This window comes from Patiria miniata, unplaced genomic scaffold (genome assembly GCF_015706575.1).
Source record: "Patiria miniata isolate m_02_andy unplaced genomic scaffold, ASM1570657v1 HiC_scaffold_20, whole genome shotgun sequence".
Classification (NCBI taxonomy): domain Eukaryota; kingdom Metazoa; phylum Echinodermata; class Asteroidea; order Valvatida; family Asterinidae; genus Patiria; species Patiria miniata.
This window is the reverse complement of record NW_024037059.1, coordinates 42,058,322-42,202,500: the sequence shown is the minus strand read 5'-3', so window position 1 is coordinate 42,202,500 and position 144,179 is coordinate 42,058,322. Positions and strand designations below refer to the sequence as shown.

General features: G+C 40.0%; 5 protein-coding genes across 12 annotated transcripts; 1 reads left to right on the top strand and 4 right to left on the bottom strand.

Annotated features, from left to right (window-relative positions):
• Positions 1–6,074: 6,074 nt before the first annotated feature.
• On the top strand, positions 6,075–37,017 carry LOC119729305. Of its 2 annotated transcripts, XM_038201925.1 has the most exons (17): positions 6,075–6,514; positions 11,335–11,463; positions 13,421–13,587; positions 28,100–28,158; positions 28,271–28,400; positions 28,776–28,918; positions 29,414–29,568; positions 29,920–30,163; positions 30,432–30,501; positions 31,352–31,417; positions 31,892–31,931; positions 32,140–33,356; positions 33,940–34,109; positions 34,587–34,723; positions 35,081–35,273; positions 35,423–35,586; positions 36,049–37,017. In XM_038201925.1, exons 1-17 carry the CDS (start codon positions 6,404–6,406, stop codon positions 36,151–36,153), a joined length of 3,300 nt encoding a protein of 1,099 aa, XP_038057853.1. In that variant the 5' UTR covers positions 6,075–6,403; the 3' UTR covers positions 36,154–37,017. The 2 variants fall into 2 exon arrangements, with proteins under 2 accessions (XP_038057853.1, XP_038057854.1); XM_038201926.1 differs by lacking the exon at positions 35,423–35,586.
• Positions 37,018–42,169: 5,152 nt separating this feature from the next.
• Positions 42,170–62,279, bottom strand: LOC119729302 (transmembrane protein 65-like). The gene is made up of 7 exons (XM_038201924.1): positions 61,941–62,279; positions 61,618–61,662; positions 61,059–61,126; positions 60,672–60,726; positions 60,303–60,345; positions 44,260–44,365; positions 42,170–43,641 (listed from the first exon to the last, which is right to left on the bottom strand). The coding sequence occupies exons 1-7, from the start codon at positions 62,260–62,262 to the stop codon at positions 43,501–43,503; spliced, it is 780 nt and encodes a 259-aa protein (XP_038057852.1). The 5' UTR covers positions 62,263–62,279; the 3' UTR covers positions 42,170–43,500.
• A 1,703-nt stretch (positions 62,280–63,982) lies between these two features.
• On the bottom strand, positions 63,983–87,587 carry LOC119729301 (transient receptor potential cation channel subfamily A member 1-like). Of its 2 annotated transcripts, XM_038201922.1 has the most exons (27): positions 86,744–87,587; positions 80,248–80,598; positions 76,035–76,191; positions 74,442–74,617; positions 73,943–74,050; positions 73,196–73,307; positions 72,618–72,775; positions 72,125–72,264; positions 71,722–71,770; positions 71,330–71,530; positions 70,947–71,116; positions 70,542–70,706; positions 70,040–70,154; positions 69,539–69,705; positions 69,132–69,213; positions 68,838–68,894; positions 68,652–68,747; positions 68,401–68,471; positions 68,057–68,222; positions 67,761–67,853; positions 67,290–67,468; positions 66,921–67,050; positions 66,228–66,428; positions 65,527–65,706; positions 65,145–65,266; positions 64,516–64,638; positions 64,014–64,158 (listed from the first exon to the last, which is right to left on the bottom strand). In XM_038201922.1, the coding sequence occupies exons 2-27, from the start codon at positions 80,485–80,487 to the stop codon at positions 64,014–64,016; spliced, it is 3,603 nt and encodes a 1,200-aa protein (XP_038057850.1). In that variant the 5' UTR covers positions 80,488–80,598; positions 86,744–87,587. The 2 variants fall into 2 exon arrangements, with proteins under 2 accessions (XP_038057851.1, XP_038057850.1); XM_038201923.1 differs by lacking the exon at positions 86,744–87,587 and having other exon boundaries at positions 63,983–64,158; positions 80,248–80,487.
• A 2,100-nt stretch (positions 87,588–89,687) lies between these two features.
• On the bottom strand, positions 89,688–105,544 carry LOC119729300 (tyrosine-protein kinase SRK3-like). Of its 4 annotated transcripts, none has more exons than XM_038201918.1 (12): positions 104,665–105,544; positions 101,373–101,824; positions 97,023–97,119; positions 96,836–96,934; positions 95,863–95,969; positions 95,361–95,510; positions 94,621–94,809; positions 93,285–93,430; positions 92,380–92,493; positions 91,911–92,061; positions 91,643–91,774; positions 89,688–91,234 (listed from the first exon to the last, which is right to left on the bottom strand). In XM_038201918.1, exons 2-12 carry the CDS (start codon positions 101,719–101,721, stop codon positions 91,041–91,043), a joined length of 1,728 nt encoding a protein of 575 aa, XP_038057846.1. In that variant the 5' UTR covers positions 101,722–101,824; positions 104,665–105,544; the 3' UTR covers positions 89,688–91,040. The 4 variants fall into 4 exon arrangements, with proteins under 4 accessions (XP_038057846.1, XP_038057848.1, XP_038057849.1 ...); XM_038201920.1 differs by having other exon boundaries at positions 94,654–94,809; positions 104,665–105,540; XM_038201921.1 differs by having other exon boundaries at positions 90,779–91,234; positions 94,654–94,809; positions 95,866–95,969; positions 104,665–104,811.
• A 196-nt stretch (positions 105,545–105,740) lies between these two features.
• Positions 105,741–136,853, bottom strand: LOC119729296 (scavenger receptor cysteine-rich domain superfamily protein). Of its 3 annotated transcripts, none has more exons than XM_038201910.1 (19): positions 136,784–136,853; positions 123,197–123,546; positions 117,591–117,802; positions 117,192–117,321; positions 116,383–116,697; positions 115,737–116,048; positions 115,231–115,536; positions 114,119–114,427; positions 113,160–113,462; positions 112,795–112,937; positions 112,128–112,293; positions 111,707–111,825; positions 111,313–111,520; positions 110,881–111,027; positions 110,431–110,589; positions 109,993–110,169; positions 109,427–109,480; positions 109,002–109,107; positions 105,741–108,696 (listed from the first exon to the last, which is right to left on the bottom strand). In XM_038201910.1, exons 2-19 carry the CDS (start codon positions 123,273–123,275, stop codon positions 108,552–108,554), a joined length of 3,390 nt encoding a protein of 1,129 aa, XP_038057838.1. In that variant the 5' UTR covers positions 123,276–123,546; positions 136,784–136,853; the 3' UTR covers positions 105,741–108,551. The 3 variants fall into 3 exon arrangements, with proteins under 3 accessions (XP_038057838.1, XP_038057837.1, XP_038057839.1); XM_038201909.1 differs by lacking the exon at positions 136,784–136,853 and adding an exon at positions 130,114–130,463; XM_038201911.1 differs by lacking the exon at positions 136,784–136,853 and adding an exon at positions 123,762–123,867.
• Positions 136,854–144,179: the final 7,326 nt, after the last annotated feature.

Sequence of the window (144,179 nt, the reverse complement as noted above, 5' to 3'; positions counted from 1 at the left end):
CTGGCCTGGTACGGATTCGAACTCGGGTCGAACAGATAGAGAGAAAAGTTTCTTCCACCTTGAGTCTCCCAATACTGCACATGGTTTGTCTGGCATGAATTGCGAAAAAAATGGTAAATGAATACCGTTTGTTTGTAATTGATTATACCCCTTCATCGGAGGTGCCAGTTGCGATAAAAAGTGTGTTATCGACCAGACGTGACAGACGACACACATTTCTGGTTCAACTGTAATTTGTCACAAGATTTGTCAAATTTGTTTGGGCTGGTGTTTGACCCACTCAGAATCCAGCTATTTTTGGTGTGCACCTTTGCTATTTTCGTGTCGACAAGTTTGACAGCGAGTTTCGATCAGGTCTTCCGTGAACTTTATAAATGTTAAAATTAGGACTCTGCAGTTACCGTTTCAGCTGTATATGGACGTTTACCACATGTCCCCTGTTGGTTTATAGTGTATATCAAGGCGTGAAATATATTGTTGCCTTAATTTAGGTCATAATTAGCCTTCTTTTGACATTGAGTGTTTTAGTAGCTGCACCAAACACGCTGTTCTAATTTCCATTAAAATAACCTACAGTCTTTGACAAATTAAATATGGCCCATATTTATTTAGCCTATCACATAAAGTGCAAACGTGATGATAAAGTTTATAAATTATGCAGTTGCGATTTGCCGTGACGTTGCTGTTAAGTCCATTCTTTGTCAGTATAGTAAACCGTTGAACTTTGTTATAGCATCAATCGACCTCAATAACCAAAGGCCTTCGCCATTGTTGAGAAGTAAGGCTGATGCTTGTGATACCTGACTTTCTTGATACCAAAGTGTGCTCAGTGAAGTCAGGGAACTTGACAGACTGGTCAAATATTGAACACGACGTGATGCGATTGGGGTGGCCATTTTTGTCACTAGTCAGGTTTTTCTGCTGTTCAAGTGGTCTTCTGGCAAATGGATAGTGGAATGAATTCTCGCGAGATCTCATGGCAATTTCAGTCGTCCAGGATGTAGATGTAAAACACGTGACGTCATTTTGGCGGTAAACTCTTGATTTGATTGACGGTGTAGATGACAGCATCTCGTCTGCTCCGTGACGGCGACGCTTCCACTGACACGATCCACACGCTGACCCAAGGTCACTGCGCACTGAAAGTTGTCATTTATCGCGTAATGACTTATGGCAGACATGTCTACACATTCATCATTGTTAGGCCTGACTAGTGCAATATGACATTCGTCAAAAATATCGGAATGTGTTCAAGCTGACTTTCTTGTTCGGGATATTTATGACTGGTATCATACAGCCATGTTTAACTATGTTAGGTTTTATGGGAGATAAATCGTCTTCGAGGCGCCATCTTGCAATGTGTGCAATTAATCCAATCTTATGCAACGTGGGTGGACGCCATCTTGAAGTGACGAATTCCCTGAACTTCCCCATCGTAAAGGGCAGCCCCGCCCATAGCAAGTCGATTTCCTACCTCCAACCAACATCATACAACAAGCTGACGTGTCAATACATAATCGTTTAGTGGGGAGGTGTCTGTGTCGTGTTTCCAGACACTTGCATGGGTGTAACCTGGGTTTGCAGCACTACCTAAATTCTCAGTTAAGGTAGCAGTTCGTCTGCACGCTAACACATTTCCGCAAGAGGGCTCCATGGGGGGTTTGTGGTCACTTCATTTTAAAACTATATTTCCTCTTCAGAAACAACAAGTTGTTTGAAGTTCTTAAATACAATCGCAGAATGTTCCATGTTATGTTGATGGCATGTTGAAGGCATGTTGGGTAACGTCAGCGTTTTTGGCACGTGGCAGGCTTGCGCCTAGCAAGCTACACGGCATCATTTTCCCGACGGCTGTTTGACGTCAGCTCAATTCGTGCCGTAGTCGAGTCTTACACTGGTGACGCTACGAATTACTTATAATTGAATAACGACTTTTCCGCGCCAGACTGCGGTTTACCCATCAGAGTGAAGCAATTAAGTCAATCGAACAACCGCTGAGAAAACAAACATCCATTAAAAGGGTGTTTAAGGGCCGATCAATTAGCTTTCTTGGCATTCACTCAAGACCAGAATCGATCGTCTACAAGCTGATGTCATGCAAGGATACATGACAAGTGATTAGATGTTTCTACTGTCTCAGCCACCTACGTCTTAAGGCGCCTGGAAATAGTCATCGATTAACTTCAAGTACGACCTCGTGGGATTGTCAGCCCGTTAGACGTGAGAAGGATGTCTAACTGTCATCCACATCCATTACTACGACTTTATAGAAGCCTGAAATGTACTGTTAGAAGAAGTACCGACAAGAAATACGACACGATAACTGCAGGAGTTGGTATGTGAAGCCTCAAAACTATAACTGAATACCAAACACTGGAATTCATGACTTCACGAGTTTTCATTTTTTTGAAAAGTTTCGCTGAATTATTCGTCGGGTTTTATTTTCCTCTTTAATACTTGACATGTTTTGACAGTGACGATTATCTGCCAGTATTTGGTTAACCTTTTTTTTCCCCAGTTGAAAAGTTTGTCTTCTGATAGGTCACAAGATTCTTGCGTCTGAGTTTGATCGATTGGTTTAGATTGACGTTGATGTAGGGAATTAACAACCGTCCTTTTCTTCTCTATATGGACAGAATGGGGCACATGTTTTGAAGTAAGAAGATAAGCATGCAATTTGGGATTGTGTTTAAAAGATTTCGATAATTTTAAAGAAGGTAGAAGAATCCGACTAACCAAACCCAGAGTCCATACATCTGGGATTGTGATTGCGAAAGCTCATCGACCGTGTTATGACAGCAAGAATGAATGACGGGCAGATGTAAAAGCATTTCCCCGGTCCCGGAAGTTAAAGCTTCTCCGTTGGTGAACAGTCGCGCCACAATCAGCTGATTTATCGCACTTCCAGCTGAGAAGAAGAGGGGTACAGCGCCGATTGAAATCAGTGTGTAGATTATCTACCCAAGTGTAAATTTGTAGGTATGGATTGTATTGCCATTACCATTGCTGAGCAGTTACTAACTACTGTGCTGCGTGGTTCGTCTGAGCATGGACCTATACCTCCATGAAGGGAGACAGAGTTAAGACTCCCTACTCTGCCAATAATTAGTAAAGTGCAAGATGTGTCAGTGCTGCATGCCATCGCCAGGTCTGGTAACACTTCCACAAAAGCTTCCTAGGGCGATCTCTTCGCATGTAGACTGGCCTCCTGTCAATTTGGTCACTGACCTTGCACTCAGCTCATATGCGGCGTAGGAACAATTTGTGGTTGTACATGAATGTAACTTGTAGTCTTAAATGACTGAATGGAATTAATGAATAGTCTTGGTCCTACTTCGAATTGTTTCTCAAGTGTCAACCACTTTCACTTTCATGTGTTTCTTTTAATATGCATTCATAAATACCTAAGACAGTTTAGCCATTCCTATTGGTCGAGAGCCCGTCACGTGGCCGGTATTAAACGGATGATAAAGACATGGCTAGCTGGTCTTAAACACTTTTCCAGTGTCACAATAAAATGTGGACTCCTAAAAATCCAGTGCCTCTTATCGTTTAATTGGTTGAACGTTCACAATCCTCACGTAGGCATGCGCAACACTACCAGGGAGTTAGAATTTTATAGTTCTAAATTCAAAACGCAACGCGCCAGGTGCGTTCTGCGCGACATCGCATAGAACATGATACGCGCGCGTCAATCTCCATAAAAGGGTTGTTTTCATCTTACTCGCCAGCTGAACACTCCATTATTTTGCAGGAGGGATGATTCAAAAAGCATAAAGTGAATTTGTTGAACAAAATCGGGATGTTTTGAACGAATTATACGATTTTTTTTTACCGAAAAGGTATTTATGAATGGGAATAAATATGTACTCCGTCGGTATTTATCACTCTGTTTAATACCACTTAGAGTCTGGGTGCTGATAATTACCCTCGCCTCCGGCTCGGGTAATTATCAGCACCCAGACTCTAAGTGGTATTAAACAGAGTGATAAAAACCTCTGGAGCACACATTTATTCCCTTAGTATTAGTTTGGTTGCATAATATAAATTTCTTTCAATAGTGATCCTCATGCAAGATGAAATGCAAACAAGCGACGTTATACCTCCCTCCCTGGCTGGTGATTGAGTAAGAGCTGTTCAATCAAGTGCACAAACGCTGCCGTGCCGGCACAAATTGCTTGATCAGGATTGTATTTATTTATTTATTTATTTATACACAGGCAGATAATTTTGGAATGTTTGGCCCACGCATCAAAGTTTCCCTTTATTTCCCTTTCACCTGGTGCCCGGCTTCCTGACACCAGCGGACTTGTCACTCTTGGATATTACTCGGCGAATGGACTGTGTACTCTAACAGTTTATGACAACTCAACGATGTGATTACATGCATACACAGGGGTCTTTAATTACTTGTACAAGATCAACATGGCCTGTCCTTAATCAAGAGTGGCAGTTTCGATCTTGCCCTTGTCAAACACGTCAAGACTTTGATTGGTCCATGTCGTCCCTGACACTGATTTGATTGGTTGGGACTGTCACAGTCGGTCGGACGTGACCAGTTTAGAATAGTTGATCATGTCTCTTGATTATGAACTGTCGATAGATGGCGCGCATATCAGAATGGTAAATAAACACAAACGATGTTGCATTGATTGGTAAAAACAAACTGCACAATGGTATTTATTTCATACTTGGTAAAACATTCGGTGTGATCCGTGCACCTGTTTTCTGTATGATGACGAGGGCATCAGAGAACATTTTGCCTTCGGATAAACAAGCCACAGTGATTGGTACTATAGGGATGCTTTCGCCCAAACTGCCTTTTTATGTTTCGTTTCGTTTAGTCTTTGCTATTACGCGAGTTATTTTAATTTCTGCCGCAGTTAAAACTTTAAAGGTACAAGGCAGTGGTGGCCATTACACTGCGTCTGTCGGACGTTGTGACGTCAGGGACAATGGACAGAGGCCAGCATCAAAACATAAAGTGACTGATTGTTTTTAGTACTTTTGATATGCAGTGTGATCTGTAGGCAGATCATCGCAATTTATCAATCACCCTTTCTCGCTCTGACAATTATTGCGTCTGCCTTGCAGATTCCAGTCCAAACCCCCTTGTCTAAAACAATAAACACTGTCTCGTGCCACCACTAGGCCCCACGGGGCACCCACGACGGGGCGCGACACCGGCACGAGGCGGTTTCATCATCACCGGTCCAGTCCCCCTGAAATCGAAAGTACGAATTATCCCAAGTTCTGTGCCGATTACAAGAGAGCGTAGACCCTTCGAATGTCGTCACGTGCGTTTAGAGGAAGACTTCTACATGTTGTGTACTTTTGCGCGCGATTTGTTTGTCCCCTTGAGCTGTATATCACTCACAGTGCGCTCTTTACTAGATTGGCGGATTGCCAATATTGAGAGGAAATCTTGTCGAGGAGATACGGTGTCCTGTCGGCACCATTGTTTCCTTTTTAGGAGGGCATTCGTCAACCGCTAGGGTGATAGATTGATCTTCGTGTTCCCTGGAGTTGACGCGTGATGTCAGTCACTTTTATTTATTGCCTCCACACCTTAATTCATCACAGAAATAAAGAGCTAGACGTATGGCCGTACTGCACGTTTGTCTGAAGGGATCGCTGCTTGACTTGGACCTCAGGAAAACCCCATGAGGCCTAAAGTCCGTCCTAACGAGATCTTTTTCGTTTGATGTCCATTTGGGCGTATTTATTAATTCATGAGGTGTTCGCACTTTTCACATATCATAATGACGTAATATGAATTCAGAGAAGGGGGTGTCGCTAATAATACCAGATACTTTGCATTCGCCACATGAGGGCCACGGTGGTTTGAAGAATTATATCCAATCATTCATTCAACAGTTTCGTTGGTTTGCAACTCGGATCGGATCACGTACAAAAACAAATGAGTCGACTTTTAAGTAGTGTATCGCGCATATATACGCAAACGCGTATCCCTCCTGTGCGTCGCAACATTGTTCCATGTGGTTCTAATCCAATACGATCGCGCGCTGCATGCATACGCGTTCCGCGTTGTTGTATGTATATGTATGTATCCATTCTCCGTGAAAAAATCCCCTTGATAAAAGTTTCCTAAATCCTTCTTGTCAATTTGATTGTGTCGATGTAATCTTCTTTAAAGCCGATACAAAGGCTACCCTACCATCCGATAATGTGTACAATTATGCACACTCGCCTAAGCAGTATTTTAACACCGGCTTAGGCGCGAATGACTGAAGTAGGTGACGTCGTTTGGTAACGGAGGAAAAACAACCAGGTAGCGGGGATATTTTGACCGGTGAACGCACGGTGGTATCTTTTTCGAAGCATCTAACGCGAGTAGGCCTACGTCCGGAAAGTGATTTTCGACCGACGGTTAGGGACCAACATGCCCGGGAGGCTCCGCTACGTTGGACGGTACATCATCAACGACAGGACCCTGGGAAAAGGCAACTTTGCCGTGGTGGAGCTCGCCACTCACAGTATCACAAAAACGAAGGTCGGTATACCAAGCCACGGGTGTTGGAAGTAGCCGCTTCGGTTCAGCACTTTTGCATCACAACACGAGGCCTAAGCTCTAATCTCATACCACGAGGATTTAGACACAATGTTATATGTTTGTTTACCCCCAAGTGGCCTCGTACTGCTGAAAAAGTGTTTGTGTCAATTCAAATCAATTTATTTTACCTCAACCAAGATGGCGCCTACCGGTAGAGAATCGTGCCTCTTAGTTTTTGTATAATATTTCGAACAATTGCAGTACCTTTTGAAAAAAAAATAACCTCTTCGGTATAACAAATGCATGCAAATTGCCGTGAATTATCAAACCCAAAGTTTGCCTCATATAGATTACCAATATGCTGCTGTACGATAAAGTACATCTTTTGTACAATCTCAAGAACATTCAAGCAAAAAAAAAAGTTCCCCATCAGTGATCCTTCAAATCGTACCTCACGGGACAATTTATGTCGAGTTAGATGACGCTCACAAAAACAAACAGGAGCAACAAAAACACATTAACAAGACGCTATCGACAGTGACTTTCTATGGACCACCCAGGGTATTTGACATCATACTTTTTACTTTTTAGCCTGGACCATGCCAACTATAAATATTTTCGAAATCTGTCTCCGCAGCAAATGATACAGGCGTTTACAACATTTCTGGTAATTAACCAAAAAACCCTCTTAGGCTTCATTGTCACTGTAGTCTGCAGAAACCTCTCAAGAGAAGACTGTCAAGAAACTATTTAAGGTTTTGAGAATGAGGGGGAAACTAAACTAAAGCTTCAGAATGTGTGTCAGTTTTCTCTAGAATATTTAATGATTGAACTGAAACGTATAAACTGCCCTTACATATCAAGACAATCTTTCCTTAACTGTAAGGATACAAAAACTCATTAATCTAAGATGAGAAAGAAAGAAGAAAACTTAAGGGCAACTTCGAGATGTCTTGCACTCTAAAGTAAACATGAAACAGCAGCGTAGTCCAAATGTCTGGTCGCGTGTTGGGGAAACACTGAACAGAGGGTGCGTGACCCCGGGGTTAAAACCTTAATTTTTCTCCCACGTGGCAAGATTATAAACTTTCTCGAATACCTTCACTCGGATGTCCCTGAACTACTTATTTCGTGACCATTTAAGGAAATATGGAACACCACTTGAACAATCTGGCAGAAGACAGTTGTACCATTTTCAAACTCGGGTTTGGGGAAAAGGAAAGTGTTATCAGGCCGGACTGGAATTGCAAGATTTGTTGCAAGGCTTTTGAAAATTTAAGCAATTGAAGAGATTTATCGTGTCTGTCCCGGAAGAGTCATTATGTGGTACATGAATGGGGTACTTGGTTATGTTGGACCAAGTCGTGAGTCATCCAAAAGATTTTTTACGCATATTAAAAATTCTGATTGATTTAATAATTGGCTAGTTTGAAATTGGGGCATTCAAATACCTTGGGACTGCATCGCTACTGTTCCACTTCAGTGGGCACCAAGCTTGCTCTAGAATCCCAGCTACTTGGCATCCACATAGGATGCAACTTCACACTTCATCGATTTCGATTTTTTTAGGCACTCTCCTGAAGACGGTCAGAGCATTCTGACCGAAACGTCGAGTTTATACATCTGGTTCTTTTCAGAACCATTCTCTTAGTTGAGAAATTATTCGTACAGGGTTTTTTTCCGCAAACCTTGCATTATTTAGCATCTTCACCATGCAAAGCCTCAAATCTTACTCATTCAAATACCATTAAGATTTGGTCTGTTCATGTAATGAAGATCAACTGGAGGTATATTTATCAAAGACGAAATGGTACACGAAACGTAAAAGGTCTCTCTCAAAAACCCATGTACAAGTAAAAAAAAAGAGATGCACGAACTTGATGCTACTGCAAAACCATACCACGGACAAAATTGCAATCCAACTTCTTAATTTAAGACAGACAATTGAGCTATGGACAGGCAGACAGCAATAAATTGAGGTAACTCAGGTTTTGATATACAGGTACATCTACATATTTGCACTGTAAAGTTTCTTGAGATATGAAAATTGCTATTTTTATGTCCTTGATTGAGAAGTTCGCTGCACTTCCTTTGCTACTCGCTTCAGTGCGATGATCATGCAGGAACCAACCTCAAACTGTTTGCATGTGAGAATTTGGGTTTGAGGAAACGAGGGGCGGGCCACCGCAGAAATGTCTGAGATATAAAAATCCGTGCCACTGTTTCCATGGATATTACACTTCATGGTTTCTCAATTATGTGCCGAGTTGTTCACAACAAGAAAATGGCTTTCGTTGCAGATGTTAAAATACAACGTGGCGTCATTCGATGGTCTCATCCTCTACTCCTCGCAATCAAGAAAACAATTCATTGCACTTTCGTAGGTAGTGCAAAACGCAGATATGATTACAGTCTTGATAACAATTTGGTAGACTCGGTAAACACATTGAAAAGGAATCAGACGCAGTTAGGCTGCACACTTAGGTAGTTTATAAGTGACATTCTATTAAGTAATTTTGCGACACACATGCATTTGATTTCCAGCAGAAAGTAGGCCTACATAGACAATGCGCCGAAAATGTTTTTTGAATGTCATAGTTTTACAGCGGGCCTGTGTCCTAATTTTGACGATAATAAATCGACGGTGGTGGAACCAGACTCCAAAAGGCAGTTTTCCAGCCCTGGATCTAGGGACCGGAGCCCTGTCAGTCCGCTAGTCGGTGCCTTATAAGTAGACATTTTTTTCCGGAGTATTTAATATCCCATCTTTTTTGGTAGCTTGATGATTTCACAATCGAAAGTGAATCGTTCTAACGGGGCCTTGGGTTTTGAAAACGGGTGCTCGGTACATATGGTCGACTCTAAACATCGCAGCTGATTTTACCATGTATGGAGTTGTGGGGACTTTTGTTTATAATCGGAAGTCGACAAGGACAAGGGAGCTTCGGAATTTGTGTAAGAAGGTGTACCGTCTTGACCTCGCGGTCGACCCCGGAGCTATGCGCGGGGGAGGGACACAGGGCAACGGATGGCTCGCTAGATAAGATGTTTTGCACAGACTTTTTTGGGGAAAGCGATTCTTATCTCCAGACACATCCAAGTAAGGAGATTTTAGATTGATTGCCGAGAATCGAGATGATACTTGCATTGGGTGGCATTTTCAATACATGTGTGCAGAATCATATCAAAGCTTTATCGTGGATAGAAATCAGCAAAGGACACAAAACGGAGGCGTGAATTCAAATAGAAAATCAAAAGGAATATGCATCAGGCAAAATTACTTCATTGATTGGATATTGGTCCCGAATAAACTTACACAACATAACATGAACGTCTCGTCCTGCTTTACTTTATTGTCCAAGGTCTGTGGTTTTGACTCTTCAGAAACTATGAGAGAAATACCGATGCATTTTGCAGATTGTTTCCCTGCAGCAAAGCGTCTCTCAGGTTGATTTACATGTCTTATCACACGGGGTGAGAGAGTAACTTATTTAAGATACAAAATAGACGAAAGAACACCAACATGGGCCCGACTTAGGAAAACAAAAACAACCCCATTAAAATGTGGAAACCATCCCTTGAATAGGAGGGGTTGGCGCTTGGCACGTTCAGTATTTTAGAATTAGGTCGTACTTTGATTTTCGCGAAAGTCGTATTTCCTTTCCCATACCCGATCGTGTATAACTAAACTGAAAAGTAAATAAGATATTTAATGATCGAGATGCGATGATACCATGTAGTGATTGACAGGCACGGGGCGTGTCCCCCTTCTCCCGCGTGACCTATGACCTCCGCGCGCATCCATCATCCCTCCTCGGTGTAAACAGTTATTCTTTACGAGGCACGCGAGTACGGGGTGACGTCTTTTTTATTGCACGGGCTTTGACTGTCGGTATGTGAGTGGCACGTGCCATTTGCGCTCTCTGAGGCACGTCGCTCTCACGAACAAAACGGCTGTGCTTCTGCCATAAAGTCAGGCTTTAAAAACGGCAACAAAATGATGTAAAAACCTGCATTTCTCTCAAAAATTCCTGGTCGAAATTTGGATAGAAAGGTTCACGAGGAAGCGGGCATGTAATAACTGAACTTGGTACGTGTTACCAGCTTTCATTTACGTCATCTCTGCCATATACCGTTTATGTAATCATAATGTTTATAAACGTTCCTTTGATCATGCGTCCTGTGTTAGGATCATGTGCGTGTGCATAGACGATAGTCTTGCATTTGGTGTATCGAAAGCTGAGGCTTATGTTTGGTCACCAGGGTGTTTTTGAGATTATGGTTTTGTTTTTAGATCAATGCTACATTGCCTCTGTGTTTATAATCACTCACGCTCGACAAACACGAGCATCCGCTATTAATCGTTCATATTGCCATCAATCTCTGTGTCGTAAACGAAGATTTCAGCTCGTTGGTAACGAGTGACCATACATCAGTGTTAGATTTATGTCGAGAGACAACATCTAAGAAAGAGGAGGCTACCCTAGCCATCCCGTCCACTAATAACAAAATGCATCATAGACGCAGTCTTGTCCGAGTATGATAGTTTTTGTCCGAGTATATAATTGTTCGTGACATGTCATGGAGCGCACACATTATTCATCATTATTGAAGAAGTTTAGACACCTTTTGACAGATTTTTGGGGTGTCGTCATTTTTAATATATACCGCCACCCGTCGATTGGAATGTGGACCCGGTTGGCCCACATTATTACCCACACGTGACTCCCTAACCCTCAATTGCATGCTAATAAAGTAACTTTCTGTTTCGTTTCCCTCCAATCATCCTATCTGTCTCTGTCCTCCCCTCCCTGCCTCAGGTAGCAATCAAAGTGATTGACAGGAGCAAGATCCGTGAGGACTACGTACGGGACAATCTGTACCGCGAGGCCCGTATCTTGGCCCAGCTAAGACACCCTAATGTGGTTCGGCTCTACGAGACTATATCGGTAAGAATATATCATCCCTGATGAACATTCATGACCCGAAAGCCAATTGAAATCCGTTTCTTACAAATTACAATTATTGTTACACTGAGATCATCCTCTCTCTATGCTGAGATGCATTCCTATGTTATCACAATGGTACAGTGAAAAGCAAGATACTCTTCTCTGATTGGACAGGCTGAATTCGCTGACAATACCAAGTAAGCTAGAATTTGAAAACAAAAATCAAGCACGTTTAGGAATTGTGTGTTTGACATGCTGCATAAGTTTATTTAGGAGGTTCGATGTGTCCTGCGATGTATGGGGTTAGGAGAATCTTCGAAAGTTGTCGTAGTGCTGGTTCTTGCTGATCCATACATGTACCATGTTGAGGACAGTTGCTCTCTATATTGGAATATAATGCTTGTATCCCTCATTATACCACACCACCGGGCCTCAATCAGTGCCATTCCTATAATGTCATCCCAATCATTCCTCATCTGGTGCACGTATGCATTGCATCAGATTGTCAATAGCTCCTGGTGTGACAGGTATGTTACCAACCCAACCACCTCCCGGCCCCTCGACTGTCATCCCGTTTTCAACAGCAATGCCTGTCACTTTCTGTTTTGATACATATGCTTACCAGCCATGTCCATAAGCCAACATTTGATTGCATTCTGGTAGCTACGGGTCGCCAAGGGTCACTAGCAACTTGGACGGATCATGCCGCTAGATGGCGTTTCGGCTGTTAAGTTTTATTGTGACCCCAGTGACACGTTTAATAGCAACGAGGATAAAGTTTTAGTAGTAAACGTTGGTAGAACTTGACCCGTGGCAAACTGTCAATTTTGAGGGGACAAGGAAGAGCTCCTTTGGGATGGATATGTGTATATCAACCATCTTTACAATTATTGGTTGGCATACGAGTCATTGTCGTCCATAAACTGGGAACTTCGATGCGCATCGGAAAAGAGTGGGATTTTTTCAACCTTCTTTTTTGGAAATCGGTCAAAAGTGACAATGGTGGAAAAAACAACCTTCGCAGGAAATGTGCTGCCCAGAGATTTGCGTTGCGTCCTCGCCTGTATTTATATGTCTATTACTTCCTCAATTGTCAATTGTCACTCTGCGGATTTCCTTATTCTGTTCATTACACTTTCGTTTCCTCTCAGGTTCCAGAAAGAAACCTTTTTATTCAAGAAGTGTAAACAAGGTATCACGGGAGATAAAATTATACCGGAACTGGTCCTTAGTGTACGCGGACGATAAGTACAAAGCCGTGGCCTCTGACCTTTATGGCGTGACCTTTTGACATTCCCTTGATACCACTTCACAGAAAGCTGCCAATACAGTTAGTTGCGGGCCTCCGCCCTTGAATAACACTTGGAGGATTTATGTTGGATTTTTAGACATCTTTAATATATGTTCACGTAACACAATACAATTGGATTGTTAAACAAAGATCGTCATTCATGTCAACGTAATCCTTGCACAATATGTCGATCAGCCGACGACTTGGGTTGGTTTCAGTGGGATGCTTTAAACACGGGTCATTGCCGCTGAGAAGTGATGTAGTTTTTTAAAAGTTGCACCAAAACAAAGTACCCAAAAAGCTATGGTTAACCAGTATTATGTATTTGGAGTCAACGTTTATCAATAAATCCCGCATTAGTATTTACAACCCCAAGTATACGTCCTGAACATAATTAGGTATCAGCCTATTTGCACCGTGTGTGACCTGTTGGGGCGCTCTACAGTTTTTGGTTACGCAACAGGTCTTGTATCATTTCGCTGGTATTCGTGTCAGCTGCCCAGTCACGGGCATGGTAACATATAGAGCCTTGATGTCTACTGAGTACGTACATGCCATCTCTGACGGGAGTTGTACTAAACTCATCGCAAGGGGGCGCATTGTACATTGTTTATGAAGACGTTAAAACATTAATGTTGGTGCACTTTTTTTTCATATTTTTTAAAGTCTAGTTCCCTGTACTGCCTCGTGACAGAGTATGCTGGCGGAGGAGATCTTCTGTCCTTGGTGCGAGGGCAGCGGGAGGGCCGACTCACCGAAGCCGTGGCTCGTCCGTTCGTCCGTCAACTCGTCTCGGCTTTGCATCATCTACACGAGCGGGGAGTGGTTCATAGGTACGTCATTCTAATTGTTTTATTTGTGATTGTAGACGGGTTAAAACTGTCATCGCCACCCATCACACGAGAGTCATGGAAATTGCTTAATTTTCAGCAAGTACTGTCCAGTTTTCATAGTAAGTTATTTTGAGGTATCTGACGCCGTCATCTTACAAAAATGTCGAACCAAACGCAAAGTATTTCCCACGCGTTTCAATTTTTGTAATCCCTAGGGGAAAGTTTCGATGTTTCGCCCACACGAGCGAACGATCTCTTCTTAAAGACAACAGGTTGTCACGATGCTGGCACTTACGAAAACGCCCCAAGACATATCCAAGTGTTATTTTCAGGGTCCAACAAAAAATAAAACGTCGTGGAATTTTGACCTTTGGTTTAGTGTTACGTCAGGAAATGATATACTGCCAACCACTGAGAACGGTAGAAGATCATTTCCCTGAGAGTGATGTTAAAAAATGTATGTTCACAATAATTTCTAAAACAACAAAAGATGATTTCTTTATGGAAATATGGTTTTGGTGGCAATTTCTCTGCACAGTCATGATACGATTAAGCCAGGGTCTATACAGTCATATTGCAGGCAGGTACCATTTCCACTCCTAGGCCAGTGCACGCGGGCGTGGTATAATAGTCGGTTTCCTGACATGACAACCAAAGGAACCTCAATTTTTGTTTGAAATATAAAAAACCCTGACTCTTTGATTGGACAGGCGACTGCCAAAGCAATTATGTGCCAAGCTGCTGTCGAGTAGAGGCCCGTCACGTCTGATCATATCACTCAACCTGTTCCGCTTGCCTGACTTACCCGTCTGCATGCTAGCCGCTAGGTCGTTTACCTTTCATATTATTGTACACGAGGGAGAGAGGAAAATAATGGAAACGGAATGGCCGTCAGGAAATTGGAAGTATGGAATATTGAATAAGCTTACAAAGCATTCAAAATTAATCTACAATAGGTACCACCACCAGAATGCGTAGGCGAAATGTAATAATCGTTTTCAATATCTGAAAATTCGAAGAGGATGATATTATTATTAAGATAATGTTTTGAAGTCTCGCATGTGCTTGACAACAGCGAGAGTCATGTTGGCTAGATTGAGAGCTGTTAATCAATAAATCAGTGGATAAATTAAGCCTGAATGGATATTTTACGATGCCTCTAAATCATCTGCATCATTCATTCGTTTGCCCATGTGATCGCATTCAGGGCGTCAGACCTCGACCCCCTGCAGTAATAATGTTTTACAAGCCAGTTATGACATCATGGTCTTGTATGTACAGCAGTCCGCATCATAACTGACCGATGATTCACCGGTTGAAGTTCCCTTTTAACGCCCCAAGGGATTTCAGCGTATACCGGTGCGAGAACCCCCAGCAGCCTGAGCAGTCAAGCCGGGTAGAGTTCAGCTCGAGACTCGCTCTCTTCTTTCTTCTTTCCCCGGAGACGTAATTAGTACTGGATTCTCCACACACACATCGAGCCCTTTAGGCGGGTTGTTGGTTTCTAGTCGTCTCGGGCTCCCCGGCGGTGTGGCTCGTTTATTTTCCCGGCGGTGTGTCGGTCTGTCAGCGCGGGGATACCGCTCTGATGACTCATCCGTCGAGATGAAAGTGTTTCCCCACATTTTGAGAGCTAGACTTGTTTCCCAGTCTGTTCAAAAGAAACTGTAGTCAACTCGATAGTCACACAGATTTTACAGAAATCTTGGACCCGTGGACCTTCGTTTGTTGATGAAGTGAGAGTGTAGAAACGGTTGTCACACTTTAAGAACATCAAAACAAAAGGGTAGTTTTTTTAAGGCGATGTGGCTTTACGCTGACTTTTGAAGTTATTGGTATATAGGCCTGTTTATGACTGTTGTATACACCATTGTTGCCAATAATCTATGGATTTGCTTTACCATAGTGCTGCAAGAGTCTTACTGTGCCAAGCCTCGAGAAAAGCTAGGCAAATTGTATTTGACGAAGATACATCATGTGGATGAGCGAGCTTGTTAAGGCGCAACCTTTGTTAAATCTGTCTGCATTAAAGCCTTGACAGGTGTATACAGAGTACATTTATCACAATCTCTGAGTATCCTGCTCACTACTTCATTTAGTGTAATTCAATCAGTCAACATTATCAATATTGTATCTATCAGTTATCGGTACTGTGATACCTCAGAGGAATCAATAACAGGGGTGCGAGTTGACCTCATGACCCTAACGCTGTCCAATGACCGGTCATCACCCTCGTCCACCAACTACTATTATTTATTATACTAAATAATGACCTCCAATTACTTCTTATTTATTGTGTTCTATACCACATACAGTCAGGGGTCAGATCTTACGCCTCACCGATAAAACGAAACCAGTGCACTTCTTGCGCCTCCTTGTACTCCATGTCATTTACCTTTAATTACTGGGTCAAACAAAAAAACGTTGTGGTTTTTTTTTATCGGTCAACAAGTATTTTTCTGTTTTCAAAGTTTGCTCTTTTGAGGTGACCGGATTACTCATAAAGGTATGCCAGGTGGAACCGTAGTGTCGATTGTTGGGACGATTACCCCTCTGTTCACCCCCTTGTGATGGAGAACACCCGAGTGAAAACCCGGGGCAATAGAAGTGCCAGCTTTGGTTACAATTAATCATCGTCATGCTCAGCCCCCGTAAATCAGTCGTTAAGCCGCAGCCCCAAATAATGTCAGGTGTGCTAGTTTTGGAAGAGGGGGGGGGTGTAAGTCGATCAAATATTGGCGTTATCAGGAAGGCGTCGTTGCCCTGTCGTAAAATGATTAGCAAATTGAGTTTGTTGAATTTGTGTTTGAGCAAACTCAATTAAGAAATAAGATAATGTTCGGTTTGTTTGCTCGTGGTTTGATTAGACGTTAGTCTTCAGGTTAAACACTGTTTGTCCACATTTGAGGGAATTTACACCGGTAACAAGTTTACCTGTAGGTCATGTTTGTCCTATCCACACTTGACATTCATGTTGTGGTGTATGTAGTCCCAGTGTCGTGACTTGGAAACTCCTTATAGAAATCGTGCCAGGTTTGATGAGTTGGAACTATTAAAACGTTTCCCACAGTTAAAGAGTTTTTCTTTTCGCACCATTGGGTTTTATTGATGTAATTCGGAGACGAGTTATTCGTATATACGTTGGTGCTGTCTGACTTTGAAAACCTTGGTCTGCAGCTGTGGATTTCAAGTTGTAAGTCTTCTATTTGTCATGATTGTATTCATCCTTAAGTTACTTTTTTTGTATGTGAGTTTTGACAGATTCCATGTAACACCATTAACAACAATATATCAATCACTGTAATGATAACAACCGGTAGTACGTTTGAGTCCCATTCCGTTGATTTATGCAGCTGCTCTTTTCAACGGACTAGTTTTTCATGTTTCTTTTTTCCTGCTAAGGTGGATTCGTCTGTCATGATGGATATTTGTAATCCGGTGCACTCAGTAGCCGATGGCGATAGCCGCTTCACCTGAACATGCACTTTTCGCAGAACAATTCTACCATTCCACTGTGTAGGCCTAGTACTGTTTACTGTGCAAGTTATACAATAAACCAAGTTTAATTTTATCAAGGCTTGTAATCTCGTTACATTGGCAAATACGCTATAAAGGTCCCTTAACTTTGAGTTGTATTTTGAAGCATTTTCTAAGTAAATTTATCTAGCGCATTTTCAGCACGGCCCACTAGTTGGATTCATGCTTCCACTATATAGTTGGTTCATGCCCGCCTTGCTAGACTCTCAGCATCCCAACGTTGGACCATGGAACTAGAGATGTACGACTGTCCTGGGATGACGAACCATTGTGAAATTAAAAGAAACTACCGAGGATTTGGTCCGTACCGTAACCCAGCCTCGGATGTTCAGCTTTGCAGGTGTTACTTTTCCAACTTCGCCCCTAGACTCTAGGGTAAACACAGCCTAGCCCAATATACATAAATGGGCCAATAATCCACCAATGAATCTTTCTGCAGATAAAAGCAAAAAGTTCACCCCACCTTGCTGGCGGGTTCCACAAACATTGGAATTCCTGACCTCTCCCTCGGCCAAGACAGGCTTGTCAGCACCCTGTCTCCACCTCCGAGATATTTTGTCAGGCGTCATGTAATACGGGCCGTCGTCATGGCGACCGAATCCAAGATGGCGGCCGCCGTTGAGGCTGATACACGCAATTATCGAATAGGACAGACCTCATTCACCAAAATTTATACCCGCAACCAGTGGAAGCCTCTGATTTATGCGTGTAACATGCAACGTGTTTTTGACTTGAGACCTGATGTTATCAAACATCTATCAGAGTGACTGTTAAAACTTCTTGTTTAAGTGATCCTGTTGATTTATTTTTTAAGAAGGTCAAGGGAATGCCTGAGAGAAGTATGCAGCTTGCATTGAGTTTGACGAAACTTTTCATGAAGATGAGGCTCTGAAAAAAGTGGCCTCATTTTGAGGTGGCTTTAAATTAAATGACTTATGAATGCGTGTGGAACCAGCTGTAATTTGTCATAGCTAGTTTGAACACCTAACTTCAGCTTTGGCAGTTTATTTAGTCGGGTCAAATGGAAAGGAGTGGGCCAACTTTCCTCCTTTTTCAGTTTTGGTAACTTGGCCATGATGATGCTCGGGTGAAACTGATCCTGTGAAAGTACACGCGGGGCCCGTTAGCTCCTTGCGGGGCGTCACATCATTAATACGCCGTCTTGAGGGCGACACGTCCCGTCCACTTACCCTGAGCCCCCGCCGCTTTGAAACGTAACAGGCGAGGTATAATGTTTGCTGCATTTTCTCAAAAAGGTGTTTCTTAATTTTCTATTTCTCCTTGAAGTTCAGTTCGCGATCTCTCACATTTACATTAGTTGTGTTGTTATTTAATCAGTTAGATTACACTGCCACTTACGACAAACCTGTGACGTTTGTTTTGTGACTTAGGCCTATTAAAAAAGATGAATTTTAGCATTAATAATGTTTGCGAAATATTATTGGTCCGCTATATACTCACTCACGTAATATATTTAGCATAAACACCGTATACTGGGTACTAGCGCTATCCGAGAACTTTAAAAACCACCGGCTGACCAAGATGAGTTCGATCTTGATGTAAAACTATAAACACTCCACTGAATGTTATGTGCTTCATCTTTCGATATAGTGTCAGCATCCCTGGGTTGACATTTAGCGGCCTCTAGTGTTGGAATGTGCATCAAATCGGTGTTTCAGAAGTGTAATATTTGAAAGTTGGCATAGTTTTGCCAAATCGTTATTTCGCTGCCTTTCGTTCCCGCAGAACACAATACTCGGGTTGACCGTGTCGTGACGGTGTCATCACTACAAGTACATGTTGTAGAAAAGTATAATAGAGACTTGCAGAGTATGTGTGGTCCCCAATATTTCTTCCAAAAGAATGAATTACGATTGTTAATCAACCTTAGTCTTGACAGGGGTTGCATTTTGGTCAAGGGTCGACAAGCAAAATGATTCTGACTGACACTTTGATTGACGTGTGGTATTTTGCGCAGTGGGTAATTTATTACACGGTGTCCCCAAGCTATACGATACATTCACGGAATACTACTTTTAGTTTAGGGAGGTCGATATTTTAACAAGAGGTTGTTGTATAAGCTTGCAAAACCACAACCAACTCGTTAATTTAAAGACTCTGTACCTGCTTAGCATCACGGTCCTAGACCGCAGAAAAGATGAATCACCCTACATATGTCTGTCATTCTGGTCCGATCTTGGTTCCGTGCATTATCACCCCCTCAACGGTGGAATAAGAAGAGATGTAGAAGGACCTCTCCTCATTTTATAGATACGTAGATTCTATTAACGAAAAAAAGCAAGCATGAACTAGGGAAGTGCAAATGAGATGTCGTTGCGAGAAGATAAGGCGCCCTCTCTCGCGGTTTACGCCTCTCCAGTGTAGCGTTTGCTTTCATCACTTTCAGATGGTTTTATCCCTTCCACCCCCCCCCCCCCAAAGCTAAACTAATGCTTTCAATGAAGATCCATCATTTATTGGTTTATTTTCCTGAACCTTAATCAAAGTGAGATTCGAACAAGAGTTGCCAAATGGTGGATCGAACTTTGTTTGATCTTTGATTTCAGAGAAACATCGGGTGCACTTTGGTGCATTGGCCTATTAAGACAAAGTATCCCGCACACCTTTGTCACAACTGAAGTTAACTCCACCGGGGCCATGAGACCCTTGCGAGGTATCGGCCCACATGAGCAGGTATCATTGAATCACCAATCTTGGCGTGGATGACTGACGAGACAGGAAAGCAATCCTGGCAGGGGCGGGGCAAGTTTCACGTTGAATTTCCTTCTCTTGGAGTACGGCGATTCAAACAATAATCGATCAATGACATCAAACATCAGCGTATATGCGGATGTGGCGTTTGCCATAGTTTGCTCAACAATCATTCCACGGTGCACGACGCATTGGAGAGATTTATATCAATTTCAAGGGCAAGGCTGCTTTCGACTGACAATCACATCATCAAGAAGTCACCACCTCATTTCCAATTGTCGTCGCCTCAACTTCACCGCGTGAACTCTAGGCGTTCGATTGCGAACTCAATGCACCAGACTTTGGGTTCGGTCGCGCATGCGTGTCAAGGTACAACAAATTCATGACCACTACGACTAAGTTGTATCTCCGAATGAAATCATGTCTAGTTTGAGTAAGTTTGCGAAATGTACCTACCATTTTCTAACAAAAAAAAATCTAACAGTTCTTTGAGATGTTAATTATGCCACCACCTTTGTCTGCAGGTCTGCTAATGTGTATAACAAATTGACATATGCACAATTGAAAAATGCACGCATACCTTTTTATCGGATCCGATTTCATTTGGGGATTTATGGCCGTGAGGGGGACATGTGTTTATTAATAAAGAAATCTTGTCAACTGAGAACTCGATAAGATCCCCGTGCCGATAAGACGCGACTGGCACATGCTCTGGCAAAACAAAAACAAAAAAAAACAACTGATGGAAAAATAAACTTTTTGTTGGAACATTATCAATGCAAACAAACACAGCAACACGAGGATCTTGATTCACAAACCGCATGTGCTGGTAAAACTAAAGACTAGCTGGAATTTTGATATACCAACGGAAAATAAACGTAGCATTTCCACGGGGAATTCGTGCTTTGGGAGGTCAAGTTTAAGACATGTGTCCATATAGTAATAGTGGCATTTCTTGACTTGGGTACATATTTGTGCTCCGAAGAGAACAGGGTTAAACATTTATTTTGAATCCGAAATGTAGCCTTCTATACAACTAGAATGGCAAAGTGTCACCATCTACTCATTGCTGGGCATTTTGCATCACTAGATCTGGGCAGAACAGCGTGGAAAATGATCGCACTTGGATTTTGTTTTTCTCTCTTGAGGTCCTTGTAACCACAAAGTAAAGCAGAAACACTCAGTCTGGTGCTGATAAAGGTCCCAAAAGGCGCCAACGGATACCACCATAATCCTCGCTGAATGACGAGACACCAAAAACCTGTCTTGACTGTTCCAGGGGTGTCATCTGTTACTGAGAAGTGAGTTAGTGTGCGCGTACTGCACGAAGCGTGTGGATTCGGACCAGGTGTGCTTGACGTCAACAGTCTGGGGACCGGGTTTGGCGAGGGTATAAGCCATTGGTATTTGGATTTCCCTTGTTACATTATTCTTTGTACATACATGTACATGCAGCACCGTTTGTCAGCATCAATGACGAGGGAATTAACTTTGCACATCATGGTTCTTGTTGCTGTCAATAGATAGCAAGAGAACTCGTTAAATAACCGTCTGAAATATGATGGTTGTGAAATTGGATGCAGTCATTTTGGCTGCATTTGACCAATGGAGCCGTCCAGCTGATGACAGTTGGACATCGTACACTCACGTCAATATAATTTTTAAACGGAACAAGGAAGAGGATACACGGAAAAGTTCTGCATTGAAAGAACTTTTCCTAGGTCACTGCCGTGACCTCACAATACCACCCCACCCAACGAAATAAGAGGAAAAAAAGGGTCATTTACTGTGCCATTTCCGTCTTTTCGAAGTTTCAGGACTCAGCGAGTGGCAATTAATTTTGCCATATCACCTTGTGTGCCTAATTTCTAGCAGGATGGGGCTAAATTTGGTAAATTTTCCGAACAAGTGGGCATCACTGATCGAGTTTAGATTGTAAGTTGTTGACTACCAAGGGTGACTTGCGCAATTGGTTCAGTAAAATGATGTTGTGATTGCATCTGTTAAACATTAGTTTATGCCTAGGTCTGTTACTTGTTTGTGGTCGGTATTGTCAGGACATGGAGCTGTGTGGAGGTATAGGGCTAGGGATGGGATTTGTGTGGTGTAGGTAGGGATCAAGATTTGTCTTCGTGCAAGGTTGAGAAGAAGAAAAAGGTTTTCATTTGTCGCTGTACATTTAGGAGTAATTCTGTTGTTTTACGAAATCGAAACTAATAATGGTTATCTGTACATAACAATATCCAACAAAAGTACATTATTGTTTCCATTTCACTTTCTGATATCGGCCAATAGAGGGGGCTTTCCCTGATCGTTTTGAACATTTTTTAACTCTATAACTTGTGTTTAGCGCTGGGTTTGTCAACGCGAACGATTTCAGTTTCTGCCAGCCGTCGTAAACAGGAAGCTAGGGGTGATCAGACACTACGCGGGGGTCGCTATGGTGTACTCAATTTGGCACAATCCAGCCACCAAACAGGTGCGATTTCCAGATTAAGTCCCAACCTGTGGTGGGAGTGACGTGTGTCGCGTGCTGTGGGGTCGCCATGTCAACTGCTATTTTGGGGTGCCGATCTTCACGGCTGTTTTGTGAACTTTCTATCAAAAAATGTTGACAGTTGTACAATATTCTTTGTTTTGTGTGGTCTGTTGACCTGCCTCCCAAACTTTGAACATGCAGTGGGCATGTGACTGATTGATGAATTTAGGAAACAGAAATAATACCATGTAAAAGTGCCAAATTTTTAAATACGTGTCACCAATGATGTGCCCCCGCATGCATGACATTACCCCCTCTAGTGTAACGATGACACGTTAAACGGTCGTCCATAAATTTACCCTTCCCCCGACACACCTTTCAAAAAAGTTTAGTTACACGACCAGAAAGTTCAAACAAAAGATGGAGCAAGAAGAAATATCGTAAAAAGAGACGCTTTTGACCGAGCACTTGTCGATGAGATCCGCCTCCCAGAAGTGACTGAATGCGTGTCAAACTCAAAGATGATAGCAGCAGGAAGTGGCCACGACAACAACCATGGCTTAAAGTGATCAGTCTAGGCTTTAGACTGTCTCTTTAAGAGGGTGTGTGAGAGTAATGAGAATCATGAGCAAATAGAGGAAAGGGAGGAGGGGGGTCAAATCGGAGAATTGATTGTCATCGCCACCTCCAATGTGGTCTGGGAAGTGTCATAACATTACTGCCTCATGAAGGATTATAGCACTTGGTTTAATCCTGAAGATTATCTAGCAAATTGTGGGTAGACATTTTCGACGTAGGGAAGCCAAAAAAACGTTTCCACCAATATCTGTTCAAATTTTTACCCGGACCGTACAATTTGGTTACTTTTGAATTGTGCATTCTGTTGAGTATTGCCTTTTGAAGTGTGTTTCACCCGAGAATGTTTTTCTTCTTCTGAGAACAACATAGTTTGAGGTATTTGGAGATCTGTTTGGTGGAAATTGAAAATGCCTGGGCTCGGTAAGATGTGTACAGCATCAATGACGACCGAGTTGATTGATTGAAGATGCCACATTCAACAGTGCAACACTATTTGGCAGCACTGCTTCTTTCGTTTGAGGTGTTAACTATCTTAAAGTAGCTCTCTGTCACCCCGTTGCATCATGATGACATGAATAGACTTCACCTTTTTAGACACACAAGCGGACAATGAGATGTCTACCTGGAACCCTGTTTGTTTGTCCGTGTTCAGGCGTTATTGGTTTATTGAGGTGGTAGCTCTGTAAGCTTGGTGGCCACTTATCTGCTGAATGTTGGGATGCTCGTGTGTGGCCGTGTTTTTCTTTATGGATAGAGGGCAGTCGGTCATGCGGTATTCCGCTGCTCTTGCGTTGTCCGTTGTTTGACCACTGCTCGCTGTTGACTTCTTGGAATCGTGGTGGACTTTCGGATTATGGCTAGCCCGTGGGCCTCATCCAGTCAGTGAATGTTAAATCATGGAGGTAGAATTCCATGGTTATTTGGAGACGTGACTGCCAGCCAAACTAACACTTTTTTTCCTGTTGGTGGAATGGCCTTGTAGAAGTAAAAAATGCGACAGAGGGCGCTAGCCATCACAAATGTGCAAATGTCTTATGTGAGAGGCCACGTCTTGGTGTTTATGTAGCACCCCAGTTATTGCAAATTATTATCAAGAATGACTTATTTAAAGCCAAATCTGTTGAAATAGAGCTACCTGTTGAGGAAAGGGACATCCTTGAGGAAATTCTTTAAATCATGGAGCTATAAACAGCGGGAGAGGTGCTTACGGAGCGGGACGAAAACTTCCGCCTGCGTCCCTGGGCATCCCCTGGCCGATGACAGCCTGACCGTCCGGCGATGATGGTTTGACGAGCTGACGGTTGAAATGAAAAGCTCTCGAAATGAATCGAACGGGATGGAGAAAAAAGGTTGTCGACGAAAAGTAATTCCGTCTGGTCGACGACACGTTCATTGCCAAGCCTGAAGGTGTTCGCTGAGTGAACTTAATGCATACATATTTGGTTTTTAGGATGGTTGGGGAGGGGGGGGGGGTAAAAAGGCGAGGCACTCGTAAGATAGGGGTGATGGTCAGTGACTAAATTAGGGTTAAACTTCGATGAGGCACCTGGGGTGCGTATATTTTTCAGGTGGGGGGTGCAATTCAGAATTTTAAACGGGGAGGGAGAGGAAAACGGGGGGGGGGGGGCACGGACATCCGCTTGGGGGCACCCCCGCATAGTTAGGCCACAGGAGACGGTGCACATGATACGCTCTGTTGATGATAGGGATGATATAACAAAGAAAAGAAAGCGCTAACCAGCCTAGAATGACACCTGATGTGTATCGACTAAACATTACTTTTCCGCTCAGCAGTTTATTTCAGTGAAATTTGGCCCGAGATCGCTGACGGGTGATGGCATTTCATTGCCCTGGTTTCCCCCAGGCCGACGATTGCTATAATAACATGTTGCAGTTGACAGTGACTTGTAACACCGGTGGCCCGTAATATTTGAACTGGTCATCGGAGACCAGTTGGATCGTTTGTCCTCCTCATAACAAGTCGCTAGGGATCTCAGGGAGGTGTTTGCCCCACGTTCCCTCGCTCCGTTGTGTCGCTGACCGTGCATAGCCGGCCACTTCTAGCCCGCATAAATCCAGGCCTGCGCACCCAGAGTGTTTCCAACACTCTTTGTTTTTATTGGCGTGACCTGGTCGTTACATGTCAAATTTTGACAGCATTGGAAGGGTTGTTTTGTATCCTTTTGGCGTTACGGGAAGGTCGGTCGGAAATTCTGAAATAATAGCCTCGTAAAAATTCAAGTCGTGAGGAAAGAGAAAGACAAGTATGTCGAATCTCCTCAGGAAATTATTTTTGACCTGGAAGAAGAATTAACCTCGCCATGCATAATCATGGTATGGCCACCGTTTCAACACCTTGCTACAATTAGCATAATGTTGCACTGTACGCGGTTTTAAATCTACACCATTGTTTTGGTATCTACAACAGTATGCAATACGTAGAAAGTTGCACCGCAGTTACATTGTTTACCTGGTCATTATTGAAATTTATCCTTGAAGTCTTCCCCAAGATGCTGAAATTACTGTCTCCTTAGGGTGCATTTGGTCAAACTCACTTGGGCCAGACGAAGATACACATGCCATTGAAACTTCATAGGACTCTCATCCTAAAAATCCTTCCCTTTTTGTTTTTTAATGCAAAGAAAACTGATTTACACCATTCGTTTCCCGTCATTTTAAATAATCTTCCACCTCATCACAACGGTCTTGATGCAATCTAAAACTAATGGTGTGATGATTAAATACATTGTAAGCCTAAGCATTTTATTTTTCCCACCAGGCCTTTCTATCAGAATGCAATGAAATTCTCTCACAATTCCCGAACAGTTAAGACATTTATTTGACAACAATATAAAACTTGTTTTGTCAATTCCTCCGACCGGGCCTCTTGCGAACACCAAGTACCCTAAAGTGTAAAATTTTAAACACACTCTCAATAAAAGTTTATGGGACTTTATAATGTTATCGCGGCGGACATGTCAGATTGCAAGCGACCTCGTCAAAATACCGATGCTGCGCGGAGAGTTAACAACCAGGTCATTACCAGTGTGCCGCGCGTCAGGTCACTCTCTGCCCCAACGATACTGTGAACTGTATATGTTTTTTTCAGGTCATCGATAAATAAGCTATATATGTCAAACCTTGTTGTGAAGCCCCAGTACCTTAATCCAGAAGACTTACAAATTCAAGGTTTTTTCTTTCGCTGGAAAGCAACACTGTTTTCAGGGGCCGACTTCAATGAAACCCTTTGACTAAACGGCCTTGTTAAGTAAGAGTTGTGTGGCAGTGTCTGGAATTTAGAGGGAAATGTGAAAAAAATCGGCTTCTTGTCTTGATAAACAGGCATTCCTCAGAAAGTTTAGTACTGTAACTTACAGGTCTGTAGAAGCGTGTGGTTTAGGGAAATGTCAAACTCCAGCACTCTTACCGCCTTTAGTTACCTCCAAATCAAGCGCTGATACTTGCGAATAGTTCATTATCTGTTTGTCCTTTTCAAAAGCACCGAGTACAAGTTGGCTGCTTGCCAGCACTCTTCAAACTTTTGCGAGCTATTGTGAGGCTCCAAAGGTGAGTTAAGCACCTACACGCGCGCAGACACCTTGGCCGAAACGAGGCGGGGTCAAGGCCCAGCAAGCCGAAAATAATCCTTGGTTTTACCATGGTTTTATAAGCTTTAGCTTTTTCGCCATTAGCGATGTGATTTGAATGTAAACGAATTGAATTGAATGTGACCTGAAATTGATAGTGACGTTATTTTAAGAGCTCTGGGTGTTACCGGTGTCATGTTTTGATAGTTTTAGTAAACGTAAATCACCTTGGCCCTAATTTTGAAATCTCGCGGTATTATCTGCAAATCCCACACATCATTATCTGCAATAACTAAAAAAAAAAATCGCTAAGGGCCGATCATGGAAAACAAATAGCTTAGATCAAAAAAGATTAACTGGACATCATCCAATTTGACAGTGCAGCGGCAGACCCAACACCAGATGAAGCTCAAATTCCAGTTTGTAATAGACCAGCGCGAATGTGAAGATACTTTGAGGCGGAGTTTCTTTCAAACCCAGTGCCACGCCCCAAGGAGTTGTTGACTACATCCCAACCTCCATAATTTGCTTCTTTGCAAAGACCAGACGGTTGTGGTTGACCCTGTGGGATGCATTACAAAACTTTCCTGCGTCGCATAGAGGGCGGCCGGGGGTCATGCTGCAGGTGCGACAGACATGAACGGGGTCCTTTGAGTCATAGTCGGGGTTACAGGTACAACTTTGATGTTGATTTGTCTCAGCATCTCAAGGTCCCTTTTCAGCACTTATTTTATGAGGTTCTAGGGGGAGATTGCCTTTCTAGTTCACCGCGAAATGTGTCACAAGATGTATTGCAGACGTGTTGCACTTTGTTTTATTGCTTTAGGAAACGTTTCGTTCTTCTCACAGTTTCTTTAAATCGATCAGGAAACCTGACAGCAAATCATTTGTACATTCTCCTGAGTATAATTACATGCAATAAAGTGCCTATGGGTCTACTCACATTTTCTGAACACAAGTTTTTTTTTTATAGGGAAGTTATCCCAGGCCTACCTTGAATCAAATGCACCCGGTAGTTTATAAACATTACAAAGATGTGGATATTCTTAGTGGCCTACTCATAAATTAAGGCCTTATCGTGGTGCAAAATGAAATTACTCAGAATGCTGTCTTCTGTCATAATCAGGGGCGTAAATCGGGGGGGGGGGAGGGGGGAAGGAGGACATATCCCTCCTCTTTGGGGATTCGTTCTGTCAGTACATGGCTGAGGAAGCCAATGAGTAAACTTCTCCCACCAATGTTTTCAATGAGCAGATTTGTTGGTTCACATTTTTAACAGAAACCTCTCAAACTGAGCAGTGTCTTCCTGAAATGATTTAACAGCATCAGCGCCCTCAGTTGTCCGGAAAAGCATGGACATTTTTCACTGTTGAAAGAAGTGCACTTTTGAATAAAATATAACCAAAATGAATGTCAAATAGTTGTCATACATGTAAAGGAAGTATAAAGTTGAACAAAATATGTTCCTAAAAAAGTTCATTTCATGGACACTTTAATGCTGACGTGTTTGCTAGCAGGGTTGCGTAAACAAAACTTCTTTTTTTTTTTTATTTGAACACTCTTTTTTTCCAAATCTTTAACATGGAATCTGCTTTGTATTTTTGTTATTTATTCACAGGGACCTCAAGATGGAGAACATTATGCTGGATGAGAAGAGGAAAAACTTGAAGATTGTTGGTGTGTAAAATGTGGAAGAAACCTTTGCCTTTTTATTTTCTTATCAAAATCATGGGTTGTTAAAATTCATGGTCAAAGAATTAACCCAACCTGAACTTCTTTTTGCTTCTAGATTTTGGCTTGAGCAATATATTTTCTCCTGACTGTTTACTGAAGACCCACTGTGGATCACCGGAGTATGCCGCTCCAGAGCTTTTCATCACTGACCAGGAGTACGGTCCAGAGGTGGACATATGGAGTCTGTAAGTGTCGTTTGCTGTTATCTTATTCCAACTTTGGAGCTTCATTTGTGTGGTAGTTTTTTTCTGCTTTTTGACAATACTGGGATGTATAATATGTTCGTTATAAGGCACCATGAAATAAATTAATTCATTGTTTGTCCAAGACTTCATTATTTTCTAACTTATCTCAGACATCAGAAAAAGTCACATTGCACAATCCTTGACCATGAAACAATTCAAGTTGTTGAAATAATAAGTTTGAAGTTGTAAAGGGATTTTCCTTGCAATGGTTTGAAAAAAAAGTGACAACATTTGTTTAAAAGAAAAGCACAAATGTAACGTCCTGCAAGGGCCACCATAACAGTTGCTTTGTTTTTTTTGTATCTATCTTTGCAGAGGCATCAATATGTTTGCCATGGTAACAGGGAGGCTGCCTTTCTCCACACCTTACTCAGAGAACAGGCGACAGCGACTGATGCAGCAAATCCAGAACGGACTGGGTGTCATCCATGGCAGGGAGATGGCTCATCTATCTGACGGTACATTTCTATTTGAAATCAAATCATAGAATTGTTGCATCTCATTGTCAAGACACGGTTTTGGTGTGAAGGGAAGGGCAACAACTGGAAAACTTCTTGTGACGGATCTTCGGGGTGGGGGGGGGGGTAGGTGGGGGATGGGGGAAAGGAGGGGGGGGGGGGTTTAAACCCCTTCTTGGGCCGCAAAAAATGGGAAAATTGTACAGAAATACACATCAAATGCTGGCTAAACCCTCTCTTGGCAGCCTCACCCGGCTCTTGATGTAAACTTAGATCCGTCCGTGGCTCTGTTCAATGAAAATCTGTGGTCCCAAAAGGTTAACGATTGATTTTATGAAGGGTAAACCTTCTAAATTCACAAGAAGGTGGAGGAATTGGAAGGAAATCTGCTCATCAGACACTATAACCTTACATAAAACGCTTGATCCTCCTTAAAATGTCAACCTTAAGGAAAGGATTTACTGTGGTCAGAACGTCGTCGTTTTTGGATTTCAGAATGCCAGGAGTTGTTGAGTCAGCTGATTGAGCCGAGTCCAGAGCTACGGCTTCCCTTATTGGACATTGAGGTTCATCCATGGATAACCAGTCTGGGAGAGACACCCTTCTGCCCCTACCAGCAACCACCAAAAGATGCTGATGTCAAAAGATTGGTATGACAAGAAACAGTTGTGATTTGGCATCTTGCTTTTCTTTTCCTTTGAAAGAAGAAAGGTTTTGTTTTGTAAAATTGTTTGGATGTAATGCTTTAGACTTTCATCCATTTTTACAAGGGGAAACTGATGGGGCTGATGTCCTAATTTTGTAAGTCACCAGCAAAATGCACACTGAGTGATAAGCACCAATGTAAACAATTTTGTTTTGCAAATATGAATCAAAGCATCAAGACGTTTGCATTTTAGACACCAAGTCTTTCCATTCTACCTTACTTCAACTGACATTTTCAGTTAGTGCATGACTAATGTTCTAAATGCAACAATTGGTGACTTTTTACCCTGCCAAAGATCATCGACAAGATGGCGTACCTGCTGAATGTCAGCGCAGCCAAGATAGAGACCAACGTGCACGAGTACCGGCTAGATGAAGTCAGTGCCATCTATAACCTCATGATGGACCAGTATCGACTGAGCAAAGGATTCTGGGATGTGGACCACACACTCAAGAGGGAGGTGAAACGCCCCAAGCCTGTCGAAGTGGTGGTGAGACCTAAGACACCACCTCAAGAAATGCCAGAACCGGAGGAACAAGGTAAAATGTAAAGCCGATCTAATCTTTATTAAATTGTTTCATATTTGAGTGCTGTGACTTGCATATTATACAGAATCCAGCATTGGATGTTTTCATTACTCAGGTATTGATCATATAGAAAATCTGCGAATTCCGTGAAACACATCAAAACAAACATTTGATATAAATTTAATCAAATTACCAACTCGCAATTAGTTGGACATAAAAACGTATTCTGTCTTGTTCTGCAATAGAATGCTCATGAAGATTTCTTCCTCTTTCTTTTCAGAGGAGCGTATGGAATTGAGAACTCCCACTGTCATCGGAATGGTTCAGCCGAGTAAACGAAACCAAGACAGGTAATTGTATGAAGATGTGAAGATATTTTGTAATAATGGTTGGGAGGGAGGGATACACAAATGGGTTATCATAATTCTTATTCATAAAGACAATTAATGTACCCGAGACTGTTTACCGATTGGTCGAGAGCCCATCGCGTGGGTGGTTTTAAACGGTTGATAAAAACACCGGCTGGCTTGTTTAAAGCGCTTTTCCAGTGTCACATGAATTTGGGACTGCTATGAAATCTGGTCCTTTTTACCCCTTTATTGGTTGAACATCCACAATCTTCACTTAGGCATGTGCAATACTACCAATGACTCCGTATTTCATAGAGTCCTAAATTCACACTACACCGGTACCGCTGCGTTCTGCGCCACATCGTGCACTAAAATGTCCATATAAGGAGATTTTTAGTACTACTCGCGAGAGGCACATACCATAAACATAACTAGAGGGGTGTTTCACAAAACATGAAGTAAAACTGTTGAACAAAATCTTTGGAAATTGACTTGTTTAGACTTTTAGTGGAAGGTATTTATGAATGGGAATAAATACGTGCTTGACCTGTATTAAACAAGTACGTTTAAAACCGTATGTTAAAAATCGCTGATAATTATTTGCCTCACCTTCGGCTCGGGCCATTATCAGTGTCCAGGCCCCTGGCCAGTTTTAAACATAATTGTTAAAAACCGGGGAAACACATATTTATTCACTTAATAAAAATACATTGGTGTAAGGTACAATCACTTTAGGATGGGACTCAGAGAACAAACATTCATCCCTAGAGGAGTGGGAATAACAAGTAACAGGTGAGAATAACCAGTATTAAAATCTTAAAGAAACTTGAATGTTTTTTTTTCTTCACAGGAGGACGTGTCTGTCGGCAGATTTTGAGCTGTCTGCAGTTTCATGTGAGGGGCGACCAAGACGGAAGTATGTTTAGTCTGATAGGCGTAAATTCCTCATTGAATTGACAAAAACTAGATTAGGAGACAGTTTACAGATTTGAATTTTGTTTAAAAACCGAATTGAATAAAGCTGGATTGGAACTTTGGACCTTCTGAACAGCGGCATAGCCAGCATTCTCACCAAAGTGAGGGGGGGGGGGGTTGATGGAAGCCATCTTTCTACATGGCACCCGCAAAGTGGACACTATTGGACAATAGGTGGTGCTACGGTGGCACAATTACAGACGTTTGCGCGACGTAAAAAAGTCACTTGTAAAGAAAAGGCATTTTGTGAAAAAGGACTATCACATTTCCAGTGGGGGGGGGGGGGGGGGTTTGTATGGGGGGCATGCCCCCACCCCACTCTCTTAAATGTAACATAAAATATTGAGGCATTGTCTATTCCTTCACCTTTTCTGTCTGTCGTCATTTAACACCTTTTTTTAATTCTGTTTTACAGCCGAGCAAAGACGGCAACCTTTCCCCAAACTGGGACCAAGGTAGGAAATATATTGGGCAAATGTTTTCTAGCTTCCTGTCCATCTTCCTGACATTCAGATTTACTCATGGAAATGCTACACAAAGTCAAGGATACAGGGAAAAAAGAAATCATCGTGGAATTTGCCAATAATGAAATAATATTACCCACATCACAAGCCTTTGAAAGCTGGTAACATTTGCTCCATAAAATGTATTAAATTTTTGTAGACACGTCCTATTGGAAATGCTACAACAGCAAACAGCGTGTTGGCCAGGTACAACAACTTTGGACCACCGTCCTCAGCCCAGCAACCAAAAGTCTGCACCTGCCCATCTGCATCACCTGCAAACAATACAAATCATCATAATCAGCCAAAGAAATCAGAGAACGGGCAATACGATGGCCTCCATCAGCCAATAGGAGGGTCTGTTTCAAATGATAAAGATAATCAATCCGACATAGCCAATGAGCACCAAGCACACTCAGGAGATGGACCAATCGGAGAGAGTGTTACATCAAGGGAATGCACCAAACCCCCTATCAGAAAGAGAGAAGCTGGAGAAATTGATGATCAAATCTCTCAAATCAAAACCAATGCAGAGACTGCTCATGACATGAAGGTCATTGACATGGTGAAATGTTTCAACTTCAAACACGGCTACATTATAAAGGAGACGGCGCTATCAAATAGCAACTCGAGGAATGATCAATACACCCCACAGAATGACTCAGAAGGCAACAAACCGTCAGTGAAGCTGTGTAGTGCGCATAGAGAGCAAATGCTTTCTGGAACCTTGCCCAAACAAGATGTTCACTCCTGTCAGAGCAGTCGGGCCAACAGCCCTGCTAAGACTGCTGCTCAGAGGAATGAGTTACTAAGGCAACAGATGCAGCTGCCTACTCGGCCAGTGAATGCCCACTTTCGCCCCCACCAGGCAAACCCAAGCCTACAGGAGACTCTGTTGTTAACCAAGAGAGCGTGGCACTCCCGTAACCCACAACAGATTGTCAGATCTGGACGAAGAACGACAGACAACTCTGGGCAGGGACTTGTCACTCGTTCGAGTCCTGCAACAAACGGACATCAGTGCATCTACTCTGCATCCAGATCAGGGAGTGAATCTCCTAGAGCGAGGCTGCGTACCCCTATTGCCACTCTCCATTCGATGGAGAAAGGCACTCAATTCTCCACCACTGCCCAGGAATGGCAGGGAGATAACATTAAGTCAGGAAAAACAAAGGAAGGTGCCAGGAGGAATGCCATGCCGCAACGACTGGATTGGAAACGATCCAGTGCAGGGAAGCCCAGAGGGTGGACTGAGGATGGAGAAGCAATGATAAGGGAAGGTGCTGAGCATGGTGGAGGTATCAACACTATGAAGAAGTTACAGGAGATGATGAGCAGGGATAGCGTCCATCAGACTGTCCCAAGTGGAAATATCAGGTATGAACAGACAATAATCTTTATCTTGTACAGCTAAGCGTTTTGTGAATTACCATTTTTTTGGCCATCACATGTTGTTGAGTAGATGACCAATCTGGCCACTGTATCGCCAGTAGCAGATTTGGTGGGGGGGGGGGGGGTGGGGTTGCCCCTTCCCCCTCCCTGTTCAGCCGCTAACTAATGTTATGATACTAGTAGAATGGGGCAAAAAAAAATAATGGAATGCTAAAGTTCCTACATTTTCGAATTGCCATAGAAGGCAGGAGAAAGCATTTTGGTTTCCAAAATTTTTCTGGGAGGGGCATGCTACCAGACCTTAGACATGCCTTAGACTCGGGGCCTTTGACTAGCAGGGCATGCCTTAAACTCAACAACCCCCTTTATATCAAACACCCCCCCCCCCCATTTCTTAAAAGCTTCACATTTGCCTCTGATTACTGTACACTCAAGATGGTTAGTTTGCTGAACAGCTGACACATTGCTTCAACGATTACTGGGGGCCACTGTGTAAGTACAGTTATGTCTCTAGAAATAATAAGTGGGACTGGTCGAAAAAAACTTGCTGTCTTGTTTTCTCTCTCAGAGTGAAGTCGGCTAAGATTGGGACGCCGAGATCCATTGAGAGGTGCCAGAGTCCGCAGAGAAAAAGCACCAGATCAGGAGCCGGTAGCAGGAGGGTGCCGTCATCAGACAAACATAAATCCTGTACTCCGCAAGCATACAAAGGCCCCTACATTATGGACAGACACAAAGGTAGGTCTTTTAGGTTTTGGAATCTTAGTAGCTCATCTGGCTTTGTGATCACACCCTCCATCTTAGGCTTGTCTGGATCCTTCCTTCCCACGTACTACAGAGTGTTTGGCCAAATTTTACAGAGAGTATATTTTGAGAGGATGTACATACCATGTAGAAATACTCAGTAAACCCTGTTACAGGCAGTAAACGTTAAATGACATTTTTGACAAACTGTGCGTTTAATCATCAGCTCCTTGATGTTGGCAGCTAGTCTCTTTGCTTTCACTATAGCATTACCATGCCTGCAGTAAAGTAGAAGGTAATGAGTTTGAGTCCAACAAACTGGTATTTAACAGGTACGTTTAAAAACAGCTAGAGGCGTGGTCAAGGGCCATCTGTGTCCAGGCTCCTAGCCAGTTTAAACGTACTTGTTTAAAACCAGCCAAGCACATATTTATTCCCTTGCTATTACTCCGTTCTCCTTTTACATAACAGGACAACACCAGAGAAGCCACACACATCCTACCAGCAAGCATGACGGAGTGATTGACTTGAATCAGCAACATATGGTCAGCCTGCTGCAAGAGGCCTCCGTCAAGTTTGAGGATTCACTCAAGGCAGAGAGCAGGAAGGTAACAATGGTAGAGCATGGAGGTACAGAGTGTTTGCAGGGGGCTTGGACTCACGATTGTAACATGGTTTTTCACCGCAATGTTAGCTACATTGAAAAGCAAGCCTGGATCTGCATGGGGTTTTATTTAACAAACTATAGGAAGGGTGTGTTAGCAATAGAGTTGGGTCTTTCTTGTTGTCATGCATTCAATTGAACAGTGTCGGAAGAATTCAAAATATAGTGAATCCGTTCAGCCTGATAAACCCAACTGCATGTACACGCAGTATAATTTGCTAAGAATGGACCTACAGACTTTGCCCACCTATACCCTTACATTGTCTTACATGGCTTTTAATCACTTGTTTCTCGGCATCAGAGCCAAGCTGTCAGATCAGGGGATCAGAGCAACTGGCGCAGGGGTAACAAACCAAACCAGACTCCAAGGCAAACCCAGAAGCAGCAGCAACAGCAGCAGCAGCAGCAGCAGCAGCAGCAGTATGTTGACGAAGGTGACCTGGATGAAGGCACAGTGGCTCTGCAACTTGGACAGAGAGTGCAGTTAGTGAGGGGTGAGGAACAAAAGTCATTTTTGATCATTTGGCTGTATTAAGCACACTTGTGAGAAAGTCGCTGTTGTAAAAATAACTTGACAGCGGTACACAGTGTTTAAGTGATTATCGTACATGTAATTTGTTGACTATTCATCTTCACAATCCAGGTTCCCTGGCCATCAACTCCAAGCCACCTCCAATCCTGTCCAACAACATGGCCCCGGAACATGTATTCAATGTGCAGGCCAGTAGGGATGTGCAAGTTGTCCAGAAGAGGTCAACCAAAAATAAGCGGCATCCATCTAGGATTGTTGATAAAAAGATCAACAAGGTTTGTGAATTCTGTGCAAAATGAAACAACTGCTTGCTTTTTACTGCACATTATGAGGAGCTAAACCCTCCAAACATTTCAACCACGCTTTTGCCAGTAGCGTAACCAAGGTTTGTTTTGCCCTTTCTAAATAGAATTTTGTCTTGCTTATAAACTCACACACCATCCGTTAAAGCACCATCTTCTAGGGGGCAAACTTAAAAGCGGACAATCATGTAAATTATCGGGCAATAGTTCATCATCCCTGCAAATTATAGCCAACCATTTTTCGACAGGCCAATTTTGATTCTATCAGCGTCTCGATTGCGCTTGAAAAATCTTTAACCCTTTGCAATTTGCCACTGTGCTCCCCCCCCCCAATTACACGACTGACTTGTGCACATATGTGAACTCGAAGGTCACAGCCTTTTACTTCAACTGTTAACCGTACTTAATGTTTTGCTATTTTTTTTTTTTTTTCAGGAGTGGGATGCAGGTTACCGACTTGAGCGTAAAGTCAGCGATACTATCAAGCGAGTTGGATCAGCTGTTGGCAAGACCCCAGATCTGTTGCTGAATTGTACCTAGGACTGAGGCTCATACCATCAACCTATTGGTTTCCAAGCTTGCTTTATTCTGTATTCCAAAGCTACAAACTCCAAAACTTTCTGTATTAGGTTGAAGGAAGAAAAAGTGTAGCTGGACCTCAACCCCCATATTGCTTCAGACATGTTATACCAGCCTTGTTGATTTGTTTTCAAACTTTTGATAAAAGGAAGAACTGAAGCTGGATTCTGACCTGCAACATCTGGAATGCTGTAATGTTGCTCTACCAACTGAGCGTTCATCCAGCTTGCTAACATTGCAAGCATTATGACCTTATGACCTTGGGCGAGTGTTGTAGTCAAGTCCAGCACAAGTCTCTACAAGTCCATCACAAGTCCTTCTGTCTCGAGTCAAGTCACTAGCTATTCAAATGAACTGTTACAAAAGTATTCTTTTGTCATTGTTCATCCCATAATTTGTCACGGTACTTATGAAAGGACTCTACTACTGCCTTGGACATGATCCCAGTGCACATGACATGTAGTCGTTTCATGGCATCAAAGTGAAGACATTGAAATATTGTGGGATTGGCAATATTTGAGTGATAGAGTACTGAAGTCTGAGTCAGCCGTCATTGTTCTGGTTCACTCGCTGGTTCATTCACACACTTCAGCTATGCGGGTGAACCAGAATACATGGCACACTCTATTCGGACTTCTGAGTATCACACAAAGATTAAATAAAGTAAAAGAGCTTTAACGTAAAAAAATGACAATTAAGGTGAATTATACAGACAGTAGTTAGCGAGTGCAGCCAAATGTATGGACAATTATGTCATTGTATTTAATTTATCATGAGGAATGGAAAGAGCAAAATAAAAAACACTAGTAACAGAATTTAAAAGCATCTGTTCTTTTTCAGACATTTGTGTTGGAACTTTAATAGTGTAAATGTTAAATGTTTATTAACACTATGCAAAATTGAAAATATCACAATAGTAAGGGGTTAACCTTGCATTTTTATTCAATTCTGCAAGGCTAACCCCTTACTAATCTGAATTTTGAGAAAAGATCAAATTTTGCAGAATTTCGAAAAAAAAGCAAGGCTAACCCCTTACTAATCTGAATTTTTGAGAAAAATCCATTTTTGCATGATTTCAATGAAAATGCAAGGTTAACCCCTTGTTTATCTGAATTTTGAGAAAAGATCAAATTTTGCAGAATTTCAATAAAAATGCAAGGCTAACCTCTTACTTATCTGAATTTTGAGAAAAGATCAAATTTTGCAGAATTTCAATCAAATTGCAAGGCTAACCCCTTGTTTATCTGATTTTTGAGAAAAATCCAATTTTTGCAGAATTTCAATGAAAATGCAAGTCTAACCCCTTGTTTATCTGAATTTTGTGAAAAGATCAAATTTTGCAGAATTTCGGTAAAATGCAAGGCTAACCCCTTACTAATCTGAATTTTTGAGAAAAATCAAATTTTTGCATGATTTCAATAAAAATGCAAGGCTAACCCCTTACTAATCTGAATTTTTGAGAAAAATCAAATTTTTGCATGATTTCAATGAAAATGCAAGGCTAACCCCTTGTTTATCTGAATTTTGAGAAAAGATTAAATTTTTGCAGAATTTCAACCAAATTGCAAGGCTAACCCCTTGTTTGTCAGATTTTTGAGGAATATCCAATTTTTGCAGAATTTCAATAAAAATGCAAGGCTAACCCCTTGTTTATCTGTATTTTTGTGAAAGATCCAATTTTTGCAGAATTTCAATGAAAATGCAAGGCTAACCCCTTACTAATCTGAATTTAAAGAAACGATCAAATTTTGCAGAATTTCAATAAAAATGCAAGGTTAACCCCTTGTTTATCTGAATTTTGAGAAAGATTAAATTTTGCAGAATTTCAATAAAAATGCAAGGCTAACCTCTTATCTGAATTTTGAGAAAAGATCAAATTTTGCAGAATTTCAATCTAATTGCAAGGCTAACCCCTTGTTTTTCTGAATTTGGAGAAAAATACAATTTTTGCATTATTTCAATAAAAATGCAAGGCTAACCCCTTACTAATCTGAATTATGAGAAAAGATTAAATTTTGCAGAATTTTAATAAAATTGCAAGGCTAACCCCTTACTAATCTGAATTTTTATAAAAAAGATCAAATTTTGCAGAATTTCAATAAAAATGCAAGGCTAACCCCTTACTAATCTGAATTTTGAGAAAAGATCAAATTTTTGCAGAATTTCAATCAAATTGCAAGGCTAACCCCTTGTTTGTCAGATTTTTGAGGAATATCCAATTTTTGCAGAATTTCAATAAAAATGCAAGGCTAACCCCTTACTAATCTGAATTTTGAGAAAAGATCAAATTTTTGCAGAATTTCAATCAAATTGCAAGGCTAACCCCTTGGTTGTCAGATTTTTGAGGACTATCCAATTTTTGCAGAATTTCAATAAAAATGCAAGGCTAACCCCTTGTTTATCTGTATTTTTGTGAAAGATCCAATTTTTGCATAATTTCAATGAAAATGCAAGGCTAACCCCTTACTAATCTGAATTTAAAGAAAAGATCAAATTTTTGCAGAATTTCAATAAAAATGCAAGGCTAACCCCTTACTAATCTGAATTTTGATAAAAAAGATCAAATTTTGCAGAATTTCAATAAAAATGCAAGGCTAACCCCTTACTAATCTGAATTTTGAGAAAAGATCAAATTTTGCAGAATTTCAATCAAATTGCAAGGCTAACCCCTTCTTTATCTGATTTTTGAGAAAAATCAAATTTTTGCATAATTTCAAAAAAAATGCAAGGCTAACCCCTTACTAATCTGAATTTTTGAGAAAAATCAAATTTTTGCATGATTTCAATGAAAATGCAAGGCTAACCCCTTACTAATCTGAATTTTGAGAAAAGATTAAATTTTTGCAGAATTTCAACCAAATTGCAAGGCTAACCCCTTGTTTGTCAGATTTTTGAGGAATATCCAATTTTTGCAGAATTTCAATAAAAATGCAAGGCTAACCCCTTGTTTATCTGTATTTTTGTGAAAGATCCAATTTTTTGCAGAATTTCAATGAAAATGCAAGGCTAACCCCTTACTAATCTGAATTTAAAGAAACGATCAAATTTTGCAGAATTTCAATAAAAATGCAAGGTTAACCCCTTGTTTATCTGAATTTTGAGAAAGATTAAATTTTGCAGAATTTCAATAAAAATGCAAGGCTAACCTCTTATCTGAATTTTGAGAAAAGATCAAATTTTGCAGAATTTCAATCTAATTGCAAGGCTAACCCCTTGTTTTTCTGTATTTGGAGAAAAATACAATTTTTGCATTATTTCAATAAAAATGCAAGGCTAACCCCTTACTAATCTGAATTATGAGAAAAGATTAAATTTTGCAGAATTTTAATAAAATTGCAAGGCTAACCCCTTACTAATCTGAATTTTGAGAAAAAAGATCAAATTTTGCAGAATTTCAATAAAAATGCAAGGCTAACCCCTTACTAATCTGAATTTTGAGAAAAGATCAAATTTTTGCAGAATTTCAATCAAATTGCAAGGCTAACCCCTTGTTTGTCAGATTTTTGAGGAATATCCAATTTTTGCAGAATTTCAATAAAAATGCAAGGCTAACCCCTTACTAATCTGAATTTTGAGAAAAGATCAAATTTTTGCAGAATTTCAATCAAATTGCAAGGCTAACCCCTTGTTTGTCAGATTTTTGAGGAATATCCAATTTTTGCAGAATTTCAATAAATATGCAAGGCTAACCCCTTGTTTATCTGTATTTTTGTGAAAGATCCAATTTTTGCATAATTTCAATGAAAATGCAAGGCTAACCCCTTACTAATCTGAATTTAAAGAAAAGATCAAATTTTTGCAGAATTTCAATAAAAATGCAAGGCTAACCCCTTACTAATATGAATTTTGATAAAAAAGATCAAATTTTTCAGAATTTCAATAAAAATGCAAGGCTAACCCCTTACTAATCTGAATTTTGAGAAAAGATCAAATTTTGCAGAATTTCAATCAAATTGCAAGGCTAACCCCTTCTTTATCTGATTTTTGAGAAAAATCCAATTTTTGCATAATTTCAATAAAAATGCAAGGCTAACCCCTTGTTTATCTGTATTTTTGTGAAAGATCCAATTTTTGCATAATTTCAATGAAAATGCAAGGCTAACCCCTTACTTATCTGAATTTTGTGAAAAGATCAAATTTTGCAGAATTTCAATAAAAGTGCAAGGCTAACCCCTTACTAATCTGAATTTTTGAGAAAAATCAAATTTTGCATGATTTCAATAAAAATGCAAGGCTAACCCCTTACTAATCTTAATTTTTGAGAAAAATCAAATTTTTGCGTGATTTCAATGAAAATGCAAGGCTAACCCCTTACTAATCTGAAATTTGAGAAAAGATTAAATTTTTGCAGAATTTCAATCAAATTGCAAGGCTAACCCCTTGTTTGTCAGATTTTTGAGGAATATCCAATTTTTGCAGAATTTCAATTAAAATGCAAGGCTAACCCCTTGTTTATCTGTATTTTTGTGAAAGATCCAATTTTTGCATAATTTCAATGAAAATGAAAGGCTAACCCCTTACTAACCTGAATAAAAAAAAAAAGATCAAATTTTGCAGAATTTCAATAAAAATGCAAGGCTAACCCCTTACTAATCTGAATTTTTGTGAAAAATCTAATTTTGCAGAATTTCAATGAAAATGCAAGGCTAACCCCTTATAAATCTGAATTTTGAAAAAAGATCAAATTTTGCAGAATTTCAATGAAAATGCAAGGCTAACCCCTTACTAATCTGAATTTTGAGAAAAGATTACATTTTGCAGAATTTCAATAAAAATGCAAGGCTAACCCCTTGTTTATCTCAATTTTTGTGAAAGATCCAATTTTTGCATAATTTCAATGAAAATGCAAGGCTAACCCCTTACTAGTTTGAATTTTGAGAAAAGATCAAATTTTGCAGAATTTCATAAAAATGCAAGGCTTACCCCTTACAATTCTGAATTTTTGAGAAAAATCAATTTTTTGCATAATTTCAATAAAAATGCAAGGCTAACCCCTTACTAATCTGAATTTTTGGAAAAAATCAAATGTTTGCATCATTTCAATAAAATGGCAAGGCTAACCCCTAACAAATCTGAATTTTGAGTAAAGATCAATTTTTTGCAGAATTTCAATAAAAATGCAAGGCTAACCCCTTGTTTATCTGAACTTTGAGAAAAGATCAAATTTTGCAGAATTTCATAAAAATGCAAGGCTTACCCCTTACGAATCTGAATTTTTGAGAAAAATCAAATTTTTGCATAATTTCAATAAAAATGCAAGGCTAACCCCTTACTAATCTGAATTTTTGGAAAAAATCCAATGTTTGCATCATTTCAATAAAATGGCAAGGCTAACCCCTAACAAATCTGAATTTTGAGTAAAGATCAATTTTTTGCAGAATTTCAATAAAAATGCAAGGCTAACCCCTTGTTTATCTGAACTTTGAGAAAAGATCAAATTTTGCAGAATTTGAATAAAAATACAAGGCTAACCCCTTACTAATCTGAATTTTGGGAAAAATATCAAATTTTCCAGAATTTCAATAAAAATGCAAGGCTAACCCCTTACTAATATGAATTTTTCAGAAAGATAACATTTTGCAGAATTTCAATAAAAATGCAAGGTTAACACCTCGCTAATCTGAATTTTTGGGAAAAGTTTACAATTTGATCTTTCTCAAAAATTCATATTAGCAAGGGGTTAACCTGGCATTTTTATTGAAATTCTGCAAAATTTATCTTTCCTCAAAATTCAGATTAGTAAGGAGTTAGCCTTGCATTTGTATTGAAATTCTGCAAAAATTTGATCTTTCTCAACAATTCAAAATTGTTAAGGGATTAACCTTGCATTTTTATTGAAATTCTGCATTTGTTGTATACTTTCCTCAAATGTCTTTTTATTATTGCTTTCAAAGGCTAGGTTTGCAGATTGATATGGAAATCAATCCACAAAATAAACCCCTTAAGGGCAAAACAAGAAAAGTGCGAAGACAATGGCTCTCTTCAGTGTACCTTGGTCTTAATGCCGCTCTGCTATAGTTAAACAAACGAAAAAGAGCAAAACTATTACAGGAATGTTAACATCTGATAGATCATTTTTTCAAGTAGATTACCTAAAAACAATCACTCGACATGGCATGGTTGGGACACATTTTCAAATATGTCGATTTGTAATAGACATTGTTTGAAATTATACAATTCTCATGGAGAATATACTACACAGTTTATCTAACAGATACAGAATTGATTGCTACATAATCAATGTCAATATACTACAGTGAAAGAAAAACATCATTTTAAAACATAATTGAGTTGTTCAACAGGTAAAGAAGATAGGTCTGTAAACTTGCAAAAAAAAATTCCTAGTTAAAATCAACAGGTTCAATTTCCTAGAAACCATTGCAGATGAGTCGATGTATAAATAACATAATCATTTCAGCATTTCAGTTCTAAAGGTCCTTTTTGGACAATTTGGTTAAAAGGTTCCTGTTTTTAAAAAAAATGCTTTAAATAACAAACCAAGAGAAAAGAATTGAAAGATCTAATCATGGAAGTTGTTTTAATCTGAAATAATTGACATTTTCAAGCCCAAAATCTGCCCTTAGAGTCTGTCTGCCAGAATTTATAGGACTGCTGTAAGGACCATTTAGAACTGAACCGAAGATTTGTACAAATTCATTAGGAATTTCATAGTAATACAAAAGGAATTATAACTCGGCAAAACCAAAAAGGTTAAAAGTCCAATAAACTTCAATATTTTTATATAATATACTGCACTTCATATGATGGATCGTAATATTGCACAGTTTTACAGCTAAGACGAACATTTCTTTAACAGTTGCTTCTTTACACAAGGGCATATTAAAGAGACGGACACTACTTAAAAAATAACAAAAAGATGTGCAAGCAAAATGAGATCAACAAATCTCAGATAAAATTCACTTAGTTCGTGACTAGACAAGTAAAAAACAACAGCTTCTACCCAATGAAAATCGACACACAAAAACAACCCTGTCACGTAAAGCTTTAGTTGTCAATTAAAAGGTTAAACCGGATTTGTTGGCATTGCAGTACATAGAACAAAGTGAATGGAGCTGATTTGCCATCACAATTCAAATACTTCTTGTTTGAGAGGAGCACACCAACAATTTGTCCAGTTTTCAATAGCCAATAATATTCAGTACTTTGAAATTCACATACAACCAGCAATTGTGATTGTATTGAAAATGCCCTGAGGATCAAATGATGTATCAAATGGCCAACAAAATATTTTGGCATACTGGCACCAAGTGAAATAAAAATTGTGCATACCATTATATTGCTTGCTACCTACACTTGAATCTTCGACTGGTCACCTGTTACTGCTGCAGCGCCCTCTGTTGGTGACTCCTCAACTTCCTCCCTGGTTCCCAAGAAAAGCAGTGGGAACATTCCTAAAAGGCATCCAATCGTAAGACCTAGAGCCCGACCCTACACAGAAACACAAAAAAATAAAAACAAGTGTAACCTCCATATACAGTCGGTTCCTATCACAAGTCAATCACAAGTCCAGTCACTAGTCCAGTCACAAGTAACAGTGGATGAACAATAACAAAGGAATGCCTTTGTCAAAGCTCATTTGAATAGCTTGTGAGTTGAATTGGGACTGGAGGACTCGTGATGGACTTGCAGGGAGTCTAAAGAGAACTAGCAAATATCAGCTCAGGAGTAACATTAGACCTCGATCATTGATTTGTGATCTTCATCTAGGATCGGCTACATCCCTGATAGCTTTTATGTACATTACAGAGATGTGGAAGAACTAAGAGCATTTTTTTCTATCTGCATTAATGATGCTGTTTCAGAAGCCTCCCTTCTCATATTCAGTTTAGGATACATTTGGGTAAAAAAACTCTGCAGATAAATTTCGAGGTGACTGTCTCTCAAAAAAGAAATGGCTAGAATACCTTTAATACAGGCAGCCACTTTACATGTAATTTTTTGCAGGCGTATCTGCAAAAAATTAAAATTGTCTTGTCCTTCCACCTTGCATGCCTCATTGACACTGTGTGTGAAGGGGTCGGGTAGGAGGGGGTTATTTCAACTTACAATGCCAGCAATCCACCGTGTTTTCCTCATATCCGCCTGCTCTGGAGTCAATTCCTTGGGATGGACTCCCACTCTGGATGCCAGAGACTCTACGTAGCCAGCTAACCTGCAGGAGACAGAATGAACGGCGGGGCATCAATAAAGAGTCTATTTCCAAAACGCGATATACGCCATTAGTAGTAGGGGAGGTGGGGGAACCGGAGCAAAATGGAAAAAATCTGCGGCGAGCCTGGACACGCCGCTCTCGGTTTTGGAAAAATAGGGGAATCCCCCTCAAAAAAAAAAAAAAAATCCTGACGCCGGGAGAGAGAAAAAAAAAAAAAAAAAAAAAAATCCTGACGCCGAGAGAGAGAGAGAAAAAAAAAATATCTCTGACGCCGGGAGAAAAAAAAAAAAAAAATCTGACGCCCGGAGAGAGAAAAAAAAAGAATACAAAATATCTGACGCCGGGAGAGAAAAAAAAAAAAAAAAAAAAAAAAAATCTGACGCCGGGAGAGAGAGAGAAAAAAAAAATCGGACGTCGGGTTTGGGAGAAAAAAAAAAAAAAAAAAAAAAAAAAAAACTGACGCCCGGAGAGAGAGAAAAAACAAAAACAAAAAAAAAATCTGACGCCGGGAGAGAAAAAAAAAAAAAAAAAGACGCCGGGTTTGGGAGAGAGAGAAAAAAAAAAAAAAAAATCTGACTCCGGGAGAGAGAAAAAAAAATAAATAAATAAAAAAAATCTGACGTCGCTAAAATGAGATGATGTCACCACCACGTGACTTTGAAAAATGTGTGAGTCACCACCACGTGACCTTGAAACGTGTTGAGGCACGATAAAAATTTGGCGTAAACAACGCGACCTTGAAAAATGTGTGAGCCATCACCACGTGACCTTGGGAATTTTTACTACAGTCAAGCTCTCATGGTTTATGAAATAATTGATCACCCTCCAAAAAAAATGAGAAAAAAAATATTATATTTCTTATAATAAAATGGAGAGTAATATGTTCAGACCGACCGTCAAAGGATATTCTAAATGGAACAAAGCCACGCTGCGTGATTACGTGCAGCGGTATAATATACCGCACAATGAAAATGTTTCTCTTACTCGTAAAGTCTACATCGAGGGGATAAAAAATTATGAAAGTCAATTTAAAAACTTGAGGAAAAAGAAACTTTATGAGCTCAAACAGATTGTAGACGAACAAAATCTAGAATACGTACCGACGGGTTATAAAGGACGAGTTTTGAAAAAAGATTTACTCTCGGCGATTAAAACATACAGACAACCCGAATACTTTACAGAGTCAGCTTTTAGAGAAACGAGAAGGTTTAGAAATTACTACAGAAACTGGGAATTAAATCCCAGACTTTATAACCACGATTTAATCAAGTTTTTTGATTCGCACAAGGAACAAATAGTCAATAAAATCAAGTCTGAATTGAGAGAGCTCAGAGGTTTAAAAGTAGAGCTTGTATTAAAAATAAGGTATCGAAAAATCAAACCGGATGGTACAATCGAAACGATCGAAGCTATTCATTATAGCAAACCGAAAGCCGTTTTAAATCAAAGTCAAATAAAACAGGTTTTAAAAGAGGAGATCGAAGAGCTATTCAAAAAGGATGAAAGGTATACGAATCAAGGATCGGGTTGGGCAGTCGATACAATACTCGCGTTATACATCAACATCAACAGATATAATCCAGCGAGAGGTAGTTCTTACATAAACCTACCCGAACATCTTAAAATTAAACAGGCGATGATCAACGTACAAAACAAAGACGACGAGTGTTTGAGATGGTGTTTGAGAGCTGCTCTTGGGTTGTACACGGATAAAGTAAAAAATCAAATAAGAAATAATCCTAAATATAAAATCAACGAAAGCAGACCGTCGATTTACACCAAAGACGACGGACTCAGTTTTAAAGGCGTTGACTTTCCGACACCGGTCGATCAGATACCCAAGATAGAAAGACAAAATAATTTATCGATAAACGTATACGGTTATGAGGGTGAGATATATCCATTATACGTGTCTAAAAACTACGGGGCAAAAGAGATCGATCTGCTTTTGATTTCTAAAGGTGACAAGCATCACTATTGTTGGATAAAATATTTTACGAGGTTGATGTACGACGTTACAAAACATAAATGTAAGAAATATTTTTGTAGAAGATGTCTATGCCATTTTACCAATCAAAACAAATTGGACAGACATATCGCCGATTGTAAGGGTATAGATGCGCATCCATCAAAGATTGTATTTCCGACAGGTAAACCAATCTTTGACGGACAACCGGGCGAAAGAGACGTACCGATATTAGAATTTAAAAACTATAGACACAAACAAAAAGCACCATTTGTCATTTATGCTGACTTTGAATCCATATTACAAACAACAACAACACCCACACAGACACTAACATCTAAACCTACTCACTCAGACAAAGAGACAAACACAAAAAAGATTAACGTTCACAAAGCTAGCGGTTATTCGCTAGTTGTCGTCCGATGCGACGGTAAAAATGTGTATCAAGAGACTTATAGAGGCAAAGACGCTTCAACTAGATTTATAACGACGTTGTTACAATTACAAAGCGATATTAATTGCATATTTGAAAAACCCCAAACCATGAAATATAACGAGCGAGCTAAAGACCATCATGATAAAACAAACGCGTGTTGGATTTGTGAAAAACCAATTTATCCCAATTACTCGAGCAACTGTCAGTGCCAGAAACCCAGAGAACCCAAGACGATAAAACAAAAGAAAGAATATCAGTACAAAAATAGTAAGGGATTTATCGAGTCTAAATGTCTCGACTGCCAAAAGAGCATTAATAAATTTAGAAAGGTGAGAGATCACTGCCACGTCACTGGTAAATATAGAGGTGCCGCACACGCCTATTGTAACCTCAAACTACAAATTAAACCCGGTTGTACACCGATACCAGTCTTTTTTCACAATTTACAAAATTACGACGCGCATTTAATCATGCAGGGAATGACAGAATACGATAGTCAAACAGAAATACAAGTGATCGCTAAAAATTCAGAAAAGTATATTTCGTTCTCGATAGGAAATCTACGATTTTTAGACTCGTTTAGTTTTATGGCATCGTCGTTGGATAAATTAGTGAAAGCTTGCCCAAAAGAGTCGTTTCAGCTACTCAAAAAGCATTTTAAACATCCTGACTTGCTATTACAAAAAGGAATTTATCCCTACGAATATATGAACTCGTTTGATAAGTTTCAAGAGACCAGCCTACCACCCATCGGCAAGTTTTACAGCAGACTAAAAGACGAACATATATCGCAACAAGACTACGACAGAGCTCAACGCGTGTGGAACGAGTTTAATATACAAAATCTAGGAGAATATCACGACTTGTACGTGACGACCGATACGTTATTACTTGCAGGCGTATTTGAAAACTTTAGAAGAACGTGCATTACAAACTACGGGTTAGATCCAGCCAATTATTTTACCGCACCCGGATTGTCGTGGGATGCTCTATTAAAACACTCGGAAGTTAAACTCGAACTATTGCAAGACGTAGACAAACATTTATTTTTTGAAAAAGCAAAACGAGGAGGCATATCGAGCGTGGGTGGAATGAGACATCACAAAGCCAATAATCAATATCTCGATGACTACGATTCAAACAAACCCTCGAGTTATATCGCTTATCTGGATGCCAACAATCTGTACGGTTGGGCTATGAGTCAATATCTACCGTACAGCGATTTTAAATGGACACCCTCGAAACCGTTTACCGAAGAAAGAATATTAACGCTTAAGAAAACGTCCAACACCGGTTATTTTTTCGAAGTAGACCTCGATTACCCGCACGATCTACACGCAAAGCACAACGATTATCCCCTAGCGCCAGAAAACATCGTCATACCCCAAGCTTGGATGTCTGATTATCAAAATGACTTATTGGATACCGAACCTAGTAGCGACGTACAAAAATTAACGTGTACGCTTAATCCAAAACAAAAATACGTGTTGCACTACGTTACGTTGCAGTCATACCTCAATCTAGGTTTGAAATTAAAAAAGGTGCATCGCGTGTTAAAATTTAAACAAGCGCCTTGGATGAAATCTTACATCGATAAAAACACGCAACTCCGAACCAAAGCAACCTCTGATTTTGAGAAAGACTTTTTTAAACTGATGAATAACAGCGTGTTTGGTAAGACGATGGAAAACGTCAGAAACAGGATTGACGGTTACCTACTGAGAGACAATAACGAGAGCGATCAAGAAAAATACAAAAAAATAATTCAAAGACCGAGCTATAAAACAACAACGCCGTTTTCAGAATGTAACCTGTCGTTTGTCGAAACGTACAAGACTAAAACCTTGTTAAACAAACCCATTTACTGCGGAGTGAGCATCTTAGATCTCTCTAAGACGCTGATGTACGATTTTTATTACAACCGATTGAAAGACAAGTACGGAGATCAAATCAGGTTGATGTATACGGATACGGACAGTCTGTTGATTGTCGTTTACACGGATGACATATACAAAGACATGCAATCTCACGGGCGACACTACGACTTTTCGAATTACAATCTGGATCACGAGTTGTACGATCCAACCAATAAGAAAGTGATCGGTAAATTTAAAGACGAGTTTGGAGGTAAGGTCATTCAAGAAGCCGTTTGCGTAAGACCTAAGATGTACTCGATTTTAGCGGATGACAACAACATCACTCTTAAAAAAGCCAAGGGGGTCACAAAATCGGTCACTGACAAAAAATTAAAACACCGGCACTACTACGACTGCATCTTTAAAAATAAATCTAAAACAGAAACGATGACTCACATTCGATCGGAAAATCACATCCTTTACACAATATCTCAAAATAAACTATCGTTGAGTCCGTTGGATACCAAGAGGTACATTTTACCGGACGGTATAAACACGCTCGCTTATGGTCACCGCAATCTAGATATTAATTAGGCGGTAATTGCGTGTCCTCGGGTACGACTTGAAGCTCTTGTCTCACAAAACTCCTTTTTGGGCCGTTTTGAAGGTAATAAAGAGTAGGACCCGTCGTGACTTTTTTACCGTTAATCATTTTAAATTGACTCGTTCGTTTTTCCACGTTATAAATGTCTACGCTCCAAATGGGATCTGTGGCTCTTCTCGAGGTTCCACCCTCTTGCTCGCCCGGGTAATATAAATATCTAACCATGGCATTTTGCGGTAATTGTTGCTCTTTTGTTTTAACGGGGTTAGCCGGCGATTGCCGGACCTGTTCTAGTTTAACCGCCTCTGACGGTGCTTTAGCTATTAATCTCGTCGTTTCGTCGTTTATAGCTTTGATCACGCTGGGTAATCGCTCGACCCATTGCGTGTTTCTACTCTCGGGATTTAACATTTCTTGAGCGTACTGATGACCAAACAGTCTCTCGGCTAGCGTTCGGTTAAATCTTTCTACGATACCCTGCGATCGGTGGTTTCCTGGTTCACCTACGATAATCTCGACGTTTTTTGAGGTCATCCATTTTTTAAATGCACCTTTAAATTCGGTACCGGCATCTACTCTCAACGTTTTAGGGTAACTCAAAGGCGATCTCGCGTAAATCTTGACGATAGCATCCTGGGTAGAATCCGCCGTTTTAGAAACCAAAGGTTCTGCTTCGTGTTATCGACTCGCAACGTCGACAACCGTCAAAGCGTATTTATAAGTCTTGCGTTTTACTTTATCCCAGGGTAGGTATAGCACATCCATTTGGTGAAAATCGTTTGGTGTTTCAAATTCTTGCGATGTACTCGTAGGTCTGGGTACATACGCGGGACCCGGTAGATAAATTTGCCAGATCGCTTGTTTTTTAAGCCAATCTCTGATTACTTTTTTATCGATTTTTGTTTTATCGTGTAAATGGTCGACGGCGCTTTCACCTCTCCAATAACCGCTCGGGCTATAATACAGTTTTTGAAGTTTATCCATCATTTACTATAATAATAATTTTAAAAGGCTTTATACATTAAATAGATGGCGTCAGCTGTTGCTATGATGATAGGAGGTGCGATCGTAAACGCCTTAGCTTTTTCGGGTTCAAACTTTTTATTTTCAAGTCTAAGGGATGATGGCAGCGAAGAGCGTAAGAGACACGATTTAGCGACAGAACAACTCTCGGCCGCCAAATATCAGTGGCAACGAGAACGAACAAAACGACTCGATTTTCTCAACGAACGTATCAGAAAACAAAATGCCTCTAAAGAAACATTTTCCAACGTAGACCAAGCGTTGCGTTACTACAACGAAATGACCGGAGAAAACGTCGAGTTACCCCGCGAACCCAAACTCGAAGATTTTTACGAGCCTAGCGACCAACAAATAGAAAAAGAACTGGCGTTTATCGCGGGAGGAACGCTATTGGTGGGCTTCTTGGCTTACAGATATCTTTACATTTAAAACTCGTATAAATAAAATGAATGTGTATGGAAAAAAGCTCAATCCCAGCAGGCTATTAAAAATACCCAGATCTATCAAGGGTGAGAGAAAAGAGGTGGTCATTACCCACAATCCTAGTAGTATATCGGCGGGGCAAACGCTGAGAGTTAAGTTTCCTCAATTGGGCGTAGACGACGTGATCGTACCCGGCACTTGTAAATTAGCTTTTAGTTTAGAACTCGACGGTGGAAGCGACGACAATAGAACCATTTTTGGTAATTTGGCCAGAAATTTAGTCAGCGAAATCAGCGTCAGGCTTCAAGGTCACGAAATTATAAGTTATCGTCACGCCGACGTGTATCACAACTTTAAAGACAATTGGATCAACAGCTCGACAACTCGAAACATGGCGTACTCGGGCATAGAAAAAGAAAACGTGTCTAAACTAAGAATTGGGGCTGGAGATGCTAACGCGGGTGCCAACAGCGGTAAAGATCAAGCTATCGCGGATGCCTATGGTAACAGATATTGTATTCCCCTAGACATTGACATACTGACTTCGCATCACCCTTTTTACCCCAGTGGTTTAAACCAACCTCTGACGTACGAGATAAAGTTTAACGATCACGAAAAAGTAGTCAACAGTTCAGATACGGCGGCGATGTATTCTATCTCAGACTTGTCTCTCGAATACGAAGTGGTGACCAACAGAGACCTAGCTATCACCATCAGGAATAAACACAAGGGGTTAATGCAATATCTGTTTGATAAAATCCACTCGCTAGAAGTTAGATCCGTCAACAAATCGGACACGCTTTGGAACGTCAGCGTCAATCAACCCATCAGGAGTCTCAAGGGTATTTTGTTTTTGTTTAAAGATCCCGCGGTCAAAAATCCGCAGCGATTTTACAATCCAAAAATAACCAAAACATCAGTGACCGTAGAAGGTAAACCCAATCAACTCTAAAGTCAAGGCATGTTTCAGTATCAACACTGGAATGAAATCAACAAGTTCTTTGGAGACAGCGATACCGAAAGCGGGCGCGGAGTAGCCAAAGACTTGAATTTGACGGGTTTTGACCTCGGAGACTACCTAAAAGACAAGTACGGTCTGTGGCTCGATTTTAGAAGTAACGACGACAACTCCGCTCACGGATCCGGTAGGAAACTCGGAGACGGAGGAGGCATCAACATTCAATTTAACAGAGAAGCCGAAAGTCAAGGTGACCTCACGATGTACGTATTTTTGGTCATGGATGCTCAATTGAACTTGGAAGACGGGAATTTTAAATCTCTGTTAAGTTCAAATGACACAACCGCATTGCGCTTTAATCGTCGGCAAAACAAATTCGGGTAAAACCAAATGGATTTTGGATCTGTTAGAGTCAGACTATAAAAATACATTTGAAGCGATAGTCATCATTTGCCCTACCATATTTAAAAACAAAACGTACATCGAAAGAAAGTGGATTCAAGCAGATCCCGAGGTATACCTCTGCGATCCGGATTTGTACAAGATGACGCTCAACGAAGCGATCGATTTTTACAGTAAAATATTTGAAGGTGTTGCCACGCTGTTTATCGTGGACGATTGCTCTTCGGATCAAGAGATTAAATATCGTAAAAAGACGTGCGCTTTAAGCAAGATGGCGTTTAGCGGAAGACACGTAAATCACAGCTGTTGGTTACTGACCCAAAAGTACAACAGCGTTTTAAAAGATTATAGAGAAAACACGGCCTGGTTGGCTTTATTTTACTGCAAAGATAAAACATCGTTTGATCAAGCGTTAGACGAAAATGACGTCGTACCCATTGAAGAACGAGATTATATAAAACGACGTTTGAGAGATGTGAAATATAGTAAATTGGTCGTATACACCGAACCTCCAGTTAGTTACGAGCTACTTGAGTAGCTAGGTGAGTAACAATTAATAACTAGGTGAGTAACAATTAATAACTAGGTGAGTAACAATTAATAACTAGGTGAGTAACAATTAATAACTAGGTGAGTAACAACCTACTCAACAAGCTACACAAGCATTACAATTTGCTGATCAACAAACATCAACAAAATACATTTTGCTGTTAATAAATGATAGCAATATTCGAGTATTTGCAGTTTTTGGCTATTATCGTCATATCGATTAATTTATCGTTTTACACCTACGAGTACCTTTGCCTTTGTAACAAAGTTGCAAAAGCTACAACAAAATTAAACTCCTTTCTAATTAAATGGAGGACCTAAAACTTACTTTAACGAACGAACAAGATCACAACGCAGAACATAAAGATCGTTTGTGCGGTGTCATAGCAGCCGGAAACTCTAGAAAGTACTTGGGAAAGGAATACACCGTTAAACATATCGAAGCTCTTGACAGTAAAGAACTCGAAAAGCTGTATCATCTGTACGAAACTAAATTTGGAAATGAAATTGTTAAAACCGTTGGTAAATACACTTTAAGTCTATTTTCGAGAGTGTTAGCTGTGGTTACACCCGTACAAGTTTTAGGATATAACGTCACTATAGATTCTGAAGAAGAACTCACCAACGACTTGAGTTCCGATCCTATTATAAGCGCGAGTATGGCTGGTATGTTGAGCGACGTTTGTTACAAGTACGGAACTTTTATATCACCCCTAGTTGCTACGATAATCACAACAAAACATTTAAAATTTAATAAACCTAATATAATAAATGGAAGATCAGAAAGCAGCGACAGCAACGCCTGCAGCTCAACCAGCAGAGACAGAGACGCCCCAACCGATAAAAACAACGTCGTCACCGACGGTAACGAGAGTGACCAAGACTAAAAATCCTAAACGAATTCAGCAGGGTAAAGCTTTAGCCGAGCACAATAGACAGATGAAATTAAAATTAGCAAAAATGAACGTAACATCGGACGAAGCTACGAGCTCACCAGACTACAACTCTTGGGCGATGTGGGGAGCTATAGCGTCTATAATAGGAGTGGGGCTGCTGGTACTAAAAAGTAAGGTGACTGCGCCGGTAGTACAGCCAGTGCCGGTAGTCACGCAACCCACTACACCCATCGCCCCCAAAACGCTAGACATGGAATAAACAGCAATTTAAAAATTGTTATATTAAAAACGATGAGTAACTTTGACACAAACGGAATAGCTAATACGATTTATCACGGAGCCGTCATATCGGGTCTGGTGATGGGATACGCCATGGTAGGAGCTAAACTACTCAAAATAAAAGCGCCGGATTTAAGCAAACTAAGCGTAGAAGATGCGGCTAAATTGACGGGCATTATAAGTGGAGCTCTGGCCACGCAAAATTGGTTGGTGACCCAGGGTATACTACCGGGCAGTATAATGAAAACGGCATAATTTAAATAGGTTTATTAAATAAATGGATGGAGGATTTGAGATAGATCCAGACTACGAAAGAACAGATGATTACGACGATGATGATGATGAAGCAGAGACCAATCTGGATTGGGACGATTTTGATACTCCTGATACACCGGTAGACACAGAAAGCGTCCTCGGCACGGGAACAATAAGCAGATTATCTATAGAACTAATAAAAGAAGATGTTGATTCATTTTACAAACAAAATAATATAGACCCCGCGTTTATCGACCCCAACGATTTTGAAATTGGTAAAGACAGAAATCTATACGTTAAAACATATAAAGGTCGAGAACCATTATCTTATAGACGAGGTGGTCAAAGAATATATTACAAATTAAGTACCTTACAAAATAAATATGGTACCGCATTTATTCGCGACACCCTCAAAATCGCTGACTATAAACCAACACTACTTGCCAAACTAAAAGATAAACTCGAAAAAGTACAACCCGAGAGTATCCCCTTGACAGAACTACCCAGAGCCACCGATGAGGTAACCGAGATTATAGACGATTTACAACGCGACACCAGCGCTCAAACGGAAGGATTAAATTACAGGGAACTCCAGGGTTTAGACAAAAGTCTTCAGACGTTGAGAGGTAACCTAGAACTTAATTTAGCGCGTCTCACAGAACTAGACCAAGAGATATTTGATGCCGAACATGAATTAGGTGATCATAGGATCAGCGAAGAAGAACGACGAGAGTTAAACGATAAATTGAGCGACTTAGACGCTGAAAGATCCGCCAGATTAGAAGCCGCAAAAGCCAACGAACGAGGACTCAAAAGTCAGATCGCTAGAATCAAAGAAACGATTAATAAAATATTAGGCGACGACACGACTCTGGCGGAAAAGATTAGAACTCTGTTTAGAGAACAAGGTGTGACCGTAGTGAGTATTTTAGCCGCTTTGAGTTTAGCCATCAGCACGATAGTGAGTAGCATCGTCGCTAGCGTGAGAGGTGTGGGTGCCCCAACCGCGCCATCGCCAACACCTGCACCAACACCAAAAGGCGGTATCAAAGAGTGGATTTCAAAACAACTCGCTAATTTTGCATCTGCTCTTCAAAAACTCGGAGTGAGCGCGTTGGGTGCTCTGCCGGGTATCATAGGCAGCGTACTAAGTTGGATATTTAACGCGCTGAGTAAGTCCGTATCGTGGTTGGCCGAACACGTGTGGGCTTTGTTTTTGGGTGTGGGAGCCTTGGTGTTTGCGTACCTGCAAAAACGACGGTAGTAATAGTTGTAATCAAGTTTAAACAAAAAAAATAAGCCTTACCAGCACAAAGTTGGTAAGGCTTATTTTTTTTGGTGAGATTAGAGTGTGACTTATCGCGTTGCCTCGTAAGCTAAAATACCCATGCCAACGATAGCCAATATTCCTACCGTCAACGATAATTTTTCGTCTTGGTGAGTTTGTAGTTTCGTGGGCTCCTGGGTTAAAACTGTAGGTGTTGGTGTTGGTGCTGGTGTTAGTGTTGGTGATACAACATCGGTCATAGGCTCTAGGGGTGTTGGTGGCGCGACGTCATCGGTGTCATCAAAAGAGTCGTCCGGTTGAGGTTGTGAGTTTAAATCTGGTACCAAACCAGTGTTCATACTCTGGGTAGCGATTTGAAGATTGTTGTTATAGCCGTCGTGCGTTCCAACCCTCAAGTTCATATCCGATGGAATTAAATATAACCCCGGTTTCACGACAAAATTTAAAGGCGTTCTGGCATACTGCAAAGAGTCTTGAAATTGATCGATACTCGTTTCCATGTCGTCTACTGCATTGATGATATCTTCAACGATGACGTTAAATTGTCTCTGAGCGTCTAATCCGGTGCCCGGTGATAATACGCTCGTTTTTGTTTGAGCCTGCGCACCGAGTAAAGCGTACACGTAAGATCTGATCGATTCGTTGATCTTTATGATTCCCGCGGAGGTAAACGAACTCTTGGCGGGTATAAAATCTAACCAAGCCATTTTGACGATGTCGTCTTGTTCGAGATAACCCTTCCAATGCTTAAAAAAAGCATCGTGTTTTTTTGGATCGTCTAAACCCCAATTTTTATCACCCGTGGGGTTGATAAAATCGTCGAGTGTGGTCGTGTTTTTATCATAGTCTAACGGCAAGAGTAAAAATGATTTTGTTTTTTCGTTCCAAAGAAAAAGCCGACCTAAGCCATAAGTCTTTTGATCTCTCGTCTGTTTAAAAGACTTATTTTGATCGATGGCAAACGTCCGACAGATGTTGGTAAATGCTCCACGATCATAGGTGTTGCTGAGAGCGTCAAACGAGTCTTCTCCCGGTATTGCTACGGCCATGTCGTTTAATATCCTTCTCACCGTAAAGTATAGATGAAAATTAAATAAGGCTTCAACGTAACGGTTGTTCGAGTTTAAAATATCGATTCCAACACCACAGCCCGTTGTAGCGCAATAGATCGCAAAGTTTAACTGATTTTGATAAAAAGACATGGGGTCTATTTTCCAACGAAGTACAGCATCGTTGGTATTGAGGCGAGATATTTTATAGTCCGAGATTAAGTCGGGAAACGGGGTTAAAAACGTGTTAGACGCGTTGACCGTAATCTCGAGTTCGCCAGTGAGATACGGACTGTCTAGTACATGCGCTGGGGTGGTAGCTTGTCGTTTAGCTACATTTTGATTTACTTGTCTCGTTACCTGATCGGCTATCGATTGTATCTGCTTTTTTAACGACTTAAAATCACTCATTATTTTAGTTTCAGTTTTAATATAAAAAGACTTTAAAATAAATGCATTCGTTTCACTTGTTTCAAAATGAGCAGACGTTTAAATTAGAAGACGTCGTAGATAATTTAAACGGTCAAAAATCTATACGCGTAAAAAGGGTGTTGTTTAACGCCGGATATTTTAATATTTCCAGCGCCACGGAGATTGATTGGTTTACGCAAATAGATGGGAGACCCGCATTTACCACAGATAAACCTCCCCCCATACCCGCGGAGTTTCTTTCAGATGTACACATAAGAACGCCGGATAGAGATTTTATAGAGCGATTGTTACCCGATATACCATACCACTTTTTAATTAACGATGAAAATGTTTTACAAAAAACTATAAACGATCTTATAAAAGCGTACGAAGACGATAGACTAGAATCCGTTTTAGAATCAAACAAAAGAAAAAGAGCTATTATAGCTGAACGGCGAGGGTTGATTTTAGCCGCCATGTCTTCAGAAATACCAAAAACTGAATTAGAACTTAATACGCTTCAATCTTTAGTAAGATTATTATATGTTAGAGAAAGAAAAATCTTTGAAGGTGAGGAATTGGCTTCAAAGTTTATTGAAGGAGAAATGGGTGCGAGCGAATTGAGCGAGTTGAGAGATAGTAGGGAAGCAGGGGTAATTATAAGGGGAAGTCTTATCGTGACGGGTGAGGATTTAGATTTTATTCCTCCGAGTCATTTAGAGCCGTTGCCACTCGGAGTCACCGGTTCGGTCATCATAGCACCGGGGTGGTACGACGTCGATTGGTTCGATTTCATTTTAAATTCTATACCCGGGGTAAGTTTTCGAATATTTAGAGAATCTAAAAAGGTGACGTTGGTGATAACCGACGTCAATCTCAAATTGCGCTTGAACAGAGAAGTATCTCGATTACTCAATTTACCCAAAGGAAGACTGGTACCCAAAGTGGTGTATACGGGGTCTTACGACGTTAATCCGTTTAAATTTTTGTTTATTCACTGCCCGCAATTAAGTACGAGTGAAAACTTTTTTAATGGTCGTCCTTCTGACATCTTAAAAATCGTACCCGTGGCTACGCGCAAACCCGATATTGATAGAGCCGAGGGATTCAAAAATCTTAAAAACGGTATAATCGACAAACTGACATTTTCTATCAGCGGTGAAAAAGGACAGGTATTCAACAATAAGGGTGAGGGTATCATTATCGAGTTGGAGATCTTTTAATTTTAAAATCTTTTTATATTAAAAACATGAGTGTAGATGGTAAGGCGTTATACCCCGATATTTCTGGAGATGTACTCCGATTAAATAGTAACGAAGAAACAAAAGTGTACAGACTTAAAAAGATTGAAGAGATTCGATCTTTAATCTTGAAAGAGAGAGACCACCGAGAGCGCACTTATAAAAAAATAAAGAGAGTGATCGACACTATTAATTACGTAGAGATAGGATTAGAAGGATTGGGGGTTGTAGCGGGGGCTGTCAGTATTCCCGCTCTCTTGGGTGTTATATCAGCCCCCGTTGGATTGGTGCTAGAAGGAACGTTTATAGGCGCTTTTGGTGTAGATATTCTGCTTAGAATCGCGTCTAGGCGATTATCCGCCAAGCTAAAAAAGCACGACCAGATTAAGATATTAGCAGACTCCAAACTTAACACGATTGAAGAATACGTGTCTCAAGCCATCAACGACGGAGATATATCGCACGAAGAGTTCTTATTGATTACGAGAGAGCTCGCCAAATTTAACGAGCTTAAGCAGAAAATTAGAACAAAGACCAGCACAAAGCTTCAAAAGATTAAAAACGATACAGACTTTGAAAAAGAAGTTAAAAAACGGGTAGACGAACGGCTGGCAAAAGAAAAAAAATTTCTTATCGAAAAACTTACAAGTTCAAATTCTCGGTAAATAAACATTATGAAAGCGAACCACCGAGTTATACCTCTATTTCACCTCTTAGGACTACGCCCTCGGCCCCGCCTTTATTGTAGTGGTCATCGTATATTTTTAGTGCTTTATTAAATTGATTTTGAGTCACTTTAAATAAATCTCTAACTCGTTCTTTGTCTAATCCAACGACGTGATGATAACACGCCGCTATTAATGACCGTTTGACGCAACCATTCCCCCTCAATGTTTTGTAATTAACGAGCTCGTTATATTTATTGATTGTTTCTTGGACATCTTCTGAGTCTTGCTCTGGACAAACAGACAAAATAAGTTTCTCCACAGTTTTTCTTTTGTTTCTCTTTAAAGTTGACCAATTGATACGATCTTCTTGCACATTTTCTGCCGAAAAATCAAAATAACGTGAAACTATTTCACCGCACGTTTCACAAATTAAAAAACCATTCTCGATGATTATATGATGATCGCACTTATCCCCAAGTTGTGACGTCCCAAAGTATTCCATCTATTTAATAAAAACCGATATTATTTTTTATTCATTTTTCAAATACTCGTCGGTCTAAACATATTACTCTCCATTTTTATATTAAAAAACAGCTCCTCACCTTTTACAGGGTAAGGAGCTAATTTTTTTTGTCTCGAGTTTCAAGGTCACGTTGTGGTGACTCACACACGTTTCAAGGTCACGTTGTGGTGACTCACATATTTTTCAAGGTCGCGTTGTTTACGCCAAATTTCTATCGTGCCTCAACACGTTTCAAGGTCACGTGGTGGTGACTCACATATTTTTCAAGGTCACGTGGTGGTGACATCACCTCATTTTAGCGATGACAGATTTTTTTTTTTTTTCTCTCTCTCTCTCGGCGTCAGATTTTTTTTTTTTTTTTTTTTTTTTTTTTTTTTTCTCCCAGCGTCAGATATTTTTTTTTTTTTCTCTCTCTCTCTCTCTCTCTCCGACGTCAGATTTTTTTTTTTTTTTTTTTTTTTTTTTTTTTGCTCTCTCTCTCTCTCTCCCGGCGTCAGATTTTTTTTTTTTTTTTTTTTTCTCTCACACCCGGCGTCAGTTTTTTTTTTTTTTTTTTTTTTTTTTTTCTCCCCCACACCCGGCGTCAGATTATTTTTTTATTTTTTTTTTGAGATCGGGGGATTCCCCTATATTTTTCCCCAACTATTTTTAGAATCGAGAGCGGCGTGCTCAGGCTTGCCGCAGATTTTTTCCATTTTGCTCCGGTTCCCCCACCTCCCCTACTACTCCATTTTGTTCCCTTTTAGAATCCTGCTCTCTCCTGGCTGCCAAAAAGCAATTTCAACAGCTGGTAAAAACACAACCTAAGAATGCAATCAAGTGAAAAATGAAGTACAGAAACAGCTGTTATACTGTTTTCATTCTTTACAGTTTCACAGCCGTGCAAGTTTTCACTTTTTTGGAACTTAACTTTTCAAATACACCATGTGATGTGACTATCTCTAGAAATGGTTCTCAGAAGGACCACAAGTGTAATGTGGAAGTCCTGATCTTTTGATGATGGTTTGGGCATACTGATCAGAAACGTCACATTGAACATCTCTAATTCTTTCAAAAAGGAGGACTGTGCAGCTGTTTGTTGAGCAAACACAGAGTGGACCTTGTACTCACCCAACACCCGCCAGATCTGAGACAAGGTTGCCAAGGGCAGCAGCTGTAAACAAAAGAAAGCACGTAAATAATGCAAACATTTTCAATCATATAAAAATTAACACCATATTATTTACAGCCAATGAACTTGGTTGTTTTGTATTCAGTTCTCCGCTAAACACAGACACTGAAATGAAAATAGCCAGGTTTCCTATGAGAGAGTACACCATAGTGGGTTATCAAGGTATTGTCGTTGTGTCATATCATTCACCCATAATCCTTTGCATTTTGGTACAGAATTCTGTGAAAGGCTGATCAGTCTGTACCAGGTGCCTCGGTTAAAACGGTTTGGAAAGAGTAAGGAACGAGTACAAAGGATCTCATACCCACCTGCCATTGTGGAAATGCCCAGTGTGACACCTATTGTCAGGTCGATGTAATCACCCTTTGAAAAAGAAAAACAAAAAAGAAAACTAAAGTTTTCAATCAATAACAATTGGATATCAACAAATTGAAATACGTGTCAATCATTAGCAATATCTGGGAACTGGGACGTCTCTCTGTATTGCCATTTGCTTGTTTTGGGGTTTTAAAAAAATATTTCAGAGTGCAACTAAAGCAAAAAAAATAAAAGGCTCCAAAGCATACACCCCCAAGACAAATATCTCTTTTGAAAGAACACATGCAGTTTTTGAGGCATTAATACATGTACTGAGGAAATGAAGCAATACTTGAAAGTCTTCATTTGCTAATGGATTTAATTTATCTTTTACTCACTGCAACGATCATGATGGCGTTGTCCAGGAATCCAAAGCCAATGAATGGAATGCCATTACTAAGCAGCACTGCAAACAAACCAGAGCTTTAATAATGGCTATGGAAATCAATTGCTGTCTAATTACATTGTAGTTCCCAAGCATAATGCAAGTCTTTGAATGCTCAATGTACATCTATACGAATCTTCCAAAAATGCTCAAACAACATGGATTTGTGCATCCATACAAGAGCATGAAGCAATGAGGATATCAACACTTTATTATTTGTTTTTAACTTTTTAATAACTTTTACTTCTCTGTTCAAATTCACTGGATTTTACATATCGCAATTATTTTACAGATATTATTAAAGATACCAACAGAACAACAGAGGAAAACAACAACTAAACAACAACCCAAAAATAAACAGTTACTGAGCTTTTCTAAACTTACTATTAGGCCTACTATTCTTGTTCACAGCTGAGTTTTCTGTTATTTAAATAGTGAAATATCAAATTACATGCAGTCTCTGAAATGCATGATTTGCATAGCATGATGTTCGTTAATATTCATCTACTCACCCAATCTCAACTGTGCTTTGGATGGTGGCTCAGTTGCACATTTATCTAGAAAAATGTATTGGTACAAGCATAGAGGAATAAGAAAATGGTAATGACTGAGGAAATAAAGAGTTCAATGTTTACATCAAGTCAAGAAAAAGAGACTGCGTTTGATGCTACATTTTGTAGTTCATAATTTATTTCTCCTAAAAAGAAGAAATTTTATTTATAAAAAGGTGATGTATGTTTTAACGAAGAAGAACATCTTTTCAACATGTTGTTCAGTATTTTCTCATGAGGTGATACACATTAGCAGGAAGCCTAGTGAATGAATAATGTCTAACCTGTTCTATGAATATGATCCTGCAGTCCCTGTAGCTCGGCAAGAACGAGGGCCCGCTCATTTGGAAACAAAGACGCAGCAAAATGCTTGCACTTGGACTCCGTGTCCAACTTTCCCCGGAAAAGGCGTCCCCGATACGTATATTGATGCCTCGTCTGGATATTCCAACAGCCAAACACTCCTAAAATTGGCACATCACGTGAGTAATCACAGTTCTTGCGTGGGGCCACCCACGTGGTTGAATTTTTGACCGAAAACCTGAGATCTTTGTCCAAAATTTGCAGGAATCGCCGAAAACCGATCTTCCGCATGGACGCTGCCATCTTGGATAGTATCGATAGGGCGCCCTCTTTTCCTTGGTCAGTATCGATAGGGCGCCCTCTTTTGAGATGATTAATTGAGCACAGACATGACCCTGTTGTATTTATAAAATATATAAAGTATTTATTGCAAACGTTTAATATATCGCTGTAAATTGATTACACACCACTTCAGGCTGTCTATTTATCAACGTATCCCGAACTTCTCATTGGGGGGGGGGGGGGGGGGGGGGTTAAATTCAATTTAATATTTTTTTTAATTTAATATATTCTTTTAGGCTGGAAATAACATATTAAAACAGTTTTAATAGCAATTAAAACAGCTAAAACTGACGTAATCTTGTGTCTCTTTTTCTTTATTTGTTTCTTTATTGTTCTTCAATAATTTTGACATCCTATTTTTATAATTTAATAAGGCAAACATTGATATTACTGGAAAGTGTGATTATTACTCTTGGCATATATCCCCTACTCCTAACAACTGCCATAGAAAATAACTTCACACAAGTGAAAAGTAATGTATTGATTGAAAGTCGTTTGGTTTGATCTGTAAAAAGAGTAGATCAAATGTATTTGTTATTTACTTGTTTGTTTGTTTGTTGGGGTGTTTGTTTGTTTGTTTCTTATTGTTATTTACTGCCCCAGAGTAGTTCATCCTTATGTACAAGTGTTATCACTAAGAAAACGCGGTTAATTTTACCAAGATAATAACGAATAAAATATCAAAATGCACTGATTCCACGTCATCAATTCTCTTTCTTAATGACCTTTAAATTTGTACAGAGTATTAATTTAAAAAAAGGAATGGTATGTTTTCTTAAATGAAGCTATTACATATTAATGATCTGTAAGACAAGACGAAAGTTTCAAAGTAACAAATGATAAAATAAGTTTGGAAAAAAGTCTGTGCTTATGTAGTTCGTCACTTGTCTCCCTACTGCTTTATCAAACAATTACATACATAGGTTTGTACAAGTATCATAAATAATTGATAGATATTTACACACACTGAAGGGAGCACAGAAAAGTCTCTTTTTAAATTCCTGATTGACATTTATCTTACAAAGCAAAACTCTCAAACGCAATATCCTAACAAAAGACAATATTAATATTGGGAGGTTTGTTGTTAGAGTTCAAAGATTGTATTGATGAATAAAACTCTGTTCACTATAAAATGAAAACTCATAAAGTGAAAACAAAAATTTCTTTTATTTTAAATAAATTTTGACATAACCACCTCTCTTCACAAACATCGTGATTCTGGCTGGGTTCGAACCAAGTACCATCCTACCTGAGTCAAACACCGTAACCACTGAACCATGGCATTCAACTAAACAGAACAGTCTTTAAAATAATATGACTGGCCAGGCCACCGAATACCAGATTTGGCAAGCTTCGCCCAATAGCTACAACCGTCTACTAGACACATCAGACGGAATAAACGAACGGAAGTATGGGTCCAATTTCGCTGGGTTGTGAAACACTAACAAATTATAGAATTTCATTGCTGAGGCCATGCCCCCCCCCCCGAACAATTTTTTTTTAAGTGACGTCGCAATAAAGGCAGGCACTGCGTACACCACCATCTTTTCCTTTAAAAAAATGGTTAGTTAAAGAAATTGCCTCAGATCGCACCCGGAGCATCTCGAATCCAAATAATTTTGGGGCCCTTCAGCGGGCTCCATAATTTTATGGACACACTTTTTGGGGATCAATTCCCCCCCCCCCATATCGTGTTCTGGATCCGCCCTTGTTCAGGCTGTGTTGGAGCCATCGTGTTCGCCTGTGCCTTCCCCGTCGTCTTCACGTCTCGACGACAGTTTGCGACGGAATGTCCGACTGGAATACCTACTACGATACATGGTTTGCCGGACAATCTGAGCCATCGTGCTGCTGCCCCTGTTAAAACAAATAAAAGAACACAGGCTTGAATTTACATCTTAAAAATGTCTTAATTTGACTGTCGTGTGTCACAACTTCTTCACAATCTTATAAAAGTTAAAAAAGTCAATCACAAGTCTTCACGATCTAAAGTCAATCACAAGTACAAGTCTTCACCAATCATAAGTTAATCAAAAGTGATACAGTCTCAAGTCACAAAATATTCAAATGAAAAGTGACAGAATAATTCCTTTGCCAATGTTCACTGCCTTTTATTGGTAACGGGACTTGTCAATAGACTCGTGATGAAATAGTAAAGGAGTCGACTATTTCACTGTTTGATTCACTCGGAATGACCGACCTATTTGAACCCACCTGCGTCCGGATGGGTGTTCTCCTTCATCCATATCATCTGCCTCTGAGCGAATCTCCATCTTCTGAACGATGAGGCGAAGCAGGTTATACTGCTTATCGAGCTGACTTGTGATCTCCTTCATCCTATAAAAAAAAAATTAAAACATTTTATCAATTGAAGTGCGCGCTCGAAATGGTTTCAAAACGCCTGCGGAGTCGCCGCGAGTTTTGGGAATGTTAAACGGCTCTTTCGGGGTTAAAGGCAGGTGTTTCTGAGCGTCAGGGGGGAGGGGCATAGTACCAACTAGGGAGCCCACTACCATACAAATACAAAAATACACATGTATGGCTTTTGCCGTGGGGGGGGGGGGGGTGTCAATTGCTCGCCAAGGGAGGTCCGGCCCCACCAGCCCCCCCCCCCCCCTTTGGCGACGGGCCTGTATAGGCCTACCAGTGGGGGATCCAGGATTTTTTTATGAGGGAGGATGAGCTGTCAGTCTGAGATTTATGAAGAGAGGTTGAAGTCAACGCATTGAGCAATGTTACTTCACATGTTTTGTCTGTAAGATAATGTAAATAATTAAGACTTACCGGACGGAAAGGGGTGGTTACAGTTAATCCACGCCCTGAATCTAAGCTTGTTGACGTACCTTCGTTTCTGCTTCATGATTTCCCCATGGACCACGTTGATGTGCACGTCGGCAGCCGTCCTGAGTCGCTCTTTTGGCATGCCCTCCTCCATGCCAGCCGACTCCATGATCTTCAACCAAATCTGAGCCGGGAACAACAGAGATACATTTAAGCAATAAATGCATACACAAATTTAGAAAACCGGTAACCTACCCGTTAGAAATACTACAAAATAGTCTAGTTCACCACATGCTTATCAAGTGAAACTTGGATGTTATAGGATTCTATAGCTTGCATGATGACGTATGCCTACGTCAAAAATTAATTTCGTTTATTCCTCTCCATTTTCTACTTTTGTTTGAGGGTGAGTGGTTGCACCCCAAACCTCCTTATCTCTCTTACCCTTGTCAGAAATCTCTTCCTGCAGTGAGGTTTGACTATCAGATGATCCTTCTCTCCGTACTCCAAGATTCGCTTGGGTAGCTTGTGCTCGAGGTCCGTGTGTAACTCCACCTGCATGGCTAGGCGCTTCATGCGCGCATTGTACTGAACCTCGGCGATGTCACCTACGGCCAAACCGATCTGAAAAGGGATAAATGTGGAAAATAACCACACATTTGCAGAGTTTTCACCAAGTCATTCTCAAGACAATCACAAGGCAAGTCAAAGGGGAAGTGTAAGATTATTATAATTGCTCATGGATTAACAGTGACAACGGAAGGACTTTTCTAACAGTTCATCTGAACAGTTTGACTTGCGACTAAACTTGCGATTTGATTTGTGTCAACTTGTGATGCCTATCAGATTAAAACTATGAATAGTAAATTAATTTGATTACCTTCTGAATTGACCAGTGTATTATAACTCACTCGCAAAATGTACAGATTGCATGAAAGGCTGCAAGCATAATTTGCAAAGTATACCTCGCTACGTCAGATGCAACCCAAAAGCCTAAGAGTTCAAATCACAGCGTCTAATTTTGTCATGCTCCGTACTTTATCATCTCATTTTCCAGTTCACTCGTCGGACCCTGAACACAACCCGTCTACAAGACAGCTTTCTTGTCGATCAGTATTTCTTCAAATATATATTTTTTTACTCACCAACAAGTTCATCAGCAGAACAGGGAGCAGCAAGACGCATGTGAAGAGGAAGATGAAGGTAATTTCTGGATGAGGCATGGTGTTGGAATCACAGTCCGAGGCAGGCTCCACGAAGGAGTTGATGTAGTCTAACTCTCCCAGCATCAGAGCTGTGCATACACGGAACAATGACATAATGGGCGTGGCGTGGGCTTTGTTTGCCTGAAGAAGGAACATCAGAAAAAAATCTCATCACTCATGGAGGTATTGCTGCTACACAATTCAGAGGATCAATGATATTTGCTTAGGTCTTGTAAGTAGTGAGTTTTACAACCAACCGTTTCTTTTCAGAACCACACACCTCCCCAAAAGAGATCAAGTTCGACATGGTGTTACCGTAATCATAATTTCATACTCATGACAGAACATATCCCAGTCTAAGTGCAGAACCGTATCTCATAACCTAATTTCTCTTCTTTGAGAAAACTAAACATCCTGCAGAAACCATTTTTTAAACACAGGTATCTTCATTTCGTCTGAAATGGCGACTTTCAAAGAGGCAACCATGACTGGAACACAAAGTCACCGTATTGAACGAATTTTACAAACGCCGCCTACTTGCCACAACGCCCTAAATGAACTATTAAAGTTTCCTTAACAACACTGTGAGCACTAATGGATGCAAGAATCGATAAATTACGAATCGATTCTTACCTCTTGCGAAAGTAGCATGAAGAAGGTGAGGCCAAAGGCGATGAATAGGATGGAGAAGACGAAGAGAACCTGGACAAGGGTCCGTAGAATCTCCAGGAACATGACCACGTAAATACCGAATATGTCGAATCTGTAGAAGAAGTGATTATAGACGATAGAATCGATTCTTTTTTTTTTACGTTTTGCACTTCGGCTTGATCCTAATGTGCCAATCTGACATTCGAGTGATGTTTAGAGTATTGACATTGTTCACGTTTTTTTTGTAAAATGACATCAGATTAACGATGCAGGTATTCGTTTCTTCTGCATCCGATCTCTCCGACCCAGGTTGGAATCCCTCTGGGGTGAAAATGAAAATGGTGTTCGTACCTCTGCAAGTACAGCAGAAAGTTGAACCAGGCCAGAAAGGCAGCAACTGCACCGAAAGGCGTCTGCCAGGACAATTCGTACAAGTAGATGTCCACAAAGAACGGGCAGACATAGAGCAATGTGGAGACGTACAACACCCATTCGATGACATTGTTGGCCTCCTTGAAATATTTTTGCCTCTGTGGAATAAAGAAAGAAAGAAAAAAAGATAATGGTATACCTACATTTGTTATTTTCTTTAAAACAAAGCGATCATCAATGCTTCTTTTAAAAACACGATAACAAAACTATTGCTTGTATCATCAGTTTCGTCAAAAGAGCCAAAGAGATAGAGTTGTCGGTTCGAGATAAGTTCCTTGTTATGACTCCTAGAATGCAAAAGAGTAATAAATGTGGCTTCTCAAGTAGTCTGAATAAAAATATTGAGCTGAGTCGGCCAAAGCCGTTTTATCCTCATACAAAATATCTCACCTGATGAATCATCTGTGCTACTTCTTTTAGGATGCAGAGCCCTGCGTACCAAGCCAGGATCCACTTGCTTACTTCGTGTATCAGTGCAGGCGTCTGTTTAATGAATTACCACAAAGTAATAAGGCTCCTTACAAGACGACGAGTGAAAAAATATTTCCTATTTCAGGCCACACAGCTAGGGCAAAGGTTTAATCAAGACATCACAAGTTAATTCGCAAGTTAAGAAAGTTTGAACTCATAATCATCTATACCGTTCATCACAAATCAGATGAGGGAATAACAAGCTAAACCTATACCTCTTGAGGTTCAGCTGAATGTTCCTGGACCGCACACGAGTCGTTGGCGTGGCTGGATTTAAGGTGTTGTAGGGGAACGGTGTGCCATATGAACATAGTTAGGAACGCCAGGAAAAACAGGTAGAGAAAGATGTTTAATACGTGGTAGGTTCGCCCGTAAGCATTCCTGTTTAAAAAGAAACACGCAATAAGTGTTACGACTTAAGGGAATGCGTTATATAGGTCAGTTCAAGCAGACATTTCATTGAAGGTGTTTTTTTTTAAAGATATGACAAGTAAAAACATGAAAACATTGGGCGCCATTAAGAAAGAACAATTAAACAAATAACAAGAATCATGCTTACCATTTTAACGACAAGTAGTTAACGCACACGGGGTGTGACAGTAGTTTTATGCGGTTGAATTTTACCATTGTCTGTGGGGCGGAAATTCAGAAACCAAACAAAATTTAATGAAGGCTACGTCATGCCATTTACCTACTGACGATCCTTAAAACACTGTGTTGGTTACACATTTAAAAAAAAAAAAAAAGGGAGAGAAAAGACAACTAAACTTGGAAGTATTTATAACTGGTGATTAAAAACAATGAGTTTACGTTTAGGACCAGCAGAGGCACATACGCCGTCTTGTCATCGGTAAAATTCTGCTGCAACTGCGAACTGCATTGAAGGTACCGGAAGTCGTACGAATACTGAAAAAAAGAAAGGTAGATCAGTTGATAAATTGACTAATTGATGACTTCAAGTTACATATGTACAGAGTCATTTTAGATTCATCTTACCCCTCTGCATTGAAGTCTACCGTGATCAACTGCATTCTCGCTTCGATCAAGCACTGTCTGAAGATTAAACAAAACAAATTTAATAATTACTTAATTTTTTTGTGTGGAACAACGTTCGGCCTGTGACAAGTTTAATCTTTAAGGAAACAGAACAACTTATTAGGAAAATACTGAGTGAATGAATAGCAAAAACATCCTTATGAATATAATATTCTGATATTCAACAATAATGTCATGAAACATACAGACTCAAAACCAAAGTGGTCCGTAAAATGTACACGTAGGCCTACTCACCAGCGCCACTTCAGGCATGTGTTCCACGAGACCTAACATGTGTGGCCTCGTGTTCGAGTCAGGCATCATCACCTCATGCCACCTAGAAATAAACTCAAATTCGATACCTAAATTAAAATCATCATCAAAACGCCCCAAGCCTCGCTTTTTCACACAAAATAAACCCCTGCTATCATGTTTGCTTATTAAATACTTGTGGTAATTTGCGTGAAACTTTGGGTTCTTCTTTCACGAGATCCGTCAAACTTTGCAAGGTTCACAAGGAAAGAAACAAACTGAAATGTTTTCTGAAGCGGATCAGACTTGAAAAACACTTACATGTTAGTCAACAAACACTTCAACTTCTACTCCACATGAGCATTAGCAAAACTCTGAAGGTTTCCTGCACTTATTCTGAAAACCCTCACCTTTCATGGGCAATGATGGCCAAAGCTACGTCTTTATTATGTGCCTCTATGGTGACGTCCATGACCGTCTGATTGTTCTTGTTCCTCTTGACTTCAGCGCCGTGGTCGAGCAAGAACACGACGGCGTTGGCTTTGCCTTCTACCGCTGCTAGATGAAAAGCCGTGTTCTACATAAATCAATAATGAAAACAAATCAGCATACCAAAGTAAAACGTACACCACAGCGAAATTGTTCAGTCACTCCTCCAATATCGCTTCACAATAATTCTATTTTTATATTGGGGACACTAACTTATACGGATATAGCAGTGACGTAACTATAGCGTTCATTTTGCAGGGAATAGGGCACTAGGGACAGCCTCAATGCAGAGTGGGTTGAAGGGGAAACAACTGGGGACAGGCCTCGATAGGGGCCTCTGCCTTCCCCCATGGCCCATATGACGCCCCTCCATCAGTTACGTCACTGATGTGACGCATAGAGAAACAGTTTAAGTCTAGTACCTCGTCGTCGTCTTTCCAGTTAATCAAGTGACTGTGAACAGCGTGCAACACGTCCATCGTGTTTGTGTAGTCTTCCATCGCTGCCAGGTGCATTGGTGAGCGTCCGTTATGGTCCCTTATAATAAAAAGCGATGACAGTGATAACAAGGCATTTTAGCACCGAGAAAAGGAATTCACTTCGAAATAAACTAAGTCTGTGGCAGAAAAAAAAAGAAACGGCACTGAGCCATAATTGGAAAACAGAACTGCTTGAGGGTCAAAATCAAGAAATCACAAATATCAAATCACAAGTGAAGTCACAGGTCCATAAAAAGTATGAACAATTACAAATGAGTGTATTTTCTACAGTTTCAAACGGTGACATATGAATTGAAATGCGATTGACATCTGGACAAGCCGCGAAGACTTGATTGTACCACACACTTCAAACGAGGAGCATTGCGATGGTGACTCCCATTGACTTTGAAAGACAGACATACAAAAGGATGTTGAGAGGTCTCACTTGTGAAGCAGAGCTCCCTTGAACATGAGCAGCTTGACCACTCTATAATGACCGAACCAGGAGGCGATATGTAAGGCCGTCATCCCTTCACTATCTGTCTCATTAATGATGTTCGGCCCGATGTTGCTATCCAGAAGCTGCTTGCAGGTGTTGAACCTTCCGTACCTTAAAAAAAGGAATGGAGAGTGAGTTTAACCTCAAGGACAGAGAAAAAACAAGATCTTACAAGAAAAGCCACAAGCATTCTCTAAAGGATGTAGCAGTCTGTCCGGAGAAGGTAGAAAGGCTAGAAGATGCCTCCTTAAGTTTTCCATAAGACATCAAGTGAGTATCTCATAATAGTTCTAAACAAATGTGCAACAAAGAAGGCAGCCTTTCAACTGCAAGATTCACCAACAAACTGACCTTGCCGCAAAGTGTAGTGGTGATTGCTTGTCTTTGTTCTTGAGGTTGACCGTGGCTCCTAGCTCCATCAGACCCTGGACAGCTTTAATGCAGCCCTCTCTGGTAGCGTAGTGCATTGGGGTGCAACCAGAGCTGTCCGCATGGTTCAGGAGTATTGCTGCTTCGGGCCTCTGTGGATAACAATCGTGACTAAAATGAGGAAATAGCCCATCCTCCTCGTACTTAAATGGAACTGGAATTGCCTGTGGAGGCAAAGAGGTATACAATTTATTGAAGTTGTCCGTATTGTCTTGATTCTAATGAATAAATAGAAACCTATGAGCATTTTTTGCACTTCTCGATGGTATATGATATACAGCTAACGTAACTCTCAGTATAAAAACCTTAAAGAATTCTCTGCCCAGCATCTCCAAGGATCCCCCGTACAACACAATCAGGTGCAAGACGTTCCTGCCTTCGCAGTCGGTCACCGTGACGTCGGCTCCTCTCTCAAGGAGTAGTAGGACGGACCGCCAGCTGCTTCGCTGAGTGGCCAAGAGTAGCGGCGTCCGCTGGTTCTTGTCCTGGGCATCGATGTAACTGCCCTGAAAACCGGGTAGAAGAAGACGTCAAGAGTGGCGGATAAAAAGACATGCAGACAACATAGGCTGCAGTCCGCAGTTCTACTGTCTGCCTGCATATTTTGTTACCGATGATTCGTCTCCGATCATGATGTACCACGGTAAATTGCCACATTAAGACAGTCATTTGATTATATTTGTTCGAAATTTATTACCTGTTGCAGGAGATACTCGACGATTTCGGAATGGTCAAACATGGCAGCTCTGTGTGTACAAGATAATAAATAATAAAACAGAAAGTAACATTAATACACCTCAAAATTAGAAAATGAAAATTTAATTTTAAATCACTGATTAGTTCGACTTCCGATGACAACTAGGGCACACATTTGCCTTCCTGTCAAGTCAATCCATTCGTTTGCAGCATGCGCGAATCGAGGCTTCTGACAACAAGCTCTTGACTTGATATTTATTTTTTAAAGTCAAAGTTGGCCACATATTTCAACGCAAAGTATGCACATTAATGGTATAAACAAGAGACGCTTAGATCGAATCAAGAGGCAACCGAAGAGGATATGAGGGGAAGCCGAGAACTATACTATCACAAGGTGCTCATACCTGTGGAGAGGCAACTGTTGTTGGCAGTCTGGAACGTTGAGGGCTGTGTCCTTGTCCTTCTGCCGCGTGGACAGCATGAGTTTGACGATATCGAGGGAGCCCTGTGTGCAGGCAAGGTGGAGTGGGGTGGCCTGTTCACCCTAAAGACAAGAGAGAGATGAAAGGAATTACAACTGATTCCCTGTTCCAATCGTTCCATAGATCGATCATGCGCCTTATGCAGAACCAAATACAGCATCGTGTCTTTACTTGCACATTCAGTAAAGGGGTCATAAGCTTTAAGCCTGATAAAGGAATGCAGATGTCAAACACCAGTTTACATCACGCATTGGTCAAAATTGGTTTTCCCTGATTAAACTGTTTTAGGAACAGACGAGTAATGGTTTAGCACCAAATAGCGTAATCAAACGCTGTATGTGGAAAAGTGCGCAGAAATTGTGATACTCAATTTTAAACCGAATTATGACAATTAATTGAGTCCTTTCGATCTCACCTTGCATTTGATAACCTGTCGCACATCGATGCGAGCCCCGTACTTAAGGCACAATTTGACGGCCGCAAAGTCACCGCTATTGACGGCGCTATGAAGAGCTGTGTTCCCTTCTCTGTCGATGAACGCTAAGGCCTTATCACTGATGCTACCTTCACTATCTGTAAAAGGGGCAAAATAAGAACCATGAAGTCAAACGTTAACCAAAATTAATTGTACTCCTGCTAGGACTCTCTTCACTCCCCCCCCCAAAAAAAACAAAATTAATCCCCAAACCAAGGCTAACCCAACGCAACCCAACCCAAAGTCGACCCAACCCGACCCAAACCAACCCACACAAGTGTGTATTTGCCTAAAATCGGGGGCCCCCTATTGTCCCTCTTTCGTTTGTACTTGAACTTTTTAGGAAGACATCCCATATGTTTTGTACACGAATCCAAGTTGGGGACCTCTCGGGAATTGGGGACCCTATTGTCATCTATCTTTTGTTCAACGTCGCCTATTAAATGCAAAAACAGACCCCCCCCCCAGCACAACCCAACCCAACTCCACCCATTCCAACGTATCCCACCTGCACTCACAGAATGAAATCAGAAGATCGAGGACTCCAGCCGAACCGTGCGTAGCTGCAGCATGCATGGCGTGTACGTCGTTGTTATCTCTAACACACGGATTCATGTTTGGCGTACCGAGCTGCATAATGAAATAACATTCAGAAGTTTAACTCTCGAAATGTAACTATTCGGAGGTCAATATGGGTAATTCTGCAGGTTGTGGGTTCAAGTCCAGCCTGGGTAAGGCACTTTGTCACTCATTGCTTTTCCCCACTCAAAAGAGAGTGGGTATACCTGTGAGGGTAGAGATGGTCATGTGTTTGATTTAGCTGATTGCACTGATATGGTAGCATTGAGCTGTATACTTAAGTAGGTAACTGAGATGATCTTGAAATGTTTTTATTGGCCCGGTAATATTGTCCCACGCCACGATGACCTGGTTGGTTGATGTGCGCGGAGCAACATGGAGCCTTTTCTATCAATCTGTTTTCTCCTCAGTCGCACATATTTATCTCTTATTGATACTAAAATGACTTCATAGAAACATAGAACAACAGCTTGTCACCATGGAAACATGTAGAAATTAATACCTTTGAAAAGATACGGGAAAGACATGCAAACTAAGATGTTAAGACAGCTAAATCTTCATGAATCTCTGATCTGTCTATTTCATTAAGAAGAAAACAAGTCCTTAAAAATTATGCGTTCTTAAAACTTGCAAAGGTCATGAAGACAGAAGACGAAGCTATATAAGAATGCACGTTTACAACTTACAAGTATCTTCGCGACCTCGGTGTTGTCTTTAATGGCGCCAAAATGAAGAGCAGTTTGACCAAGATCCCCCTGGTAATTCACATCTATGTCTGGCCGCTTTACCAAAGCCTGAAATATAGCCATTGAATCATTACACGGTCAATGTGACGTACTGCTTATTGCGGAAAAGTACTGAGCCCAATGCAAAACATTTTCTTAATGAGGAAAATCTTTCGTGTGGTGTTATCTTTCGTGTGGCAATCTAAGGTCAAATGCATTGATTCTAAGCCTCGGTTTTGCTCTAACATGACACTTCACGCGAAGAACTGACGGATCAAAACGTATCATTAATGCCCCCCCCCCCCCAACGTCACAACGCCCTGTACACGTTTTGCATATACACCAAATTTCGTGACGTCATTCCCAATGAAAACATGTTTTTTTGCTCTCTGCGCTGCCACTCAATTTTGACGGACAAATTAAGATCATGACGTCAAACAAAATTAAACTTATTCCTCACCTCGAGAGCCTTTGTTTTATTGCGGTCTGCAGCTAGGTGGATAGGCGCCATGTTGTTATTGTTGAATCGTGTGCTGCAGGCGCCATGGTCTAGGAGAAAGTTGATGGCCTCTGGGTGTTCGTGCTCAACGGCCAGATGGAGCGGCGTGTTGCCTGTAGCATCGGTCATGTTGATATCTGCAGAGAAACACACAGAAAATAGTCACCAGTCAAACGAAAATGAGTGGAAATATCGAATTGTCATCTAATCGGCCTAGTCTTATGAATGATAGATTTGGATGAGAAATTCGTGGGCATGCCGTAAAATGCCAGGGCCAGAATCATTCTTTTTTTCTTACAAATTTCAGGCAAAACAAAAACGTGAAAAAAATAATTAAATATTAATATTATGGAATTTTCAGCTTGGGAACTCATTTATTTATCAACATGGTTTTTCTGATTGCATGCCGGAAAAGACTACAGCAATGCAATTAATACTTCAATTTTCTAAAACTGAATGCTATCCTTCAGCTTAAACTCCAATCATACATGAAAACATTAAAAATGATAGGCCCCTAACCCACAGCTAGTAAACGTTAATCAAACGACTTCATATCAATCATCCTAACGTTACAATATATTTGCTAGGCAAATTTAACTTGGAACGAGGCGGTTTTTTTTTCAATCTAGTTTCATCAGTATTCAGTCCAAGTATTAAATCTATCCCTGTATGGCAGCAGATGCAAAGACTTGGCAGACGCGGGGTTTTGAATGAATAAACAATATGGCGTCATGCAATCGATTTCGATATTAAGATAAATGAAGGTCAATCCATTTGAATTCATGTTGCTATGGGGTACAGAGCCAAACTTGAAGCTCACTAAACAAGACGTGAGGTAAACAGCTGCCTTCTAATCTGCTTTCCCGCGCAGGAAATGATCCAAACTTCGTCTGATTTGTTGGAAATCAATGCAAAGAAAAGACACGCGATGGCCTAACAATAACGAGTGAGCAGTAACCTTGGCTTGTGAACTTGAACGTGTAGTGACTTCATACAAGCCATGTCGATGATTGATCAAAGCAGATGAAGAACCCGCGCTTTTCAGAGTTCTTAGAATAGTTAGCCTTAGCAGGGACAATTGTCGGAACTCAACAAATTAAACTACATGTCTGTAAGTATCATTTGCAAGTACACTGAAAGGCATCTATTGACATTCAAAAGACGTCTTACCTGGAGTAAAATTTAATATATGATGTGCTTCCAGAATTTAGAATAAGCCTAAATTGGCAACGTGAAAAATAGCCGGAGTACAGTATCTAAAAGCTCAATATTATAGCAGGTGACAGAGCAATATTTATCGTGAGACCAACTTTGGTGGTTTTTAGGAAAATAAATAGACGACGAAGTCGTTCAACGTTTGTCCAGTCTCGATCCTGACTCGTCAAGTTCACAGTTTGTTATTGATACCGGTTGTAGCTACTTTATGCAATGTCTGTGGACACCTTTGAAATTATAGGTCTAATTCTGTGTCATGTAAAACCTTGTTGATTTTCATCACTTGTTTTGTCCAAAACAAATTACAGTATGAATTCGAAGACTGATACCTAAACCTACCCTCGTCTAGCTGCAGGATAAACTCCATGATATTGATTCTGTTACGGGTGGCGGCGTGATGCAACGCCCCGGCCCCTTGCTTGTCTCGAAACGCCAGCCTCTTAGGGTCGGCGTTGTAGACCCGCACAAACTCATCGTACTTGCCAAGAGCTGCCATCTTTGAATCAAACACAATGCAATCAAAAGAAGGCAAAATCATCGATTGCAACAAGTGATTATTGCTCAATCTGACGATCGATCATAACAAAGTACAATAATTCCCGATAATGCAGTGATTGATACATAGATTATTGATTATTTGTTATTCTTATTACTGATAAGCAGCCCAATTAGATGTCCAGCATTTGAGACAAAAAACAAGGGGGACAGTCAATGATATGCAATGCTATCAGTGAGATAACAACCAAATGAACCAATGATGACCGATAAATGGATAGATTATTGATTATTGTTCAATCCTTTCATTGATCAACGATTGCTCGCACTCCTCCTTAGGTAACCCACCTGGCACTCATATTCCTCGTCGTCAGATTCACCGACATGTAAGTCATAGGTATCCCATTTGTCTTTGCTCAGATTACGTCTTGGTAGCGGTCTGAGCATGAGTTGCACTTCTTCATGTGTGGCCAGCTTTTTCGAGCGACCAAAGCTGCTTTTGCTCGATAGTCTTCGGAGCGAGTTCATGTTGTTTCTACATGTATCTCCTGAATCGGAATACTCGACTTATGCCTTCAACCGATTCCCTATAGGCGTATCTATAGGCCCAATCTGTTACGGTGCGGTGTACCGATTATTGATGGTAAGCTTCAGGTCATCCATTACAGAAATTGTTCTCTGATTAATTCACAAGCTAAAGTCGGCAACATCAGGCTGTTTATAACCGATGTCAGAACATCGAGAGATCGCTGTTCAGGGTAACTATCAATCTCTCTAAACACTCGAGTATTCCCGTCACTACGGTGACCGTGCACGATGACACGGCTCGTTTTCTCGTGATAAGATAAGTCGAACTGGGGAGAATGTTTGCATTATCCATCAACTCTAAAATGTACAAGAAGATACAGGTATACCTTAATGTTGTTTGCTCTTACTTAGTGCAGTGCATCGTTCTAGTTCGTTTTGAAGCGTAAAATAAAGATAAAACGATGACTCGTCAGGCCAGAGTGGCGTCTAAGTTGCATTTTGATGCGGGTATATAATGATAACGTCCGATGAAAATGATGATAGTAATAATAAATTGCAGAAAGATTAGGCCTTTTATGATCTATTTAAGGCCCAATGATATCATTTAAATTACGCACTTGTTTATTTAAAGAACAACTAAACTCGACCGGAAATGATGATGAAAATTCAGCCCTTCCGATATCATACTGTACTGTATCTACTGTACTAATGTTGAAATTAATTATTTCGTTCATTTATAGCAAAAGTACTTCAAGTAAAAGCATATTTTTATTACTTCATTAAAGACAGTACTTCTTTGTTATAACACTGCCGAGTCATGATCTAAGCGTATTTCGTTCTCAATTCTGAGTATGTGTATTGCGAACAAAATACAAACATAACTAATTAACAGCACTTTGCTCAACGTCACGCTCAATAACGGTATACATGCAGGCATAAGGTGGAATTCTGAGCACTAATCGACCAAGACAGAATTATAATGAGCATAAAATGATGCACATTTCCAGCATCGCTCAACAGGTTGATCCCCACTGATTAACCTTCCGATTCTAGAAAACAATCATTTAAAACAAGCGAAGCTCATTGCCGTCTTTTTCTTGTTCCACTTGCACTCGATTTCGTTATCAGAGAACGCCTACCAAAGAGACCATGACAACTAACCACTGCGGGATGCCATTACATTAGGGCCTTAAGGGGTGGATTATAATAATGCTACCCTGGCAACATGCATGCAATGGCTGCTTATCGATCCATCTGGTTGGAAGCTTTTAAGGTATCAGGGAATTTAATCAACATTTTTCTATGGATGGGTAATAACAGGCTTATTTAGGAAATGCACCCAGGTACAAAGATGTGCTTAGTTACGGTAATTGTCCATTTACACCAAACTGAGCCCATTTTACAAATGAAATGTTCCCCATATCGCGTTTTGGACATAAACTCTTGAAATTCAAACAGGTTCATTTGTGTGTGTGTATAAAGACCTTTAAAATTGTCGAAATATGTTTGATATCGGCAAAGGGTCAAACCCAACGCCTAAATTACCAAGGCTACATTTGACTCCTGACTGGACATGACTGGACAAAATGAGCTTTTCTAATACATTGTACTGAATAATGTGGAACAATGGTAAGAGAACAATTTCAGAATAAATATTGGATCGCTATATGGCCTCTGGCATGACGCAGTAGAAAAAGGCGAGAGAGAAAAAGGTCAGCGATAACACAATTTTTCTTCGCCAGAAGAAGAATGACTTTGCACTATCTAATATATATTTTGATGGTATACAAGTTGATTAGTGTCTTTGATTTGACATGTTTGGTATACCCTGCAATAAATGCGGGTCAATTAAACACTCCAGCAATCGCATATCTCCTCGCAACCTCTCGCTGGAATGGTTCCAACCGCTAAGCAAAGTGGCCATAATTGATGGGACCGGAAGTGGTGTTTTCACAGCGGAAGCTTCACTGCCCTCCCGGTGAATTAACGACAGTGACAACGCAATACCGAGTTTCACGGCATCAATAGTCACAGAGCACAGTTATTATACCTTTTTAACCAAGTTGGACTTGATTCAGCACATGCATGATGGTGAATCTGTAGGGTGAATCCACTTGATAACTCACGAAAAGCAATTATAAGCATGATCATGTCGTGCACATACTGCCCTCCATTACTTCTCATTTAGCGGCAAGGATTGTGGCAGCAATGATTTAGCACGGAAAACTCGTTTTGATTTAATTTTAAACTCGGACAGCACATGGCAAAATTTGCCGTATCAATTCAAGCTCTTACAAAAGAGCTGTATAATAGCGCGGTCTAAAACCACGTAGGGCCTACTTGAAGTTTTATCCGGATCGGGTATATTAAAAGTCCATTAGACCACGTCAATACAGACGTCAATACACAATGTGCATCTTTATTTTGACCTAAAAGCTTTTCTCTTACGGTAGCAATCCCAAGTGTGCCGTACGATAGTCGGTGATGGAATTATTGCACAGGCTGGAAAGTCAGGGGGGGGGTTGGGAGGGAGGAGCATTATAATTTTGCGAATAGAAAGACGCCTTTGGTAACTTCCTCCCTTTCTTCAAAAAGATCATATATCATCATTTTTGTAAAAATCTAAACAAATTAGAAAAGTTAATGTATTTTTTAAAGTGTATATTCACCATTATTCAAAAGATCTGGCAGGTTAATTGAAGAAGGCAGTGCGATTTCGTTAGGCGTCATCTGGAATAGATGCGTTTGGTGATATGATGTGGCCCACAACGGAATACTTGATGACAACAATATATCAAATTGAACACCAATTAATAGGGTTGAAACATAACAATCTGGAAAATCTACAACTAATTTAGGGCATGCACAGAACGTCTTTAAACGAAATCGTTGGTTAACATGCTGTGCTTGTAATTAGCTACAGTTTGTTGTTTTACCTGCAGTTCTATAGGTGTGCTTGGTGTATTTACATGATGGAATCACTATTTTGTATTTGATATAACTAACTTACTTGGTGTATTTACATGATGAAATCACTATTTGTGTTTGATATAACTTACTTACTTGGTGTATTTACATGATGGAATCACTATTTGTGTTTGGTATAACTTACTTCTTGCTGTATTTACATGATGGAATCACTATTTGTGTTTGGTATAACTTACTTCTTGGTGTATTTACATGATGGAATCACTATTTGTGTTTGGTATAATTTACTACTTGGTGTATTTTAATGGAGTCATTATTTGTGTTTGGTATAACTTACTTACTTGGTGTATTTACATGATGGAATCACTATCTGTGTTTGGTATAACTTAGGCCTACTTCTTGGTGTATTTATAAGTGATGGAATCACTATTTGTGTTTGGTATAATTTACTACTTAGTGTATTTTAATGGAGTCATTATTTGTGTTTGGTATAACCTACTTACTTGGTGTATTTATTTGATGGAATCACTATTTGTGTTTGGTAAACTTACTTACTTGGAGTATTTATATTATTGAATCATTTGTGTTTGGTATAACTTACCCTTAAAATGCGATAGGGGCTATCGGCGATGGAACACACCCCAATCGTCTCTTCCTCCGTGACCGGTGTGCGGTCCCCTTTGTCCTTTCCCTGGCCCCTCCCAAGATGGTTCATCTTGGTCCCTTCTCCGGCACTGCCGTTACTGGTCGGTATGTACGTCAGTCCCATGTTACGGCCGAAACGTAGCAGGGCTGAGATGGTGCGAACCCGCGGCACCGGCGTACGCTCGTCGCCCTCCATTACAGTGTTATCGACTTCAACCGTCAAAAAAGTATCAGCGCGTATAATGATCCTTTTAATCAGTTGTTCGTATCAGTCACTGTATACTTTCCAATCAGTCAACGGCTGCATCTGATGAAATAAGGAAACAAGACTGCATTATTTCGATTGCAATATCAGTCCATTTTCCGTATACAAGGCGAACGTGCAGTGAATGCAAACTGAGTAATTTTGGTAACCACTTCATTCTGATGACAAGATTCAAATGAGCGTTCTGCATCGTGCACGCAGAATTGTGCCACTGCGATTCTGCTCCGTGGAGCATATTGTGCGGGGTTAATTCAATCCACAGTAAGGCCGATAGCAACAGCTGAACAGCTGACGTTTTCACATTTGCACTTTACATGTTTTTCTAAACTTCATACACGCGTTGCGCAATATTTTGTTTGGAGTACAAGAAATGTTTCCACAGTAAACGTCAGAGAAGCCCTTAAAACTGGTGCGCAAACAAACTCCAGCCATAATGCTCAGTTCAAAAGACGTCATGATGACGTCACCAAAGGCCACATTTTTGGACAGTTCTTTGTACCAGGTTTCGTCTTTATGCCTTGAACTGTTTAGAAGAATTCCATCTGTGTAAATACTGAGGTCACCTTTGTTCGTTTGCTCTTGCCATTGACTACAACTACATACAATATTTGTGTTCTAGTTAAGTTCTGCGAGTTCTGCAGGATGCGAATTTTCCCGTGTTTTTCTCCAAAAAGGGTTTTTCACGGGCTGTTCGCCCCTCCCGTAATCAGCGAATGTATAGAAATATACATGTATATTTAACTGATGTCGCAAGAAATTTCCAAATTCGTCGTGTAAACTTAAATCACCTTAGCAATGTCGTTTCCAACTGTATATGTTTCTTTGTAATGTTGTACAATATTTAAAATAATAATCTCGTATGCTTTTATTTTATTTCATTGTATTGTATTTGTAATGTATTGTATTTGTACATGTGTGTATAAACATTAGTAGCGTATGCAGGACCCCAATGAAAACCAGTTTTAAGCTGTTTGGACATACCCTTGGTAAAGAGGTGTAATAAATAAATAAATTAATGTAATTATGCTAGACATAACCTTATTCTTTTAAGTGCATTTCTGGTACGGTGCTGCACATAAAACGTATAGCTACTCAAAAATAGAAACAGAATCAGTAGACTTCAATATGGAGTTTGACGGAACCTCTAACGTCCTTGGAGTACATGCAAACGTATGCTAATCATCTAAAAATAAATGTTTTATGGCGTTTTTTGGTTTTCTGCTCTCATGAACAAACACAAGAATAGTTCGTGGCTACACTGTACGAAATAATAATTGTATTATAAATTAACTTTTACCGCAAGACGTAGTGTGACCTCATGACGACGTCATCTTATATCCAGTTATAATTGGTTTTAGTATTTTCGTCATCATGACGTCAGAGTAATATGCACTATGGATCAGGGTCGATGTTGGTTCGACGTTTATACCACAAACCGTTTAGAAGAAAACCCGCGGAGAATTATCCGGAAAGAAAAAGAGAGATCACCCAATCAGAAGTGAACTGCATGCTTTTGGATTGAATTTAACGTGCTATCGATCCAAACGCTCGAGGTTACACCTAAAACTCGGTCAGAGAAACCCTTGTTTCTTCTGTTGTTTTTGAGCCAAAATACGGCTGAGAAAAGTCGGCAGATAACTGGAAACTGGCCATGCACAGTACACGTTCAATTACAGACCAATTATAAACAGGTGCCTTGATTCTGAACATCGGGCAGGCAGCACGCACTTTTAGTCAAGAGCAAACAATGCCATAAAAAATTATGTTGGTCAGTGTTCTATTTATTAACACGGAAAGCAGACAAAAATTGATATATTAGACAATGCAGTGCCCTCAGCATAAAATAGGATATTCAAAATGGGACAAAATCAGCAGTTTTAGAATGCGCGATAAATTGATCACATTTTCCACAACAAAGCCCGCATGTTGCGTTCTTTTCTCAATCTGGAACATGCATTTATTCAAGTCCATTTAAGTTATCCGTCGCTATGCGGGACTACCACACTCTATCCTAAAAGTGCTTCGATCGCCAGCTGCACTCGTAATTACACACAGCTAGAATTCTTTGTACTTGTCGATCAATTTATAATTGAAATCATCGAAAGAAAGCCCTTGTAGAATAATGGATTGCATTGAATAGAGGTTTAACTAAAAATTAGTTGCACAAAGAATCGTTAATTGTGCTGCACGCATAATACTGCAACTTGGGGAGTTGAAAAATTGCCCTCCAAACAGAGAATTGCTTTTGCAATCGTACCAGATTCTAGAATAAGGCACAATAATAAGATCTTTGTGTTCCTATATTGTCCAATAATTATTAGAGTACAATAATTGCTGGAATGTTTAAAATAATAATGATTATTTTATCAATCCATCGTTGATTATGGATACAAACATTCAGCTTTTCTTGAAAATGACAGCAAACCAGGTGTCATGATTTCACAGGATGATTGAGACTATTAACTTACCTTCAAGTAAGTTTTTTTGACATTAATTTGGTAGTTTTTTATGTTTGCATAATGTTGTATATCACCTTTAAATGAGTGTTTTAGGGTGATTCAAATTGGAGGTTGGAAGGGTTAAGCTGCAGCTGCTTCAAGCTAGCTGGAAGTTTCCCTTCTGTCTTGCTGCAGAAGTCAACCAAGCGATAAAATACCGGTAGCTCATGGAATCACAATTAAGTAACAGCCAATACATGGCATTCACACTTACTAAGGCCGTGACGTCATGAACTTGAGTAATTGACAATGAATAGCCATAGGTCCTGACCGGAACGAAACATTAAGAACTCCATTTTTCTTTTTGTATATTTCAGGTTAATCCAGTCAGTTAGCAGTTTGCAGTAGTTTTATTCATTTTCATAGTATGATGAAAGGTAGACAAAATATCACTGTCCAACGGTTGGCTCCAGACAAATCATAAATGAAATTATCATATTTTAGAGTCGTTTGTTTGCACGTATGGCCGAACAATCTGCTTGAACTGTATCATTTTGCACCATGTCAGTGTGTGGCACATATCGTAATTTATTATGGCCACATGATCGCACAGGAGAGTAATTACCCACAGTGTGTGGCAGTTGGTGGACTATCCGCTACCAATTCCTGGATATTAAATGGACCTTCGAATAGAAATGATTACAATTTTCCATGCTTTGACTCCTTTGATATATTACATGCAGCTTCATCTAGAGCATTTTGCAATTCGTGGAACTCATTTTCGTCTAATGACTGTAGTGAGTCGTGCAGAGTGCTTCATCCTGTTTTAATGAACTTTTCTCAGGGTACGCCACCTTAAAAATCAAAGCGAGCAAGTAAAGGAAACAAAACATGGTGGCGTAACACGGTGTGTGCGGTGAACGGCAATTTTAGAAATGGATATAGCTCAAATTCCCTCGAAACATCAATCCGTATTCTAGGTAGTTTATGTCTCATTACATTTTGGAGAACGACCTTATAATATATAACAGCGGTTAAATTCATTCGCCGCACACACCGTATACGCCGCCATGTTTGTAATTGTTATTTGCCTCGCTTTGATTTTCAAGATGGCGTACCCTGAGAAAGGTTTATGGTTAAAGGATGACTCATTTCACCCTTAAGAGCTATCAAAAACATTTAACAACAGTTTCGATTTAACTTCGTATTTGGGGTTTATAAATGATGATTATGCTGAATTTACTTTTCGGTGGGAAAATAAATACCCGGTTACGATGCATATTGTTTGCTGCAAGAATTGTATATTTTATATCGATAACTAGTCAGGAAAAATGTGTGCATTTTCAGCTATCCGTACAGTTGCGGGCATGCGCAGTTCTGCTGGTAAAAAAAAAGTTCTGTTGCAAATTTCATCCCGTAAACTATATATGAAACATATATAATACGCGAAAAAATATGAACAAACACCCGGAAGTGCCCTTGCAAATGGCTAAACATCTTTTACGATGCATCTTTATTTTGACCTTGAAAACTAAAAGCCTTGAAAGAGCCTTCCAAACTAATGCAATTTGTAGACGTCAAGTGCAAAGTTGGATACTAATTCCTATGAAGGTGAGTTTTGTTCTTAGTATTAATGCGCTGGCGGCCAAACATTAATGGTCTCCTGTGTGAAACATAAAATAGCCTCCTTGTACACCAGCTGTGGAATTAATAATACACTAAGTCTGTAAATTGATGCATCGTGTGTGACGATCGCATGGTCACTTTGCTAATTTCATTAGCATCGTAATGCACCAGTGCTGCTCATTGCGGTTGGGATAAAAGCCGAGAAAGGCAATTCTCTCGTTATAATTGTGACTTTAAAATACTCGGTAACTGCGTGGGGTCCCGTTTCCAGTTCCCCCTATGCCCGAGGAAAAATGCTGTGAAACTGCAAGTTGTAAAACGCAGAAAAGATGTGCCTCCCCGTAACAATTCCAGGAAGAAGCAATTGCATTGCAATAAACTGCTTCATTGTGCAAAGGTAGTCACGATTTGGTCACATAAATTATTCACTACAAGCGCTTCGTTTGAGAAGGTGTAGCATTAAGAATCCAAGCCACATATCAAATGTAGCGTTACAAATTGATCTTCATTTACCTCAGGGCTTTAATGGAAGACTGCACATTTAGATATGTTCAATTAATTTAAAGGTAAAGGCAATCACGTATCTGCTTAAGGAAATGAATACAGCCTACACTTGGGTTGTCGTCCCTCGAGCAAAATACGGGAGGGGAAATGGCGGATCCTTGGAATGGGATTAATGGATGGTAAGGGTAACCCAAGGGCGGGGGATGGAGTAGGATGGCATCAGATTAATTGGTGATAAGATTACAGCTTGTATGTCGTTAATGTACTTCAAAGCCAAAAAACTAAAATACAATGTTTATACAATAACAGATAAAATGAATGTTCTGTTCCTCGTCCTGCTGATAAAAGCACACTTCTTAGTCTGATTTAATACTCACAGTAACACCATCATGTACCACGAGACAACATTGTATCCCAAGTTTTAAGATCCGAGGCGGTATGTTAATTCATCCGGTAGTGTTTAGTGTCAGGTAAAAGTGTGAGTGAAGACAATATTTCTGCACCTGTCAGATGCCGGATCATATGGCACCCGGGAGTTTCATGATACATGGGTTCAAAACTAAGGGCATAAATAATGTTGAAAAGAGCTTGACGTTAACTTCGGAGGAGGAGGAGGACGACTCGACGCGGCGTCGTCCGATTCTGCCTGATACTAACCAGCAAGACATCAGAGGTCACGTGGTCGATAATTAATTCTCATGGTCACTACTCTTACACGCTGTACTTTTGATAATGACTTTAGTGACCGAGGCATTTAACAATTTGACCCTTTCAGCCAGTACACTAATGGGGAGTTTCCTAGCGGGACGCAGGCCGTGGCCGGTAAAATACAATTTTCGCGAAGATACTGGTCGTTAATTTCCTCCTGATAATATTTAAGTTCGTTGATGGGTTGAAGAACTGCACGATTTGTTTTTTATTATTTTCATTTGATCGCTTTGAAATAATTATATCAAAGATATGCAGTTTTTCTCTATGTGCTAGTGTTAAGAGTTGGCGTGAAAATTATTATTCGTGTGAAAACCATAAATATGTCAAGTATAATCCAGGAAAACGGTGAACCAAATGAAAGGAGTTCTCAATGAGACAACGTCTTAGAAATACTCATTATTTACAATGTTACAATTAGTATGTCAGGCACTTTCCTAAAACTACGAAAGCCCGTTAGTGCCACCACTTTTTTTCCGAGAGCAGTTGTTTTCATTTCGAGTGCAGTATTTTTTTTCGTCGGAGAACTTATGTTTTCCCCAGAGCAGTAGTTATAAATAATTACTCTGGATAAAAATTGCTCTCGAAAAAAAATAGTGCTCTTGAAAAAAACCGCTCTGTTTTCGCAAAAAAAGTGGTGGCACTACCGGTCTTTCGTATGAAAGCGAAATGTCTCAACACTTTTCCAAGTCGTTTTATAAAATATTCTTTAACAGTAAACAAATATAAAAAAAATCTTGTTTTGTATGTTTGTATGTTTCCGTAAATATTTGGTGTAAAAAACAGTGCGGTAGGTCTACAAAAAAATGAAGTACACAAAATACAGTACAAATAATGTTGGAAAACCGAGACTTATCCGTATTTTTGTGGTTCATTATGATAATTGCCCAAACCAATTTCAATATTCCTACCTGTGCCTGTGAAAAGTTCGGTCAGATATCAGCCCAATGTACGGCCTGACGTCTCCTCAATAATAATGCGATGTTCAAATTACAATCCACGTGTGGAACTCATCGATACTTTTCGGCGGAAACACTAATGAAAACGACTTCGATAACGGCTCTTCAAACGACTGTATTGAAGAGAAGCAATAACGTGTTGCGTGGAGAAACGATCACAGTAGCGGTAGCCGGACTCCCATCGTTGTTTACCTTTCGTGTTTAAACGGTCGAGCGATTTGGCGTTCAGTTTTAAACGTTCATAGCAGTTGTTGTTTACATCATCATGAAATCTGCCAATGGCGCCATTTCAGATCCGAGGAACTCAGTGGACGTTAGACCCGTCCATCACTGTTAAGCTCACCAACTCAAACCTGCTGATACCCAAATTGCATCCTTGTCAAATGACCAATACTTCTACAAAACTGTCCAGTGTGACTTTACAGAAGAATGTTACCAGACACTGGTTTTAAACAACTGCTCAATTCAATTCCCATTACCACGAAATCCAGTGGCGGCTCCGCGCTTATGATCATGCGTTCAGCTTCTGAGCACCCGCCTCACTCGATGCACATGGGTCGAGGAAAATGCAAATGCATATAACGGCTGGATTAATGCAATGGGTTAATTCTAGTTGACTGCAGTCGATTCCCGTCCAATCATGAGACAGGTGCAATGATAATGGTACATAGATTTAACAGCTCAGGCTTGTAGGTGGTCGCGGAGCATCCATTAATACAAGTGGATATCATTGACGATAATGGAGCCGTGTTTACAGATCACTTCTGGGAGTGACTTAGGGTGGGGCTTTTGGGACGGGAGGGGGCGGGGACGATGTCTACCTCACAAACTTTGAATACAATCTGCATGGTGTCTTTAACCATATATGGAAAAGAACACTAACACGTGACTTGTCATATTTCAAATTCTGAGAACTGAGAGATGCACGATATAACCAATGAATTAACAACAGATACAACGTGAGTCAACATTTCATTGCACACCGTTTTTTCCCCCGCGGATTCTTGACGCAGATTTCTTGGAGAATGGATGGAATAACTTACATACCTCTTTGACGATTCCATGCAATGTTATTCTTATCCTTTTCTGCAGTAGGCCTATCGTTTGCAGGTCGAAGCATAGTGAAAGATGGTAATTTCCTTGTTGTTTTGCATGGTAAAAGTGTTGGAATGCACTTGGAATTGCGATTCATTCAGAAGCACAGACTTTTTAGAATGCCGGTGCATTTTTCACGTAGATTATGTCTGGAAGCTTTGGGTTACCATATAATAAGTTACGACCGGAGTTACAATTACAAAACGGGTATAGGCTTATATACGCTTGCTTTGAATATCGCTTTTGTAAACTTAAAACACAGCTAATTTGACATTTGGGTTATTTTGGGATATTCTAATTCCAAATAGTCTGATCAACATAGAAATGTGCATAGGCTGACTGTTACAAAGAAGCTTCGTATTTGCTTGCAAATCAAATTAAATAATAAAGTTAAATATCCCCTAAAACGAAACACCAAATGAAACTCATTCAAGCATTTTTGAAAAAAAAAAACAATATGTAGCAATTAACGAACAATGCCCCATGCTCAAAAACTGCATGGACGATTAGCTGCAACTCTATTAAGATCGGAGTTTATGTTGATTTACAATGTCTCATTGTCACAGCAGCATTGAGTTCAATGCAATCTCAAAACTACTTTTAACATTTTTTGTCAGGTCAACATTCAGAAAACCAATCATTAAGCAAACGTAATAATATATCTGGGGCTCATACCATATTCAGCGCTTGTATACATTGTATCCTCCTTAATGAGTACATAAATTGATATAGACAATACCCTTGTTCATTAAAAGCGAACACAAATATGAAGAGGTTTCTCTTTCGTTTCATGCGACTCAGAGGCGTGTTGTCTTCACATGTGAATATCACATGTAATCTATTTTCACGATCTTTAATTAAAAGTTAAACCCCCATTTCGCTCGTCATGAATCCCCACGCACTCAAATAAAAGACAAACAAAGTGTAATTTAAACACGGTCCTGGAGGCCGCGTGTTTACCAAACCCTTCATGGAAGTCGCAGACTGTGGGTTTTTGATCACATCTGATTACACTCATCAATCCATATAGGGACTAATAAGAAGACTCCTTCTCACTGTTTGTCAAATGGCGATATCTCGTAACAGCAAACTCATTAGCCTTTGAACTGTCGAGTGCTTTTGATGAAGTTTGAGTCCTGAGGATCAAAAGTTACTACTACTGAGGCTTCCATTATCAAATATGAATGGGAGATTACAGTCCATTAGTGATATACCTTGGAGGACGTTATGAAGACATTAAAGATTGGTGCGTGTGAATAACAAAGGAAATGTGACATTTGATCAATTCGGAATGTGACTTACCAGACGGGCGTGGTTAGCGCGATGACATCATGTGCCTTAATTTGAAACAAGTTTATACACGCACGTCTTTTCGCAAATGGAAGTCCGTTTCGTATTTTCAAAATCATCACACACTTAATTGTCTGAGACAGCGACTCGGAATTCGGTTGCTAGTTGTTTATGCTACCGCGTTTACGTTGTAGATGGCTTTTTGATGACAGTACTAATTAAAACAGGCCTCCGCGATTATTGCTCGTATTGTGTTTCGCTGTAAAATAACAGATTCAGGCAAGGACTTGCTATAAAAGGCAAATGTTTACTTAAATCAGATACATCTACGGATACAACACAGTATGTTTAGATAGCACGAGGATAAAAGTGGGCTATAATTACGGAAAGATAACGATTTGAGACACAGAAAAGCTTGTGTCGATGTTGTTTTATTTCAAACCAGAATGAGTGGATTATAAAAAAAAATGCATTTTGTAAATAAATTAATTGATATATAAATTCTTTTGCATGTTTTCTCTGGTCTTGCAGGCAATTTCACATAATACCCACATGACAACGACAAAAGTATTACAATCTATTGCAAATAGTGTATTATTGAAATATAAACAAATTCATCAGAAATTGTAAAGCTGCATATTTTTCCTGACATAATTGCACTTTCGATGAAGTATTTTTTTTTTATTCTGGAGTAAATGCACTAGATCTAGCTACATGTGCCGCGTCACTATAACACCATGATCATCATACCATTTTTCACAAACTGTTTTAACACTGTTGATGTAAATCGAGCGTAAACAAATTGGACTATATACAGACAAGATTGTTTCAGAAGAATTGCTTCAAGAATTTATCCGTTGCGATTTAAATAGGTCTACATTCTGATCCAACAATATTAAGTGCAATTCGCATAATATTAAAATATTTATAAATAAGAGAATTCATTAATAAACTTTGCAGTATTTCCCGTGAAACTGGTACCTTTTGATGTAATCTACAACCGCGTACAGTTGAAGATTTTTTTTTTTCCAAATTTTGATTTTTGCTTTGTTAGAATGGAACACGTCAATGATGGACGCACTTCAAAATGTTTTCTTTTCTAGAAACATTTTACGGAGAAAAGAAAATGATAACCGTTACTAATGCACATATAACCGTCCACGTCATGTTATTATTACTATAAACATATCCTTTTCTATTTACATTTTTTATAGTTAAATATGTCAAGATCCTGGCACTACATTGTAGCGTACAGTCTGGCTTTTACTAGAACCTCAAATTTTAATTTGAATCGCACATTTACTTACCATTAACGAAGGTATATTTACATATTTGAACAAATACAGTCACATTTGATGTTTGGTAACCAAATATTAACAAACGTGACGGGACTTGTGTTCAAGTAAACCCCATTCTTTACGATCACCCATTACCTTTTGTTCCATTAAACCACTTGACAATTGTTTTAGCAAATACGACGAATCTGCCACGATGGCAAATGACACTTGATATCGTTGCATCTGGGCAGAACAAGTCTAAAGTCTGCATGCGTGGAGCACACTAGAAACTACACAACAGTTGCGCAACACTTTCAATATCCAAGTCGTCATCATGCCGTATACCGATTATCCACTAAGATTTTAGACAGCGCCCCCAAGAGAGTAATGGATGTAACATTGTCTTCTTCAAATCTTAAACTTAGAAAATTGTTTCATTACAATAGAATTTGGCACACACAAAACATATGGCGCCAGTTTATACATTGCACTAAATTAAACTCCGTATCAATTTCAGCCCCATGGTAGAAAAAAAACCAATACTTATGATTGTCGTGTGATCTAAGATGGCGGCCAAGCTCGTGGTCCTACTGATACTGGATCTCTGAGGCGTGATAGAAGTCATCCAGGAAAGAGTGGAGGAACTCGAAGGTTGGTCGCTTCTCAGGGACAGCATCCCAGCATTGCTTGGTGATATCGTAGAGCTGGTCCGGGCATTCTGGAGGCTTGGGCATCCGATAGCCACGGGAGACCTGGTCTAGCACTTCCCGGTTCACCATGCCTGCAAAGAGAGAGGAAAAAAGTAAACTCCAATATCGTGAAGTCATAAAATCACTTTTAAGCCAATATTATTCTCCTTGGAGGTACTCTAGGTACTGTGGTAGTAACTCTGCTGCAATGTTTGTTTATATCGTTCACGAAAAGACAGATGAAAAGTGTGATCCAGTCAAAACAGTCTCATGTATAACGATCATTTTCAAGTATGAGCCATTCAAATGAACCGCCAAAAAGACACAAACAACCTAATTGTTCATTACCTGTTACTCATGCTCGACGTGATAGCAACTCTAGATGCACTTCCTCTAGAGGGCTCTCGCCCAAGCAAGTACATATCACAAGGGCTCATCACATCAATTGTTGGTATAATCCAGGAAAATACATTCGCCACAAGAGGGCGCTATCTACTTACCTGGATAAGGCACCCTCCCTTTAGTGATGACCTCGTAAATAAGAATTCCGAAGGACCAGACATCGGACTTGATGGTGAACTTGCCGAAGTTTATGGCCTCAGGAGCGGTCCATTTGATGGGCATCTTTGCACCTAGATATAAAAAGACCAAATCACCATACAGTCAAGATTGAGACGAAACCTTATATAAGGGACTCTAACAGTGGGAGTTAATCCTGGCTCAAAATCCTACACATCCCTTCTTTTATGAGGACAAGTGATACTGTACCTTCCTTTGCGATGTACTCATCTTCGATGATACGCGAGAGTCCAAAGTCGGCAACTTTGCAATTTCTGAGGTCTCCCACCAAGATGTTCCTGGCTGCCAGGTCACGATGGACGAATCGCTGTGATTCCAGGTACGCCATGCCGTCTGCAACCTGACAAGATAAAAACGACCCAGTAAATCTATAAAAAAGTGATTCTGGACATCTGCCAAAATCTCAGGTCTAAGGATTTTCCACTTTGAGGGTATGGCCACGAGCCAGAGACCCTTGAAGGAAATTAAACTGTGTCCATGAACTACAACGCTCCTTAGAATTCTTCCTGACGAAGGATAGAAATGCAATTAAAAGTTTAAAGAACAGAAGGAAAACGATGAGATTATATTTCTCAGTAAAACACAAACAGAAACTATATGGTGCACATGGTAGGATTCGAACCTATGTCAAGGCGGAGATCCAGGAAACATTTTGTACCTGTGCCGTGATATCGATGAGCTCGGGTTCCCGTAGTTGTTTCCCCTCTCCCTCGTGCAGGTAATCCAGCAGACAGCCGTTCGTCATCAGCTCCGTCACTATGTAGATTGGCTCCTGCTCGTACAATGGAAAAAAAAAGAGTTGCTAGAAATTGTGTTGCTTAATCCTGCAACCAAGATGAAGGCTGCATCCTGCTGCAATTCTACTGAAGATGAACAACAATCTCTTATATCAATGTCATGGAGATGCTAATGCAAGAACCAACGGGATAGTTTTCCAGCCAAACTGTCAAGAGATCTGTATTGCTCTTGATTGAATCCAAGCTGAGTTTTCCCTCAGCAAAAATATTGGTTAGCAAGGATCGTTTGTTCAGCTTTAACCAGAATCGATGCGTGCCTTTTCCTGTGACATTTGTGGGTTGGCCATCTGTGTTCCACATTTCTTTCAACATGAATTAACTTCGTGGTGGGATTTTTCGGTTGAGGGTCGATCTTTAGATTTGGGTGGTTTTTTTGGCAGGCAATGTTCTTTATTTGCCAAAAGTGGCAACGCCTCCAAAGTGCTGCATGATGCCAAAAAGTCTCATAAAGATTTTGGCAAGAGGCTTAAGCAGTTTTGAACTGGCTAGAAATGTATTTCAGACACTTCAATGAAGAATTTTACCAAGCCCGAAATGAATTCACCACCGCTTTAATAATCTCGGATATCAGCCGCTAGTTCTTCAAACAATTATTCTGGAAATTTCAATTGAAAATTATTTTGCTAGACAAGCATTCAGTAAACTCTGAAACCTCATTCTCAACACACCGTAAAAGTCTCATCAAAAAATTTACTCAGCCTTTTCAAATCTTGAGATGCAAATGCATTTATAGCCCAAATTGGTTGAGTGCGTTTACAAGACTTACTCCCTCTGAACAGACGGCGAGAAGAGCCACCAGTTTCGGATGCCGCAGTTTCTTCATGATGTTGGCTTCTTGAAGGAAGGCCGTGGGATCCATGGCGCCTTCCTTCAACGTCTTCACTGCAACTCGCACGGTTCCATTCCATGTACCTGGGTTGGAAAAGAAACGAGCCAAAAACATACTGTTACCCTTTCTGGATGTATTCTTAGATTGCCATACGTGCAATGACACATCGTTGCCTTTAAGCATATCGTAACGTAACAACACCTGTCGGCTTTGGTATCACAGTGAAAAGGTCAAGACATGCATTGGTAAATGTCAAGTACAAGTCCAAGCCTCAGATGAATATTTTTTTCAGAGCAGTCTCAATGTCTTTCTGGGACTGTCTCTAAACCAAGATCTCTTGCGTTCATCTTAATGTTGAGAGTGTTCTCATACGATAGCAATTCTTGATGATGTAAGAGATGCATTCGCAAAGTTACACAGCCACATTCTTGCATCGGGTGGGAAGAAAAGAGTACAGAGGAGTATCCATGCATTCTTATAAACAAAGGCATTCATGAATTTGTAGGCCGATTTTAGACATGCCTGGTCAGTTATTTGTCTTTATTTCAAAAATCTTTCATATAATCTATTATTTTGTTCATAAACACAGTTCAAATGTCCTTTTTACTTATTGATTTTGTGAACACCGATCAGAAAACCATGCGTGTTATTTAGGAAAGAAACACTGTGTTTTTTTTCCCTCTGATTTTAACGTTTAGGCCTACCATGATTTCGACTGAAAACGACAAAGCAAGAAAAGCTACAAATTGAGAGGTTAAGAAAATAGCAAGGTAGGTTACCATTCAGCAGCACATGCCACAGGCGAGCATCAAGCAGCGCAGACGGCAGTCATCCACACGGAAGCCATGGCATCAGCGTCATGCGGAACCAACCGTACGGGGAACCAGCTTCGCATAACCGGCCCTTTTTATGCATACCATTCGGAAAAACGGCTTGCGTTTCAGTCAAACGATCAAAGTATCACAACCACCGAAAGCCTTTGGCAGGCTCATTTCAGCAACTGGTGGGTTTGTGACCCTTGGTGGCAGTAAACAGGGAAATATTTTTGTTTGCCTGTGCAGGCGCAGTAGCCAATATTGAACGATTCCGAACAAGCGAAGTAACCAATGGCGAACGTGTAAAATTTCTGCTACCGCTTCGTGTGCCAAAATATCAATATTTCTACTTTTATTCGCTGAAAAATAGCATTGCGCATCTGGCAGGTATTAATACGAAGCTGAGATCCCCAAACGCTTGTTTTCATCGCACAAAAAATCGACAAAAATGAAATTACGGGAATGCTCTTCGGCTCTCTCCAGCAACGCACCTTCCCAAACCTCGCCGAATTGTCCATTGCCCAGTTTGCGTTCCAGCTTGATGGAGCGACGCGGAATCTCCCAGACGTCTTTGCTGATCTCAAACATGACGGGTTTCTGGCGTGGGCAAGGGTTCAGTAGACGGCAGACCAGTCCGTCTGCTTGGCCTGCAAACAATAAGACGAGTCTTGGTCAAATCAACAATAGTAATTCGGTGAGTGAAATTCAGAGTGAAATCTTCCAATCGATCAGATCGAGTTTTATTCATAAGATGGAATTTGCGTCGGGTTGTTGTAAATTCAATATTGGTGATGTCATACTCAGCGTTGTTCCGTATGATTGTAATAGGAAAAACATCACCCGGGTGGGACTCGAGCCCACGACCGTCTGCTTACTACTAGTGCAGACGTTTTACCACGTAAGATGGCTCTTGTTTCGAGAATTTGCACTCGAGGTCTCGCTGGACTGATTCTCTTTTTTTAATAATTCAGTCTAAATGGTCTTGGCTTAGTTCCACTCTTTGGAAACTAAAAAGTACAGAACTCATAGTTGAAGAACAGAACTGGCATGCAAGTGGCGTTTGTTTGGTAAAATACACTCCAAAGGTTGGCTAGTAATATCTACATCCAGTGTTTTGTTGATTATCTCAGATACAAGGACGGTGTAGATTTTAAATCCCCTTGAAAATGTGGATATGAAAATAAGATGAAAGTCTCACTTGTATAATGGTTGACCAAATCATGTAGCGTATGGAAAGTAATGCGTGTGCTGATGTAGTAACCACCGTTGTCCAGAGTTCTTATGCGGTAATGTTTGACATTAAAGCCTCTAGCGTCGTCATGATCCAAGACGGATAACGAGTAGGCACCTGATGGAAAAATACACATTATAAAAGATTAAAACAGACAATTAGGTTCTCTTTTGCCTTTGATCCAAGGAAGACAATTAGCATGGCGTGGGAGAAACATCCCGTAATTTTCTCATCGATTGTAACCAATCTGTGAATTTGATTTATACTTCACTTCTTTTGGCTCTTTCAGATTCACTGTCTTTTCGAAGCACCTGTCATTAATTAGCCAGGTGATGTGTACAAGATTAGAACCACCATTCTCAGTTGTTTCAGCACAAACAATATGTCAATTTCATCTTTCTCCTTGGACAGATCGATGGGTAAAAGCGAGATTTCTCTCGCGAGTGTGTAAGTGTTCAGTGTATACTGCTACCTGGACTCGTTTCGCTGCCCCTAATGAGGAATGTCCCCCGGGAGTTTCCCGCCAGCTGAAGCTGCTTCTCCGCTTCCTTTCTCGTCATCTTCTCGAAGAACCAGCTAAGTTAAGACACAAGAAAGTTGTAACCTGTTTCCATAACATTTAAAATAACTGACGCAGCTTCAGTACATTAAACTCGCACCATCAATTCCAAATGTTATTACTCCGTTACAAAGCAGGAAATCATAAACAAATTTCGGAACAAAGAAAACAAAATGAAGAATCGCTCACGTAATACTTCAAGCACGAAGGGGAACTGCCACGAGGAATAGGTTAAACATAATTTGATCAGATGTGAGCTATGTCAGGCAGGCAGTATGTACATCCTGCCTAACCAGGCAGTTGGATAATTCCGTCACTGAGGGGAAATTGGTTGTAAGGAGCAGCATCAGGCTTGGGGTACGGGCTGGCACGGGGCTGTATTGTGCCAGGTTAACCCCTCGGACGAGATTGGAAATGCCTCTCTGTCAGTTGCTAAGTGCTCGTTTCCTGCTGTAGTTGTCACTTTGCACTGTGCTTGCGATGCGTTGGATAACTTTCCAGACGACCAGACGATATCGAGGGAATATAACTTGTAACAGATCAGTTGGGTATTGCCTCTTGGTATTTAGTACAGTCAAAATATTCGCAAAGTCAGACTAGCCGGGAAAAGAGGAAAGAAATCATCTTTAAGACAAAAAAAGGAAATCACTGAAGACTGTTTTTGAACTTATACAACCATAACTCATTTTTACATCGTACGATTTTCTGAATCCTTTAAAGTCATGGTTCAGTTTTTAAATCAAGGTACCTCATTCGGTATCTTTGTACAGTAATAAAACAAAAATGTTATTCAATTACATTTGTCATCTCGATTTATAGAGCGCATTTTCTGGACAAGCGCGAGATAGTGGCATAAATTCTTAGAGACGATTTGCCAACTTACTCTTCCGCCTGAAGTACATCCGCCGGTTCGATGTAGTTTCTCGGCACATAACCTTCTCGCTTCGTCAGCATTGAGGTAGCCAACCACCAGTTGGGGTCGCTTTTAATTAAAAAAAATAATTTTAACATTAATCTCTCTTTATTGGCATTATGGCAATACATTTTGAAATGATCTGAACATAACTTACGTTTTATTTGTGATAATGAGTATCTCCCCCTTTCGGAAAGTGAGATCGTCTGCTGTCCTGGCTTCATAGTCATACAGTGCTTTGTAACGCTCACCAGCTGCCATAAGAAATGGAAGAGTCGATTCAAGTAAAAGGTGTGTTCTTTAATTTAACCAATCACAATTTTCCGCAAGAGCAGGTTAACTTGAACTTTTATGTATTCATGAATGTACTTTGGGTTCAGCCATGATGAAAATAATGTGCATTTGTCTTTAGCAAAAACACGCAACCTTCCTCCCAATAACAGTTCCATGGTTTTGTTCTCAAGAATTTCATTTCATTTTACTTTCTTGAAACTCGTTAACTACCGATTTGCTGGTGGACATTAGAGTGTAATTACTATCAACCAACATAGTCTGGGATTTCCCAGAGTCACATGATTTGAGCATGTCATCCACCATCCGTTTGAACCAAAGAGGAAGGAAGTTGCGTGAGAATATTACTCTACATACAGTTCACACACTTATCAAATGTGAAACTTCCATAAACTATGAGTCCAATAGTTTTATTATACACACAACTGTGACATTAAGCAATAAACTGGTTGCAACCGTAATGCGGAATTAAAAATTTCACAACCGCTAAACATCATTGGGCAGAGAAGAGTTTATTGCCAAAACGCCATATACGCCATCCTGTTCCCTTTTAGAATGCTGCTTTCTCCTGCCTGCCCAAAAGCAATTTCGACCAGTGATAGGCCCTATAGGCCTACTTAAAAGTTAAACACAACTTACGAATACAAAGAAGGGAAAAATTTAAGTTAGGAAACAGCTAGTATACCGTTTTTATTCTTTAAAGTTTCGTTACCGTGCAAACCTTTGACCTGTTTTCAGATGGATATATCGCGTTATGTCTAGTGACAATATGAATTCTATTTCCCTATATATAGTCTAATTCTGATAAGAAGAGCACTGTTAAGTTATAACAAGGAAAATGTTAGGCCCCAAGTCTTTGCTTTTGTTTTTTTTTCTTTGTTTTCCGAGGTAATTTGTAAAGTCTCAAGGACCTTATTAAGGTGTTCGACAATATTAAAGTACGAAGTCAGCTATGTATTTGTTGTAACACAGTAATATCTATTTTGGAAGTACTTTACACAATATAGGATTTATTTGTAAACATTTTCGCGTATTACATTGTTTAATTCTCCTCCCTTTTCCACGTCCATAAACCCTCATGCAAGATACTGTACTGCATAATACCATGCAGTACAACTGTACCGTCCAGTAATATCTTATGACTAAGCCCTTATTAAACAACTTCAGTACACGAGCCTGCAGGCCAAAATGAAACATTTCCGGCGCTATGTTCAACATGGCGCCCATGTTACCATCGGTACATTATCGTGACAGTTCGTGAATGCAAATGCGTAAAGCTCGTGATTTTTCCCCCAGAAGTTTCCCCTGATATATATTTTTCCTTGAAACAGATAGGCCTAAGTGCCTATTTCGCTTGCGATTGATGTGTGAAACAGTGTATATTAAACAGATCAGTGAATAAAAAAAAATATTGCGACTTTGATTTGCGTGACCTTTCATAATCATGCATTATATCTATCCATAATGTTTCGTATGTATTAAAATAACGAGAAAAAAAAATTTGCTTCGATTCAAAACCATTGATTTTAAACACATTTGTGATTATAAGAAAAGCTTTGTTATTGTATACATGCGGCGTATGAGGCTTTTCCATAGGCTTGCAACCTGTCTTGTAATTGAATTTTAACGGGATGGAAAGGAAAACACAGGAAGCGGGAAGTTAGGCCTGATCCCTCGGTGTAATAAAATACACTGAAGCTTATACACACGAGGAACAAATTGAGGAACATTCAGTAGACAATATGCCATGGCCTAAAATGATTCTGACATTGGGATGGGATCCACAATATAGGATGATCATATTTTTGCTAATCACAAAAACAACAACAACAACAACAACAAAACAAAAAAAATAAACCCACAAATATTTAACGAGTTGCTAAATATGTATGTACACGTTTCCCTTAAAGTTTCTCTGCGTATTATGAATGGAGCAGAAGTTGACGTTATTATAATGATATGGTTCCCCTTCCCAGATAGAGCGGCCGGGGTGAACCGCGCATGCGCGGCCGGATGCCCAGCAAAGGAGAGCAATTTCTCATTTCCGCCCTCACCCGTTGACCCCTTGAGCCGTCTCCCAGTGTCATGAATCGAAGCTGTCAGCGTGGGTAGGGGTTCTATCTATAGTCAGGTGGCTTAGATCTAATTTTCGTCAAGATCGTGACCGACTGGTCCAAAGCACCAAACTTGGCAGATAGATTCTTATAAACCTAGAGAAGATATTTAGAAGGGGTGACACCTGAAATTCTTTTAGGAAGGGTGCCTAATTTGATAAATCGTTAATCCCTGTCGTATTATATATTTATTCCCATATTTGGGTATATTTCTATTTTTTTTTTTTTTGAAAAGTGTATTTTGGGGATTCTTCTTACATATCTGTACTTAAATAACATTTTCCAAAGCATATAATTGACTGAATAATTATGAGGACATAGTAACGATCCAAAATGGCTACTATTATGCCCTAAAGTTGCGCGCATTTACCTTGTCTCCAGATATCATCAATTAGTCTTGCCAAACATCAGCATTGATGAACTTCAAATTCACCACGTAGCTTACTGGTACAGTTACCCTATTGAAACCTTATGCAAACTCATGTGAACAATGAGAACATTGTGATATTTAGCCCAGAAAACAAAAACTGGGAAAAAACGAGGTGTCCATAAATTTGGCTAACAAGTAGGTGGAGGGTTGCCTAACAAGGAACACTGTAACAAGTTCAAGGATATTCCTAAAATTATTGTTGAGAAAACGTTTTGGCGTAGACAAAATTATTGTTAACAACAATGATCTCTTATTTAGGGGGATTCCGTTGAACTTGTTCAAGTCCCCACGTTACCCTTCCCGTACTACCCCAATTTACAGATACCACATTTTCTCCCCTTTTTTGGTCTTTTGGGCTAAACATCAAGATGTTATCAATTTTCACTTGATTTCCCACTTATTTTTGTTAGGGTAACTATGCCAGTAAGTAACTTTGTGAATTTGAAGCTCATCAATAGCCACGTTTGGCGAGACTAGTTGATGCAATCTGAGGAAAAGGTAAATGCGCGTAACTTTAGGGTAAAATAGTAGCAATTTTGGTTCTTTACTATGTCCTCCTAATTATTCAGTCACTTATATGTTTTACAAAATGTTATTGAAGTAAGAATATGCAAGTAGAATCACCAAAATACACTTTTCAATAAAATTAAAAATTAAAAATATACCTAAATATGGGAATAAATATATTACACAGCAGGTATTAACGATTTATGCAAATTAGGCACCCTTCCCAAAGGAATTTCTGGTGTCACCCCTTCTAAATATCTTCTCTAGCGTTATAAGAATCTATCTGCCAAGTTTGGTGCTTTGGACCAGTCGGTCACGATTCCGACCATATGCCACCTGACTACTAGGGGGTGGAGGGGAAACGATGGGAGCACCTTGAACTCTTGGGAGGGGAGCATCCGTTGACTTAAGTCTTGGATTAATAACTGTGCTACCAAAGCATGTCCTCAAGTTCGAAACAAATAGGCGTAACTACAAGAGCCCTTGGGGGGGGGTGCTTTCGAGGCTCGTACACTTCTGTGCCGCGCTCAGAAGTGAAAAAAGGACCTTTGCGATATTTGCAACTACACATGTGATCAAATCTAACTGAATATCCCTCCAGAAAATGACCCAAGTGCTAGTCCCTGCATATTGGAACCCTGCAGCCTAGCTACACTCTATAGTAATGATGTAGAGGTGGATTCTGAGCGAAAACCATAAACGCAAAGTGACAAGATTGACAAGTAACAAGATTTAACCAAAAACCTGCATTGATCACTGCATTTTATCCTCTGTTAATTTTGTGAGCTTATGCCCCTTCTTGTGACTTGAATTGTGATTGAATGTGATTGACTTGTGATTGACTGTGATTGACTGTGATTGACTTATGATTGTCTACCACAAGACCACACAAGTCCAGCACAAGTCAGTCATAGTTGTCCAAGTCACAAGCTATTCAATTGAGATGAACAGTTCTGCATTCCTTTGGTTAGTGTTCATCCCCTGCTATATGTGACTGAACTTGTGAATTGACTTGTGAATTGACTTGTGATTTACTTATGTCCGAACTTGTGAGGACTCGACTGCAGTACTGGATTGACGTATATATGATTGACTTGTGATTGGCTCGTAAATAACCTGTGATTAGTTTGTGATTTGACTTGTAATTACTTTACGATCAACTTACCTGGTCTTGTACTAGGCGAGTGCATAATTCCCATCTGATCATTACCCACGCCAGCTGAGATCATAACCCCAACGGATCCAGCACCGCCTCCTCCAACGTCTCCACCAACATGGTTCTGCCGGTCCTGATCGCCTCCTGCCCCACTACTTCCAATCCCAGCACCGCTACTCGTAGCAGCATTTACGGAGTCTTTACGAGCCTTGCCCTTCTTGGGCTTTTTGTCTTTGTCCTTCCGGTCCTTTCTGTCCCGGCCAAGTTTAGCTGAGGATACGGTGATGGTTGAGGTGCTGTGGTCATAGCCGTCTGGGCCGTCAAGTCCGTTACTATGGGAGCTTTCCTTGTTTCCCATGCTGGGTCTGTGGTAGGGACACGCCCTAACTGACTGTCAGATTCGAAGGAACGAAGAAATTAGCTCCTTATATAGTTCTCCTTACAAAGTGATCCGTTTGCCTCTGTTAAAAAATAGACAGAAATGGGGTAAAAGTATCCATTAAACTTTCGTCGTAAAACAATAAGCATTTACCTGATCCCGGCTTTAATTGTAGATTTTGATGGGCGTTATATTTTCAGTAAAAAAAACAACCGAACAAAAAAGAGATCGTAGCGAAAATTTTTAAAAAAGTAAGAAAAAAATGTAAATCTAAGAATGAGTACAATTCTGTAGATTTGGTTCGTTTCGAAAATAAATTTAAGAAAGAAAAATGTATCTTCCATTTGTCTAGATATCGCGATTAAGGTGCATAATCTTTTTAGTACATGTATATTCGACGTATGCAAAAAACGAAACATAACTTTAGTTGCGGAGAAATCCAAACGCAAGGCAAGGCCAGTCAAAATCCAGGGCCACACATGGCACATTGGGAAACATTTCTGTTAAGGTTCCTTAAGAAGACCTCATTAAGAGCTATCGAATATGAAATTAAAACAATTATCGTCGTATGTGACCTTATATTATTTGTTTTCGACAGAAATCTAAATTTGTGTTGGTAATGCTGACTAAAAGGACAAGCAGAGGGATTTATACTCAAGGTTGTTTCATAACAATCACTCTTATTAAACAATTTAGGCGCTTTTCTTGCATTATCTTCGAATTTAATGGATAATTTGTATCTTTGTTTTCCTTTCAGTATAATTACTGCGAACTTGTGTCGTAAGGAAATGTTATTAATAAAACCGCTACCGACTTGTTTTCGTCAAAAACAAAACACAACGGATGCATGAATTGTGAGATCAACTTCCTGGTTGACCTACTGCGTCAGAGGAAGAAAGGGACTTTTTATTATTGAGACAAGTTGATATTTACATGTGAGTCTGCCTTTGAATAAAGAGGGCCTAAAATGGTTTACTTATACTCAGGAATATTCAACATTCCGCACAATTTAGACACTCGTGAGTGTTGTTTGAAGCTTTGGATGGCGGAGTTGTAAATAGGGGTTTGCGGGTACACCATGGACTTTTAATAGTGACGACGAACAGAGTGTTCAGTTCGAAACGTCTAGACACTAGTCTCACCACCAGCTCTCTTCAGAAGCCAACACTAAGTCTTCCGCACAAAAGAGATGTGTTCATGATGTACCGCGGCAAACCTACTTTCCTATTTACCACTTCACCATGCAATCTTAAATTGTTTCCAGATTTTGGGTTCGGGCGGGGGGGGGGGGCAATAGGGCATTTTTTTTTCTGGAGAAGCTGGCCACATTTCTTCTTTTTTTCATAAAAATAATAAAAGGTGGGGAGGTATTGTGGGGTTCATTGAACAAAATATCAACATGTCGCCAGGGGATGGGACAGAGCCAGAAACCGGTAAATATCGTAGGCTGTCGTGTCTAGTATTTGGGATGGACGCTGATCCATGCATAACAACTATCAGCCACTCATGTCTAACTCCGCCCCCCTCCCACGGAATTCCGGCATAAGGGGTCAGTAGTGCGCATCAGATGGGTACATCTGCTGGCCTGCTTCCGAGCCGGTTGCCCGGTATATAAACTGGAAGCCTTCGTTACCGTACCGGCGCCTGCACCCTTCATAATAGGTCGCTGCGATCAAGGCAGTTATCTGTAATCTTTTAGTCGCAGTGAGCTTGCCCTGTTCTTATGTGATTATTGGCTACATTTTGTGAATGCAGACTAGATTTTTATGTTAACCTAAACTTCTAGATTTTCTTTTCTCAGAAACCTCACAAATCATCGAAAACCTAAAGCCCTTATACATTTTGAAGGACAAGTTAGGGTTCAATTATATTTAATTCAAGTCCGGTTTATTGGATAAAAAAGACACCACCAGATAAATAGTCTAAGACTTGAATCATTTGGTGTACTAAAATTACGATAAAAATTCATTAACTTCGTTAATTATTAATTTTTATTATTCCAGAATTCAAATTAAGCTCAAATTAAAGTTTAAATAAATCAATGAAATAAACATTAAAAAAAAAGTAAGAATAAAACATCGTTACAAAGGGGGGGGGGGGTGTTACATGTGTTAAATATGAACAATGCTGACAAGAGCAAGAAGGGCTACAGAAATAATAGCGTATGAAGACAGCTACAATACAACTATGGATTGGATTTAGAATTAGCCTAATGAATTATGAACATGCTGAATTCAGCATCTGTGCTATGGATTGGGTGTAACAGTTTCTTAAACCCTAGCCTACATCTAGGTATTTTGCTTGAGTGCATTTCATGCCAGGGTCAGAGATAAAACAACACCGGAAGGTCGAGATGAAGTTGTTTCCCCTGAAAAGCTACTACATCATAACAACATCAAACAGTCGTATACTGCGTTAATTATATTTGTCAGCAGCCCACATTTCATATTTGCTACTAAATCATTTGGGGAAGTTCCGAAACAGAAAGTGCGGGTGTGATTCAGTCCTGTACAACATTGTGTAATGCAATAAGAAATACGAAGTGTGCACATCACGCTGCGTACGGTCTTATAACACAATACATATGTACAAGACCGACACTTGTCTTGTATCATTATGTACACATCATTAAAAAATATCATCATCCAGGCGATTCATGTAGTAGGATTTACAAATCTCAAACTTAAGGCAATTTTAGTAACTTAACCGAATTCAATTGAACGGGTGATTATTTATTTCACAATAGTGCCATATCTGATAGCTGCTCTTATAAGCTTATATCAGGCCTCACTTTGTTCACGATTTGCTTAAACACACTTCTGATGTTAAAAGCGCAAGTCTTCTGTCCCAACAACCATTCTCGGAATGTGAACTCGAACAATAGAACTCAAATTATATCCACTGGACTACTTATAGACTCACCGTGCTTTGGGCGTTGTGGCATAGACCTTCGGATTCCCTGTGCTGCAGCAGTTTTCCAAACCGACAACTCTGCCGATGTAGGCCTACTTTGTCGCTCGGCCCAAACGCACCATCATGCTAGATCTCAGTTCAGACAGAAAGACCAACCCTGGGCCTATTTCTGGCCGTGATTTAAAACGGGGAACTCTCCGGGGCTACTCAGCGCTACGCATCCGCCCCAGCCGCGCTAGCAAGGAAACCCTGCCTAAAAATAATACCGTCCACGCTAACATTTTGTGGACATCTGCTCAGTAGCAAACACAACACACTGTATGACCTACGCAGACTTCAGAAATAGAAATAAGCCTGAAAGTCGACTCAACGCTGGCACGGGTGGGCCACAGTTTCACTTCGCTAAATTACCACTTCCTCGTGGTGACGTCACCCCGCTTATTTTAATATTCAGATTTAATTTTGCGGCTGCTGGCTGGAGGTTACGACAGACTAGAAGACCCCGGCTTGATGTAGCCAATATTATGCCAAGCAAACGAACGACAGAAATAATCAGACCTAGATTTCTTTCTCTGTTACTGTCTACCGTCTCATTCAGATCTCGAGATGATTGAAATTCTTGGTGTATTCTTACAAGAGCCAAGTCTTTCGACACGCAGACTCTATAGCGGGGGACGTTGAACGGTGTTATATAAAACTTGGTCCTGCTCGGAATCCGGTAACTCTACCGGAGCAGGGTACGGCGCACGCGCAGAACCTTGGACTGCATGTACTATAATTTTACTAAGAATATGCTCCATGATCCATCAATCTAATTCACACGAACCACTACTTCAACAAGCTTCAACTTAACACCAGCCTATTTCGTATCAAATTCGACACCGTCTTCACGATGGGTTATTAGGACTGAACAATGTAATCATTCCCCCCCCCCCCTCGTTTTACATTCCGACTCGACATAAGGAACTGCACACAAAATCGAAAGCGGGAAGTGACAAAATTACCTGTTCATGTTTCAACCCAATTCGTGGATGCTTTACATTTTGAAGAAAAGAAAATAACTGAAAAGTTGTACGCACTCTATCTTCGTGTCGAATAATATTATTCATCGTCATTGAAATATAATGCCGAAAGGAGCATATCACGACTTTTAGATATTACCGCTTTCGTCTTCATTCGCATTCAAAACAAACAGTTTGAAGTCACCAATGATTTGTGAGTCAAAGTTAGATAATGTTATTGTAATGTAAGAGGGAAACGCAACTAAAGCAACCAAAAGAAAACCATGATACCGAAACGACTTTCGTTTTCATTTGCATTCGAAACAATCAGTTTCCAGTCACCATTATACTTGGTTAGCATACTTTCATGTAATGTAGGGAAAACAACCAAAAATGTACGCCATGAAACCAGAGATAAACCACATTATAACTTGTTTCTTGAATATTATAGTATACAAATGACATTGTTTACAACGATTAATGATTATATTTTTATAATAGTGTGCTCTTGGGTATTATTTTCGTCCATTCTGCACACTTAGCTCAGTTCATAGAGAGTACTGCATAACAATAGTATCTTTCATCTACATTCAAAATCTATTGCATAGATGACTATGGAGTCAAATTGTTTCATGTACATCAATTACAGATTGTCAGTACAGCGTTTCAATTGAGTCGTTTCCTTACTAGATAGGGTGGCAACAACCCTGCACATATTTGGCTTCGGGGTACAACGCCCGTTCACAGACAAATTCTGCTTGAACAAGAAGCCATTTTGTGCCCATAAGAGGCTAGTTCTCGCAATTCTGTTTGTACTACACAAACAGAAGTAAGTCACCTGTCTACATTACTTTGTATTTGTACAAGCTGCCAGATTCTGATTACAAAAAGTAAAACTACAATAAATGACCGAAAATTAATACGCTGTTGACTTTTGAACACAATTTTAAAACATTTACTTCAATTTAAAGGTAGGGTAGATCATTTGCAGCTATCCAACAAAGTATTTCTGGCATGCTGCCATTTTAAAGAAAATAAATAAAAGAATTGTCAAAGATGCCTCCAGTGACGCATTCTTGGATATTTATACATGTAGTTGGTAGCGCGCGGTTGCTATTATTCGTCAGTTCAGCGTGTGACAATCGGCTGAATGAGAACGTGTCCCGAACGCTGATTTCGGACGCAATTCAAAACATGACTTTCATTGTAACCACGATCCTAGGATATTATTGTTTCCAGAATATGCAGCATTCACAGAGCTAAAGCTACTTCGTGTTAGTTGTTATAGCGCCCGTCTTTACAAGTTTGAGCGTTTTTTTGTTGCTTCAAACGAAAACAAAATCAAAAATGACAAATGATCTACCCTACCTTAAATGCAATAAAACGGTAAGCGTATTCTGGTTTAAAATATGACAATCTGACAGAGTTGGTTACTAAAGAGAAAAATCTGTGCTTTTGAATTCGAAACGTTCAGTCTAATAACCCTCAAAATAACAGTTATAATGTCCATATAACTTAACATAACCGTCTTATATACGAACAAATGCTTATAAAATGTATGTACAAATTTCTAATTAACTTTTAAGGCAATGGCAAAACTGTGCAAAGAAAAAGAACCAAGAAAATAAGATTTATTTCAAGATTCAACCTTAAATTGTGGTTACCGTAGTAAAAAGCGACACGTGTAAAAAATACCACACGCCCGAGATTAACATAATTGTGTGGCAACATCAGAAAGGCCACTCCTAAACTTACAGGCAATCTTTAATACATTCAATATATGACACATATCATTATTAAAAAGTAACGAGTCAAGTGAACAAATAGAAGCGACATTATCAAGGCCAGAAACTTCTAATTAGTATTTATAACGAGTATTTTCTATTGTTAGCCACCGTTCAGTTGAACCGAATAAAAAAAAACATGCCTTACCAATTCTAAAATTCATTTATATTGGATTGACGTGTCTTCAACCTATTACGATTAAAACATTTATTTCTTAGTGAGTATAAAAAAAACCTCTTAAAACTCAAAAGAACAATCCCTAATCTTGGACTCATCCACTTAAAAAATTTTTTTTATGTTTCAAATGAAGCTTTCTTTTTACATTTCATCTAAATTTATTGCTTACTTATTTCACAAAATATCAAGACACGTTCATATAAACACGAAATCCTCACTTCACTTTGTCTTTCATATACATGAGTTAGTTCATAAGAAAAAAGGTTGGTTTTAAAAATGTACATCTACTTTTGTATATAGACAAAGCAACGTTTGAACAAAACGGGTATAGCAGAAAAAAATGGCACATTTAGAGTTGAAACTTAATGGATAAAGGAGGAGCTAGGCCCTATGTTAAAATGGCACACTAATTTGAATCAACATTATTTCCAACGATAGCATGTTATTGGTTTTATACAGATCTGCTATCTAAACCATTTGGACTGGTTTTTAGTATCAGTACAGAGTAGTGTCGTCGTTGAGTTCATCACAATTCCCTACAACACTGGTGCAGAGATGCCCGAAGTTTGGCACAATGTTTTTTTTTTTAAAGAACGGCACTTGAATATTGACCCCAGGGTCTAATTTCAAGGAGAAGCTAAGAACACAATAATGTCAAGCAAAGAAAATATCTGCTGAGCAAAAACAAGTTAGCAGCCGGAAATTGATTGAATGTCTACAGGTTGTGACAAGTGCTCAGCTAGTTTTTTGCTACCCTCATCAATTTGCTAAACATATCAACTCCATGCAAGTAGGCCAAGGTTTAGTTTGGGTAGGTTTGAGGTATCACATTTTCTGTCACGTCAAGAAACAATATATACCACAGTTTTTCGACTCTTTTTATCCGTATAAAGTTGCCTAATTTATATAGAAATAGCGTCACCACTAGTGCGATCAGATGTCCTCCCCCATTCCGTCTTCAAGCCCTGCCCCTTCCGACGTCATGGCACTGAAGCTCAAGACTGGTTCCTTCATCTCATCAAACTCCTTTTTGGGTTTCCAGATGGCCGAGGTGGTGGCTGGGTTACCGCGGCCAATACTGCACGACAAAAAAAAAGAAAAAAAGGACAGAGTAAAGTAAGTAAGATGGAAATGGACTCGGTGAAGGAAACGTAAACGTAGTCTTGGTTCAAGACTATAGAGGGCGCTATCAACAGAATATATCAAAAACAGTTTCGGGACTTATGGCACTTTTGATTAAAGAAACTCTTAGTACATCCCATGCATCCGCATTAGCTTGAATGAAGAAAAGACGACATTAGCGGACACAGATATTCCCAATACCAACAAAATGATTCCCCCGGATTCTCTATTTATAAAGAAAAAAGACACTTTAAATCTTACTTCTTATTTCTTCCCTTTAAGTACAAGGCAACACAGGCAATCAGCATCATGATTACAGCTCCCAGTATGATGCCAATGATGAGCATGACACCACCGGCTGGACCAGCTGCAATAACAAAAGAGAAATTATTGGTTTAATATTGATGGAATTTCATTGGATTAATTGACTCATTTAATTGAGTAGATTAATTTGAATGATTAATTGATTTTATGGTTGAGTGACATATTTAATTTACAATGATTTAACTCTAAATTTGTTTGGTTTTATTTTGTTTTATTGACTTGATTGATTTGAACGATTACATTTGAATCGACTGATTTAATTGATTAATATTTTTATAACATGACGGAATTTTGGTGTCAAAAGTGCGAAAAACGTCTCGGAAAACTAAGACGGGTTTATGAGATTGAAAGGACTTGCTTACCTTGAGCGCCAACAGACGGTTTGCCATCTCCACCGATCGAGCAGTTTGAAATTCCTAAGTGATAAAAATAATGTATTGTTCATACAAAAGACAGGAAACTTTTCAAATGACGGATGTGCAAATTTGACTTAAAAAAACGTTCACTAAAAGACGGTATTTCATATTTGCATAACAAACCTCTGTTTATTTCAAAGTTCTCTATCTACAAAACAGTGTTTTAGTAGAGTCCATCACAAGCACAATCACAAGTGCAATCGCAAGTGCAGTCACAAGTGCAGTCATGAGTCCAGTCGCAAGTCCAGTCACAAGTGCAGTCATGAGTCCAGTCACAAGTCCATCACAAGTCCAGTCACAAGTATTATTACTGGTAATCAACCATTAAACGGACTGCTTTAGTCACAGATGATTCGCGTCGCTTGTGATCTGACCGAGGACTGCATGATTTGTAAGGACTTGTGACAGACTCGACAACGAGGCCCCCAAAACTCTTATATTTCAGAAAAGTCAGTTTCACCTCATTCTTTGATTTCTCTTCTACTTTTGATAGTTGTAAAATAATCACTCACTTTGGCATTCTGGGGTTGGCCTGGACCACTCGCAACCCGTGACACACTGCAGTGTTTTACTACCCATCAGTTCATAGCCGGCATCACATTTGACATCAGTGGTAGTCAACGGTTCGTAGGATGATCGGTTCGGGCTGAAGCTACCGTGCCTGATGGGTCCTGGCCAATCACAACCAGCTGGAGAGATCAGAAGACAAGAACGTTATCCCTCACTCAGATAACGAGGTTGACAAATCACTTGCTTCGTCTCCAGATTTTGCTTAAGAAGATTTAAGGCCTCTGACTTTAAGGACACTTTTAGGATCCAAGTGGGTCCACACAATATTGAGTCAATCAACTGACATATCAACAACAGCTACTGATAGCTCAACGATGATAGGTTTAGTCTGTCCAGATGAACCCTGTTTGACGAACACTTTTTTTCAAACGCAAACTTACCCTTGCATTGTACCACAGCTTCAAAGACCAGTCCATTGCATGTATATCCGCCATAAGTGTGCACGCAATCTCGTAGCCGGCTCTCAGACCCTGTACAGTTCATGCTGGAGAAGTGCATCTTGCCCTGGGTACGAGCTGGTTGAAGGCCTTTCTGGGTTCCTTGAGACCGATTCAAGGTAATTGGCAATCAGTGATTGGATAATGGAATCCAGAGTTGTAGTTGAGTTCATTACATGTTGAATCACAAGTCAGACAAGAAAAGCAGAAACTGAACAATGACTAAAAAGAAGAAATGACTTGGTCACCGCTCAGTGGAGTACCCCCATTATCACTTGACATTGGACGACATGTTCATGGACTTGATATTGTCCTGTGATAGTGATTGGCTTTTGTAATTCAATTAGAGGGCTTGGGTCAAACTCTGGTAAATAGACTGTAGGTCTTGCATACCTTTTGCAGCACAGTATCCGAGTTGCTTGCAGGCAACAGCGCCCTCCTTTGGCCCCCAGTTGTCAGCACATATGGAACCCCATTGGCTGTCCACTAACAACTCGACAGCACCGAATTCACGCTGATTGCCACTAACCAGGCGGATATCTACATGGAATAATACAAACGGGCAACGTGTTATTTTGGACAATAAAAATAATACATAGCCAAGAATCAGCCAGATAAATTAATGAATAGTATAAGGAGGATTTGTTTTTAATTTCTGAGCTCTACATGTATGTCTGCCAAAAGGAACCCGGTCTAGAAAAAGAAATTATATAAACGGATGGTTTTTTGTCTTGAAGGTATTGGATGTTCAAACTTTGAACACCATTTCCACCAGCACTAATTAAGAGCACCTTCCACCCACATACCGCCAATGTTACCTCTCACCTTTACATAGCACCCCCGCCGTCTCGCCTCCGGGGCAGGTCTGAGCAGTGAACGGCTTGGATGCACGTGGGCACTGGAGCAGCAAACTCTCTGATCCATTGCACTGCACCTCCCCCATATTGATCAGCTGGTCCGGGCTGGATAGGTAAAACTTCCTGGTGTCCATAGCACTTGTGTTGAACAGCTGCTGACACACCACCTCGGCATCCTGTAGCAAGATTTCACACACAAAAAATCAACTTATGACCAATACCCTGGTGTAGCAGTGTAAAACAAAGCGTCAGAACAGTGTGAGTTGTGATGACAAAACTTTGAGAGTTTTTAGCCAAACTAAATCATTTCTCCATTCAATCAATCATACATTTCTTTTTTACCAAATAATTGATATTTATACCTTTTTGTCCCAGTATTTGCCGCAGATGGCTCCCCACTCCCCTGAACTGCTGAGGACCTCCACCCGACCAGTCAACGTGTTGGTGGATACACTACCGTTTTCATGCGTCAATCTCAGATCTACTCGACGAAAGTTAGTTTAATATCCAACAAAGTTAATCAGAACTATTCACTCATTACACAAAATCAGTAATTCGAGCAAAAGCAAAGCAAAGCTGCACTTGCATATACAAGAATATTAATAAAACATTTAAATAAAATAACAATAAGTAGACAAAAAGACTACCTCATTAACTAGGTGAAGCATAATTGAACCTGGATCAGAGAATATAAAGACTCGCCTTTCCTTGGCAACTTCAAAACTCTGCAGAATTCCGCAGAGTCTGAAGGCCTTTTAATTAAAGCCGTGGAAATCAACAAACCTGTGCAGATGACTCCAGCATCCTCGTAATGTTGGCAGTTGTGGCTTCCCCAGCCTTCATGTCGACAGTCTTCTATCAGATCCTCGTCTCCGTTGCATGCCAGTCCGTCAATCAGGATGGGCCCTGTTCCCTGGCCGAAGTTAGCGCAGCACTTCGCTGATAGAGCCTTCAGGGAGGAGACAAGGAAGGAGAAGAAAACAAGATGAGAAAGGCTGAGGCAGTGGTATTCTCCATCACTTACTTTACACCTGTGGGTGGGTTGGAATCCAACCTATGCCGACAAGTGGATTGGGCTTTCCGTCCCTACCTCAGATTTGTATGCAAGACCTCATTAATTATCAACAACTGAGTCGCAAGTCATCTAGTCCCAAGACAAGTCATCAGTTATTCAACTGAGCTATGACAAGGCATTCCTGAATTTACAGCCCTGATTTGTAACCGACTTGTAATTGACTTGTAAAATGGACCTTAGAACGACTCTGGCCTACCTGATTCCATGGCTTTCCCACGAATCCAGTTTTCGCCAGACCACTGAAATTGAACCTTTCATTATCATCTTCCCTCTCATTCTAGATTTCTCTAAGATGCAGATTTTCTTCATGTACCTCATGACTGTGCTTGCCCCTGCCCCAACAATGATCTAACCATTGAATATAAATGGTCTCACCTCATAATTTCCTAGCTGCGTGCAGACAACTTTCGCGTCCAGTAAATCCCAGCCGTCATCACAAACCGTGCCCCACTGACCATCATGGAACACTTCAACCCGACCTTCTAAGGGCGTCCTTCCCCCAGCAAGTCTCAATCCACCTGCATGGGACAGGTAATGACAAAAAAAGATAATATATCCGATATAAAAGGAACACTGATGAAATTGTTTCCTTTCTTGCTATTGACCCAATACTATATTTTGGATATCTTTCCATTTTTGGCGGTACAAACAAACTTGAATTCAAACTTGAATTCATGTACATGTACCCCAAAATCGTGTTCTTACACGCCCCTTTCGCTTAAACATAATTATACACATACCCCTGCAGACAACTGCAGCATCTGCATCATCACAGGTGTAGTCACCCCATGGATTGTGCGTGCAATCAAATATGTTGCTCTCCAACCCTGTACACTTGAAGTTGGACAAGAGGATAGGGCCAGAGCCATTCTTGAATGAATGGACTGATTCGGCAGTGCTGTTATACAGCTGCCGGCACAGCACGTTGGCATCGTTCAGGTCCCAATCAGTGCCACAGATGCGGCCCCAGACGCCATTGTAGACAATCTCCACACGGCCCTTCGGAAGGTTAGAGGAAGAATCATCCAAAGCCAGCCGAATTTCTGAAATACAGGAAACCCATTTAAAAATACTGGTTGTACCTCACACAGTTTAATACAAAAGAGGATGTTGTGGGTTTAAGTCTCATAAGATTATTTGTGGATTGTGAGAGTGGTCTAAGAGAGCCTGCTGGATTTCTGTCCGAAGGATACAGGATAATTTGGTAAGAATGGGGACTTTGGCGAGAATTTCTAGTCAGTAACTTATAATATTGAAATTATTCACATGGCCAGTTAGCCTCAAATAAACATGTACAAGGAATGTCTGAATGAGAAGCAGGTTTGAGCTTTAATTTCAGGACTTACAACCCAAACAAATTATACAAATTTCAGAAGATTGAAGTAGTTATGACCATGGGCGTCGCCAGGAGTTTTTCTAGAGGGGGGCAAAACATATTTTTCCCAAAAAATTCCTGTATTTCTCTCAATTTATCAGTTTTAGAGGGGGCCAGGGACATTTTGCCCCCCCCCCCAAACTCATTAAATTTACACCACTATGACTTCGCACCTCTCTTTCTTTTCTTTTTTTCTCTTTTTGTTTTCCTTCCTTTTTTGTTTTTTTCTTTCCAGGGTGTGGGGGCAATTGCCCCCCCCCTTGCCCCCCCCCTCGCGACGCCCATGGTTATGACTCTGTAGATGGTTAATAGCCACATCCCTACCTCTACAGACTACGCCTGCAGACTCTGAGCCCCCGCAGTTATGTGATCCCCAAGAGGCATGGTAGCAATCCTCTATCCGTCCTTCCTCCCCCTGGCAAGCCACATCATCCAGTATGATTTCCTGGGCCATCTGACCATACTTGGCACAGCAGGTGGCAGCTACAGCCTCATAGTTTCCCAACTGGCGGCAGACGACCCGAGCGTCGTTGATGTCCCAGTTGTCGTCACAGATGCTGCCCCAGCGGCCATTACGTAAGACAATGACGTTGCCCTCCAGAGGGTGGGAGCCACCCACAAGTTGGACCGTCGCTGCACAGAGAATCAGCAAAAAAGGGTTCACAGACGTTGACATGATCTTGTAACTATGGACGCTACGCAATATCAAGACATATATTTCAAAAGCCATAAACACACAATATGTAGTCTGGTAACTTTTTTTGTTGGAAAAACTGTTTCTATTTAGCACAATACTGTGATTACTACTTAGAAGTTGCATGAATTTTTTTTTGGGGGGGGGGAGATTTGCATTTTATTTTGCATATTTATCCTGGGTTTGTTTTTACTTGTTTTTCTTGTCCATCTAATTATGCTAATGTTTTTACTCTAGTTCGATTTTGACTGTTTACTCTAGTTCGATTTTGACTGTTTTGCTCTTAAGAGTTTTTCTAGGTTGATTTAGTAAGCTCTACTTCCTTATCACTGTTAGTTTTTGCGGGCACTACAGTATTTCCTTTTTTTAATTGTGTTTTTCTTCAGTATTGTATTCGGTAATTTGTCTTTTGCATATTTTTCTTTCTCCTTGGTTTGCTAATACTTGCCCTCCTTGTGACTTTGTTTGTTTGCTTATAAAACAATTTCCGGGGGATTTTATAATGGATTTTTCTTATGGATATTTAATGATTTTTATTTTTTAGAAATTATTTATACTGCATAATACCTGTTTTTTTCCGTCTGACACATCTTTCATGACAGCTTTTACAAACTTTTGTCTAGACCAGGACAAATTTTCTTATAGGAAATAGATTTTTAATTATATAAAATAAATAAAAATAAATAATAATAAAAAAAATGCCAAATGTTGCAACTGGTTGATAAAACCCTTTCAAACTCACCCTGACATTTTGCACCAGCGGCCTGTCCGCCTGAACAGTCCACAACACCCCAAGCTTTGTGTGCACAGTCCTGTATCCTACTCTCATTACCAGTGCACACCACATTGTCCAAGACCACCCCAACATCTGCTGGGAACCGTTGACAGCAATCCCCCTCTGCCAGTGGGTAGTTGCCAAGCTGTCGACAGGCTACCTCCGCATCTTTAGCATCCCAGGACTCTGGGCAGATGCTTCCCCATTGGCCGTTGTTAAACACCTCCACCCTACCCTCAATGTGTGTATTACCACCGACTAGCCGGACAGCAGCTGTAACAAAGAAATATTAACAATATGTTCACTTTTAACTCTTTACATATGGCGAACCGCTATGGTTGGAATGGTAAAATAAGACGAATAAAATAGTTACGGCACCCATTTGGGCTGCAAGTGAAGACTGCAATTTCCCGAAATGTCAATTGGTAGAAGATAAAAGCCATTAACCTGTAGAAGAATAATAAACTCCTTACGTGTGCAAATGACCCCGGCGTCGTTGGAGTGCCCACACTCGCCGGCATTACCCCAGCCGGAATTTGGACACTGCTCAAGGGTAGCCTCTGTGCCGTCACAGTTGACGAATGACATGTGGGTGGGGCCCACCCCACCCCCAAACTGGGACCCCCTTGTGGCCTCCTGGGCTGCGTAGCCACCAAGCTGGTTGCAAACCACTACCGCATCTTGGAAGCTCCAGCCTTTGTCGCACACGCTGCCCCATTCGCCATTGTGGAGGATCTCCACGCGACCTTGCATGGGGCCATTGCCGCCGACCAGACGTATTGGTCCTGAAACAGCGTAGGAAAAAATAAATAAACGAATACAGGCTTTGAATGGATGGGAGTCGAACGTGGACGCACTGTGTAAGGTTACTAACTTATCAAGACACCGAGTTTGAGAATAATTTGAGGCATAAACTTGAAATTTGACAGCAGTTTACAAGTTGGGGATCATTTCCCATCGTTAATTCAGTCGTATATTTTTCTGACAGATAAGTGGCATAACGGATGGGATCTTTCTACTCTCTCAATCTTACAAAACCTTCCAGACCTCCAACTGGAATTCTGAAAGATTTGGAAAAAATAAGTAAGATTAATTAATTTGGTAGAATCATAGACGTACGTGTACAGATGACACCTGCATCCCTGCTATGCGTGCAGTCCGCACTGACGTTCTTCCAATCACCGTGCTCGCAGTACTCCACTCCGTGTTCATCCCCCATACAAGAGACCATATCTAAGAGAATCTGAGCCGTGGATGGAGGCCCGAAGCTGACCTCACTGGAGGAGTTCGCTGAGGGGTAGCCCAGCTGCCGGCAGACCACTGAGGCATCCTTCAGGTCCCAGTCTGAGTCACAGACTGTGCCCCATTCACCCTCGTGGAAGATCTCTAACCGGCCCTGTAGGGGGTTGGGACTGCCCGCTAATCGGACTTTGCCTGGAATGATGAAGGTAATGTTGCTGAAATAATTAATACCGTTTCGGTTTACGGGAACACCATGTGGTAATAACTATTGCTTGGAAGATATTTAGTTCTGAAAGGAACTTGGCCTGCTTATTATCACAATTTATCTAAGTTGAATTCTGTTACATTTTGTTAAGTTTTTGAGTTCATTATATCGAGGAAAATACTGAATTATTTGGATCATTCTTGAGTGACCTAATTCTCTTATTTTGGTTAAGATCCCTCTAACTGAATTTGGCTATCTTGTAAATTTTGTAAATAATTTAATTCCACATTTTGTTATTTTTTTTTTAATTAAAGTTAAACTTTTGTTCTTGAAGTTAAAACTGCTTCTCCTTTGCTTTATTTATTGGGTTTAAGCCAGAACCATCTCATACTTAAGGTTTTGAGTAAGTAGTTGACAACCAATATGAAATCAATTTCAGGCTTCTTAGGGAGCACTGATCTAACACACGGCACATCCGTACCATTGCAAACCACTCCAGCGTCTTCAGTATGTGCACAGTTATGCTGCTCCCACCCCCTATGAGGGCAATCGCCTATCCTCGTTTCGTCTCCAGTGCAGGCAAGATCGTCTAGTATAATCACTCCTGTCCCCTGAACAAAACACAAACAGAGGAGAAAAATACATAAACCTTTGTCGCACAAAGATTGACCAAAAGCTCATTTTTTCCCCTATCAAATTTCTGAAAAAAAAGCGATGGATTGCTCAACAGTGCACAACGCACTGTTGCATGCACTGTAGCTTGGATGCTTGGAGAAGATTAACGTACAGGTTGTGATCACAAGTAGACAAGCCTATAATCTTCTAGATGGTCTTACGGCTCTATATCAAGCAGGTGTGGTTGCCCCCCCCCCATACGTACCTGACCAAAGGAAGCGCAGCACCTTGTTGAATTGGCCGAAGCAAAGCCCAGCTGTTTGCAGAGAATCTGCGCGTCTTGCATCTCCCATCCGTCATCGCATACCGTACCCCACGCACCATTGTAGAAGACTTCAACACGCCCTTCTGCTGGCGAGGCCCCGCCCACTAATTGTACATCGCCGTTGCTGGGAGTGCGGGGGGGCTTGGCAATCACTGCATCAATAGAAATTATGAAAAAATATTAATAACGACTTACTTAACTTAACTTATTACTTAACTCAGTGGCGGAGTAACACTTGAATTTCGCGGTAGCTCGTCAGGCGTACAAAATACTGACATCATCAGTGTATACTCGCATAAAATATTTCACGGTGCAGAAATCAAAATGATAGCGTACAGATCGTTTCGCGATCATTCACCTTATGCAATTTAGCTATTTATATTGTAAATTTCCCGAGTTAATACGCATGCTCACCGGAAAATCAGAAGGGAAAAAGCGACCTTGGCCAAAAATAGTTAGAAACCACCCGAATAGGCGCCAACAGGTCATTATACAAGCTGGCCGTTTATCTTTGAGGATGTCCGCACTCCTGCGCTTGGTAGATCTTGCCTAAATTACACAATTTTATAAGTGCACTTTTCGTAATTATGGCTTAAAGGACATCTGGCAATGATAAGAATTAATTTCCTTTACTCTTGAAACCTACACATACACAGAGGTCAGAAAGAACGGGTAGGTTTTCACGGGACGACAGTGACACTTGTACGTGAAAGTTGGCAGTAGTCCAACCTGAATCCAAGGCCTAAAGAAATACTAAACTTGAAAAGCCACGTTAAAAAAACAGTGGTTTACGAGACGAATAGTCCGTGAAGGTCTCAATCAAGCTCCGTCATGTCCACAAAATTTACTTTCTGAAAGAACAAAACCGATCATGTGGCACAATGTACACCCTTTATATGCTGTATACTGTTGTTGCATTGAAGTTTTTTTAATGGCTGTCATACGGTGAACAAAAGCGCAACAAAAACTCCTGGCGCTTAAATGGGTCGGATATCCCTTCACGTCCTTCCTATTCTGTAAGCAGCAGATAGATAAGAATGCCATTACACTCGTCTCGCTCTTCCTGACTCAGGAAGTTAAACAGGAATCTCAGCGTGGTCATTTCTGCCAAGTTGTTACCCGCCTATAGGGCTTTGACCTTGGTAGGTCTTTGTCCTTACACAGTGGACACTAAAACAATGACCGCAAACTATTTAAAAAAAAAAACTCTTCGGTACGATTTTCGGTGACTCCCCAAAATATAAAATTAAAGAAGGCGTTGTTTTTGCATTGTTTGTCTTTGTCCAACATCACACCCAGCCAGCTAGAAACTAGAAGGGAATTTAAGTTCGGCATGCAGGCTAAAATAACCCAGTGATGCAAAATCAAACTGTACAAACTTAAAGATGTCCAAACTTGCCACTCGACATATCCCTCGTTTCATCTCTTTCGTACAATGCAACTTAAAAGTCGTATATCAGAAACATTGGGATAACAAGCCTGCTATGTCAACACCATTGTTTTTTCTCATAGTTTCGATTATGTTATCGTTTTGGTAGCCAAATTACTGTCAATACCCGCTCATGGGAATGGTAAACAACAGAAAAAAATCCTTCTCTGCCCTCTGGCGATAAATGAATCAGAAAAGCAACAATCGTGATATCATGTCTCGAGTTCACGACACCAATGTTTGATTTCCACACTACGTGACCTTCGCAAAAAGAATAGCATGTCCACCTATGGCAACATGCATGTGGGAACTATTGCTAGTGGAATTGGAAACCATCAGCACAAGCGAACCTATGGAGCTACTTTGCATCGATTATCTCAAGTTGGAAAGGAGCAAAGGCGGTTATGAAAACATACTGGTCATAACCGACCATTTCACCAAATATGCTCAGGCGTTCCCTACTCGCGATCAAAAGGCCGACACGGTTGCCAAGATACTCTGGGAGAAGATAATTCAGCACTATGGATTTCCGGTGAGAATACACGCGGACCAGGGTCGTAATTTCGAAAGTCAGCTCATCCGGGAACTCTGTAAGATCTCTGGCATCAAAAAAAGTCGAACAACCCCCTACCATCCTCAAGGGAATGGCCTTACAGAACGCTTCAACCACACTCTGCTGAACATGCTCGGTACGCTCGAAGAAAACCAGAAGAAAGACTGGAAACAATACGTAGGAACAATGACACACGCCTATAATTCCACACGACACGACTCTACCGGTTATGCTCCATTTTATCTCATGTTCGGCAGACATCCAAACCTACCAGTTGACTTGATGTTCGGACTCAAGTCCACGGAGAGAGAAACACCAAATTACGATGAGTATGTCGAACAGCTGAGGGACAGACTTCAAGCCTCGTACAAAAGGGCTAGCGACTTCGTCAAGCAGGCAAAGGCGAAACAGAAACGCCTTTATGACAGAGGTTCCTGTATCGCCCCCCTACGTACAGGTGACAGAGTCCTTGTCCAAAATAAACATCTGGTCGGAACTAGCAAGTTAGCCGACAGGTGGGAGTCACAACCCTACGTAGTAATATCTAAGCATCAAGACCTTCCGGTGTATACCCTCCGTTCTCTTAATAATGGAAGAGAGAGAACCGTACACAGAAATCTGCTGACTCCATGTATGTTTCTGCCCATGGAAGAGGCCAGCTTGATAAGAGACGTGCCCCCGACGAACACTCAAACAAAAACAGAGCCCGACACGGAACAGGCAGATGACCAACCTCAAAAGATAGGCATGGAAGAAAGTGAAACCAGCGAGGAAGAGGTGGACATAGCATTTCTCCCAGTAGAAACAGAATCACCTTCACCTTCACCTTCACCTTCACCACCTGTGCTTACTCCAATGATTGATCTTGGTACGAGAAACAGTGATGATACTTCTCCTTCAATCTTACCACCATCACTAACTCCTGAGGTACTGAGCACGCAGGCTAACGAGACCCCAGATGAGTTAAACATCTCTGACAGCACAGCTTGTCTCACACCACCAAGCCCTAGACCTACCAGAACCAGAAGACCTGTCAATAGGTTGACATACGACTTCCTCGGTCAAAACAAACAGCAGCGAGCACAGTACCAATCACATCAAGAGAGAGTCAACGCCGGAAGACGACTGTTTGAAAAGTGGAAGGAACCAAAGATGGCCGAGACAAGAAGAAAAGCTTGTCTAAGACTCCTTCTGCGAGAAAACAGTCCAATTTAACCATGGCTCTATCCCAAATATAATTGTATATATTAAATTTAATTTGCTTTTAATAATGATGTAAGATTATCTTGCGAACATTGGTGACAGAGATCTTGAAAAGAAGAAAATTATGATCTCTTTATTTTCATGTATATTATGCATTATGCTATTTCAAGGTTGATCTTCGTAATCAAAGGTGGATTATGTTAATTTCCTTTATATAGAAAGTAATGTTACCATGTATATATCTTCTGCATCAGAATAACTTAATTGTCCAAAACGACAGATTTTCAGGGAAACATTTTGATATTAATCTAAGTGATTTTGGATAACTGGTGTTCTAATTAAGTTAAAGAATACTTTTTTTGACTTCTTTGAATTTCCGGAGGACGAGGAGCCGATCGGATGTTTGATTTAGTGGTTATAATAATGACATTAGAAAGTAGAAGTCATGATTCTGTTTATCTTTATTTAATAATTTAATACTTTCTTACATTATCATTGTATAAATAGTGTACTGTTAAACAAAATGTCGAGGACGACATTTTCTCTCGAGGGGGAATAATGTGACGGTTGCGATGCGAACCCCCCTCTATTTATTTTTACATTACGTAATCGTTATCTGTTATTTAAATTGGCGAGCGCCCTCTTGGTTTTGTAAACCAGTTCGCGCGCTTTCCACATTTCGTCATTCTGTTTTCGGTCGAAGACCAAGTAACACGTTGTCTTCGTTCCTCAACAGGTAATGATCTTTTTACATTTTACCTCAATCTTTCTCATAATAATAACTTATATTAATTCAAAGTTAACAGGTACTATCCTTGAGTAGATTTAGATTGCTCTTAGGTCATTTTACTTGATTTTGGAAGCATATTCGACTATTTCAGGATATTGATTGATTTGTGATTTTTCATGTATTCAAGAATTCATTTAATTATCTTATCGTAAGAGTGATAGATATTTCGATATTGTAGAAGGAATTCAGCAGTTCATTTCTTCATTATTATATAAGATTGGATTAATTATCTTGTATTTATTGGGTTTTCACAGTAAAATTCAATATGGCGGACGCTGCCCGAATTTAGGCGCAAACCGCGGGATCTTGAGTAAATATTGATGAATCCTTTTTGGTATTTAGTATCTAGATTATTTCATAAGTATTTTGTACAGTCATTCTTTTGTATTTTGTATATTTGATTCTGTTTTCGGTCGAAGACCAAGTAACACGTTGTCTTCGTTCCTCAACAGAAATAAACCAGCACAAACTGAGAATCAGCCGTTCAGCCCGTATTATTTAGAAGGGTCACATACATTAAGAGTAGAAAGTTGCACAAAATATCTTCCTCAGAAAAGTTCTTTTCAGTACCCCTTAAATTTGCAAGGTTAGGGCGAGCGAACAGTTAGAAACTTTGAAAACGGATTGCGCGCTCAGAAGTGAGAATAAATAAAACAAAAAGCAAGCCATGTAAAAAATCAACCCCGCCATCTCTCTTCGTAAAAGCCAATGGGAATGGCCAAGTCCTTGGCGGCGCTTGTTTAACATCATAAAATCTAGAGAGCTATAGCTGATGTAATACGCCGAGACCACCACACTCCTGCCATGTTTTTACTTGGACTTTTTTCGAGTGTGGATAAAATGCCGGTACCCGCGACATAATAAAGCCAAGTAGAGCGAAGATAAGGTGTTTTTTTATAGTTGTCCTCATACTTTCCATCATTATTTTCTTCCCATCCCTGACCTCGCCTAAAGCTACAAAATACTACTTCATGTAAGCGTACACTGAAATGTGAACTACTTCAGCCCAACATTCTGTAGTACTCAGTTCATTATCCCAAAGCAATGGCCAGGACGTTAGGGATAAAGTCATCCGCACATGAAAACGGCAGTAAACCCAAGCGATTTAGTTTTTATTTAGTAGAATAATTTCGAACAACTTTTTCAAAACAGAAAGTGACTTTTGTTTTATCAGAATTATTTAAATACAAATTGTTACAGAAACGACAATGAATAAAGTACATGTACCTTTGGGGGTGGGGTGGGGTGGGGTGGGGGTGAAGGTGGGGGTTAAGGGGTTGGATGAACACCCAAGAAAGGTTTTTAGGATAAATCCATAATAGCGACTGACAAACTCAATCAACGAGATGCAACGAGTGACATTCGAACCAGGAACACCAGAAGTGAAACGTCGAGGAGAATGCCACTAGTGAAACCCACTCGAATTGTACACACGCAGGATAAACCAACCGCTTATTCATAGATCTACATGTATAGACTTTTCTGAACAAACTCTTTGCAAATTGCAATAAAGGAATAAAAACACAAATTTATTCCTCCATGATATTACCGACTCAAACCTAAAAACTTACCGTCTATACCCCTCGTCAGCGTCAGAAGCGTAGCGCATACCGCGACCCAGCAGATATTCCCCTGTCGAAATGACGTCATGACGAGGTGTCACACAATCTCGTATCCGCAGTTCAAGATTAACCTCCCTACTTTTTGAGAAAAAGTGGAGTTTTGAGCTCTCAGCGAAGAGAGTTACACCACCGGTGAAGAGAGAGGCTTGGCCTGTGATGGTCTACACGACACACTGCTTAGTTTCCTTATGCAAAGCAGTCGCTCTATCTGCGCTGCGTCGGTCGACCAGCGGAAACAGTGTCTCGATTTCCTTATTGTTCCACGTGACTACACAGGAAGGTCGTGCACAATTGTAAAGCTGTGGGAAAAAAACAATAGTTGGACAATGCAGGCGTTAAGTCTTTGCAAAATATAAAAGAAAAACTGAGGTTATAATGATACTAATAGACGCAGCAGATATCGCCAGACGTTCAATCTTCACAAGGGTTGGGAACGACACCAATTGAACAGGTGTAATCGGTTTTGATCTGATATGATCTGTCGGTTAATTACGATGGAGGGCCTACTGCACACCGGTATAAAGTGCAGGGTCCATAGTGTTATTGGAACTTTCGGGGAAACTCCACCTCCACGTCACCATTTTGTTTATTGAACGACTGTTCCAAAAATTGCAAAATGGGAAAACCGTGGCCACTCCCAAATCCCTGACCTGACTTTGAGGATAAATCAGACCAGCCTGCTCTGCTCAGTTCCAATTTCAATGAGACGAGTTGAAGGAACCCGTCACTTTTACGCCATACCAGCCAAATTTAAATGAGTGTACTGCGACGACGCCTCTTTTGGGTGAAAATCCTGGTAGACTGAGGAAAATTCAACCTTCAATTTTGTCCCCCCCCCCAAAAAAAAATATATATAAATAAAATGCAGCTTAATGGTTTTCTCAAGCAGTGATGCATCCTTAGCATATGTAAACTAAGTTATAATTTATAGGATTGGGGAGATAAAGTCACCCGTTCTTTGAGGAAGACACGAACTACACCGAAATAATTAAAAGCACTCGACGTCTCTCAACATTCTTATTTCGAATATCGACATCTTTAATTTTTGAATACTACATCAAGGATGATTGGTCTATCGGATCTTTTGAGAAACTTACAACTAATTATTTCTTTTCAAATTAACATGGCAGTCTGTCATAATTTGTGTACATTCATAAAAATAATATCAAATAGCATAGACTGTTCAACCTAGATTCTCTTGAAAGGTGAAACCATTGCCACTCTTTTTTTAGATGTCCTTTATACCAAGAACAAGTAAGGAATTATTGTCACCAAAAAGATCGGGAAATGAGTGTTAAATCACAGTTTCGCAGATGTACGATAAGATCTCGATGTTTAGAAGTTCATTTTTGATCTCCAATGTAACACATTGATAAACATTAACTTCTGAAACCATTGGTGCTGTTTTCGTGACGTTTGAACACTTCCGTTATATGATTCGATATCTTAGAGCTGCATGGTGGCGTATCAGAAGTTTTGATTTCGAGTGTTAATCCATCGATTTAATGTCTGAAAGTGAGGAAAGATACCGAAACAATTATGCATGGACAGCTACTGCCGTAATACCATTGAGTGTCATGGTCGTGGGGTTATTCAATAAAAATTATACGGACCTTTTTAGATGCAGATATCAGCTCAAAAAATGTCTCTTAGTTAGTAATAGTTTGTTAGGAACAGACGTTGACATTGTCTGTTGCTCCTACACATTTTGACCGATTTCAAGCAAACTTTGTCAAAAGTATCAGTAGCCAAGGGCCAACATGTCACATGACCCAACTGGGGTCAAAGGTCATCATTGGGTCACTGGGGTCAAAAGCCTGATTTTTTTCTCAAAATACTACTCCTTCCAGAAATTACATGGCACAATCACGTGACTCGGACATGAACACACAAAACTACAATCCCGGCCAAAATGGTTGGGACACTTCCTGAGCCTGCCACGGTCACCCACTCCCCCACTCCCCCGCTCCTCAGGTCAATGTTGTTCTCTCCAGCTGATGGAGCACACACCGCGCAGTGAGAGACAATATTTGAACGGGGGCCGGGGGGTTGGGGGCCCAGCGAGATTTGGCCAGGATTGTAGTTTGCCAGTAGCTTCCGTGATCAGATCGAGCTTGTTTGACAATACTACACATTTTACACAATACTACACATTCTAAACAATACTACACATTCCGTGAGTACGTAAACAAGTTTTCAAACGGAGCCATATTTTCCATAATACCCATTTTTTGACCGAAAAGATAATAATATGAGATGATGCAATCACAGGCGGTTTTGCACTTACAATATTAACGCCTTTTTGACGGCTGGAAAGTAGTCCACCCATCCGGCCCACGTGAGGAGCACATACAGTGCAGGATATCCCGTGACGTGAGTTCAAGGCAATGATTCAAAGCAAAGCAAATACGCAAATGTAAATTGTATAGTCTTTATTTCTTGACCGTTCGCGAATGGCTTTAAACTGTGAAAAAATGCTTTACACATCTGTTTCTGTTTCTGGTGGTGGCCGACGTTTCATTCGCTCCATTGATGCATTAGGTTGCATGTTGCTTATAATATCGGTATTAACGCAAATAACAGGTGCGGCTTTGTTTTGTTTTCGTAAACGTGGAAATATACAATCTTGGAAGGTTTCTCTTAAAAAAATAACTAATAAATCAATGAAATCAAACAAACACATTTGATTACTTTTTACAGCTTTTACTTCATCCAAATCTTAAAAAAGAGATTAAAACTACAAAGTCCCCAAATTAAACGTCGTCAAACGTTTCAATACGTGCTGTTTTTGAAACCTGTGATTTCTTACATGTATATTACATTCAACCATTCAAACTTCAGCATTGAAGTCGTGCCTAATAATCTGTGTCTTTGTTTATAAAAAAGGAAACATGTTAGATCAAGAGATGCAGTCAAATCTGCTGAAGGAAAGCAGGACACGCTGATCCTTGCTTGCTTCGAAGCTGGATTATTCCGGAAGTTAAAGGTACAGGTACCAGCCAATGTTTTTGCTGAATGCAATAACGTGGTGTTATATTAAGAAGCTTTCATGCGCTCTCGTTCGTGGTCGTTAAATTTAACCACGCAGGTATAGATACATGTACCGCAATCGTGCATTGCTGACCAGCCATGTCTGAAATAATGACTGTACAAGGGAAGAACAAATATACATTGCCGAGAGAAAGAAAGACTTTGATTATCAAATGTGATTGCATCTACAAATTGAGGGTCCAGCCGTCCAACAGCTGTGTGCGAGCCAAATGAACTGGTGAATTGGTAGGCCAAAAAATTTACCAAATTCACTTAAGTGGCTGGACTAATTCTCACAAACAAATTACACAACTTTAGTCCTTTACCGTACACTCAATGAATGAGTGAACTCTTGGGGGTTATCGTACCGAGTGGTAGGTTGTCCGCGATTGATAACGAACATATCACTTCCGCTTCCTCTATATACCGTCTGGACTGGGGGAATCTTTGAAGACAAATCGGCAGAGTTGAAGGCTCTTAATAATATGGTTTAGCTAGATACAGATACACAAGGGCACGTCATCACATCAACTTCCTGAGACTCTACGGAAATGCAATTTAGTAAAACATTCACATAGGGACAGGCTATAAAAAGATAAACCAAAGTAAGGGGCGTAGCAGTTCGTGGCAATCTGATGGTGTACAACATTGATCGTTTGTTCGTGTACTGCACTATCTGAACTTGCCAGGAATTGGGAAAACTGTGGTAATTACACAACCATACCATTTTTCGTAGCGATTAATTTGAATAAACACATTACTGTTATGGGATTTATTCATCTGTAACAACTGATGGGGAAAAATTGTACCAGTCAGAATAGCCGCTGGATCCATTTATTCAGCGATTTAAGATTTGAAGTTATTGATACCTCAGGTTCAGAAGGATAATGTTGCGACTCCATGCCGGAAATTCTACCTCACACTATCACAGGTTATTTTGCATTGCTATCATTTGTTACCATTGCACGTGCATTCCAACAGCATTGTATCAATGGATTATATGACCTCTGACCTCGCCACGCCCCTTTTTACAAATATATCGTTGTAAGACATAATACATTTGTTTTGAAATCAAATAGAGTGTCAGTTCATGAGAACGGCTATAGTGGACGTTATAAATGTAGGATATCGTTTTTAGACTATTTGAGACGGTGAGTAGTCAGCATGCAGGATGCGTCAGCACTGATAGTCTTCATTCAAGTCCATGGTGAAGCCCTAACCATTGCCTCTCGTAAGGCCAACATAAATCGACAATAAACTACAGTTAATCGACAAATGAATCGATCAGATGTATTATTACATCATGCAAGGCAGTAATACAACAATAACTGGCCAAGGATGCAGTGAATGCACAAACTAAAGCACATTGAGTAATGTTGTAACATGGGAATGTTCCTGGGAAACATTCAAGCGTTGATCTACAGCCTTGAATGAAAACTAGCGGTGCTCAGGGAATTCGCACCTGTGGAGATTCTTTTCCTTAAAGTGTTGTTGCTTTTGAAAGTTGCTGTGCATAGAATCGCGTAACCTTGGCCTTACGAGGAGCCGGAGGCCAAATCAGTGTTGCTGTCACAATATTGCGACTAATCAGCCCCCGTGGCGGCTTTGATAAACGCTCAGTTTGGATTGGAACTTTTCAAAGAACTCACTCGCTCGCTCACGCGGAAAGTGAGTCGGTCATTTCTATTCACTGTCCTACATACCAACCTTCTCAAACCATTTACCCGAAAGTAGCATTTGCAAAGTGAAAATATCCGCTAGTTGTAACTGAAAGTGCTAAATAGTCGTAACGTGATATCCGGTTTTGCCATAATACTCAGAAAAAAATGACTTCCTCAAGGACTCCTTTTAATAGAAAATGTAAACCTACTCAAATGTGCAACAAACACTACAGAGAGAGGATCAAGTCACAAGAGGCGTAAGCTAAAAGCTACGGCCCTCAATCAGTTTGCATTGTCTGATACGCATTTGTAAATATTATTATAATTCCATTCGACTGGAATTAAGTCGCAATATTATTGCACATTCGCTCACTATTACCGATGATGGCGCCCTTGAACATTATGTTTAAGTTTCTATCAGAATTACGTCACACACTATTTGCGTAAAAGATAAAACCTCTTAACGCTGATCCACTTTCATTATAGTAAAGTCTTCTTTGACGCTTGCACGGTATTTTGATGGCAAATACACAATCAGAAGAGAAATCACACACAGCAAAGTTTGACAAATACAAACAAAATGGCGGAGGTAGTCTGCTTTCGCAATATTAGTGTTGTGCTTGCTTCGACCTTCATTCCCTAATTGGTGACTTATTTAAAGCTTATTAACACGATTGCTAATAAAGATATTGTGTACTACAGTTGTTGACATTTGTTGAAACAGGTATTCTGTGTCAGTTTCTACTTTGTTCCAAACAGTTTGAACACACAATAAATTGTTGGTTTTTTTTGTCAAAACAGCTTTTAGGTTCATTGCGTTTAAATGGTGATATTTTTTAAACGGATTGAGCAATTTCAGTATGGCTTTTCATCAATTCCAGTTTAAGCTATTAGCTTTTCAGTCATTATCATGTTTGGTGCTACAATGTACATATTTTTTTTAAATATGAAATATACTTTTGGGGATTGGGTTCCGCTTTATAAAAACCCTGTATAAAAACGGCTCCATGTGTTCATGGTCCATCCAAGGCTATACATTGTCATACACTTGATGAAGAATCGCACATGACACTATTTAGCAATATTGTCCGTTAGCAATATTTTGTACGGTAAACCAATAAACTCGATTTAAATGTGTTCATCAAAGCATCTCAGTAAGCATTCCTTTTACTCACAGTTGCGTAAGAAATGAAAACATCCTTTGACAAGATCCTTAATTAAACCTGTCACGGTCCATGAAACGAGTTTTTCTTAGGAACACATTTTGTGCAAATTTCTACTATTCTTAAATGTATAAAACTGTTTGATATACCTTTTGGGTTTATTTTACTGCAAGTGCACTTCTTTAAACATTTCAAATTATCCATGCTTTTCCAAAAAAACGGAGGGCGCTGTTGCTGTGATGTCATTTGAGGAAGACACTGATCAGTATAGGGTTTTTCTATTCAAATTGTGAACCCAAAAAGTTGCTCATTAAAAACATCTGTGAGAAAAGTTTGCTCATTGTCTTACTGTCATGACTATTGACACAACAACGAATCACTAAAGAAAAGAAAATATACGACAGCAAAATCTCCAACATTCTGGCAACTTTTGGTACTGAAATAGCTGTAACATTGAGGTTTCTGCCTGAAATGACATCGCACTTTTGCTCATAAATATGGAAATTCGCATTATCGTGAGAACAAAAAAGGCACCAAAACACCTTTCAAAATGACAAAACAAAAATTAAAACTAAGCTTAGGTTATTCGGCAGAAAGGTGCATTTTCAATGACTGCATTTACAAATTACATTGTATGGACCCGCAAAGCATTATAGGAAATATGTCGAGGAAGTGTTAAGGATTTCCTTGTTTTTTTTTTTTCTTGCTGTCTATGCACAGATACCAAATCACCATGGAAACACTTAACATACGAATACTGCACGTAAAGTCAGAACTGGTCACGTAAGCGGAGATCCGGTAGCCATGGTTCAGTGGAACAAAATTCTCGGTGACACGACTGACATAGGCTAGACTGGGACCTTGATGGCCAGCTACACTCCTAGGTGCAGAATGGGCAATGCAGTATACATTTATGATTACGTGCTATTTGTGACGTCTCGCGACCATTATGCCTTAATAATTCAACGCCCTACATGTGATGTAACAAGAGATAAACATGCCCTTTGCTTACCTTGTACTAGTTGAGCTTGCAGTGCAACAGTTCAGTTCAACCACGGAAGCGGTAGGAGAGACTCTAGCTAGACCGCATTGCTAAGTCACTTGACAAGTCGTCCATTGTCAAGTCATTATAAAACAAAACACGAGACTCTTAACAGTCACCAACCGTACCAAGATGTCTGCGATTGCATGTACTTGTACCCTTGTTGGCTACTAACAGTAAAGTATTATGTGATCTCACCCCAACGCCCACATGCATCTCCCAGCACAAAAGGTGGGAATATAATGCGAGTGCGTTTGTTTACTGGTGTAGCACAGGTTGCTGGTTGCACTCTCCCCTTGCTTATACCACAGGGGACTCGTGTATACACACTCGCCAATCGTTTGGCATACCAGAGACTTGCACGCATGTGTGGAGTTCAATAGATGGATTATGAATGACCCGTGCAGAGTAAAAAGGAGCGGATTTGTTTTTGTCTGACTTTACACATCGGGTTCGGTGGTACCTGTCCTTGCTCTATGGTGGTACGGTAGCATGGGGAGGCCATAGCTGTACTGGATGGGAGACAGGAGCGATAACTTTCCCTTACACGACGGGGGTTGCACCGTACGCACGCTCGCTTGGACACGAACAACTTTTGCTCTGCTTAAAGTTATTTTCTACCCTGGACTTTATTTCATTTTTACTGCAATTCGGAAAGTTGAAAATTTTTAAAAGCTGTAAACTACTTTTATACTTTTAGGTGTAACTCAAGGGACGGACGCGTGGCCGGACTTTCCGATCATTGTAGAATGACAGTCACGTGACTGTTGTCAGCAACTTGAAGGGGGAACAATTGACCCAAACAATTAAAATCACTGTCTCCCCCCCCCCCAAAAAAAAGGCGTGGTGTAAAAAAAACATATGATATCATGAGTGAATTTTTAAATTGAAAAAAATCCTTAGGTGTGTCCAATTCATTTGACAGATCGTGAATGCAACGAATACGAAATATCCATTATCCTACCCACTTATTACATTTAGAACTCACACGGAACACCTGTTCCGTGTGAGTAACATCCATGGCCGTTTTCGATGTGCGTTGTGCGTATCCGCGATGCGTACTCTGTTGCCGTGTGTAGGCCTACGTTATTTCTCTGCACACTTGACAGACATAATAAGCTCAAAATAATAGAGAGCACGTAGCAGTTTTGCGAGTAGAAAAATCGAATCTCAATCAAATTTGGATTAGCGGCAAAGTATATTACTTTTTACGAACAAACTTGACAAAATTTTAACCTCTCAATAAAATACAAATTGGGTATGAATATTCAATGTTTTATCAACGGAGGATTACAAAATTAAAATCGAGACAGGACTTAGTTTATTTTAAAGGGAAAATACAACATTTGCAAACATCAAAAAATAAAACTACCAAAGCATTTTGAAATACCTTGATGGACTGTTAGTGAATTACAGTGTAAAGCATCCTGTAAAATCATGGCACCTGGTATACTGTCATTTTCAAGAAAAGTGCTATTTTTGTATCAATTTCCAACGCTGATCGGCCGATCAGCGTTGGAAAAAACTGGCTTTTTTTCAAATACTGGCCCCAATTGACCATCGCACTTGTTTGCAATCGATTACACACCTATGAACGGGTACAAGCCAGCTAGACTGGTTCCCTGACCTTACAATTCCCCAATGTATGTAAACTGCTCTGTTTCTTCTTATGTGGAGTCAGGGAACCAGACTACAGGAAAATGATCGTTTTTCTTGGTTTTTATAGCATTTTCGAACCCAAAACCTCAAAAAAGTCAGTGTAACTATATTTGCTATATATTTCCAACCCCCCAATTCCATCCATTTCTGAAAATTACAGCAAAAGCAAATGATGTATATTCCCTTTAATAAGATTGACATATAAACTGCTTAAAGTCAACCATAAACAGTTATATTTTTACCCATCGGTTTTTTTTTCAGTTTCACACACAAAACAACATTTTGCGTATAGTATGCGTAAGGCCTATCAGTTTCAATCGCTACATGAAGCGTATAAAATTTGAACTGACAACGCACTACGGATAGCGCATATTCCGTTGCTTTTTGAAGAACTGGTTTTTACGTATCACGCCTTAGTGTCGTTTACGTCACTTTTGGCGTAAACGTGAAGCACAAGAGTAAATTTCGTGAAGAAGAAATTTGATTGTTACATTACGAAGTCGTGAAGAAGATAAAGGGCAAAAACTAGGAAAACAACAATGTGGTGATCTAACACTGCTCGGTTTCATTTCATTCTCAAAGGAACAGGAAAGTGAAAGAAACATAATTTCAAAATTATAAACAAACTATTGAAATGAGTCCTCACATGAACGGAAGGCCTATTTGGTTTTGTTTTGAACAGTGATTTATTAGTAAATAGTATTCAAATAAAGGCGCACCCACCGGAAACGAGGGTGTTGTTATAGTATAATAAACAAAATATGTTCTTTTTCCATATTCCCTGTATTTGTTTTTTTTCTTTTACAACCACAAATATGACCTTTGTGAGACACTTAAGCGTCATAAGTTATACGTTTGGGAGACGTGGAATTAGGGAGACATTTCAATCTCCTTAATGCCTCAGCTCCTATTTAGATGTAATAGTTTATTGTCGCAAATAGGCTAGATCGATTGCTCGTGGTCCAATTAATAACATTTCTAAAATTCGTGGGGTTATAGGATAAGGTAAATTAAATTGAGGTTATAGGGTAATTAAAGTTGAAAAAAACTGTGCACAAATCTATAGGAATGTCTAGTGACCCATTATCGGTAATTATTATTTTGATGTATATTTTTAAAATATATTTTTATCTAATGTTTAAAGGGAATATACAACATTTGCAAACATCGAAAAATAAAATTACCAAGTTTTTACGAAATACCTTAATGGGATGTTGGTAAATGACAGTCTAAAGCATCCTGTAAAATTATGGCACCTGGTATACTGTCATTTTCAAGAAAAGTGGTATTTTTGTATCAATTTCCAACGCTGATCGGCCGATCAGCGTTGGAAACAACTGGCTTTTTTTCAAATACTGGCCCCAATTGACCATTGCACTTGTTTGCAATCGATTACAAATCTATGAACGGGTACGAGCCAGCTAGACTGGTTCCCTGACCTTACAATTCCCCAATGTATGTAAACTGCTCTGTTTCTTCTTATATGGAGTCAGGGAACCAGACTACAGGAAAATGATCGTTTTTCTTGGTTTTTATAGCATTTTCGAACCCAAAACCTCCAAAAAGTCAGTGTAACTATATTTGCTTTATATTTCCAACCCCCAATTCCATCCATTTCTGAAAATTACAGCAAAAGCAAATGATGTATATTCCCTTTAACGTGAGGGCTCCTTTGGGAAAGCAGTTTGTCTTAACTGAAATGGACTACCTACGTTAAAGATTACAATAAATAAATGATCAAATCAAATCAAATCCGAACTCTTCTAAACAAGTGACATCATTTCCAAATCATACCGGGAGTAAGTGATAAGTGAACATTAATGTGGCTGAGCAGATTGATTGCTTATTGTCATGTCCGCGTATAGACTGAGACAAGGATGATGCAGGGGACCAGCGACAATCGTTGCTTGCCTCTAAATTGGTTCCCTACGGCTAAACCGCAGGCAGCATTGCAGGTTTTTATCCTGGTTTTGTCAATGCTACCTTTTTTGTCGGATTAGGAAATTATCTGAAGTCACATGACACATTTTAAAACTCATAGCAGGCAGCAGTACATGGCATCGTGATTTGCTGAATGTGTGCGCGTCGCTAGTGAGGTTGAATCATGACCCGAGGTCAACCGTCAACATGGCGCTCACTCTAGAACCAGGCGTGGTACGCGTACGTCATCGTGCCTGATGAATGTTGGCCCTCTGGGTGCTAGCTTGGGATGTGCTGATGGATGTTTCAACTTAACTTGATTTCAGGAGTCGATTTTTTCCCTTTAATGATGGATAACAGCAATGATAGAAAACCCACATTGTAACTCAAATTCAATTCAAAAGTACCTTGACCTAGTTTGAGTGTGTGATAAAATAATGTACCGTATTTTCTATAGATTGGTGGAAAATTTCCGTGATACTCTATTTTAAAATACGTAGCATTTTGCTTAATAGATCCGACACATGCATGGTATATGCCCTATTTCTACGTTATAAAGTTCAAAGTGTGGTTGATCATGATTTCGAAAGTTACTTCGAGGTAGGTTGTGTTAACAAACTAAAACAACACCGGTAGTAGGGTAGGAAGCGGTTTGCTTTTGGTATGAGTAGGTATTAAACAAGTGTTTGTGTCCAGAAGTCAAGAAGACAATGGTGCCTACTTACTATAATAATGTATGCACGCATGCGCATAGCACAACTTGGGAGGTTTTTAGCTAAGTGCTCATATTCGCAAAGGTTAGCAATTTGCGTCTGCACTTTTTGTCAGCAGTTTTGCAAAATCGCAAGACTTCATAATAGTTAAACTTTCTAAAGATATTTTGTGCATTTTCCCAATTCGCTGAAAGTACGAAAATAGATTCCATTGAAGTCAACACTGCACTAACAATAAATGACAACACATATTATTGTGTGACTCTATGGAACGGGATTTCCTATTAAAACCGGGAGTCACACAGAAACCTGTCACGCATGCCTGAGCTCGGGGACCTGAACTCTTAGGGAACCTGGCAAAAGGTATTGTTCGAAGGAACTGCAACAGGTAAAGTCAACAACATGTGACTGTCTGTTGTAATAATAAACAGAAAAGTCATCTTTAAAAAATAGCATGAGACATTTGAACACTGAAACACTATAGCTTTACTATATTATTTGTTTTTATACTTTCATCGGATTGACAAGTCAAACTTACTTTTTCCCATTTGACACGTAGCCACAATAAAGTGCATGTATCTATATCGGTAAATCTACAAAATCCCGAACTTTCTCGGTAGGTTATTATCAAATAAAATTGTGTTCTCTCTCGTTTTATTTAACAGAATTAAAAAGGAAAACAAAATTGGTTCATTCGTGAATTGTAACGAGAATTGTACGCGCGACCTACATATTCATATTTAAATCTCAAGTGCATGCAATTTGAAGTGGAATATCTCAGACAAATAAGATACTTATGTAAAAAAAAAAAAAAAAAACACCCGCACACTTTTCAGTTTGTATTTCATTCCATTTGAAACTAGGCTTGAAACTTTGATCCCATTAGTAAATTTATGGTCATCGCAAGATCAATGTTAGATTGGAGACTACCAATTATGCTAATTTGAAATAATACTGGGTTTTTTTTTACAGACTACTCAAAATGAAACTCTGTTTTTCTATGAATTAAAATCATGTGAGACCATTTGTCACAGGATGTGAGGTACAATTACTTACATTTTCCTTATGTAATTAAAGAGATCAGATTTCGTAACGCCTAAAGTTTTGTTGAACTGGCATTTGGTACACCAGTTTTCGGAGAAAAATCTACACAACTGAAACCAAAGCACAACCGGGATTTGAAATTTTAACCGCAAATATTTGGCAAAGGAGTTCTCAGATTTTCTCGATCAATCAGGTCTCATAATCGAGACTGAGACCCGCCTTAGGATACTGCCAACGTATCTATTGACTGAGTTCAACACAAAGCATGTCAGTTGAACTATTGGGACTTCAGTGCTCCGGCACAGTTTGTGGATTTTGTGGGGCATGCAGTGATCTTTAATTTTAGGTATTTTACTTAAGTATTCCATATCGCATTATCAGGTGTAGGTTTGTGGTTTTGATAGGCGATAAAGTCGTTAAGCTGACCTTCTATGCGTGTTTACGAAGTTGGTTTATTTTTGTAGACAAACAATTAAAGGTAATGAACATTTGCAAACACTAAAAAAACAACACATCAAATTATTATGAAATATCTCACTTAATAATCTCAAACATCTTGTGTGATCATAACACCTGGTGTACTGTTATTCTCAAGAAACGTGGATTTTTAAAATCATTTTCCAACAATGGTTGGCCAGTCAATTTCTTTAGTCCACGTTGTTTGCAAGGGGTGCAATACAGCTTGTCTGGTTCCCTGACCTGACAATTCCCCGTCGTCTTTAAATTGTTCAATTCTTCTGAAGTAGGGTCGAGGAACCAGACTTCAAGACCAGCATTTCTTGCTTGGTTTATCCAGCACGCAAGGACACATTTTTTTAAACAGGTCAGTGTAACAATATTTACTATGAAATACTAACCCCGAAATCCGTCCACTTCTGAAAATCAAAATTTTACCATTAATGTTATAAAACCCAGATTTAACGTCACAGATTGAATAGGCCTATCTAATACTAACAGGTGGCTTTTATGCCGAAATTGAAAAAAAACCAACTACCACATCACATGACTGCAATGTACAGCTGTTAATTGGTACCTTTCAATTCCAAATTATTATAACTTTTTTTTAATCCATTTTTTTCCAACATCACCGTGATGTGTTATATCACATAATGAAGTGTGCGTGCGCAGCGTGAGTTACCGGCACGTGACTGCTATTTGTTGGACGTTGACATTGCGTATGCCCACAATGGCTTTTGAATTATGTAACTTGCATTAATTAATGCTATATGTTGCAATGCGTTCATACATGATGACAACAGAAGAAATGAATCATGCTGATTTCAATTCACAAGTTCACAACTCACCTTCACAAGAAGGTTGTCTTAATCATGCCGCCTCTTGGCAAGGTTGCTCCTCCCTCACAGTTTAGGCACACAACATGAGACTTCCTATAATGGTGTATGGAGTAGTGTACCTAAGTGTACATGTATACACTCGCGTGCACAACAGGTATTTACCGTAATTTACAATGACAATCAGTGGTGCAGATATCTATCTCTGTGTAAATTTACGTCATCGGCCAAAGTCGAAGGGTTACGGTATGCATAGTCTATCGTACAGTAGGCCTACATGGGCTTAGGCTGTAAAAGACAATAAAAGTCAAGCAGGTTCTGATCTCGAGAGATGTGATGGTACCAGAGTGATGTTCTTTCATTGTGAGGGGCTCATGATGCTCCCTAAATAAGGGGCAGTAATAAATTTTGTTCTTGGTTAAGACATTTAGATTTTTTCATTTCGACGTTGAGGGCGTTATCACAATGGACGGCCAGTCCTAAATATTGACTCGGGCGGTGGGTTGTTATAGCAAAATAAGGGCCAGTAATAAATTGTGGTCTTGGTTTAGACATTGAGATTTTTTCATTTCGACGTTGAGGGCGTTATCACAATGGCCGGTCAGTCCTGAATACTGACACGGGCGGTGGGCTATTCTAGCCATTTTAAGGGGAATCATATTGTGTTCTTGGTTTACGCAGCATGAGGGCGCACTTCATCCGAACAGTATATATGTTAAATGCCTACTTTAGAGAAAAAAAATTGAAGACCAACATATTAAATTTGAGACAGCATACTTATCGTGACAACTAGATCGGCAATATAATAATTATTGAACATGCATCGATACGCGATTGGGGACATGGAATTAATTCGTGCCTCATCTAATATACTAGATGCATGACCGTTTGCACTGCACCTGCAATATAATGTCATCAATATTTTATTTAACTCTAAGATTATTTGTCGATACAGAGCAGTTGTACTGCGCGAACCAGTTCTCCACTTTTTTTCAACAATCATTCTCGATCTGAACAAATCTATAACTCTCCTGCAGGCGCACACTTGAGCAAACATTCTTAGGGAGGTTTAATACTGATTCGGGTCTCACTCACTCCAAGTGTGAAATAGAAAGATTGAAAGGGTTTTTAATATTAATTTGCTCTCGATATTGGATTGGAGAATACAGGAAGAAAAAGGTGTCAAGATGCGCTCATTAAACGGATTGCAGTCGACCAGTTGAATGGAGATCGTTGTTGACTGAAGAGAAGAAGCCTTCATCCCGTCGACTGCAGGGCTTTCTGAGGTCCCTCGCAGGAATACGTCTTAATACTGCCAGTGTGCTGGGTTGCTAGGCAACAGTGCCTACATCATTAATATCCTCCTTGCCGAGACCTAGAGGAAATGAAAAACAAGAAGATAATTTACAATTCGAGGAAATGATACAAGAACCCCATCAAGTAATATTCAGCAGGGAGTTTTGAGTCTGATGTCGTTTTGTTCAGTTCATACTGCTTTTCCGTAAGTTTGCAGGGAAAAAAATTTCCTGCGGCGATATATTTTTTTCTCAGCAAATTCGTTGTTTCGATTTTTACTGTCATTGAATTGCGATATTTCTACGATTCGTATAACATAATAAAAAAAACGAAGGTTGATGGTAAAGAGATTGCATGGTATTTCCTTTCAGCTCCACAGAAAATATAATGCTATCTGGTAAACAGAGAGAAAGGGCTCTCTTCAAAAAGTACATCTTGCGGCCATTCAGCACAGGCAAAAATGCAGTCAAGTGTTTCTCCAATTTCTGAGCAAAGTGTCCCATCCTTCAAAAAAAAAAAAAACCTGCCAATGTGGCACTTGGGAATAGGGTTTCTTCTCTTGATTTCCCTCAGTACGAAACGGAACATAATTGCACCTGGCCCGTGACTCGAGCCAGAAATTATTCGACTCCCGTCCTGACGGCAATTTTCGTTGCCCTGTCCCGCTAATATTACAAAGAAATCCTGAGCAAGGTCTTTGACTGTCGAGGGAAAAATGCTTAATATCAGAATCCTAGAGTCCACGTCGCAATTAGCGAATTCGAGGTTCCGTCTCTCGTCTTGCGTTGGCTTTGCGCACGTATTTTCAATAAGAATTAGAGCAGGTGGCACGCATTGAGTGAAATTTGATGCCTTACGTTTTGCGCCGTATTTTTCTAAAAGATAGATTTGTTGCTATCTAAGTAAACTTGTGTAAGTCGGTTAAGCTTTTTTTCCCCTCATATTGTAATTCGCTTGTGATTCTTAGAACATCTACAACCTTAGGCTGGTGACTAAATTGATTCTGTATGACCAGTTCTCAGCAATTATCAAATTAGTTTAAATCATCGATAACAGTAGAATTGCAAAATTCAATTGCGAGACGCAGTAATTGTGTTGCTCGACCGACATGCACGGGATGTTCAGATTTAGTACATTATGATAATGAACAGGACCAACTAACTATTTTATGACATTTTACTTGTTAATCTGTGTAGGCAAGAAGACTTCGAAAAACAAGTACAGTTCATTTGATTATAGTCGTACCAAAATCACAAAATAATATTTTTGAAAACGCACCTTTCGTTGCGGTTTTGATCGTTAACGGATAACGTAAATACAATTTGATTAACCAATTAAGCCACAGTTTCGTGGAAGACACAATGTTGAATAATTGATCCCAATGCTTGGCGTGACTAATGTCTATTTGGTCTGGTATTATGTGGTGTCGACTCGGCAGTATGACACCAGTGCTATTATAGGCGGCTTTCTCGTAATAAAGTGATAATAATTCATTATTCAAATTTCGACTTCTTCAATGGAGCGAAAAGGATCAAGGAAGTCGTGAAATCGTTCGTTTAGTCTTTCTTATTGTAAACTAAAGCACGATATGCCTATATACATGTTTGCGCTAAAACAAATATCTCTGTGACAGACAACCACAAAGAACAGGTTGGTCATGCAATTTTCCGTAAGCGACCATTTTTACCACAATCCTTAAAGATGGCACCTCATTGTGTTTCCGATAATTTCGAGGTCATGTAAATCTGCCAGACACTTCTTCACACTGGTCTCGCATAGTCACGCTCATCATGTGCTATCCACGACGTGCCTTCCCCTCTATCGTAAAAAATGTCTATATATTATATTTCTATATATTAGGGAGAGGCATAATTGGATACTGTGCGTGTTTACAGTGCGATACGGCTCGTAAAATCTAACGGTGCCTCGTCGCTGAAACCATGGAGGAATAAAAAACCCACTCCAATAACGAACCACTTTAATGAAAAGCATGCCCAGACGTGTTGAAGTAAACAGAATATTCCTACGCCTTAATGAAACAACCAGAGCGTGAGTAATCAGGTTATTGTTATCGTTTAATATCAATACGCCTCACTGCTTGAGGATTACAACATGTGCATAAAATATGAAACCAAAGTATGTAATTTAGAGCTAGGCATTTAAATCAGAGTTTTATATTTTGAAAATATGGATGATTTTGCTGGCATTCCCTGATCTCATTATCCTTTATTTATCATAATGAAATCAGTATAATTGGCGTCACTGTCTAACCAAAATAAGTATTTAAAAATAAATATATAATTAAAAAATCTTTTAGAAAAAAGTTCATCGCCACTTAATTAGTTTCGCCTATCTCTATTTTCCTGAACAAACTGAGTTCGAACTGGATAAAACTAATAATGAAAAACCTAGTTTTATAAAAACAAAAGTAAAGGAATATTTACCTTTTCAGGATTCATATTTGACCCGAAGGACATGTTTTGTACTACAGCTCTGAGCTTACAACTGTAATCTTCCAAAGCTCTAAAATTGTCCAGATTACCCCTAAATGAACTCAACGTAATTGAGTTGCTATATCGGTTAATAGCAAACGAAATACCACCGGTGCCGTGTTTGTAATATCTGTCTCGCACAGTAGTAAATTGGCTCGATTGTCTGGTCCGTAGTTTGGCCTTTAAGACTGTAAACTAATGGCTCCCAAATTAGATGTTATACCGCAGAAGGTCGCACAGGTATACCTCGCGAGCATTGATTTATAAATTTAGATTTGTCTGACAAGTTAATTTCTCAGCTTGATGTTCACCGATGTAACAAAACCAATTTTTTAGTTTCGTTTTGAGAACGAAATAACTCTCCTGGAATTGCCAACCAAACCTGTTTGTCTGTTTCTAATTAATCATTTTTACATTGCGATAAAGTCTGGCGCCCGTCATGGATCGATCTCCCGTAGGTATCTCCGCTGCGCCCTCGGGTTACCTGACAATGACGGCCTGGTTAAAAGATAGAGAGAGGGAAAACAGAAACGATAGATCTGGAACTAATCCGTCGAGGTCAGTTTTCAGTACAATCTGCCAGGACGGCACCGAATAATCGATACCGATGCTTGCCGAGCGTGTACTCTGCAGGCAAACTGTACAGCACATTATTCGGTTCTAACACAAGCTGTTTGGATTGTGGATTCGATAAATCGGCTTTGAAACGAAGTGCAAACATGCAATGTTTTCTTGTAGTCGTCAAACAACAACAATCTCCAACACAAGCATACCCACAGCTGGTAGATCAAAACCAATATCAATACTAAAAATCAAGATAAGGAAAATGTATTTTGCCACAACTGAAATGTAACTGGGGCACATCCACTAAATGCCTTACTTGATTTTCAAACATATCTGCGCTAACGCTTGAAACTTAAAAAGTTGAAATTTTGGAATAATTTTTTTTATAATTTTTTTCTTCTTAGATTTGAGTAAATTGTAATATGTAAATTATTATATTATGCAACAATTTTGCGTTCATTATAGCAAACCGTCACTAAATCCAACATATTTTCCCCTCTAGGGATAAAAAGAAATCCTTGTTTATGTCAACCCAGTTTGTTGTTGTATTCAAAGAGAAAATTATTCATGAAGGGCTTTCACTCTGACAGCCCAAGTATATCAAGAAACGTCCGGTGCCGGAGTCGCTTCGGATAGTTAGGCCGTTAATGTGAGAGTTTGCCCGGGGTGAGTCTTGGCCATAACACGGTTGCTCCGCGTGAAGTGGCTTTCGACCCGAGTGGAATGCTTCTCGGTAAGCATTAACCCTTGTTTGTTAGAAATAACGATTTTTTTAAAAAGCGTTTGGCGCGTGAAAAAAAAAAAGGTTTTAGGGATTGCATATCGACCCTCTAAAAGGGCAGATTTTGTTGATTTATTTTTGCAACAATTTTGATTATGGGTGGAAAATGTGGACTAATAAATTGATGTCCGTGCGCGCCAAGACAGTCCTGAATACCAGCACAAACATTTATTTTGGGGGCACATTTTTACTAATATTCTCATTTTTAAAATGTTTGATATATGTTTTGAAATAAACCAAAATCACGTTAAAATAATTTAAAGCTAATAGGAGTGCATTAATAACACATTTAGAATATCATTAAAACTATGGCCCTGGCCGGTTGCAAACCACTTAGCTGTTAAGGTGCTCGGTTTATAAAAATTACGCGTATATGTCCTCTGTTTGTCGCATAGATGAATGAACAGACAGTTGAACTAACAAACACATCGCACGAAAATCACTGATCTCGAGTCCGATAGAATTAAGCAAACACTCCAAAAGACGGCCATCATTAATATAACGTGATTTATTCGTAGCTCCGTATGCCCGGCATTTGTCGGCATATTGTTTTTGCTCATCTCATAGTTTCGCGTAGGCGCGCGCGGCTGGCTGCTTTTCGCGCCGTTTGTTTTTGCGTTCCCGCCAAATCGAATCAATACGATGCCTAGCCACGCTCATGGTTTGTTTTTTCCCCTTCCCTTTTAGAGTGTAGACACGAATGTGCAGCGGAGGGCACTCAAGCCTGCATCGGTCCTGAACGGAGCAAGTTCTCATCCGCACTAGGGATGATAAATTGCGCTTAGAGCACTCTGAAGCAAAGCAGGCCGGGGTGAAAATGAAGAAAAAGATCCTAGAAAGATGGCAAATAATCTCAATGATATTAATAATAATACAAAACATTTATATGGCGCTATACCAAGAACAGAGCGCCTCACAATAACAAAGAGGGGAGAAATGTTGGTTTCGTTTACATACTCAGATACGGTCCACTGGTAACATTCGGAAATCGAAGGATGACATTTTCTAATTGGATTTTTTTTTTAATGATGCACCAATTATACACTTTAAATTTATGGGTATCGTGGAAAACATCATTATCGAACGACATGGTTTCGACTTGAAGGCCGTCAAGACCCACATATACACGTCTTGCATGTAGAATGAAATTGAGAGGCTAATTGAAGCCAGTCATGCGATCTTGGCGTATTCAGATTCATGATTAGTTTCAACATGGCTCATTGGCTTTAATTGGTAAAAACAAAAATTATGGATTAATTCCTTGGAACAGGTGTATTGAAATGTCATGAGAATAAAACGATTGCGTGCGGCTCTCCGAGATCAATAGTATTATTTGCATTTCATGTTTGCTTTATCAACTCTTGGAGAAACACCTGTCTGTAAAGAATCACAGAAAATGCCTACCCTATAGTGAACACCTTTATTTCCCCGGGAAAAACAACAACAAACAAACAATATCTGCGCGTGCCTTGCAAGCTGACTTAGACTCGGATTCGGCGATAGATTATGGGCGTATGCCTAACCTTTGACGCTGATTCGAAGGCGACTTTAAGTAATAATCAATCTTTCTTTTTTTATTACTGAAAATCGGACTATATTATTGCATAGATTTTAAACCCATTCTCATCTTTACTTCGGTAAGGTTAATTTCTTGCAGAATTTCGGTTGGTTAAACTTTCCACGAAGTAGCTATTGACATTTATATGGCCCTTTAAAATGGGCGCGTATGGGACTAAAGTCTGATATTCTCTGACTGATCTAAACTACTTGCCAGCACCGAAAAACCTCTCGAGACATCCTCTTGGCACAGTGATGAGAATTCACTCTTTCCCTCAGGCCATCGCCAAGCCATGAAAGATGGATTCAAAATTGACAACGTGAGAAATTGGAACAAACACACGGGTGTCTATAGTAACGGTTAGTGGACCGAGACTGACCTGGTACGCTACATCCACTGAATTTGAATTGAGGTTTGTACACTCCTGCTCTCCTCACTTCCTGACAGGACAGGTTTCCAGTCGGATAAGCACCGATTATATGATTAGTTACCGCTATTTAGAACGCCGTGTACTCGTGTTGTATATGTTTCGCCTGGGGTAAGATTTTGTGATCGACCAGGACGAAAATTACAAAATTCAATCAAAATTTCAAAGCCAAAGACGAAATTTGAGACATGGCCCTTATACGCTATATGATGTCTCTCGCATGCAATTCTAAACTGGGTATACTCCGTATTGTATTTTGAGTCTAGCGTTAATTCTTTGAATGACTAATA

Coding starts and splice junctions, on each gene's coding strand:
- LOC119729305 (XM_038201925.1), top strand. CDS start 6,404: ATGCCCGGGAGGCTCCGCTACGTTGGACGGTACATCATCAACGACAGG. Junction 6,515..11,334: donor ACAGTATCACAAAAACGAAG/GTCGGTATACCA, acceptor TCCCTGCCTCAG/GTAGCAATCAAAGTGATTGA. Junction 34,724..35,080: donor TCAAGGCAGAGAGCAGGAAG/GTAACAATGGTA, acceptor TCTCGGCATCAG/AGCCAAGCTGTCAGATCAGG.
- LOC119729302 (XM_038201924.1), bottom strand. CDS start 62,262: ATGGCAGCGTCCATGCGGAAGATCGGTTTTCGGCGATTCCTGCAAATT. Junction 61,127..61,617: donor CAAAGCACAGTTGAGATTGG/GTGAGTAGATGA, acceptor GTTTGTTTGCAG/TGCTGCTTAGTAATGGCATT. Junction 60,346..60,671: donor GGGCATTTCCACAATGGCAG/GTGGGTATGAGA, acceptor TTTTGTTTACAG/CTGCTGCCCTTGGCAACCTT.
- LOC119729301 (XM_038201922.1), bottom strand. CDS start 80,487: ATGGAGGGCGACGAGCGTACGCCGGTGCCGCGGGTTCGCACCATCTCA. Junction 74,618..76,034: donor TATCCTGCAGCTAGACGAGG/GTAGGTTTAGGT, acceptor GTTTCTCTGCAG/ATATCAACATGACCGATGCT. Junction 68,748..68,837: donor GTAGACTTCAATGCAGAGGG/GTAAGATGAATC, acceptor TCTTTTTTTCAG/TATTCGTACGACTTCCGGTA.
- LOC119729300 (XM_038201918.1), bottom strand. CDS start 101,721: ATGGGAAACAAGGAAAGCTCCCATAGTAACGGACTTGACGGCCCAGAC. Junction 91,775..91,910: donor TGAGTACATCGCAAAGGAAG/GTACAGTATCAC, acceptor TTTTATATCTAG/GTGCAAAGATGCCCATCAAA. Junction 91,235..91,642: donor AGGGAGGGTGCCTTATCCAG/GTAAGTAGATAG, acceptor CTCTCTTTGCAG/GCATGGTGAACCGGGAAGTG.
- LOC119729296 (XM_038201910.1), bottom strand. CDS start 123,275: ATGACGTCATTTCGACAGGGGAATATCTGCTGGGTCGCGGTATGCGCT. Junction 115,537..115,736: donor CGCCGGGGTCATTTGCACAC/GTAAGGAGTTTA, acceptor TCTTTGTTACAG/CTGCTGTCCGGCTAGTCGGT. Junction 111,826..112,127: donor TGCTGGAGTCATCTGCACAG/GTTTGTTGATTT, acceptor TTCGTCGAGTAG/ATCTGAGATTGACGCATGAA.